At 38.6% G+C, this 144179-nt stretch overlaps 2 protein-coding genes across 14 annotated transcripts; both read right to left on the bottom strand.

The window, feature by feature from the left end:
• Positions 1-22929: 22929 nt before the first annotated feature.
• TAB2 (TGF-beta activated kinase 1 (MAP3K7) binding protein 2) lies at positions 22930-115929 on the bottom strand. 13 transcript variants are annotated; one of them, XM_055114209.1, is made up of 10 exons: positions 115214-115292; positions 90754-90902; positions 86334-86420; positions 81873-81952; positions 63448-63638; positions 54509-56009; positions 36643-36803; positions 36345-36438; positions 35223-35303; positions 22930-24886 (listed from the first exon to the last, which is right to left on the bottom strand). In XM_055114209.1, the coding sequence occupies exons 5-10, from the start codon at positions 63547-63549 to the stop codon at positions 24744-24746; spliced, it is 2082 nt and encodes a 693-aa protein (XP_054970184.1). In that variant the 5' UTR covers positions 63550-63638; positions 81873-81952; positions 86334-86420; positions 90754-90902; positions 115214-115292; the 3' UTR covers positions 22930-24743. The 13 variants fall into 13 exon arrangements, with proteins under 13 accessions (XP_054970184.1, XP_054970182.1, XP_054970181.1 ...); XM_055114207.1 differs by having other exon boundaries at positions 81873-81955; positions 115214-115281; XM_055114206.2 differs by having other exon boundaries at positions 81873-81955; positions 114512-115215.
• SUMO4 (small ubiquitin like modifier 4) lies at positions 27858-34156 on the bottom strand. Its single transcript, XM_055114211.3, has one exon. It carries the CDS (start codon positions 34008-34010, stop codon positions 33723-33725), a length of 288 nt encoding a protein of 95 aa, XP_054970186.1. The 5' UTR covers positions 34011-34156; the 3' UTR covers positions 27858-33722.
• Positions 115930-144179: the final 28250 nt, after the last annotated feature.

The following is a 144179-nucleotide window of genomic DNA, read 5'->3' as shown; positions in this document are numbered from 1 at the left end:
CACTTAGGGCCCTTGGTTGACCCCATTCTCTCTCCACCGTCCTCCTTCACGTCCTCGTCAAAGCCTACTCTCCACAAAGACAGCGTAGGAGGCATGATCTGGGGGAAGAAGACCTTTCCTGGGCCCACGCCCGGGAGTGAGGAGGCAGCTCTGTCTTCTCTGTCTCCATTTCCTGGGGCTAAAGTCGGAGTGCCTTGTGGCTTTCCCACCCTGCGGCACGGGACCTTCTCCCATGTCCAGAGAACCCTCAGCAGCCCCAGTCATAATGACAACAAGAGACTGGGCGCGATGGCTCACGCCTGTAATCCCTGCACTTTGGGAGGCCGAGATGGGTGGATCACCTGAGGTCAGGAGTTCGAGACCAGCCTGGGCAACATAGTGAAACCCCATCTCTACCAAAAATACAAAAAAAAAAAAAAAAAAAAAAAATTAGCCAGGCATGGTGGCAGCTGTAGTCTCAGCTACTTGGGAGGCTGAGGCAGGAGAATCACTTGAACCTGGGAGGTGGAGGTTGCAGTGAGCCGAGATTGCACCACTGCCCTCCAGCCTTGGCAACAGAGTGAGACTCCATCTCAAAACAAACAAAAAACAAAAAAACAAAAATCACACAAGAATACATGTCTTGCTTTTATTTTACACTATATCAGTTACAAAAATTATATCTATTATTTCATCTGCCAGATATTTCATCTGTCAGTTTCATCACACCTCACTTTCCATACTCACATCCTCTTAGTGGACCAATGTCATCATTTTATTCATTAATGGATCTACTTAATTTTTTCTTAGAAGTTTACCAAAAAAGACGATTGAATGTTAATGGGAAAAATATGAAATAAACACCCAAATCTTTTCCATTAATTCCCCCATCTTAATCTAGCTCCACATCATGGCACCCATTCAAAATGGCTCATAAAATTGAGAATCAGGACACATCTTTTTCTTTTTTTAACATTATATTTGGTAAAAATGAGTTAAGAATGACTTTTTTTTTTTTTTTGAGAGAGAGTTTCACTCTTGTTGCCCAGGCTGGAGTGCAATGGTGCAATCTCGGCTCGCTACAACCTCTGCCTCCCGGGTTCAAGTGATTCTCCTGCCTCAGCCTCCCAAGTAGCTGGGATTACAGGCATGTGCCACCACACCCGGCTAATTTTGTATTTTTAGTAGAGGTGGGGTTTCTCCACGTTGGTCAGGCTGGTCTCGAACTCCTGACCTCAGGCGATCCGCCCGCCTCAGCCTCCCAAAGTGCTAGGATTACAGGCATGAGCCGCATTTTTTATTTTTATTTTTTGTAGGAACAGGGTTTCACTATGTTGCCCAGGCTGGTCTCAAACTCCTGGCCTGAAGCCATCCTCCTACCTCGGCTTCCCAAAGTGCTGGGATTACAGGCCTGAGCTACCGCGCCCAGTCTGTTGTTTACATCTTTACGTCTATGTATACCTATGGTTTCACTCCCACTTGTAAGTGGTTTTCTGTTTCTGTGATAATTCACTTAGGATAATGGTCTGCAGCTGCATCCATGTTGCTGCAAAGGGAAGCCCCATTTTCTTTATCCAGTCCTCCACTGATGGGCACCTAGGTGGAGTCCATGGCTTTGCTGTTGTGGACAGTGCTGCAATAAACATGCGAGTGCAGGTGTCTTTTTGGTAGAACAATGTATTTTCCTTTGGGTACATACCCAGGAATGGGATTGCTGGGGTGAATGGTAGTTGTATTTTTAGTTCTTTGAGAAATCTCCAAAGTGCTTTCCACAGGGGCTGAATAATTTACATTCCCACCAACAGTGTATGAGCGTTCTCTTTTCTCTGCAACATTGCCAGCATCTTTTATTTTTTGACTTTTAAATAGTAGCCAAGAATGACTGACTTGCTAGATGATCACACAGTGTGCACACAAACATTTCATAAGATCGTAAATAAGAAACATTTCAGAAGCTTTGCTGAGTAAGGATAGTCATTGCAAAAAACAAGCTTCCAAAAATGGTTAACTAAAACTAGGAGGGAAATATATTGTAATACAGACAACTTACATTTGTGTGGCATGTTGGCATTCATCAAGCAAATTTCCATGTACTGTATTATGTACTTTTCATATTAATTCATGGTGCTGTGAGGTAGATTATAAGTCCCATTTTATGGATAAACTGAGGCTCACGGGGTGACTTGTCTGAGATCCTTCAGCTGATAAGTATTGGGTTCCAACTATGAAGGACAGGGACCAATCCAGGGATCTCTCCATTACACCTGTGAGCAGTGATGGGACAGAGCTTCTTTGCTACCTGCTGCTTTGTGGCTAAGCCCGCCTTGGCCTCAGGCAGCCTAGCTGCTGATCTCAGCTCTACCTCCTACCACCTGCTGTGTGTCCTTAGGAAAGCATCTTAGCTTCTCTGAACCTCAATTTTTTCATCAGTAAAAAGAGTGCAAAGAATATCTGACATATTGGATCATCAAGAAGACTAAACGAGCTACTGTAAATACAGCCCCAAGTGCAGTGCTTGACAGAATTACTGCACAAAATGCTGGCAATTATCATGACATTGTTATCCAAGTACATCATAAAACTAATTGAAGGAAGTGACTAGGGGATGCTCTGCAGCCTCTGCGACACAACTGTTGCTCCATGAAGATACAGATTTTCAGTAATTTAATGTTTATTATTTTATTATTTATTTTGTTTTATTTTATTTTGAGACAGAGTCTCACTCTGTCGCCCAGGCTGGAGTGCAGTGGCATCATCTTGGCTCACTGCAACCTCTGTCTTCCAGGTTCAAGTGATTCTCCTGCCTCAGCCTCCCGAGTATCTGGGATTACAAGCATGTGCCACCACGCCTGGCTAATTTTTGTATTTTTAGTAGGGACGAGGTTTCGCCATGTTGCCCAGGCTGGTCTCGAACTCCTGACCTCAGGTGATCCTCCCACCTCGGCCTCCCAAAGTGCTGGGATAACAGGTTGGAGCCACTGTGCCTGGCCTGCTTTTCAGTAATTTTGAAGCACAAAGTACTCAGGCTGTTGATGATTTCACTGTCAATACAAGTAAGCAGTCAGCTTCGTTAGTGGTCTGTTGTTGTGCAGATGTAGAGAACTGATAAACGACGTGGAAGGAGAAAGGTACGCCTCATCGCATGGTGTGGGAACACGTGTGTGTAATGCTAGAAATACTAGTATTTAGTATTTTAGTATATTTAGTAAAATTTAGTAATTTTAGTATATAGTATTATTGGGTCAATTTTGTTCTTAGTTTCACACGTACATTCTTGGACGTTTCGACATTCAAATGCCTTGTGGGGAATTAGTAACATATCTCTAAGGTCTTGTCCAGCCCTAACATTCCATGATTTCTAAAAACCACCCCAACACATTTATATAGCATCACTGACCAACTCGCTTTGAAATGGAAAAAAGTATGTTCCCATTCCATGCGGTTTTTTCCTATCCGACTACAGAAATAGTTCTCCCCCTCAAATCTCACTTCAAATGTGGGTTTGAGGCATGATTTTTAAAGAGCTTCAAACATTGCGATAGTGTTGGCAAGGATGCCGGGAGGGAGCCCTCCAGAACATAGGACTCCACTCCCTTAACGTCTGGAAGGCAGAGGGGAAAAGCACAGTCGAAATTCTCTGGAGGGGAAGGCGTTGGTCTGCTTCAGCTGAGAAAGGAGCTGATCAACTGTAATCCGCACCAGTCCTGAATCCTTTATTCTCTTTACACAGAGTGGCTAGAAACAGGCTGCCCAACACAGCTGGTGGTGTCCCTTCAGACCCAGGGACGCATGTCAGAACCAGCACCAACCATTAGGTGGCGCCGTTGTAGCACAACAAGCATTGACCTGGGTTGGCGACAAATCTGACCCCGCTGCCGGTGGAACTGCCACTGGCCCTCTCCCCTGTCATGGGGTTCCCACAAGCCTAGCAGCTCGGAGCCCCAGGCCAGTAACCAGTGAAGAGCTGAGGATGATGATGATAAAACACAGGAGAAAACACGTGCACTTGCACCCTGGCAGTTACAGCTCTTTGTGATGGAAGATGTAACAGCTAAGGCAAATTAAATATATTTTCATTTAAAATTCATAATAAACTATTTTGAACATACATAAAATTATGTGTATGTATGACTATTGCAACAAATGCCTGATTTTTTTTTTTGTTTTGTTTTTGAGATGGAGTCTTACTTTGTTGCCCAGGCTGGAGTGCTGTGGCATGATCTTGGCTCACTGCGGCCTCTGTTTTCCAGGTTCAAGTGATTCTCCTGTTCAGCCTTCTGAGTAGCTGGGACCACAGGTGCGCACCACCACACCTGGCTAATTTTTTTGTATTTTTGGCCATGTTGCCCAGGCCTGTCTCAAACTCCTGAGCTCAAGTGATCCTCCTGCCTTGGCCTCCCAAAGTGGCTGCCTGACTTGAATTTTAACACCTTGCCATGTTTACATTAATGTTTTATTTCTTTTAATAATGATTTGTAATTTTCTTTACAAATGTATGGGTGCATACTTTATTAAAATTATTTCTGAGTACCATGTAGATTTCTACCACTATTGTTATTATGAATGGGTTCTTTTTTCTTCACAGTCTGTTATTGGTGTATTTTTTTGTGTGTGAATAAACTTTGAATCCCCTGAATGCTTTATCTACATCTATTGAGATCATTACATTTTTCTCTTTCATCTTTGCTTATGGGATAAACCAGTTAATTTTCTCCTTTAGCACTGACCAAAAAAATTCTGTTTTTAAAAATAATATTATGGCCGGGCATGGTGGCTCACCCCGGTAATCCAGCACTTTGGGAGGCCGAGGCGGGTGGATCACTTGAGGTCAGGAGTTCGAGACCAGCCTGGGCAACATGGCAAAACCCCTCTCTACTAAAAAGACAAAAATTAGACAGGCACGGTGGTGGGGGCCTATAATCCCAGGTACTTGGGAGGCTGAGGCAGGAGAATCACTTGAACCCGGTGGGGGGCGGAGGTTGCAGTGAGCCGAGATCGCGCCACTTCACTCCAGCCTGGGCAAAAGAGTGAAACTCTGTCTCTTTATAATAACATGAGCATTTCCTCATCTTATTATAAACTCTGTAAGGATGATCTGTGGGAACTACATTTTCCCCAGTGGAGAGACTAAACTTATTGCACATTATGTCTCTCTTTTTTTTTTGCTATTATAAATAAAAATACCTTTGGCATAAATTGACCCAGTTAGATGCAAGCAAATTATGTGATATTTTAAGGCCTCTGATGCCTGTTCCCAAGCTGCTTTCTTGAAAGCCGTGCAATTGTATACCATCACCATCACCAGCAATGCAAGTCATCACTTCTTCACCAGCAAGACCATTGAAACAATCCCCCAAACCACTGTCATCAGCACCACACCAGCAACATGACAGGTGAAAAGCTTCAAGTTCATTTCTTTAACTTTTTTTCCCCATAGGATTGCTAACACGTTTAATTCCTCTTTGGTGAATCATCTATTCAAGTATTTTACCCACTTGGTGATCAGAATCTTGGTGTTTTAAATTTATTAACGGTAAGAACACTATACCTATTCAGAACAGCAGTCTTTTGTCTGTTTTATCTGTTGTGAACGTTTTCTTCTTTTTCCTTTTTCAAAATTCGGCTGTTTTGATGTAGCGATGCTTCCAATTCTCCCTTTTCCAGCGCTTTCTCCTGCTCTGCCTGGCTGTGAGTGCCGGCGCGGCTCTTCTTGTCTCGCCCTCTCCCATTGGCCATTTTACTCTGTGCTTGAACCATCATTGACAGGTGGCTGCCTCTCCCTGGGAACACACCTCAGGGGCCCGCTGACCCCAATGGCTCTATTGGATGTCCCCCTGGCATCGCACTGCTCCCATGTACCCACTGCTCTCTGTGTTCTCTAAATCCACGAATGCCACAGCCATCCACCTGGCCACCCTCACCAGTCGCGGGCAACACCCCCGATGCCCCCCCCGTCCACTTTCTCACCAAACCTCCTGGTCGTTCTGCCCTCACCTGCCCGTGGCTTTGTCCCCACCGTGAGTTCTCCTGTGAAATTCCCTCTGGATTATGTAAATTCTTTTTGCCCCCCAAACTTTCTTTAAAAAAGTTTTTAAACATATAAAAGTGCAGAAAATGTCATAACATACCTATGCGTCTGCTACTCAGATTTTATAAATGCTACCATTAGCCATTACGTGCTTTGAATTTTTAAAAGAATGAGACTCCTATAGATGTCACTGAAGCCCTATTTACAGCTTTCTGGATCCTGACAAGAAGAGTGAGGATGATGGAAAATCCGGAAGAGGGTTTCTTAGCAAACGTGTGATATGGTAATGAGCAGTGAGGCCGAGGCTTGTTTGCATTAGGGAGGATGGGGAGGGAGGAGCCCAGAGCCAACTCCCTCCCTGCTGCTGTTTGAGTGCTCCCCCATCACAGTCACTGTGCTGGTGACTTCCATATATTACCATTTCATCCTTGCAGCCAATCAGAAAGTGGGGTTTAAGATGAGAACACGAAGGCGGGCAGGGGTAAATGGCTTGCCCAAAACTCTCTTCTTTTCAGACATCACGGCTGCTCTTACCGCTTGCTCTGGATCCAGAACATTCCTAGGAATAGCCATCCAGCCAATGCTATCCTGTGCCCTTATGAAGCCCTTTCTTCCTACTGCCAGGCAGAATACAGTTTAGGCCATGATCAGGCTATGGAGATATCTGAAAGACATGGGGGGCTCAGCGGCTGCAGGGAAAGTGGAGTTGCTGTGACTGCTGAGCTGTATTGAGCCCCTGGGAGGGATAATAGAGCAACTGAGCAGTTTTGAGGCTGGGTGTGAGAGCCACGGGGCCTCTCTGTAGCTTCCGAGGAGGCTTTTATCTCCTGTAGTGGAAGAGCTGACATAGCTGACCAGTGGATTGAGGATCTGATAGTCATAGGACTTTGGGGATGTTTAAATACACAGTCAAGGCAGCTCTGTTGTGCTGAGGTCATTCATCTGGCTGGGAAAACACAGCCTACAAGCATGGGATGCGAGCGTATACATGGATGCCTCCAAGGACGTGGGCTCTGCAGACCCCCAGAGCGCTTGGAGCTTGCAGAGTTGGCCCACCCTTCCCTAGTGAGAGGTGCCCTGTGCTGGGAGAGACTGCAGAGGCCTCTGCCCAGCCACAAGTGCCTCTTCAGGAGCTGCAGTCACCTCCTCTCCTGGCTGCCAAGCTGCAGACAGTCTTCAATCCCAGCACACACCCGCACCTGCCCAGGGAGGACAGCAATTGTCCTCTAAAGGATCTGAAGGGTTGGTCAGCATGTGCCGGCAGGAGCCAGGAGAGCACCTCTGAGATTGCATTTTGAGGGGGCTTGATCAAGGAGGCCAGAATATAAGATTGGATAAGCAAGAATACATCAATTTGGGGGTGTATTTGGGGGACACAGGATTTAACACCCTGGCAAGGACTCCAGAGGATGGGGAAAACTCCTGCTATGTGCTGTTGGAAGCCTGGAAGTGTGACAGCCAACACAGAGCGAAGTGGCAATGCCCACGTGGCTCTAACAGATGGACAGGAAGGAATAAAGAGCCTGAGGGGGCTCACACCTGTAATCCCAGCACTTAGGGAGGCTGAGGAGGGAGGATTGCTTGAGCCTGGGAATTTGAGGCTGCAGTGAGCTATGACTGCGCCATGGCACTACAGCCTGGGCAATAGAGTGAGGCAGAATTAAAAAAAAAAGAGCCTTAGGGGAATGGTCATGCTGGAAATCATCTTACTGAGGCCAGAAGACCCTTAGTTGTGTTCCAGAGAGGGCCCTGGGGCACACGGAGGGCGTCAGGAATGCCCTGATGAGAGGGACGCTGACTTCACTGGGGTGATCTGTGGTGGCTTCCTCTGCAGCCCAGGGTTGGTGGTGGAAGGGACGGTTGCAGAGCTGTGCTCATTCACGGTCCTGCCCCACCCCACGGTGTAAAGGAGCTGTGGTGACCCAACACCAGGCCGCAGTGACCTTGGCGAGCAGCAAGACGGGAGTGGTGGAGGTGGCTATCAGAGCATGGTGACCCTAGAGGCCACACAGACGGGTGGCCAGTGGGACGCTACTTAACACCTACAACCAGAAAAAGGCAAGAGTGGAAGAGCAGAAAGCTCAGGGCAGCTGCAGCTGCCCATATAAAGTCATGAGCCTTTCCTCAGTCATGGACCAGTGTCTATTTTCAGATCTGGGACCAGTTAACTGAGGAGGTGGCCACATTCCTAGGAAGGAGGATCTCATAACACTGTGTCACATGTATCCCGTACTGACCCCCCCAGTCCTCCACCAAAGGGACCCCTGGCCATTGACTCAGGTGGCTGGACGCTGGGAAGGGGCAATGCCCAGACATTTTGAGGACTGGTGGACACAGGGTCTGCACTGACACTGACACGCATGGCCCCGAGTATTTCTGCGACCCTATTGTTGGAGAGATGACTTACTGGGGTTGGGATAGTAGATGGAATCCCGGCTACAATTTGGCTCTCAGTAGTCCACTGAGTCCGCGGTCCCACCTGTGACCATTTCTGCAGGTCCTGTCCCACACTGTGCAGGGCAGTGTGGGACAGGACCTGTGACACTTCTGTGAATGCGCAATTGGAATTGATGTATTTGGCAGCTGGTGTCGCCACTACCTGGGGTCCTCGGCCTGTGGGACTCTCTATCCCCACTCTCCCCAACCCCCATCTCCTGCCAAAAACATACATCAGAAACACCATTGCACCTCAGGAGAAATGGTGGAGATTAGTAACCCCAGGAAAGACGTAAAGGGTGAAGAGGTGGTGGTCCCATCCTGTCTCCCTCCATTTCACTGACCGGCCTGGCCCCTGTGGAAACTGGACAGATCCCGGAGAGACAGCATGGACTACTGCAGGCTCAACCCAATAAAAGCTCTGATGTCAACTGCAGCGTCAGGTACTGGCTTGTTAAAGCAAAATAAGAAGGCCTGAGGGACATGGTATGTAGGCTTTGAGTTGGCAAATGTATCCTTTCCTATTCTAACTGGAAGAGAGGATCAGAAAGTTTGCATTCACGTGGATGGACAACAATATTCATTTACAGTTTACCTCAGGGCTATGTTAATTCTCCTGCCCTCCCTCATAATCTAAGCCAGCACGGTCTGAACTGCCTGGCCTTCCCACAGAACAGCGTAGGGCCCAGTGCACTGATGACTTCACACGTGCCCATCAGGTAGGAAGAGCTAAAGGTGGCGGGTGAGCAAAGCCCAGGTAAGACGCAGGCCCACAAGCAGGTGGGAGGCAAATCCCGTGAAGATTCAAGGACCTGCCACTTCAGCGAGCTGTTCGGAGGTCCAGCGGTCAGGGGCATGCCCACATATCTGCTCCCCAAATTTAAAGACAAATTGCTGTATCTTGCACCAACGATCACACAGAAGAAAACAAAGTGCCTGGTAGGCCTCTTTGGGTTCTGGAGGCAACACATTCCACACCTAGGAACACTTCTGCAGCGCACGTACCAGGTGACATGAAAAGCTGTCTGCTTCATGTGGGCTTAGGAGCAGAAGGCGGCTCCCTCGCAGGTCCAGGCTCCCACTAAGCAGCCCTGCTGCTTGGACTGTAAGGCCCAGCCAACCTCATGGTGCTGAAGGTGCAGGTGGTAGAAAGAGATGCTGGGTAGAGCTTACAGCAAGCTCAGTGGGAGAATCCCAGCACAGATCTCGGAACTTTGGAGAAGGCGGTGCTATCCACAGCCAAGAATTAGCCTGCTTTTGAAAAGTAGCTCCTGGCATGTTACGGGACGTTGATCACAGGGTACCAAGCGGCCAGGCATCCAGAAGTGTCTACTATGAGCTGGGTTCTGCCAGATTCACAAGTCGTAAAGTTGCATGGCCCCACCATCAGTCCATTTCAGGGTGGGCATGGTACAGGCAGGATCAGGCTCAGCAGAATCAGATGGCACAAGGCTGCATGAGCGGGGGGCCCCGACCCCCTGTCACTCCCAGCATCCCTTCCTCAGCTCACACTTATGGCCGTCAGGAGGGTCCTATACAACCAGTTAAGGAGGGGGACAGAGCCCAAACTTGGTTTAAGGGTGGGTCAGCTCAGCATGGGGGTGCAAGCTGAAAATGCATGGTGACTACATTCCAGTGACATGGGGTGGCCGTGAGTATCAGTGGAGGGAAAACCTTCTCTCTGGGTGGATCAATGAGCAGTGTCCCTGGCCATCCACTTTGAGTGGAAAGAGAAGTGGCTCAAGGCGAGACTATATATGGATCCCTGGGCAGATGGCCTGGCTGTCTGGTCAGGGGTCGGAAATAAATGGCCTGGCAGATGGAAGACGAGGAGGTGTTGGGTAGGGGCATGTCATGGGCACATGGGAGTGGGCACGAATATGCCTATCAGAAAGCGTCCAGCATGGAAAGCACAGAACAGCCAAGCTGGCAAAATGCCTTGGCCACTTGACATTTGTCACACTATGCTACTGACCCCCTGGAACTGGCATGAAGGATGGTGTGGCCCTGGGGGCAATGATGGAGGTGACATCTATGCCCAGCATGAACCCTCACTCACCAAGGCCAGCTGAGCTGCTCCTGCCTCTGACTTCCCAGCCCGCCAGCACCAATGCCAAGCCTCTTGGTGGGATGGCTCTGTGAGGACAGCCACCCACGACTCCATTCAGTCCAGTCTACTTATGCACCACCCCCTGTGACTGCTAAGCTGGGCAAACTGTGCCCATAGAAGCCCCTTCTGTACTTGATCTCTGCTGCTGGACAGTGAGGGTGTCCGTGCCTGTGGGTAGGGCACACAGCGCCATGTCTGTGCCCAGAATTCCTGCAGGCTGCTTCCAGCCACGAACCAGCACAGTGGGTGCTGATGCAGGTCACCCACGAAGATGCTGGCCTCCTCTGACAGACAGCTGTGGCTAGAGGGCTCCCACAGCCCTTTCTCAGCCTGGCACAGCAGCCCAGGGGTCTGTCTGTCTGGTCTTTCCTTCTCCCACTCCCCATGTACCCGTTCTCTCTGTGCCTCTAAAAAGGCCTGGGTGGCTGCTGCAACTGAGCTGTTTTTCGGATGTAAAAGATCCATTGCCAGCCCATTTCTCAAGGGGTGTGGGTCTGTAACAAAATTTGAAAATGTTCAAATAAAAGGCAGCCTTAAAAAGCAATTTAGCTGGCCGGGCGCGGTGGCTCATGCCTGCAATCCCAGTAATTTGGGAGGCTGAGGTGGGCGGATTACCTGAGATCAGGAGTTCGAGACCAGCCTGGCCAACATGGTAAACCCTGCCTCTACTAAAAAAAAAAATTAGCCTGGTGTGGTGGCACATGCCTGTAATCCCAGCTACTCAGGAGGCTGAGGCAGGAGAATCGCTTGAACCCGGGAGGCGGAGGTTGCAGTGAGCTGAGATTGTGCCACTGCACTCCAGCCTGGGTGACAAAAGTGAAACTCCACCTCGAAAAAGAAAAGAAAAGAAAAGAAAATCAATTTAGCTTTGTGAGAATTCAGTATATATTTTTTTTTATTTTTTTATTTTTGCTACAAATCACTGAAAAAAAAAATCAGTTCTGGATTGGGAATGATTTGAAGTCTGGCCTCTGAGAACCGCAGGTATAAAATGCCCTGGGCACTCCTGGTTTCCCCAGCACAGGTGGAAGTTTGCACTTACATGGTGGTAGTTGATGCGTATTTTTTCCATGTCTGCTTTGTAGATGGGCACACGTAAGTGTAAATGCCCTAACGCAGCAAATGGAGGTGGTGGGGAAGTGCCTGTCGTAGGCAGAACTTCATTCTCATGCAGCAAAGGTGATGGCTTCACTCTGGTTTTCAAACAGCCTCTTCTGAGACAGAGTTGGGAGAGGACAGCAGGAGGGCTTGGACCCCGACTGCTTCCTGCAGCCCAGAAGCCCCCGCAGTGAAGCTGTTTCTTCCTCTGCTTGGCGCTCATGTCCTATGATCAATAATCAGGCGCTTTGAAGTTGGCTGGACCTCGCTTGTGCTGTCTTTTGGAATTAATTGAAACCTTAATCCTCTGCTCTAATAGTTTCTTTTGAACTATGGAAGTAGCAGCCCTGTAAGAAAATATTTCTGAAGGGAATGCTGAAAATAGCTTCAACTTTTCTCTGTAAAGTTTTTCCCGGTGAGCAATGTTTTCAACTGAAAATGTTCCCTTGTAATTATGCCTCTGTCTGTATTTGTGCTTTTCTTTTGCTTGACTTCCATTCTGTTTATTCAGCAGTTAAGGGCCATGCCATAGTGATCAGCTGACCGAAGGACAGACTCGTGATGTGCTTAGAAAGCAAGAAAGTGGAGCCCAAATAAAGAAACCAGACGCGCGGCTTCCCTCCCAACACAGCAGTTAACGTGGAGAGGAATGATCTTTTTGAGATGCCCTCCACTCTCCCTTCCCTGTTAAAGATGGTTGAGAGAGAGAGAGAGAGAGAGAGAGAGAGAGAGAGAGATCAGATGATCAGATTTAGGAATCTATCCAACCTAAAAAAAAGAAAAAAGAAATCATCAGATGCGGCTGAGGTACCAAAATTGCAAGACGCTGCTAGTGCAGTATCTGGAGCAGAAGCCACCGGCCTTCGGGGAGTCATGGCCCAAAGCTGTTACTTCCCATTTCCCTTTCCACCCCACCTCAACAACAGCGGCAACATCACAGGCAAAATCAGTACCGAGTGCTTGAAAGCTAATTTTTTTTTTTTAGCATTTAGCAACATCCCTTGACTAATGAGTTTCTTTATTATATCACAAAAAGCAGAAGCCAGGAAAGCATTACGGTTTTAGGTGTATAGTTTTTAAGTAACGTTCCCTTGCATTTATTTTTTGTTTGTTATTGAGACAGGGTCTCAGTCTATCACTCAGGCTGGAGTGCAGTGGCATGATCATGGCTCACTGCAGCCTCAAACTCCCAGGCTCAAGGGATCGTCCCACGTTCAGCCTCCTGAGCAGCTGGGATGACAGATGCACGACCACACCTGGCTAATTAAATTTTTTTTTTTTTTTTTTGTACAGATGGGGTGCTGCCCACGCTGGTCTCAAACTCCTGGCCTCAAGCGATCCTCCCTCCTTGGCCTCTCAGTGTTGCGGTTATAGGCATAAGCCAACACACCTGCCTCCCTCTCATTTCAGAATTTTATTTATTCTTCTGGATTTGAGCACATGCTACTAAAGAGGGAATCTACAATGAAAATAAAGCAAGACCACTCTCAAAGCACATGGTAGCACATGGAGCAGGGTCTTCAGTGCGCAGAGGGCCTCACAGCTAGTCCAGGCCCAGGGGAGCCAGGACGGTAGGTGAACACAGGGGTCTTTGTGTCTTGTTCACTGCGGTATCCCCAGAACCCAGGCCATGCTTGGCACATGGGACAGCACTCTGAGTGAAGCAAATAAAAATAAGATTTCTAAATCAAGGCTTAACTGTGGAAAGCAGAGGTGTCTGATAGTTGTCTGGGATTTGTTAGGCAGCATAAGATGCTACATAGTGAATGTAACCAGAGTTAGTTTTATATAAAAGAGAATCACTGGACATACAGTCAGTCAGCCCTCTGGATCTGCGGATTCTGCATATGTGGATCAAACATATTAGGAAGACAAACATATTAGGAAAAAAATACAGCAACAGAAAAAAAGCCGGGTGTGGTGACTCACGCCTGTAATTCCAGCACTTTGCGGGAGGCTGAGGTGGGAGGATTGCTTGAGGCCAGGAGTTCGAGACCAGCCAGGGCAGCACAGGGAGACTGCACCACTGCAAAAAATGAAAAAAATTAGCCGGCGTGGTAGCATGCACCTGTGGTCCCAGCTACTTGGGAGGCTGAGGTGGGAGGATCACTTGAGCTGGGGAAATCGAAGCTGCAGGGAGCCATGATCATGCTACTGCACTGCAGCCCAGGTGACAGAGCAAGACCCCATCTCACAAAACAAAACAAAACAAATAAAGACCAATACAGCATAACAACTATTTACAGAGCATTTCCATTGTATTAGGTATTCTAGGTAGTCTAGAGCTGATTTAAAGTGCAGGGGAGGATGGGCATAGGTTATATGCAAATACACCACCATTTTATATCAGGAACTTGAGCATCCGAGGGTTTGGTATCCATGGAGGTCCTGGAATAAAACCTCTGTGGATTCCGAGGGATGAGTGAATATTTTAATGGAAAAGATACTTGAAAATAGAACTAGAGGTGGGCAGCTCCCTGGAGAACATCTCTTTAATCCAAGCTGTGAGGAGGCCAGAGGCCATGCCTGCAGGATGTCCATCCCTGACGCTGGTGTCCCTTTATCGACCATCAAATGGTGGTTGCATGGGAGTGTGGGCACCATTAGGACAAGGCAGCTCTTTCCTACCTCAAAACAGTGATCCTCAGCAAGGACCGGAAGACCAAAGTACCAGGATGGCACGGATCTTGGTGTACATATGGCAACATTCACTTGGACACTGTCAGTGGGTCACACTGAGCTCCCTGAAAGAAAATGATGACAACACAATGCTCCTAACACAGGGTGACCACAAGCAATTATCTTTCTTAGCATTAATTCAGTAGTGTTATGGTTGGAGAAGAAAACCATGCAGATATGTGGTGATATATTATAGAGGAATTGGCGTATATATTACTAGTATAAAGTAAGTTTTAAATAAAACCGAAGTTAGCAACAGTATGGGTAATGGAAACTATCACACAGGAGGGCGTCTCGTAGCTTTGGCTTTAGATACGACGAGGTTCTGTTTCACATCTGATCATTACTAAGGGAGTACCTCGTGGGTAGCTTGTTTTGTATTCTGCTTTTCCTCTCGTTTGTCTTTCTCATGGATGTAAACACAGTAAATGTTTCTTCTCCTAAATAGTTTTAAAAACATTATATTAATTTTTTTGAGACAGGGTCTCACTCTGTCACCCAGGCTGGAGTGCAAAGGTGCAATCTCAGCTCACTGCAGCCTTGACCTCCCTGTTCTTAAGCAATCCTCCTGCCTAAACCTCCTGAATAGCTGGGACTACACGTGTACAGGTACACTACGCCTGGCTAATTTTTTTTTTCTTTTTTTTTTTGTAGAGATGAGGTCCCACTATATGGCCCAGGCTGGTATTTGTTCCTTTTTACTGCTGAGTAGCATTCCAGTCTGTAGACACACGAGCATCTGTTTCTCCATCTACTATTGATGAACATTTGGGTGGTTTCCAGTTTTTGGCCACTATGAATAAAGCTTCTCTCAACATTTAAGTCTTTATATGGACTTATTTCTTCATTCCTCTTGGGGAGATTATCCCCAAACTTTTCATGGCTAATTTTTGCCCATTTCTTTAAGTACACTCTTACTTGTCCTCCACAGAATGTATGTTTTCCATCTTATCTTCTCCAGCTTTTAGCCAAACAAGGTTACCTGCAGATCCCTATACCACCCCTAGAGTTTCTAAACTCCACCATGGCTCACACTGTTTCCTGTGTCTGGAATGTTTCCCCCTCTGTCAGAGTCTCACCCACCATTTCAGTCTCATCTCAAAAGCCTCCTTTTCATTAATTGTCCCTGACTCAACCACAAGAAATTGTCTCTCTTCACTGAACTTTGTAGCTTTTTGTACAGCACCTGTCCACAGTTAATCTCATTATTAATAAGCGGTAGTTACGTTCTATAAAGTCTCCACAAACACTGATTTAGCAAAGAGTGAACAGCGACTTGCTCCTAGGGGAAACGCAGGGTTAGGTTCCCACGAGCCTCTGCCCACGATATTTTCACCAGCCCATCAATACATGGCCTAGTTTTACGTGTTTCTGTTTCAAGACACTTTATTCATGAACACTGAACTCATAACTAACAGGGCTACAGCTCGCACACAAACAAAGCTCTCTAACACATGTATTTTCTCGCTAAGGCCCATCCTGGCATTCTTGGGCTTAGAACACTCGACACCATTTCCGCACAATGTTGAGGGCATTTTAAATGGCAAAATCACCAATACAAATGCAAAAAACGTATCCCTAAATAGACTGCAGACAGGACACTTGGTTCACAGTACAGGAGCTGACACAAGAGGCAGACCATTGTGTAGCTTGACCTGAGATGGGAATATGACCATTGGGTGACTCAAGTTTGTCACTGTTCTACCCATATCTGCAAAGGACTATGAAAGTGCCATGACCATTTTTAGCGAATAGGGAAATTCACAAACGAAGCCACAGATAATGATTGACTGTACTTGCATGCTTATTTCTCCTTTATAAGCTCTAAGGTGGTGACTGTCTCTCGTGTCATCAAACACACTGCCTGACCTATGGCAGGAATGTGATACTGAAAAGCATTTGGGGAAAATCATAGAAAAATTAAGCTAGACCCTGTCATCAAATTTATAACGTAACATAAAATTTGTTGCCCACCTACTATGTGCCAGACCTAAGCTGGAAGCAGGGTATAAAGCAGTGAAGAAAATGAGAGAATGTGGCTAAGATTAGGAAGACTAGCAAAAGGAGGACGTAGCAAATTCAAAATGTGAAATTTTTGGAATATAAAGATGATTGTGCAGATTGAGAACTGATAAATTACTATTGCTACCTTAGAACCAACTGGAGTCAAAAGGACAAAACGACGGTTGGCCTAAGGTTTTCAGTGAGTACTACTTATTCTTTACTCGTTTCCAAATTTGGGAGCCCCTTGTTTCTTGTAATGTGAAGCCAGTAGTTACCTGTTAACTGTTAGCATATTAATAATAAACAGTAGAGGCCGGGCGCAGTGGCTCATGCCTGTAATCCCAGCACTTTGGGAGGCCGAGGTGGGCGGATCACTTAAGGTCACGTGCTCAAGATCAGTCTGGCCAACATGGTGAAACCCCGTCTCTACTAAAATACAAAAATTAGCTGGGCATGATGGCAGGTGCCTGTAATCCTAGCTACTCAAGAGGCTGAGACAGGAGACTCGCTTGAAGCCAGAAGACAGTGGTTGCAGTGGGCCGAGATCGTGCCACTGCACTCCAGTCTGGGTGGCTGAGCTAGACTCTGTCTCAAAACAAAAACAAAACAAAACATAATAAACAGTAGAAAAGAAAGAGATTGTGGCTAATAAAGAGAGCAATACAGGTGGAAGTTTAAAAATCTTTGCTGTGTTTTTGTCATTCAATATTGAATATAATCATGCTTTGAGATACTTCATAACAAAAATCACCTATTATCATTCACTGGAATGGAAACTGCATATATTGCTTCTCATTCATTACCTTAGCAGAGCTTGGTTGTCTGGGTTAGCAAATTGGTGTTCTAAGATGTGTATGCTGTTTTATTACAAAAAGAATTTGGCAGTTCAGCAAAAGGGCATGTGAAAGACTTCTGTTAAAAACCAAAAGGTAGTAGTTAAGACTTCAATTCAGATTAATAAAATGTGGGCTTGTTTCATGTCACTCACTCTCAGGCAATGTGTTGGCTATCAGACCCAGTGGAGTTTAACCAGTGAGAGTCCCTGCTCTCCGCTGCTCATCCTTTAGTCAGAAGCCTGTCTCTTCACCTTTCTTGGGAAAGAAGAAGACAGGATTTTTACATACTTTGCATTTAATTTTCTTCTTTCTTTCCTCTTCTCTTGACCAGTGTTCTCCAGAAAAATATTCTCCCATGTCCCTCTGCTTCAATTTTGAGGGAAAAAAAAAAAGGACATTCATTATGTCTAAGAAGAAGCCACTCAAACACTTCGGTCCATGAAAAAGCAAACTTTAAAATTTGAAGTAAAGTTAGATGTAACAGAGGCCTCAGGCTGAAATGCCAATTTCTGAATTTTCCAGAATATCCACAAAGATCTCTACTTCTTCATCCCCCTCTGGCACCACACAGAAGATACCAGAAACATTATTTTTGAGTTTCATTGTTACATTTATCCATCCCAATAGTATGACTGTGCCTTATTTCAGTTTTCCAAATGCAAAGCGTTCCAGCTAATTAGTGGGCTGGCCTGGGAACCTACCGCTTCTAATACTAGTTCTAGGGGAAAATACATACTACATTCAAAATGGCTGTACCCACTGGTTAACTTGAATAAATGTTAGAAATTAACTTGGCCTTCATGTTAAGAGTCGTTATCATCAAGTCTGGGTGCGGTGGGGCACGTTTGTAGTCCCAGCTACTTGGGAGGCTGAGGTGGGAGAATAGCTTGAGCCTAGAAGTCCAGGATGGGCAACACAGTGATACCCTATCTTAAATAAAAAAAGAATCATCATCAACTACTGACCTTTTGCCATGTATGAAGTTATTTGCTATGGGGACACAAAGACACACCTGTCCTGACAGTCATACCTTGGAGATATTGCAGGTTTGGTTCCAGACCACCATAATAAGGTGGGTATCACAATACAGTCAGTCACATGAATTTTTTGGTTTCCCAGTGCACATAAAATTGTTTACACTATTCTGCAGCCTATTAAGTGTGCAATAGCATTATGTCTAAAAACAAAATGTACATTCCTTAATTAAAAATACTTTATTGCTAAGAAATGTTAACAATCATCTGAGCCTTCAGCAAGTCATAATCTTCTTGCTGGTGGAGGGTCTTGATGGCTGCTGATTGATCAGGGTGATGGCTGCTGACCGATCAGGGTGGTGGCTGCTGAAGGATGGGGTGACTGGGGCAATTTCTTAAAATAAGACAACAATGAAGCTGGCTGCATCGACTGACTCTTTCTTTCATGAAAGATTTCTCTGTAGAATGTGATGCTGTTTGGTAGCATTTTACCCACAGTAACGTGGAGTCAATCCTCTCAAACCCTGTGGCTGCTTATCAACTAAGTTTCTGTAATATCCTAAATCCTTCGTTGTCATTTCAATAATGTTCACAGCATCTTCGCCAGGAGGAGATTCCATCTCAAGATACCACTTTTTCTCGTCCATAAACAGCAACTCTTTATTTGTTCAACTTTGATCATGAGAGTGCAATTCAGTCCCATCTTCATGCTCCACTGTTAATTCTAGTTCTCTTGCTATTTCCACACCTGCGGTGACTTCCTCCACTGAAGTCTTGAACCTCTCAAAGTCATCCACGAGGGTTGAAATCAACTGCTTTCAAACTCCTATTAGTGTTGACATTTTGACCTCCTCCCATGAATCATGAATGTTCTTAATGTCATCTAAAATGGTGAATTCTTCCCAGGTTTTCAGTTTACTCTACCCAGATCCATTAGAGGAATCACTATCAATGGCAGCTATGGCCTTATGAAATGTATTTCTTAAGTGGTAAGACTTCAAAGTCTAAATTATTCCTTCATCCACAGGCTGCAAAATGGATATATTAGCAGGCATGAAAACAGAAATCTCCTTGTACAACTCCCTCAGAGCTCTTGGGTGACCAAGTGCATTGTCAATGAACAGTAATATTTTAAAAGAAATCTTTTTTTTTTTTTTTTTTTTTTTTTCTGAGCAGTAAGTCTCAACAGTCGGCTTAAAATATTCAGTAAACCAAGCTATAAACAGATGTGCTGCCATCCAGGCTCTGTTGTTCCATTTCTAGAGCACAGACAGCGTATATTTAGCATAACTCTTAAGAGCCCTAGGATTTTTGGAATGGTCAATGTGCATTGGCTTCAACTTCAAGTCACCAGCTGCATTAGCCCCTAACAAGAGTCAGCCTGTCCTTTGAAGCCAGGCACTGATCTCTCTTCTCTATCTATGAAAGTCCTGGAGGGCATCTCGACACCTTCTTCCACTTGAAGGCTGTTTCATCTACATGGAAAATCTGTTTCCTGTAGCCACATTATCTTAGTTTGATCTTCTGGATAACTTGGTGCAGCTTCTATATTGGCACTTACTGCTTCACCTGGCACTTTTATGTTATGAAGATGGCTTCTTTCTGTAAATCTCATGAACCAACTTCTGTTATTGTCAAACTTTTCTTCTGCAGCTTCCTCACTTCTCTCATAGAATTGAAGAGTGTTAGGGCCTTCCTCTGGATTAAGCCTTGGCCTAAGGGAATGTTGTGGCTGGTTTGACTTTCTATCCAGATGATTAAAACTCTTCATATCAGCAATAGGCTGCTTCACTTTCTTATCACTTGTGTTCACTGAAGTAGCACTATTAATTTCCTTTGAGAACTTTTCCTTTGTATTCACAACGTGGCCGTTCGGTGCAAGAGGCCTAGTTTTCAGGCTATCTTGGCTTTCAACATGCCTTCCTTACTAAGCTTAACCATTTCTGGTTTTTGATTTAACGTGAGCGATGTGTGACTTTTTCTTTCACTTAAGGTTAGAAGCCACTGTAGGGTTAACTGGCCTAATTTCAATATTGTTGTGTCTCAGGGTATAGGAGGCCCAAGAAAAGGGAGAAAGACAGGGGAATGACTGGTTGGTGAACAGTCAGAACACACACATTGGCTGGGCGCGGTGGCTCACACCTGTAATCCCAGCACTTTGGGAGGCCGAGGTGGGCGGATCACAAGGTCAGGAGATGGAGACCATCCTGGCTAACACGGTGAAACCCTGTCTCTACTAAAAATACAAAAACTTAGCCGGGCGTGGTGGCGCACGCTTGTAATCCCAGCTACTTGGGAGGCCAAGGCAGGAGAGTCACTTGAACCCAGGAGGTGGAAGTTGCAGTGCTCCAAGATTGCACCACTGCACTCCAGCCTGGCAACAGAGTGAGACTCCATCTCAAAAACAAACAAAATCTCTCTCTCTCTCTCTCTCTCTCTCTCACACACACACACACCAAAAAAACCACGTATTATCAAGTATCAGTTAAGTCTCACACAGACATGGTTCAAACGTCACTTAAGCCTTAGATGGATATGCTTCATGGTGCCCCAAAACAATTACAACATCAAAGATCACGGATCACAAATCATAACGAATATAACAGTAATGAGAGTTTGAAATATTGTGAGACTCATCAAAACGTAATACAAAAGACACAGAGGTACATGCTGTTGAAAAAAATGGTACCAATACATTTGCTCAATGCAGGGTTACCACAAACCTTTAATCTGTAAAAAACACATCTGTGAGGTGCAATAAAGTGACACACAATAAAACAATGTATGTCTGTATCTAAGTGGAGAGGTCAAAGTAGCAATGAATGCCAAGTAGGCAGAAAATATAGCAAGTGCTATGAGAAAAGGTGAGGTTTGGAAAGGTCTCATGATGGTGACCCTTGATCGGATCACTGGAAAGTTAAATTTAAGTACAGAGACAAAGCAAATGGCATGGACGAAAGTACACTGGTGGGGATGTGCAAAGCCTATTAAGGGAAGTGATTAGACCAATTTAGTTTTAAGAGGACTCTGTTGGAAAGTAATGATCCTGAAGAGACAGGTAAGGAACAAACAAGTCTTACCAGTAAGCTCAATGAACAATGGGGAAATAATACAGATTTCTGAACAGGACTGTGTGGGCATAGTGTTATTTCTGTAATATACTGTAATCTAGCTGCAGTGTGCAAGGAAAGAGTAAGAACTTGGAATCAATTAGGTCACAGTGTGAAAGGGACGAAACCTATCAACAATCCATGGATGAGTTCAAAGGTGAAAATTAAAAAAAAAAAATTATATATATATATACACATATATATCTGGAGCCAGGTGCAGTGGCATGCATCTGTAGTCCCAGCTACTTGGAAGGCCAAGGTGGGAGGATAACTTGAACTCAGGAAGAGGCCAGCCCAGGTAACACAGCAAGACCTTGTCTCTAAAGAACAAAACCAAAAACCACTGGAAAGGATTTCCATGGTGAAGATACCGCAGTCTTTGTTCACGGCTATGAGGATCAATAAACACTTCTGGAATAAGATCAGTAAGCTGTATTGGTTCCGCATCATGTCAGGGGAAGGCTGCCCTCAGAAGAGGAAGAACGGAGTAAAGAAAGGAATCTGTAAAGAGGGAGGCACTAGAGAGAAGTGTGCTTTGGGTCCATTTTAGGCTTAAAACAAATATGCAGACATGCAAACACTAGAGTAAGTTCTTTAAGTGTTTTTCCTGGAAAAATAATTTGTTATACTCCATCATAAAATGTACACTCTTTAGACAGCTGAACATATAATACAAATATAAACATACCTGATCTTCAGGTCAGCCTTCCAAAGTTTTATAATCTTTGCAAAGCTACCAACCTCTGACATTAAGAGGGAAAAATTCAATCTCAGTGATTGAAACATCAAATTCTGATCCATTGAGATGTCCCTAGACCAATTCAGATAAATAGCTAACTTACCTGTTAATACTGTTGAGAGAACAATACTTCACAACCCATTTATGTAAAAAGACGGCCCACTTTTAGGACAATGCAGTTCCTAGTCAGAGAGAAGGGGTTGGCTCAGATAATAGTTTCACATTAACCCTTACAACACCCCTGTGAGGTGGGTTTAGCATTAATCTAATCACCTTCGTTCGACAAGGAGAGGCAATACAAGCAAGGAACTGTCCCAGGATTACAGAGTAAATCTAATGAAGACATCTGAAATCACAGCATTTTGGGAGGCTGTGAGCCGATCACTTGAGGTTGGGAGTTCAAGGCCAGCCTGGCCAACGTGGCGAAACCCTGTCTCTACTAAAAATACAAAAAAAATTAGCCAGGCGTGATGGCGTGTGCCTGTAAACTCAGCTACTGGGGAGGCTGAGGCAGGAGAATCACTTGAACCTGGGAGGCGGAGGTTGCAGTGAGCCGAGATTGCTCCACTGGACTACAGCCTGGGTGATAAATCACATTTGTCTTTAACAATGGGGTAAATTTTGAAAAATCCAAAGGAAATAAAAGGGAAAACTATCATAAACTATGAAAAAAGAAGTCTAGGGAAATTGATAAAAACAGTCCAAGAAATGCAGCTGAGTGTCATAATGTCACAAGGAGACTCTAGAGAAGAAGTTTTCCCTGATTTCCATTAATGCTTAAATGATCTGCTGATGTATAAATTATCTCCTGTCCCACAAACTGAAAACAAGTCACAAAATCCACATTAGAATATAAGTTTTTTAATTTTTATAAATAACTTATCTGTTACAAAGATAGTTTACCCAGCTAAATCACAAAACCATCAACTCAAGATATCCAAATTACGTTTTATTAATAAAACAAGTAAAAACTGATTTATCAATCTTCACATAGAACTGCAGATGAAGCTGAAAAACAAGGCCTATTTTAAAAATAAATTGCATCAAACGTAAGGGCTTTGGGTCTATGGTTTAATTACCTAGGATTGTCATATTTCTTCCCATATACAAAATGCAAAGCCTGAAAGTTAAGGCTCTGACATTCATAGAGATCAACTGTAATAATCCCATTTAAAACACAGCCACTTGCAAACATTTACAGTGGGTGGTAGTCTATATTATCTTCCATCCTTTGCTCTATTTCAGCACTTCCCTTAGCCCCATTCTAAGCACTCATATAATTTCATAATTCTGTCTTTTTAAATGCATACTGTTATTTCTTTTTCTTGATTTCATTTAGTTATATACATTCCTGATCATCTGAATATTTATTTTCCTTACAAAAATATATCATCAAAATAAAGAGATGCTTGAGGTTGCTTCAGTGTTCAAGTTTGCTTGTTTTTCTTTTTTTCCAGCTTTTCTTCAGTTGTCCTAAATATGGCTAGCCTTGTTTTATAAATACACATGATACTGTCACCAAGTCAGGATTAGAAATGGACTGCCCCAACAGTAAAGCATTTAAACTTCTCTCCAAAAAAAGGGCTGTAGGTACTGCTGCTGTTGCTGGTTTTGAGACTGTACTTTCCCAATAACAATTGCTTGTGCAAGTTCTGTGGGACACCAAGCAGATGAAGCTTAACCTTGTTGTTCTGTCAGTGGGTTAAAAATATCTTCTGTTTTAAGCTTCCCTGTGGAAGACAAACACTGTGTTGTGTCACCCACTGCTCAAGTCAGTATTTAATGTGACCTACAGACATCACTTCTGTAATATCATCTGCAATTCACTGTGCAGCATCTGCCTGTCTTCACACAACATTGGAACTCATGAGGGCAAAGTACAGAATAAGTAGAGGAAAGTTATTCTGTGCATACTTTCATCTCATTAATGCTTTTTTATTTTAAGGCATTGTTCCTCTCAGGTAAGGCTTAAAAAGGGACATGATCGTGCTTAATTACTAAAAGGAAAAAAGAAAATTAGTTAACAAAAGGCTATTACACTATACATATAGAAATATAAGAAAATAATCAAGAAGAAAAGAAATCACTTAAAGCAGACTCGAGAGATCTGTACAGTAGGAAAAGCTTTGGGGTATTTCACTGCACATTTGTACAGACAATGCATGCTGCTTTCCTTTGCATCTTTAGCCCCTAGATGCTGGCTTCACAGAGTGGAGACATGTTCAGGGAAGACAAAGACAAGGCCAAGAGTACCACAGATTTCTGAAGTTCTTCCCCTATCCAATGGCACTATGCGGCAGCAAACAGTTCTTAAATAGTTAAACCTTGTTCCTTTTCTTCGTATATGTAGTGTTTCACTGAAAGCTTTACAAATAAAACAAGCTATCATTCTATTCCTTCCTCCTGTCAAAATTCAGTAGTGACATGAGGGGAAAAAGGTATTGGGAACACCTAGGTGTTAACATATTGAGAATTATCCATAATGGGACACTGGTAACACTGTACACAGTTAGGCAGTGGGCAACCAAGTCTTTCAGCAGATTACTTTTCATGTGATGAATTTCAACTGCTCATGACATTATACTGAGGTATTATTAGCTCTGTGGGCTGACATTTAACATTAGCACAACACCATCTTGTCACACCTTCAATTTGACAAAATCCTATGTAGCAGTGAAACTTTTTCCCGATGACAGACTAGTTTCTTGAACTTTAGATGTGGTTTTAGAGAAGATACAGGGCCATTTGGCTCAGAAATGCCTTGGCATCTCACACTGTTCACAGCGAATTAAGGCTGGATGGTTCAAAAAAGTACAGGCAGTACAATTCCACTGAGCTCCCTCATCATCTTCTGTGTCTTGAGTCTTTGGTGTTTTGATGATGGACCTTTGATCTGTAAGAAAGAAAAAAATTATTTTATAAGTAAAAAATCACAAAGTCTAAAAAATTACAGGCAACTTTAAACACCATTTGTAGTGCACAGCCTGATGCAGCTTGCTCCCCAAATGGGGCACCTAGCTGACACTGACACACATGCTTGATCACTACCAACCTCTATCTAGTTGGCACTTCTCCCTCTGGGAAATACAACATGAACATGATGTAATCACCTCCAATCTCCTTAAAGGAGAAAATAGCATCATTACCTACAATTTATAGTAGAATAAAGGGTATCTAATAGCAAAGATTCCCATAATACCACTCAAGATTGTAAAAAGCTGTCCTACTGCAAAACAATACTGTCAGTGTACGTAAGTCTCATTAGAGTTTCGTTTCCCACTGCAGTAGTATTTATATTTGTTTTCTACCAGAAAGGGCAGTTTTTTTTTGTCAATTCATGTTCTCTATCTGCCAAAAATGTAAGCCTTGGATGACACAAATAAAATATAAACTAGTATCTAACGTCTTATCCACAGACTCTGGAGAAGTAAATCTATGTAAAAATTTTACCATACTTTATTTTTAAAAACCACATTTGGTATGGTAGAGTAGAAAGAACACTAGAATTGAGAGTTGTGAGAATGGAGTTCTGTTCCAGGCTCTGCTACTAATTCCTGAATATTTTGCTCGTGATCTCAGATAAATCATATACATTCTAGGTCTCTTTGTTTCTTACTTATAAAATAAAGGTCACTGGAACTCTAAGAGACCAATGTTCTAGAATGTTTATATGGATAGTGGTATCTTAAATACAGAGGATAATTATATTCCTCAAAAGTTATCTCTAACAAGCGATTACATTTATAAAACTACTTAAAAAAATTTGGGTCCCATAATGAAATTAGAACAGTATTCCTACAAATTAATTTTGGGAGGTTTAAAGTAAAAGGAGCATGCATTGTTGAATTTTTCCTGTCAAGGTTATTAATTTGAAGAATCAAACCTATGTTAAAACAATGTATATTAATATGCAAATTCCACCTACCCTACTGATAACTTTTCTATTTTAAAAGAGAGACTATTGTAACAAGTAAATAAAAATATAAAAGTCAAATTTTATGACACATTTTAAATAATTAAGTGATATTTGGTACTTTGTACCCCTTTAGCAGCACCTTTCTTACTCATTGTACAGAAATTTTCTTGCTAAGTCCTCAACTTTAGGTGTTGGCTTTCCATTGTCACAATTTTTGCCACATGCACAACCAACTTGAATGGTGTTTATACAGTATTTTCCCCAAACTGAATAATTTTAAAACAAACATCGAATTAAGTCTTATCCTAAGTAAAAATATCTAAAAAAATCAAGGGTCTGACAATACCAGTTACTATGCCCTGAAACAACTGAAAAGAAATACAGTTTAAAAAACTTTGACTTTTTGCCACGTAAAATCATCTCACATTCCACATCTGGGAAACATTTTATAGAATAATTGTTTTAATCTGGGGATCCATCCTACTTACTAGAATTTTGGTCTCAGGCATTAGAAAACATTTTCACCTGACATGTTTTTAGTAAAACCTTGTTGATTCTGTTTAACTGCAAAGGTTAAAATTTTAGGAAGAGTGACCATAAGGAAGTCCCTTTTTACACTTCAATGTATTATTAAATGCCAGCAAATTTTTGATTATTTAAGTAATATCTAAGGCAATCAATAAGGGATCTATAAAATTTTTCTTAAATGAAAAATCTCCAGTGGTTTTCTTATAATCTCACTTGGTAAACTTAGAATTATGATTTTTTTTTTTTAAATTAGAGGTGTTCGGAAACTAAATAACCAAAATTGGAAAAAAGAGGAAATTAGATCACAAACAATGGTCTAAACACATTTAATTTTAGCTGTTAAAAAAACCTCTACATTATGAAGCAGAACAGACTTCAAGGACTAAATTTCTATTCATGAAGTTAATGTGTATTTTAGCTTTATTGCAAAAAATTATTGATTCCTTATTTCTCCCAAAACAGCCAGCATACAAACTTCTTTCATGTAAAAACTTTAAAGTAATGGATGTTTTTATTGGACCTTTCTTACTTATTACGGAAAATTTCAAACATATATAAAAGTAGAGAGGACAGCAAAATGAACCTTCATGTACTCATCCCACTTCAACAACTGTCAAGACCAATTTTATTTCACTTATGTGAAATAACAGATTATTATTATTCTGAAGTAACAGATTATGTTGAAGCAAAAGAGGAAACTTTTCATAAGAAAAAATTCTTATTTTTCAAAAAGAGTAGAAAGATTATACTAAGGAAAATCATTCAGTGTCTGAAAAACACATCCTGCATATTTTAGAGTTAGTGCTTATACCGCTGTCATCTCTGCTGCTTTATTCAATTAACATCCAAATAGCATCTAGTCTCTGAACATTTGCTTACTGTGTCAAATGCCCTAATCTCACTCTGATCCTCTGTAATAACTTTTCATTGTATTCCAGCTATATTTAAAAACATTTAAATAAAATATGAGGACAGAGCTACACCTAATTATACATAAAAATGAAGGAGGCTGGGCGCTGTGGCTCACGCCTGTAATCCCAGCACTTTGGGAGGCCGAGACGGGTGGATCACTTCAGGTCAGGAGTTCGAGACCAGCTTGACCAACGTGGAGAAACCCCGTCTGTACTAAAAATACAAAATTAGCTGGGCGTGGTGGCGCATGCCTGTAATCCATCTACTCGGGAAGCTGAGGCAGGAGAATGGCTTGAACCTGGGAGGCAGAGGTTGTGGTGAGCCGAGATTGCGCCATTGCACTCCAGCCTGGGCAACAACAGCGAAACTCTGTCTCAAAAAAATAAAAAATAAACAAACAAACAAACAAAAATGAAGTAGAGCACAAAAATTAGAATGTGAAAGGAGAATGTGAAAATTCTTGTAACAAACTAAAGACCAGTAATATACTAGTTCTTCCTTGTTCCCATTTCTTTTTCTTTTCCTGCAGTAAAACTTTATTGACAAAAACAGATGGCAGGCTGGATTTGGTCCATGGGTCACTGTTTGCCAGCCACTTGTCTAAAACCCAATTTAACATGGTATTCCTACCAGTATATAAACGTGTGAACAACTGCCTGATTCATAAAATGTCCTAATTTTGTTTTTCTCAACCTCTCCTTTTCCTCCCCTACGTAAGGCACTGAATTTCTCAATGACAGTAACCATACATTTTTTTAGGGTGTCCTGTTCAGCTTCACAGGAAAAATGTACATTCTCCTATCCATAATTCATACTTTCCTAGTCCTACAAACCTTAATGTTTCTTATGAAGGAAGAAGTAACACAAATAATTTTTATCTCTGAAGACATTTGAAAATACAAACATATGGGGAACAAATTGTAAGTCTGGAGTATTTGTTGCAGCACACTAGTGAGGATGATGTAACACTATGAGTGCTGACCTGATTCACCACGTGTTTGCTGACTTCCAGAATTTGTGTGAATGAAAACTTGTTTTGCTGTCTTTGTTTTGTTTCCCCCACAACTTTATTGATGTATAGGTGACAGTTAAAAATTATAAGCTGTACAACTTGATGATTTATGTATATACTGTGAAAAACTTATTACAATCAAGTTAATTAACATATTCAGCACCTCATATAGCTTATGTCCCCGCCCCCCACCGTGGTGAGAACACTTAAGATCTCCTTTAGCAAATTTCAGTTATATAATAAACTACTGTTAACTACAGTCACGTTGTTGTACACTAGATCTCCAGAGTTTATTTATCTTATATAGTTGAAACTCTGTACCCCTTCGACCACAATCTTCCCATACCCTCTTCTCCCAGCCCCTGGTAACCACCGTTCTGCTCTCTGTTTCCAGGAGTTTGATATTTTTGAATTCTACATATAGGTGAGATAATGCAGTATTTGTCTTTCTCCGGCTTATGTCACTTAGCAAGACATCCTCCAGGTTCACCCATGTTATCACAAATGACAGGATTTCCTTCTTTCTTAAGGCTGAGTAATATTCCACTGTGTGTGTGTATCTCTCACGTTTTCTTTATCCATATACAGAAATTTATGTTGTTTTCATATTTTGGCTATTGTGAATAATACTGAAAGGAAAATGAGTGCAGATATCTCTTTGAGATACTTACTGCATTTCCTTTGGATATATGCTCAGTAGTGCGATTGCGAGATCATACAATTTTAAAGTTTTTGAACCTGCATGCTGTTTTTCATAATAGCTGCACCAACTTACATTCCCATGAAAGTGTACAAGCGTTCTCTTTTCTCTATGTCCTCATCAATGCATATAATCTTTCACCTTTCTCACAGTAACCATTCCAATAAGTTTGTAAGGTGGTATCTCACTGGGTTTTAATTTGCATTTTCCTGATGATTAGTGAGGGTGAGTACCTTTCAATATACCTGTTGGCTATCTGTATACTTTCTTTTGAGAAATGTCTATTCTGGTTCTTTGCCCATTTTAAAATCTGGTTATTGGTTTCTATTACTATTGATTTGCATGAGTTCCTTATGCATTTTGAATATAAACCCTTTAGGAGTTATATAGTTTGTGAATATTTTCTCCCTTTCTGAAGGTTGCCTTTTCACTGCTGATGATTTCCTTTGCCGTGTAGATGCATTTTAGTTTAATGTAATCCCACTTGCCCATTTTTGCTTTTGTTACCTGTGCTTTTGGTGTCATATCCAAACTATCACTGCCCAGACCAGGTCAAGAAGCTTTTCACCTATGTCTTCTTCTAGGAGTTTTATGGTTTCAGGTCTTATGTTTACATTTTTAATCCATTTTGAGTTTATTTTTGTATACAGTGTGAAGAAATGGTTCAATTTCATTCATCTGCATGTGAATATCCATTTACTGAAGAGACTACCCTTTCCCCATTGTGTTCTTGGCACGCTTGTCAAAGATAAGTTGACCACAGACGCATGGATTTATTTCTGGGCTCTCTATTCTGTTCCGTTGGTCAATATGTCTGTTTTTATGTCAGTACCATACTGTTTTACTATAACTTTGTAATATTTTTAAAAATCAGGGAATGTGATGTCTCCAGCTGTTTTGCTTACTCAAGATTGCTTTGGCTATTCAGGGTCTTTTCTGGTTCCATATAATTTTAGATTTTTTTCTGTTTCTGTAAAGGATGTCACTGGTATTTTGATAGGGACTACATTGAATCTGTAGACTAATTTGGGTAGTAAGGATGTTTTAATAATATTAATTCTTCCAATCCATAAACACAGGCTACGTTTCTATTTATCTGTGTCTTCTTTAATTTCCTTCATCAATGTTTTATAATTTTCAGCGTATTCCTAAGCACTCTTCTTCTTGCTATTGTGAATGGGATTGTTTTCTTGATCTCCTTTTTTGATAGTTCCTTGTGTATAGAAACACAATTGACTTTTGTACATTGTTTTTGTGTCTTGCAATTTTACTAAATTCATTTATTACTTTTAACAGTTTTTGGTGGAGTCTTCAGGGTTTTCAACATATATGATCATGTCGCCTGCAAACAGATAATTTTACTTCCTCCTTTCTGATTTGGATACCTTTATTTTTCTTGTCTAATTGCTCTGGCTAAGTGATACAGTTTGGATGTTTGTCCTCTCCAAACCTTATATTGAAATGTAATCCCCAGTGTTAGAAGTGGGGCTTGGTGGGAGGTGTCTGGGTCCTGGGGATGGATCCTTCATGAATACCTTGGTGCAGGTTTCTCAATAATGAGTGAGATATTGCTCTGAGTTCATGCAAGATCTGGCTGTTTAAAAGGTGTGGCACCTCCCACTGTCTCGCTCACCATATGACATACCTCTGCTTGCTTGCTTCACTTTCTGCCATGAATAAAAGTTCCCTGAAGCCTCTCCAGAAACTGAGCAGATGTCAGTGACACGCTTCCTGTACAGAAAGCATGTGGATATCGGTGACATGCTTTCTGCAGAACTGTGAGCCAATTAAACCTTTTTTCTTTATAAATTACCAAGCCTCAGGTATTCCTTTACAGCAACACAAAAATGGATACTACATTAGAACTTCCTGTACTACGTTGAAAATAAGTGGCAAGAATGGCACCCTTGCTTGTGCCAGATCTTAGTGGGAAAGCTTTTGGTTTTCTCCATTGATTATATTACCTATGGGGTTTTTATATATGGCCTTTATTGTGTTAAGTTCCTTCTATATGTGTATGTGTATGTGTGTGTGTGTGTGTGTGTGTGTGTATATATATATATATATATATATATATATATATATTTTTTTTTTTTTTTTTTAGACAAGAGTTTCGCTGCCGTTGCCCAGGCTGGAGTGCAATGGCGTGATCTTGGCTTACCGCAACCTCTGCCTCCCGGATTCAAGCTATTCTCCTGCCTCAGCCTCCTGAGTACCTGGGATTACAGGCATGGGCCGCCAAGCCAGGCTAATTTTGTATTTTTAGTACAGACAGGGTTTCTCCATGTTGGTCAGGCTGGTCTCAAACTCCCGACCTTAGGTGACCCACCCGCCTCGGCCTCCCAAAAGTGCTAGGATTACAGGTGTGAGCCAGTGTGCCCGGCCTGAGAGTTTTAATTATGAATAAATGCTGAACTTTTTCAAATGCTTTTTAGCATCTATTAAGATGACTACATGGTTATTCCTTTCATTTTACTTCAATGTGTGTGCTGTATCACATTAACTGATTTGTGTATGTTGAACCATCCTTAAGTCCCAGAGATAAACCCCACTTGGTCATGGCATATGGTCCTTTTAACGTGCTCAGTTTGGTTTGCCAGTATTTTACTGAGGACTTTTTGCCTCTATGTTCATCAGTAATATTGGTCTGTAGTTTTCTTTAGTTGTAGTGTCTTTGTCTGGTTTTGGTACCAGGGTGAGGCTGGCCTCAGAATGAGTTTGGAAGTGTTCCCCCTTCTCATTTTTGGAAGAGCTTAAGATGGGTTGGTATTAATTCTTGTTTGAGTGTTTGACAGAATTCACTCATGAAGCCATCCAGTTCTGGACTTTTCTTTGTTGGGAATTTTTTTTTTTTAAATTTCTAAATCCATGCTGGATATTTGTTGGGAGATTTTTGATTACCGATTCAATCTCCTTATTTGTTATTGGCCTACTCAGTCTTTCTAATTCTTCTTGATTCAGCTTTAATAGGTGATATCAGTTTTTTTTGGATATTTTTTGGATAGGAATGTATCAATTTTTTTCTAGGTTATCTAGTCTGTTGGCATAAAATTGTTCCTAATATTCCCTTATGATCCTTTTATTTCTGAGGCATCTGTTGTCTTCATTTTCATTTCTGATTTTGTCTCCTTCTTTTCTCAATTTATCTAGCTAAGGGTTTGTCAATCTTGTTGATTTTTTAAAAAACCTCTTAGTTTTACTATTTCTTTTTCTGTTGTTTTTAAATTCTCTATTTTTGCTCTAATTCTTATTATTTTCTTCATTATGCTAACATTAGGCTTAGCTTGTTGTTCTTCTACTGGTTCCCTGAGGTATAATTGAGATCTTTCTTTTTCTTTTTTAATGTACGTATTGTTTATCTCTAGAAACTTCTTAGTACTGCCTTTGCTTCATCCCATAGGTTCTAGTATGCTATGTTTTCCTTTTTGCCTGAAGATACTGTTAAGATTCCCTTTTGATTTCCTTCTTGACTCAATGATTATTCAAGAGTGTGTTTAAATTTCCACAAATTTTATGGTTTTCTTGCTGTTACTGATTTCTAGTTTTATTCCACTGTGGTTAGAAAAAATACGTGGAATGATTTCTATCTTCTTAGGTTTGTTTAAACTCGTTTTGTGAACTAACATATGATCTATCCTACAGAATGTTCCGTGTGTGCTTGTTCAAATCAGCTGTTTCTTTATTCATTTTCTGCCTGGATATTCTATTATTGTAAGGGGGGTATTGAAGTCTCCTACTATTGCTGTCAATTTCTGTCTTCAGATCTGTCAATATTTGCTTTACATATTAATGTAGTCTGATGTGGGGTGTGTATATATTTATAATTTTTATATTTTTCTGTGGAATTGATCCTTTTACCATTATATAATAATCTTTGTCTCAACAGTTTTAGACTTAAAAATCTATTGTTTCTGATATAATTATAGCCACTTTTGATTTCTTTTAGCTACCATTTATATAAAATCTTTTTCCATCCCTTCACTTTCTGCCTATGTGTGTCTTTAAATATAAAATGAATCTCTTGTAGATAGTATATTATTGGATCCTGTTTTTATTTTTCTTATTTCATTTTAAACAAAAAGTTTATTTAAATAAGAAGCCTGACTTGAAGGGAAAACTTTCTAGGATTCTTTCTTTTTTTTTAGAGTATTTATCCCTACTTAAAGACAGATTGCCCTACATGTAACAGCTATGTACACAAAAGTTATAAAATTGTCCTTGGTTTTACAATGATAAATGAAAAACATGAAAATCCTCCAATTGAACAAGGTATGTGAGAATTTTTTTGTAGTTGTTGTTAAAACAGTGAGAGCAAAATAACTTACTAGAATATAAAGATAAGACCTGAATGAACATGCCACTAATGGATAAAGGGGGTATTTTCACAGAATCAGTATTTTTTCCCATCCTGTCTCCACTTGATGTCAATCAAAACACACCATTGGCTGTTTGGTTTGAAGAAAAAAGCAATACGCTTGTGTACACATACCAGTTACTTCATGTATAATAAAGGAATGTGGAAGGGGGAAACAAAAGAATAGAGAAAACTATACTGTAGTAGTCAGAATGTGGTGGAACCAAATTGCAGTTTTCTAATTGAGAATGTAGTAATCTTGGTCTTTAAAGAACAGCGTTCTGGAGTAAAGAAGCAGGTTCCCTTTTCAGTAGACACCTCCCGTAGGCTGTTGAAACACATCAATTGTATCTTCATCTTCCATTTCCAACTGTGCAGGTGTGTCCGTTCCACTGATTGGTTGCCCACCAAATCGGAATCTGATCTGCTTCACTGACAATCCCCGTGGTTCACAGTAGGCTTTCATTAGTTTACTAAGTGGTGTCTGCCTCTTAATCTTAAACTGCACCACAGAACCATACTGTCCCGCCACCTTCAAATTAATATGATTCTTGTTCTCAGTCTTGACTTCTTCTGTGGGCTTTTCGTTGGCCATGGTGAGCACCGGAGTCTCCTCAGCTGCTGCTTCACAAAAGAGGTGGCGGGTCCGCACCTAACGAGTACACAAGCAGCAGGAGGAGCAGCAGGAGGTGACAGCGGTGGATGAGGGAGAGGGTGCGTGCACATCATGGGCTCCCTCCCCTCCCGCTGTGTGCGCCAGCACGAGCTGTTGGGGCCTCCCATTGGCTGCTGCCAGATCCTGTTTTTAAAATCCATTCATACAACTCCTTGTGAGTGGTGAGTTTAATCCATTTCCAGTTAAGGTAATTACTAAAAAGTGAGGACTTACTATTGGCAGTTTGTTGCTTCCTGTCTATTTGACAACTGTTTTGCTCCTCTTTTCCTCTTATTGTCTTCCTTTGTTATTCGACAACGTTTAATCGTGATTTACTTTGATTATATTTGGTTATACTCTTCTATTTTAAGTTGATAACAACTTAACTTCAATTGCATACAAAAATACTACTGCATCTTTACAACCTCCACCCTCCCACACTTTTGTGCTCTTGCAGTTTTCTTCCTTTAATATTATGTATCCATTAACACATTTTTACCTTTTAACTTTCTTATTAGAGTTGAAAGTAAATTATATACCACGGTTAAGTGTTAATCTGTAAATATGTCTATATTTTTACCTTCAGCAGTGATATTTATGTACCTGTTTCCATTTCTACACACATTTTAATGCCTGGATCACAACACACAGACATACTTTGACATGTCTTAGTTTGGTGTGCATATATTCTGAGAATATCAACGATGTAAAATGATAGAAGGTAGAAAACTATTCATCTGGAATTTAGGGTATTTTGATTACTTAAAGTTATATATAAATTAAACTAAATATTCATTGGGGGGGGGAACTTCCCTAAGGTATCTTCCTTATCATTTGTCTAAAGTTTTAAATGATACAAATTTTTGTACTTAGTAATTGTTTTTTAACCAAGACTTGCTATTATTGGTTGGGAGTACATAGTGTTTCCTAAGCTCGTGCATATTGCTTTTAAAAAGCTAAGAATATTACATCTTTGCATCCTTCCCAACCCCAAGCATGTAAATGAAAATAAGCAAACATCTTCTTAATGAATTCATTTAAGAATGCCAAAGTTTGAAGCAATTCTAGAGAGGAAGGTTGCTGAACAGGAAAAATTTTCTAAAATTTTGCTTTTCAAAAGTAACAGTTTTCATATTTAATGGATACACTAACCTTTGGGTTTTGGTGGCACAGGACCTACAAATCCAATATTGTCATAAAAGTTATGAATAGCGCTGGGGTTAAAATGTGGTCCTGAAATATATAAAAAGTAAATATATCAATGCTTATAGCTCAAAAACAACTTTAATTTTTAAAACAAGTATTTCTTTCTAAAAATAAACACGCTATAAGAAATGCTTTTCATTTATTTTGCCCCTCTAACCTCGAATTATATGTAAGATTTCAAAACATATTTCAAATATATTATCTTAGGTATAATGTAGTACTCATAAACATGGGTAAGTGGTAAACTGTGAAAGAAGTCAAATTAATGCTGGTAAGACATTAATAGAAGTAGAAGTAGATCCCTGTTCTATGTGGCAAGTTAAAATAACTTAAAATTTCACAATTTAAAATGTAATTTTAAACGATCAAACATGGACTTAAGTAACTAAACAGCTTTACCTCAAGTAAATATAAAAACCTTGCACTATGTAATAGAATGGTTAAAATTTTACACAAAAAGAGTAAGTTCAAGGATTGTAGTTTCTAGAACAGCACCAACTTTTTAGAGTTAAATTATGGTATTTTTCTATGAATGTTTAAAGATAAATAGCTTAATCAACATTTAAAAAGAATAAAAATAAAAATAATCATCTTCCAGTTGAACAGATTCTAGAACACAGTCCCAAGTGTGATTAAAGACTTCTCTTTTGGTTAGATTCCTTCCCCTTCCTGTCTTTTCCATTTTATATCTTTTTATTATTTATCCAACTTCAGAATTAGGTTTAAGTGATAACATTTCCTTTTAGTTCTCTATGGAACTGAATTAAATTGTAAACATTATTTACTATAAGAAATCATTGCTTGTCATTAATAGCTCAAGTATAATAAACTATCATTGTCTAAAGAATGTATAAACCTTATTTTTATTATCTTCTATATTTTATCAGTTAAGATAGTGCCATTGAGATGGGGGTGACTTTTTAAATATATTCTTAAAAGTCTGTCTGGCTCCAAAGCCACATGTTCTGAGACAGTAAGATTATGATTGATAAGTCTGTTTTTAGCCACAGGAAAACTGCTGGTGAATTAAATACGATGAATTTCAGCTACAAATACACTGAACTTTACCTCGGGCTTGAAAAAGATCAATTTCTTTGGTTAAGCAGTCAATGTCAATCTGGAGTTGTCTATTACAACTTCTCAGCTGCTGCATTTCTTCAAGCTGAAAAATAATTCTATGTAAGTAAGATTTGCACTGAATTCTTAGTCATTAGTTAATAAAGAATGGAGTTTGGCACAAGAAAGTAAGGACAGAAAAACAAGAGTTAAGAACATCTGAAGAAAACTAGATAGAGATATTACACTTATGTTAGATGGCCTACTCTCATGTTCAAGCAGAGATCACAACAGTTACATAAAGACTTACGGAAGGTATCTGGGATATAGAATTTGATCTTTTCAGGCGCCTTCGAGTTAGATTATTTTCCATTTCATTAACCTCAGATTTTAATTTATCCAGCTTTTTCTTTTGAATCTCAAGTTCTCTTTGAAGTCGTTCCATTCTGGCCTTCTGGTGTACCAAAAGAGCTGCAACACACATTAGTAAACATGAGGACCCACCCACTTTAATCAATTAACCTTTAAGCAGACTTGGAAAAGCAAAGAAGAATTTGTCAAAAATCCCAAAGCTACATTAAAACAAAATATTGTAAGTTTAGGCATTTAAAATTTCAATTTTTTTTTTTTTTTTGACACGGAGTTTTACTCTTGTTGCTCAGGCTGGAGTGCAATGGCGTGACCTCGGCTCATTGCAACCTCTGCCTCCCGGGTTCAAGTGATTCTCCTGCCTCAGCCTCCCAAGTAGCTGGGATTACGGGCAACTGCCACCACACCCCACTAATTTTGTATTTTTAGTAGAGACGAGGTTTCACCATGTTGGTCAGGCTGGTCTCGAACTCTGGACCCCAGGTGATCCACCTGCCTTGGCCTACTAAAGTGCTGGGATTAGAGGCTTGTGCCACTGTGCCTGGCCAAATTCCAAACATTTTAACTGAAAAATTGTTTTAGTCATTTAAACAAATGCCACTTTTTAAATGTTTTCTAGGATTTGGAGAAATTCACTTTATGAATGAAGACAGCATTTTTAGGCTACAGCTTCTCTAAAGGTTTTCGTCTTTTCAGTTAACCTACTTACTACTGTATCTAATTCACATCTACCCTCGGAAAGGACAAGCTCTCTTATTTCAGAGTTTGTCATGTTTGGTCTATGAATGAAGCATTCTAATATGAAAATGTTATAGATATTTTAGAAGGGAATGTAGAATCCATTTTGATGTATGCAACAAATAAAACAGGCAGATTGATTTCACTCCACATAAATGTTAACATTAAATTATCCCAATTGCCACTTATATTTTTGTATATTCAGATTATATTTTGTGAAAATATCTTCCAAGATCTTTAAAGAAACAAAATAAGCAATCAATCCTGCAGCATGAACTACTTGGGAAACCATAATCAACTACAAATACTGGTATATGTTTTTGTGATCTGTCCCTGTACATGAATCTCATCCTTTAGGATACTGGACTGGAAGTGAAGATACTTGAATCTACTTTTTATAAAGAAACAACATGGGATGATTCTATCTTGAGAAAAATAAAGCAGATTTGGAAAAGAACTTTAAACAACCTCTAGAAATAAAAGTCACTGAAATGAAAAAGCCAGATTACAGTAGATTACATACAAAGACAGTTGGTGACCTGTCAGATAGATGTAAGAATGTTACCCAGAATGCACAGATAATGAGACAGAAAAAATGAAAGAAGAGTTCTGAAAGGTCTCACATGCATCTAAGAAAAAAATTCCAGGCTGGACACGGTGGCTCACACCTGTAACCCCAGCACTTTGGGGAGGCCGAGAAGGGTGGATCATCTGAGGTCAGGAGTTCGAGACCAGACTGGCCAACATGGTGAAACCTCGTTTCTACTAAAAATACAAAAAGTTGCCGGGCGTGGTGGTGGATGCCTGTAATCCCAGCTACTTGGGAGGCTGAGGCAGGAGAATTGCTTGAACCCGGGAGGCAGAGGTTGCGGTAAGCCGAGATCACACCACTGCACTCCAGCCTGGATGACAGAGTGAGACTCCAACTCGGGGGCGGGTAGGGGGAGACAGAGAGAGAAAAGAATTCCAGAAGGAGACAACAGAGAGAACAGACAAGAGGCAAGATGTGAAGAGATATTGGCTGAAAATGTTTCAAAATTGAAGGGAAAAAAGGAAGTAACAAATTTTAGAAGTTAAAATAATTTGTTCACCTAATTAAATTATACAAGAATACAAATGAATAAAGGTATTTCCAACAAAGTCTGGGGAAATTCAACAATCACAGATAGCTGCTGAAATAACTACTCAATATATGTTCTGATAAGAAGGAAATTAAACACAAAAGAATGGAATAAGATGAGTAAATCTGAAAAAAAAAAGCTCTGACAATAAAGCAAAGGAAAAGACTATGGCAGGGCAGGGGAGCAGCAGACATTGTCTAAAACAAAGTGAAAATAAAATATTGGAAAAGAATAACAATACACTGGAAGTGCAAAAATCAGAGGTGAAGTATTCTAAGGTCTTGAAGGTATTTAAGAAGAATACAGTTAAATGTTGCTAAGCCAAATATACATGTTCAGTATTTAGGGATCTGTGCTAAAGGAAGTTAAAACAGAATGTGCAGTTTCTAAATTAAAAGACAGAACCTAAGGAGAAATGAGGGAAATTTAATTAAACCTAGATAGCAGGAAAGGAGAGGATAAAGGAAAGAAACACAAAACAAAAACCAGACAGGGATAATTCCAAATATACTAGAAATCACAATGAATGCAACCTAATTAAACATATCTGTTGAGATGAGATCAGTAGACTGAATTGTAAAACCTCAGCTATATGCTGCTTATAAAAAACACTCAAAACATAATTAACTTATCTATTATTTTAATAAGTTGAGGGTCTATGTGTCAGATGTTGTTGTAGGCATTTTGGAAGTCCATGAACAAAATAGGAAAAAATCCTTGCCCTTGCGGAGCTCACGTTACCACGGTAGCAGAGATTGGGGCCAGGGAGTAGGGCAAGAGAAAGACTCTAAACAAAGGGTAAACAGGTAGGCAAACTATGGCCCATGGGCCAAATCTAGCCCACTGCCTGTTTCGTCATTAAAGTTTTATTGGATACAGCCTTGCTCATTTGTTTACTTGTTGTCTATGGCTGTTTCCATTTTACAACAGCAGAATTAAATAGTTGTGACAGAGATCATGTGGCCTACAAAATCCTAAATGATTTACTATCTGGCCCTCTACCAGATCACGTAGAGCCTTGCTGACCATATTAAGGACTCTGAATAAAATGGGGATCTATCATAGCACAGATGGGTTCAAAATAAAAGGACTCAAAATAAATATCTTGCACTTCAGGCACTACTCTAAGAAGCAGAAAGTAATAGCAGTCAATTGCTGGAAGTATCTGAAGACTGTGGTGCACTGAAGGCAACAACAAAACCCAAACCCAGCTCCACTCCTGACTAAATTGATGCAATGCCTCATAATAATAACCTGAAAGAAAAAGAGATGCCCTCATTTCTGGGTGCAAATACCATTTACTTTAGTCTCCTCTGTTCCTTTACACACAGTGTGTGGCATTCAATAAAAAATTATGAGACATACGAGCAGGAGAAAAATGTTAATTCATCATCAAGAGATAAAGTGATCAACAGAACTATACTCAAAGATGATGCAGCTGGAATTACCTGACAGAAAACTTAAAGATTTAACTATGATTAATATGTTAAAGGATCTAGTTTAAAAGGTGGACAGCATGCATAAAAAAGACTCACAATTTGAGGAGAGAGGTGGAAATCATGAAAGGGTCAAATGCTAGAAATAAAAAATATGGCTAGAAATAGAAAATTCTTATCAGAGATAAAGAATTCCTTGGACAGACTTAACACACTGGACACAGAAGAATCAGTGAACTTGACGACAGAAATTACCCAAACTGAACACACCAAGAAACAAGTGAAAAAAAAAAACAAAAAAAACTTAAGAGTTGCAGAACAGTATCAGTCTATGTGTAACTGGCAAAAGAGGAGAGAAAAAGGCAGGAGAAATATCTGAGGTGATAAAGACCAAAAATTTTCCAACATTAATGAAATACAACAAATCACAGATCTAAGAAGCCCACAGATCACCAAATAATGCTAAAACAAAACACCTAGACACATCACAGTCAAAGTGCTGAAAACCAAAGAAAGAAAATCTTGAGGGCAGCTAGAAAAATTTCATATAATTATTTCAGAAAAAAATCTGACTTTAGGGCAAAACATATGAGATAAAGATGTTCTTTACTTAATGATAAAAGGAAAAAATGCTAGTATACAACTCTGCATGGAAAATCATAAAAATAATCTAATTTATTTTCCAACAAATACATCATAAAGTATACATTCCAGGATAAGGTTGAGCATTCTCCCAGTCACAGCTCCACCAGCAATCCCCAATCCCATATTCCTAATGTTTCTATCAAAACAAGAAAGTAAATCATAGAGTTTGAGAGATACTCAGAAGGCCAATATTAGTAGGAGACAGACTTTAACAGCAGGCAGAAATCTGATTCAATGATGATTTAGGAGACTTGAAAGAGCCACAGTTGCTACACATATGGTTGTGAGGTGTTTTGAGGTTAAAGAGTAAATTCTTCAGAATATTTCTGAATAAGTATTGCATCCTTAGAAATTCACAAAGGGGTTTTGCAATGGCTGAAGATGTGGCTTACCTTTGAGAATAAAGGCAAAGTATCTCTTATGATTAGTCTGAAGCTCTAAAGTAAAATGGTGCAAATCCATTTACAATTACTTACAACTTATTTATGAGGCATTTCTTTCCACTTTAAACAAAATTTTAGAGTTATAATGACTATATTACTTAGAAATGACATACTTAGTTGGTTGACTTGTCTAGGTATGGCTGTTATAAACAAACTAAAAATGCTATGAATATACTAGGAAAGTGGTTCTCTATTTCTTAGCAATTTTTTCTTCTAAGTGGCTGAATTTTTATGTGTTTAGTTCACTTTTCATTTGTGGTTTGAGATTTTTAGATAGGAATCTGAGAAAGATGAACTACAGGGAAAAAAAGGGGTCAAAGTGAATTTCTAAAAATCGCTGTAAAAATTCAGCTAAAGTCGAAACTCTTCTCTAGCTGTGAGTTTTGTCTGCAAGTTTAACCTTGAGTTTACAAAATAATACCCAATATTTGTCCATTATGAAACAATGTGATTAGACTCATTATGAAACAATGTTAGTAGATCATTAAACAGCAGAGACACTTTTGCTCTAATTAGCCTCCACTAAATGAAAAAATCTTCTGTCTCCTGAAACCCCATAAAAATGAAGTATGAATGAAAAAGGTACAATCCACCAACAATTAAGAAAAATAAGGCAATTAACTCACAACAGAAGTCAACAAGTTTCTGGAAGGCTAGAAGCAGATGAAATGACAGCTGAATGAAGGAGTGGAGAAAGCTGAAGTCTCATGGACAAGGAGGGTGCTGTAGACAAAATGGCAACTCATCTGCCCTGCAGAAACCTTGACTTTGGAAAATGCAGGTAACAACAGAAGGCAGGAGTTAGGAAAGGGCCAGAACACAGAGGCTTAAGTAGCTATCTGTATATCGAACAGTCAACCTCTCTCCATCCTAAAGGGAAGGTAGCTGTAGGTTTAAGGATCACCTCATAGTTGAAGAAAATCTGATATGAAGGCAGGTGGATCATTTGAGGTCAGGAGTTCAAGACCAGCCTGGCCCACATGGTGAAACTCTATCTCTACTAAAAATACAAAAATCAGCCAGGTGGTAGTGGCGCGTGCCTGTAATCTCAGCTACTCAGAAGGCTGAGGCAGGAGAATTGTTTGAACCTGGGAGGTGGATGTAGCAGTGAGCTGATATCGTGTCACTGCACTCCAGTCTGGGTGACAAAGTGAGACCCTGTCCACCCCCGCCCCCCCGCCCCCTGCCAAAAAAAAAGAAAATCTGATATGAATGTGAAAGGTCTGCATAAACAAAGAAAAAAACTAAATCCAGATTAAGTGACGACAACATAGCAGAGAGACAAGAACTTAAATAATGATTAATATCATTAAGAGATTTAAGACACTATTGTACCTATAAAACAACAATCTTCCTCGAAAAGGAATCAGAGAACTAGCTCTCGGAAATTAAAAACATCACTGCCAAAATGAAAATTTCATATGTGAGTCGGAAAAAAATTTAAGGAAATCTCCTAAAATGTAGAATGGAAAGACAAGGAGGGGCCGGGTATGATGGCTCATGCCTGTAATCCCAGCACTTTTGGAGGCCTAGGAGGGAGAGTCATTTGAGCCCAGGAGTTTCACCAGCCTGGGCAACAAACGGAGATGCTGTTTCTACAAAAAAATTAAAAAATTAGCCAGGCATGGTGGCGCGCGCCTGTAGTCTCAGCTACTCCAGACGCTGAGGTGGGAGGATCATTTGAGCCTGGGAGGTCGAGGCTACAGTCAGCTGAGATAGCACCACTGTACTCTACAGCCTGGGCAACAGTGACACCCTGCCCCTGCCCCTGTCCCTGACACCCCCAAGAAAGACAAAGACGTGAAATATACTGAAGATGTAACGAGAAATAGATAGAAAGCTCGTTCAGGACATTAAATAATTAAACAAGAGGAGGTCTAGAAGGAGACAATGGAGAAACCATAGTGGGGATCAGAAAAGAATTTCCCAGGGCTGAAGGGAGACACTAGCCTCTAAAATGGAGGAGTCCACTAAATGTGGGACAGGATGATTAAAAAAAACCCCTACACCATTGTAAAATTTCAGACTACTAAAGACAAAGAAAGATCTTAAAAATTTCCAGAAAGAAAAAAAAGTAGATTACATACAAAGGTACAAGAATCATATTGACATCAGATTTCCTCAGTGATAAGGAAATCACTACATTTTTCTGTGGAGAAATGATATTCAACCAAGAATTCTATGTCCAGCTAAAAATATGAGGGGATTTCCAGATATTTAAGGACTTAAGAGAATTTACCTCCCAAGTCTCATTAGGAAAATACTTAAAGACATGTTCTAGCAAATTGAAGGAATAAACCAAGAAGGAAGATAATATAAGATCCAAGAATGGTGACTGTAATTTATAACAGGGAAGAGAAGACTCCAGGAAAAATGAACAGATGGTATCTTGGAGATGCTGAAAGGATATGATAAAGGCAGAGAACAACAACAACAAAAATTAAAAATTCCAAGGAAAACAGATAAATGACTGGGCTTTGCAGTGAACAGATGATGAAGGAATTACAGGTAAAGAAAAAAATATTCAGTATCTTTTAAATCCTCTTTCAAAGTTAAATTTTAATGGATAAAGGTAATTTAAGCATGCAACTCTCTCGTAGTTGTTGTTAAAAATAAGTGAGTACTAAGTGAATTCAAGCACCAGGGCTCTTAAACCACTGCTATAAGCATTCTAAATGGTTTATACAGGAAGCTCAGTACTTACCCAACTTTTGTCAGCTCACGAACAATGGAGAAAATTTCTTCGTTACTCAATTTTATTTGAAATTTAAAAAACACTCTTGAAGTTCCAGATGGTGTTAGTTTTATTAATTTTAGTTATTTTTTTACTGTAAATAATGTCAAATTTCTCCAGAAGTTTAAAAACAAAAACACGAGAATTTGCTTACTGAAAAAAGACATATGTCATTGGAAAATATACTAGGGACTTGTAGATACAAAGATTTTAGGCTTCTTTAAATGAAAAAGGAAAAATTTTGCTATTGAAAAACCTAATAGGTACTTACTTCTGGTATCTTTTTGTTTTTTGTCTGTAATGACAATTTTACATGTCTAAATCAGGAACAAGCCTAAGTCATACTTAAGTCATTGTACCTAGGAAAGTACAATGTCAGCTTATAAAATAAATCAAGATTTTTCTAGGCTGTAACTTTGTTGACAACAGGAATCACATCTGTTTTATATATCACTGTATTACCATAGTCACTTATTTGGTGACTGAGTCATAAAAGATTCAAAGATGGCAATTATAACTTTAAAGCAAACTTTTAAACTATTTTGTCATTTTTAAAGGCAATTTGAAATCAGATCTTGTAACAGTGCTGCAATTGGGCCCATAATTTGGGCAATAGATGTAAAACAAAAGTATGAGGAATGATGCTTAATCTCTATAATTATTTTTAAGAACTTACTAAGAGATGAATTTTAGTCATTTTAGCATAACTGGTGAGACCTCTTGCTAGATAATAATTTGCTGGCCTTTATTTTACATAATTAAGATTCTGCATGTAATCTTACAAGCATTAAGATATAATCTAAAACTTTTATTTTAGACAGAATGAAAACAGGCCTAGAGGCACCAAAAGAGCCTCAAAACAATATAACTGGATGAATCATTATGCGACGTGGGAGTGATTATGGCTTAGAAAGGTTTATACCTTTTTTTTTTTTTTTTTGACACAGAGTTTTACTCTTGTTGCCCAGGCTGGAGTGCAATGGCATGATCTTGGCTCACCACAACCTCCACCTCCCAGGTTCAAGTGATTCTCCTGCCTCAGCCTCCCCAGTAGCTGGGATTACAGGTATGTGCCACCACACCCAGCTAATTTTGTATTTTTAGTAAAGACGGGGTTTCTCCATGTTGGTCAGGCTGGTCTCGAACTCCCAACCTCAGGTGATCTACCCGCCTCGGGCTCCCAAAGTGCTGGGATTACAGGCATGAGCCACCATGCCTGGCCAGGTTTACACTTTAAAAGAGGATATGTTCAAGTTTTGAAGGGATGCCATGAGACCAGTTCAATATGGTTTCAAGGTAATACTAAAGAGAAAATAACCGTAAGATTTCTGGGGCTGGGTGCAGTGGCTCACAGCTGTAATCCCAGCACTTTGGGAGGCCGATGCGGGTGGATTATGAGGTCAAGAGATTGAGACCATCCTGGCCAACGTGATGAAACCCCAACTCTACTAAAAATACAAAAATTAGCCGGGCGTGGTGGTGCATGCCTGTAGTCCCAGCTACTGGGGAGGCTGAGGCAGGGGAATTGCTTGAACCCGGGAGGCAGAGGTTGCAGTGAGCCGAGACTGCACCACTGCACTCCAGCCTGGGTGACAGAGCAAGACTCGATCTCAAAAAAAAAAAAAAAAAAAAAAAAGATTTCTGTTATTCTTTTTTCAAAATCTTGGAATATGGAAAGGCTTTCTAAATAAGACACAAAACCCAGAAGCCATAAGAGGAAATTCTGAGAAGTCTGAATATGTAAAAGTAAAAAATTTATAAGGCAGAAAAATTTTATTAACTAAAAGGTAGTAACAAAGTAGAAAGAATAGACTAGGCATTTTACAGAAATAGGCAAGTTCATAAGATGAGAAATACAAATGGCTGGAAAAAGAACACATGAAAAGATGTTCAACCTCAATCGTATTTAAATATGCAAATTAAGCTCCCAAGAAAAAGATGAAAATTTAAATAACCTAAAGCAACAATATATTTTTACCTATTAAACTGACTAGATAATACTTTTTTCAACCACCTACAAAATATGATGAGTGGGGAAAGGAAGGAGGAAAGAATATTCTTATAAATGTTACCAAAAATGTTACCCATTTGTAAGTATGGGAGCATAAACTGGTAAAATCTCTTTAGAGACAGCCTCAAAATTGAAATTGGCAACATTTATTGGCAGTCATTAGTGTCCTTCCCCACATTCTTCTGGCGCTCTGTCTCCCAGGTATGTGGTGGAACTGTGCCTCCCTGTTCCTGCTGAATTAGGTGTGGCTGTGTGCTTTGTTTTAGCTACAGAGTAACATGCGTTGAGGCAGAGGCTTAAGGAGCCACTGCTCACCCACTATGTTTCCTTGGTCATGGAAGCACAGAGATGGAGCTTCCCTTAACCTGGGTCCCTTGGTGAGGGTGATGGAGAACAGAGGCCACCAGCTAATCTATATGGGACAGGAAATGTGAGCTAGAAATAAATCTTAGTTGTTTTTAAGACATGGTTTGTTACTGCAACATAACCAAGCCTAATTGATACATCTATCAAAATTAAAAACACATATATCCTTGGACACAGCAGTTTCACTCCTAGTAATCTCACAGTCTGCCACTTGGACATGGGTACAACTATTCTAAAATTTACTTAGAATTTCAAGAGACTCTAAACAGCCAAGCCTATCTTGAAAACCAAGCAGAACTCACATGTCCCAATTTAATAATAAAATAATTACAGTAATTAAGACCATATGGTATTGGCATAAAGAACATATAGAACAATGGAAAAGAATTGAGAGTCCAGAAATGAACCCACGTGTTTATGGTCAACTGGTTTTTTACAGGGGTGCCAAAATCACTCAATGAGGAGAAAAAGTCTTTTCAACAAATGGTGCTGGGATACTTGGATAGCCACATGCAAAAGAATGAAGTTGGATTCTTACTTCATGCCATGATATAGAAATTGCATCAGAATGGATGAAAGATCAAAGACTAGAATATAAGAACTAATATTATATAACTCTTAGGAGGAAAAAATAGGGGTAAATCTTTATGACCTCACCTCAGAGTTAGAAACTGTTTCTTAGGACACCAAACGCAAGAGCAATAAAAGAAAAAATACATAGAGTTTGGACTTCAGCCAAATAAAAAACTTGTGCTTAAAAGACACCATCAAGAAAGTGAAAAGACAATACACAGAATGGGAGAAAATTACACATCATGGAAGGGACTTATTTCTAGAATATACAGAGAACTCATACAACTTAACAATAAAGATGAATAACCTAATTTAAAAGTAGGCAAAGGATATGAATAGGCATTTCTCCAAAGAAAATATGCAAATGGCCAGTAAGCACATGAAATGATGCTTGACATCATTAGCCAATAGGGAAATGCAAATCAAAATCACAATTAAATACTTTGCAGCCACTAGGATGGCAAGTAACACAAAGTCAGATAAAAGCGTTGTTGAAAATGGGGAGAAATGAAAACCCTCACACACAGCTGGTGAGAATACAAATCACTTTGGAAAACAGTATGGCAACAATTCCACTGCTGAAAAGGTGGAAAAAAACAAAATGTCTATTAACTGATGAATGAATAAATGAAATGCAGTGTATTTATATAATGGCGTATTTGGCCATAAAAAGGAAAGAACATGTCGCTGCTACACCATAGATGAGTCATGAAAGATCAGATTCCATTTTATATCAGGTGTCCAGAATATGTAAATTTATCGAGAAAGAAAGTAGATTAGTGGTTGCCTAGTGCTGAGGGTGGGGGGTAATGGGATAGGGAGGTGATAGCTTACAGGATATGAGGTTTCCTGTAGAGGAGATGAAAGTGTTCTACTGGCTGGGTGATGGTTGCACATATCAGTGAATCAACTAAAAACTGATGTATACTATAAGTCAACTGCACTGTATATTAACTATATCTCAATAAAGCTGTTAAAATAATGACTAAACATTAAAAAATTTTAAAGAATAATAGATTTACGTAACTTAATATATTTAAGAAAGTGTACTGTTCTCATTTAGTGAATGTCAGACATATTGTAGAGTATGTGCATATTATATAATCCCACGTGTTCACAGACCCATGTGTATAGTGTGTTCCTGCTTTAAGAACAGTGTGTGTATACACATATATACACACATGTATGTGTATGTGAATATAAAGGGAATGAATATAATGGGAAGGGGAATATAATGGGAAGGGGATTGAGTGAATATAATGGGAAGGGGATAAGTAACTGCTAATAGAGAATACCTCTCACAGTTAAATAAGGGAAAAGCTGGAGGAAGTGACAAGTCAAAGGTTAAAAGGAAACACATTTTTATTGCATTTCTGTTTTTTAAAATTTCTTTTACTGAGTGTGTTATTTTCATAATACTTTTTAAAGGTATTAATTTAATGTAAGAAATAACCAGCTAGTAGGTAGAGCTCTCCAAAACCAGAATATGCTACCTTAGGAGGCAGTTTGTGTCTCATAAGAATTTAAAGTACAGAATGGATTTACACTTGATAGGCTGGATGGGTATGTGGACTGGATAACCTTTGGAGTAGAATTCTTCATGCCCTTTAAACTCTCTTCCAATTCTGACATTTACCCCAAATTAAAAAGGTATTTAGTCTTAAGACTGGGAGGAACCTACAAGTAGTAGGGCTGATTTGAAAAAAATATTCTGTAAGTGGTCCAATGTCAACTAATCTTAATTGCTGAGTTTATTATTGTTATTTTAGAGACAAAGTCTTGCTACATTGCCCTGGCTGGTCTTGAACTCCTGCACTCAAGCAGTCTTCCTGCCTCAGACTCCCGAGTAGCTCGAACTACAGGCATGTGCTACTGCAGTAGGCTTTTATTTAATAATGTGATTTCAATGTCAACAAAGAACAACAAAAAGGTATTTCCAATCAAAAGATACATAAAGTTAAACAAAGTACAAGTTTTAGAATCTGAACTAAATAAAATTATATTTCCTTTTGAAGAGTATCTTGCTCATTGAATTTGTGCCACAATAAACATTCTTTATTAAATCTCATTAAAAAGAAACGTGTTGTGATTTGGATAGATGTACTAGTGAAAAATGGTAAGGAACGAGAAACACAAAGTCCAAGAAGCTAATTTTCAACTCATAATTTTTCTTACTTGTATTTCTATTTTAGGTTCAAAGTCAAGGCTACTGCTTAACACTATGGTAGGACTTTAAACATAACTGAGGAAAAACCATATTAAAATATCATTAAAAATATTTATGATTTTATATATGTAATTTTTTTTCTTTAAATAATAAAAAGTTTACCAGCTAAGTCAATACCACAGATGGAGTTCTGTGGAAATTGTATTTGGCAGCAATGTTAGTTTATTTTAAGAGTTTCTGGCTTCTGTAACAAAATAAGAAAGTAGGCCTTTTTCTCTCCACCATGAAAATTTGTTGGAATGCTTTGTCCTCCATACCTATAAAAGCTGCCAGTGTTACAACAGGTATACCACTATGAAGACACTAGAATGTCTCAGAATATGCTGAATGATAGTTTTCAACATTTTTTGGAAGCTAGAGTTGGGTGGTATGACTTAAGGGGAAAAAAATGTAGCTATATCTGACCACTGACTACCAGCAAGAAAATTTCACTTCTGTATTTGTTCTTAATGGGTAAAATAAGAATTTTCTTCATATCTATAAACTTTAAACTGAAAATTTCTCTCCAACCTTAATTTGTTCTTTCCACTTTTGTCTCTGATTCCTGTAGTACCTTAAGGAATCAAGTTTAATTTATTTCCTTTAGGAAGGATGGTGGTGCTGACAGACTTAGTGCTGAGATGAGTGGGGTCTTGATGTTTCATTAATTTACTTCTTTTGCTTCTGATCACTCTATAGTAGAGGGTGTATTAAACAATATACCTTTCATAAACAAATTTTCACTTTTGACACTTTTTATCACAGTATTTTAGATTTCAAATGGTAGATTAAAAGAAAAAAGAAAAAAATGCATTTTGGTTACCAAATTTATATATGTATGTATGTTCCCTTCTCAATTTGGAAAAAATATTTTCCTATGATTCTAGTGCCTGGCTCCACTTATTTTTCTACTCTAAAACAGTATTTCCAGGAGCATTAGAAAAATCAATTTCACTGCAGAAGACAGAGATATTTCTTTTCTTTTTCTTACCCATACCACTCAGAGTTTAGAAAAGATCCTTGCTTAAAGATCAGGATTACTCAGGCCACCCCGTTTAGTAACTGCAGAGAGTGTCTGTGAACTACGTAGGGTAAAAGCAGAAAAGATGTATTTTCCAGCAAAGGCCTCCTTTGTCTCGAATTAAGTGAATGAAACACTAGATCAAGATTGTGTCACTGAGCTAGGTGCGGTGGCTCACGTCTGTAACCCCAGCACTTTGGGAGTCTGAGGCAGGCGGATCGCCTGAGGTCAGGAGTTTGAGACCAGCCTGGCCAACAAGGTGAAACCACGTCTCTGCTAAAAATACAAAAACTAGCTGGGTGTGGTGGCATGTGCCTGTAATCCCAGCTACCCAGGAGGCTGAAGCAGGAGAACTGCTTGAATCCGGGAGGTGAAGGTTGCAGTGAGCTGAGATCGTGCTACTGCACTGCAGCCTGGATGACAGTGAGACTCTATCTCAGAAAAAAAAGACCGTGTCACTGGGTGATAGGTCAATCTGGATCAATACCAGTTCCATAGTAAACAGAAACAAGGAGAAGAAAAGTTGGAGAACAGTACCAATCCCAAAACAGTGTGCACACACAGATAATGCAAAACTATGTAGTCAAACAAATGTTATAAAATTCTGTATGTATGTAGGTATGTTTAAAGGAGGTGATTATCAAGGTTGTTAGAGCTGTCTGAAGGCTATTAAGCAATTTGAGGGGCAGATTCTGGAGAAACCTGCTTTCTTGGTAGGCTTTAATTTAAGCTCTCAAACCACAGACTTCTCTCATCAGAAAGTTTTTTTATTTTTACTTTCAGGTGTCCTCCGAAAGTGCTCTCTACTTCTATCCAGGGTGTTACTTTATTGTTTAGAGTTCTTTCTTTCCTTTTTTTTTCTTCTTTTTTTTTTTGAGACGGAATCTCACTCTGTTGCCAGGCTGAAGTGCAGTGGTACAAACTCGGCTCACTGCAACCACTGCCTCCCAGGTTCAAGCAATTCTCCTGCCTCAGCCTCCTGAGTAGCTAGGACTACAGGTGCACGCCACCACACCCAGCTAATTTTTGTATTTTTAGTAGATACCATGTTGTTTCACCATGTTGGCCAGCATGGTCTTGATCTTTTGACCTTGTGATCCACCCGCCTCAGTCTTCCAAAGTGCTGGGATTTCAGGCATGAGCCACCATGCCCAGCCTTAAGTTATTTCTACTTGTTGTTATCTATTTACTGTGTTATCTTTCCCTATGGTTGCCTTTTTTTTTAAATTAATGGTTTTTTAGCTACATCCCTCTCAAATTGAGGCACATGTGGCCCCCACAGTGTTGTACCATGGGCTATAAGTGAAGCTACAAGATACACTTAAAATATCTTTCCAGAGGGTTTATTATGAAAATCTGGAAAGGAAGACATTATACTGTAGTGGTTAACATTGTGGGCTTCGCTAACTTCCTAGTTAGAATTTTTTTTTTTTCCTTTAGACAAAGTCTTGCTGTCACCCAGGCTGGAGTGCAATGCCATGATCTCGGCTCACTGCAACCTCTGCCTCCCGGGCTCAAGCGATTCTCCTGCCTCAGCCTCTCGAGCAGCTGGGATTACAGGCGTCTGCCACCACGCCCCGCTAATTTTTGTCTTTTTAGTAGAGATGGGGTTTCACCCTGTTGGCCAGGCTGGTCTTGAACTCCTGACCTTGTGATCCACCCACCTCGGCCTCCCAAAGTGCTGGGACTACAGGTGTGAGCCACCGTACCCAGCCTCTAGTTAGAATTTTGACTCTGCCACTTGTCCTTTGACAAGTTACTTAATCTATCTGTTCTTCAATGTTTTAGTCTAAAAAATAATACTAGTGCAAATAAAAGGGCCCTAAAGTTTGCCTTCTATGTTTAAGTAAGAGAGTAAGAAGGCCAGGAGGGCTGGAACACAGTGAGCAGGTGGTAAGCAAAAGGAAAAGAGCTGGGGGGAGAAGCTGCTCATCCTGTAGGGCTTCATAGCTTTTATTCTGAGTGCAATAGATAGTGATCATGTGCAGAGAAGTGATATGATCTGATGCATATTTTTAACAGTATCTCCCTGGATGCTGAGTTGAAAGAAGACTGCAAGGAGGCAAGGACGAGAATGGGTAGGTCACTGCAATAATCCATTTGAAAGGTGATGATTGCTGAGACCACAGTAGTGATGACGGGGGAAGTAAGAAGTCACAGGCCAGGTGTGGAGGTCACGCCTGTAATCCTAGCACTTTGGGAGACTGAGACAGGCAGATCTCTTGAGCCCAGGGGTTCAAGACCAGCCTGGGCAACATAGGGAGACCCTGTCTGCAAAAAAATACAAAAAGTTAGCTGGATGTGGTGGTGTGTACCTGTAGTCCAGCTACTAGGGAGGCTAAAGTGGGAGGATCACTTGAGCCCAGGAGGCTGAGGCTGAAGTGAGCTGTGAACATGCCACTGCACTCCAATTTGGACGAAAGAGCGAGACCCTGTCCCAAAAAAAAAAAAAAAAAAAAAAAAAAAAGAATAGGAGGAGGGGAATTGAAGATAGCAAGTTTAAGAAACACTTTATTTTCACATTCTAGTTAAACATGAATATATTTTTAATATCACTAAATATGAATGCCTACTTTACTTGAAAATTTCCCTTATCAAATTATCTTCATAAAAAATTTGCTACTTAAGAATCAGCAACTATCCAACCATAGGAAACTTGATGTTTTGATGGAAGGACAGGAGGAGAAGGTGACTTTGGGAGAAGAGGAGAATTAAGTTGTAAGTGGAAAAAATAATAGCATATAACATTTATAAACTGCTGAAACTAAACAAAAATGGTTGTAGTTAATCACAGATATATGGAAAATAAAAGTTTTAACACAATTTCTAGGGCAATTGAAATCACTCATGTACCCCTAAAATGTACACACACAAATACATGCACACGCATACCTAGGATTCACTTTACTTAAGTTTGGGCAGAGCCCTGGGTACTTTATTTTTGAGATAGGGATCTCGATATGTTGCCCACGCTGGAGTGCAGTGGTGCCCTGCAACCTCAAACTTCTGGGCTCAAGCAGTCCTCCCACTTTAGCTTCTGAGAAGCTGGGACTAGAGGCGGGTGCCACTGTGCCCAGCTGATTTTTTAAAGCTCCATGAATGATACTGGAATTCGAAAGGACCACAACCCAGCTTGGACTAAGAATCACTAGTGTAGCTGTTTAAAACATAAAATAAGGCAAAGCAATTAGGACCCCCTAAGAGACTCAGCAGTAAAATCACTATATCAGAAATGTGAAAAAGGATGAGGATATTAGTGACAGTAGGGGCTGCATGCTGCCTGAGGGTGATGTTATAGTATTTTCCAACCTACAGCTGATACATGAAATGATTCACTGCAGATACATATATGACTAAGATATGCCCTTACTCTAAAAGGCTCAGTTCATCTACAAACTGGCATAAATATTCAAGAAAATGAATAACCTCCACCTTCTTATCTAAATGAATTTATTTAACAGTCCTACTGAAAATTATGTAACTTAAGAAGTTAGATAAAACATATGACAGAAATTTCTCTATTTGAATTAATATAGACATAATGTAGTATGCCAATATCAAATAGTCTATTTCAGAAAAGGATAATCAATTGAAAGATTTGAAAATAATGTCCTTATAATTCCATGTAAAAAGAAATATATTAACCAACATTTAAGGGAGAATGAAAGGGACAAATATCAGGAACAAGATTCAAACTTCTCTTTGAGGTAAATTATTCTAATACTTACGCAGTAATAGACTTAATATAAAATAAGACTAAAATGTTGTATTAGAAAAATGAAGAATTTCCCCCCACCCCAGAGAAGGGTCTCACTCTGTTGCCCAGGCTGGGGCAGAGTGGTATGGTCACAGTTCACTCTAACCTTTGAACTCCTGGGCTCAAGCAATCCTCCTACCTCAGTCTACTGAGTAACTGGGACTACAGGTGTGTGCCACCATGCCTGCATAATTTCAAAACCTTTTGTAGAGACGGAGTCTCCATATGTTGCCCCAGCTGGTCTCAAACTCCTGGGCTCAAATGATCCTCCCATCTTGGCCTCCCAAAGCACTGGAATTACAGGCCTGAGCCACCATGCCCAGCCAAGAATTACTTTTTCTTCAAATATCTGGTCAGAGAAGGCAAATTTACCATATTAGTCAAGAGAGTCAACTAGTTGCTTATTAAAACGTATTTCTAGGAATTTTTATTTACAGAAAATTTAAAGAGAAAGTCAGCATCGCCACAGGTATAAGATTAACTGAAAACAAAGTGTTATAAACATTAACAAACCAACTAACCAGATTTGGTTACTCTGAAGAGCTGATAACCCAATTACTCAAACTTCCAGTTTTATAATAATAAAATAAAAATTAAAATGTATATATATAATACTCTCAAATGTTACAATAACATCATTTGGGGCAATATTTAAACAATGAAATAACAATGCTAACATCCATTTCTGTTGTGAAATCAAATGCACACCAACAAGCCCAGCATGGAAAACCATCCCACCTTTAGTATTCATATTACCTTGTGTGTAGGCAGCATCATCAGATCCCATACTCAGTTTCCGTGTTTCACTTATTCTATCCACATGTGCTAACGTAGGGTCCGTGAGGTGCTGAATATTCTCGGTTTCTACATAATGATCAGGATGATTAAGAAGATTTGTAAGTTCAAAGGTAGGGGACACCACCCCTGGTGAAACTGCAGGGGGCTTATTGGGAGAAACTGTAATTTTGAAAGTGTATTTCGTATTGGGCTGAGTGACTACCACTCGAGGAGAGGTTGCAGAGTTATTGCCTATTGCTCGACTTTTGGGAGGATGGTGATGAATAAAGGCAGGACCCATGCTCACTTGCCCAGACATGTTCCTGGAGGCAGCAGATGCTCCAGAGTTTGTGGATATGAAGAGTGTGGGCTGATTCCGCATGACCTGTTCATCTCCTGTGGCAGCATTCGCTGAAATATAGACCTTAGGTTGACTACGGGACATCAGCTCATCCGTATTTGGGGGGCTGGCAGCTATGTAAACAGTGGGCTGATTTCTGTTTAAGGTCTGGCTATTGACTGAAGAGGAAGTGCTGGAGGTTCGAGGTCCAGAAGAACGCAGTTTTGAAGAATTATTTCTTTGTGGGGGTTCAAGTTTGATTTCAATCTGGTTTTTTCGAGGTCCTGTTGAAATATTCTGAATGTTATATTGGCTATGGGCAGAAGACTGTGAGCTACCAGATGAATGAATGGTTGGTGGTTGTGAAGTAGTAGGTGAACTGATTGGCATGTAGACATGAGAGGTCTGGTGGCCTTGCTGATTTGGCTGTTGAGATGAGGTATGTGACAGAGGATTAGATGCAGGACAAGTAGTCCAGGGACCAGGCTGTGAAGGCTGATAAACTTGCTGAGGGTTCATGGGATTAAACTGAGATACCCAGCCAGAATGCTGTTGTGTCTGTCGAGTTGTACCACCAGGAGTTGTAATGTAAGGCCTAATATAGATAGAATTTCCCTGTGGACTGTTAAGTACAGGTGGAGGTACACCATGTATGTGCAAAGATGTAGGAGTATTACGACCAGTCTGGATATTTGGGGCTAAAGTTACCATAATGGGATTAAATCTGGGAGTTTGTTGAGAAAGGCTAGATGTTCCTTTGCTGCCTAAGTGAAATCCAAGATGTGGTGCTGAATTTGAAGCACCAGAGGAACTGGACATTCCAAAAACATTAAAGCCTTGAGGAACTTGAGCTGGTGCTGTCTGTGGCTCCTGCTGAAATAGTTCACTATTGGACTGGCCACCTTGAAGTTGTCCATCACTAATGCTGTGCGTTAGAGTCCTACTTCCATTCATCCTACTTCCTTCTCTTCCATGGTGGTAAATGTTCTGTGATTGCAAGTCCAAGTTGAGAGAAGTCATGTGATTGCGTAGACCAGAAATTCCAGAATCATCTGAAAAATTCAAGTCTCCTTCACCATAAAGATATCTTGTACTCTCCTGAGAGAGAACAGCACAGCAGGCATCCAGGTTATTATTATTCTATGAAAACAAAATAAATTGATTGATGTTAACAATCAGAAGCTAATGCTTATATTTGCATCTCTACAAATACATGATTAACAAGTGACTGGCTAATACAATTATAACATATATTTGGATATTTAAATTTGAGAAGTATTTTTATGCAAATGATTGAATTAAAAATCCTCACTACTAATGTAATGGAAAAGCTCTCTCTGACTAACAAAGTGAATCAAATCATTGTTCCACTTTAGCAGCTACAATGGATAAGAGGATTAAAATGGATTCAGACAGATATAGTAAAATTATAACCTAATTAAAAAGGCAATTTTAATGTTGAACAAAATATAATCATTCAACTTAAGTATATAATACTGTATAATCAAACATTTTTTAAAAAGCTAAATGGAAAAATATTCGATCAATGTTTGATATATAGCACAATGTATCAAGTGCTATACACATTTGTTTAAACTAATAAATGTTTAAAAAGTTACATTTGTAGCATTTAAAGTTCTGAAATTCATACCAGTCATCTCAATCCTTCACACGCTTCCTCTTAACTTGTGTAATCTCTCTCTCTCTGGAGGCTCAAGGTAGCCTCCAGAAGAACTAGCTCCTATCTCTGCCTTTAGATAACATCATAAAAATCTACTCCAGAGGCGGGGGTTGGGGGGGGGGAACCTCAGATTGTTTTTAAAGAATTCTCAAAAGACACTGACTAACCAGTAGTCATAAATCATCCGCGAAAATGTTTGCCAAACACATACTATATGCATAGCACTGTGAGCCTGTGGAAGAATCAAAGACATATAAAACCAAACTTTTCCCCTAGAAAGGGAGACAAACCACAGATTTCTGAAAAGGTAACATGAGTACATGCCAAATATTAAGTGGCAATGAAGTTCAACAGAGAATTAACATTGTAGGCTACCGAAGAAAGGACTGAGTTAATGAGGAAGGTATGGCCTGATGGTTTTCATAGAATATGTAGAACTTGAACAACAACAACGACAACAACAACAATTCTTGGTGAAGAGAATGGCACGAGTAAAGAAGAACATAAAGGTGAGAATTAAGTAAAAGCATGTTCCAAACAAGATGGCTGGAACAGATCTGGCTGGAGCTAAATATTTCTATTGAAAAAGTTGTTAAACAAATTGTTGCAAAAGCAGATTGGAATTAAATAACGAAGGAGTTTTGAAAAATAAGTCACGCTAGAGTTTGACTGTATGATAAGCAATGAGGAGAGCTACTGAAAGTGGATGAACAGAGAAGTAAAGACACAAAGGGTATTCAGGGAAGAGAAGTCTATTGATACTTAAGATGAATGAAAAGGTGAAAAACCTTTGGCAAGATGAGCAGTTAGAAGACACAAAGTAACGAGCGTTTGATAATGGAAATAAATTTTAAAATAATATAAATTGTCAACACAATTTGGCCACAAGAGAGAAACAATTCAAATAAGCCTGGAAGATTAAGAACCAGACAGAAAGGAGAGTTTTAGACTTAAGAAAGATGAATAACCAAGTTAAAATGTCCACAGGCAGTTTGATATGAGATAAAAATCATATTAAGAAAGAAGTGGACTAAAAAGGCATCTTGATGCCTTGTTAAGGAAATGACAGTTCACATTGTTTCAACAGGTAATATAAAAGGATAGTGAGCAAGGTTTGACTTCCCCCTTCCTAAAACCAACAACTTAAACCTCTCATGGTAGAAAAATCCTTTTATCCTACTAATAACTCTGAATTGATACATACTAATTTTTCAAATAAAGTTGAAAAACTGATCACAATCTTTATCAACGATTCCTATTATAATTAGATCTTATCTTTTGCCAAACCTGATTGGCCCTTTTTGCTTTAAGTTAAATTTATTGCCATTCCAAGTAAATTCTTCTTCCTTCTAAGCCAAAGCCCAGAGACTTTATCTTCCTCTCACCTCCTCTCTGTCATCATTCTCAATTTAAAATTTACATTCCCTACCAAATCCAATTCCACATTTCCTTTGTAAAAGCTTGATACTCATATTTAGCCTTCTTCTTTAATTCTCTTGAGCGCTCAAAAATTCCTTTAATCCTTTGTAATCTCTGTAATTATTCAATATGTTCATATCAAAAAGCAATATTCTAGCTCAGTTATGCCATAATTTATGTGCACTCAAATTATTTACACTCTACAGACATTACTTTCTTAATAGCAAAACATAAAAGAACTTACAGGGGTTTTATAAGGTTACATTAGGACAAAAGGAAATGTACTTTTTATTAAAATTTTTATTTTAGAAAATTTTAAACATATATAAAAGAGAGAGGAAATATGATAAACTCCCACATACTTATCACCCATCTTTGTTCGTTTGATGTATATGCCTCAGCTACTCCCCCTACCAAACTAGATGAAGTCTCAGACATTATCTCGTTTTGATTTGTAAATACTTCAATATGTACTGTAAGAGACAGGACTTAAAAACATAACCACGATGCCATGATCATACCTTAAAATAATCAATTCTTAGCATCACCTAATATTCAAATAGCACTAAATTAAAGCATAAAAATGTCTTTGTACAGTTAGTTTAAATCAGGATCTAAATAAGGCCTACATATTTCATTTGGCTGATAAGCCTTTTAGGTTTCTTCTAATAACCAGCCCCTCCCCTCTTTTAAAATTTTTTCTAGCCATTTGTTTGTTGAGAAAACTTGGTATTTGTGTAGTAGAATTTCCCCTATTCTGGACTGCACCCCGTGGTCAATCAATTTCCCCTGCATTTCATTGTAAACTAGTAGTTATATCTAGGGATGTGATGAAGTCTATGTTTGAATTTTTGGTGACCATCATAGACATCCACTGTCAAATCATACAAGGAGACACAGCAATGTTTGCCTGTCTTTTTGTGATTTTAAAACCGACTGGTAGATTCAGATGTTGTCAGCTTGATCCAACTAATGATTTTTAGCAGCTATTGATGATCACTGCTTAGAAACACTATTTCGTTAGGGGTGCTAAACAGTAATACTGGAATGTCCCAATTATAAGATTTTGGCCAGGCGCAGTGGCTCACACCTGTAATCCCAGCGTTTTGGGAGGCCAAGGCGGGATGATCGCTGGGCCCAGGAGTTTGACACCAGTCTGGGCAACACAGTGAGACCCTGTCTCTAAAAAAAAAAATCTTGTTTTTAATTAGCCAGGTATAGTAGTACACCTGCAGCCCCAGCTACTCAGAAGGCTGAAGTAGCAGGATCACTTGAACCCAGGAGGTTGAGGCTGCAGTGAGCCATGATCATCCCACTGCTGCATTCCAGCCTGGGTGAGAGCGAGACCCAGTCTCCAAAAAACATAAAATGGATTTCCTCTTCATTCTTAGCAGCAATTCTTCCTTGAAATGCTTGCTCTCTTCAACTATTTGGTTACATTCTGCACAGAAGAGGCAGGATAAAAAAATTCTTTTCACCAATTTTCAGAATAATAAATTTGGTCCCTAGCAACCTCCAAAGGTGACTATGATTTATTTTTAGTATCATTATAAACTCATGTGTCTTTAATATTTTGATGTGTTTCAATCAGTTTTGGTCATTATGCCCCCTCTTCAAGTTACTGGGAACAGCTTCAAGTTGGCTCCTCGGTATACGACATGAATCCAGTAGTTTTTCAAAGCTTCTCTGCTTTCTGATATGACAAGATATTCTAGCTTATCATGTACATCTACTCCAGACTTGCAATCAGCCATTTCTCAAAGCAGCCCTGGTTACTTTCAGTGAGAAAGGGTAGAAGACTCTCTTGAAGTGTATCAAAAGGGGTGGGATGTGAGTTTTTAAAAGGTGGAAAATCACTGCTTTTTGGTATATAGCCACAAATCTGCATTCTCCTCAAAGCTATAAAAAGGTCTGAATCATTAATTCCAGTTCCTCTTTCATTTTTCCCCAAACTCCTGCACAGACACAGAGATTACAGATAGTATCAAAGCATATATACCCTATGGCATTCATTCACTCCTTTAACCAACATTTACTGAGCATTCATTAGGCAAGGAGAAAGGAATATGATCGCTGATCGCAAGAATCTCACAGTCTAGTGGAGGAGAATAATGTGAACACAAATGAAATGCAGTCTGGTAGGTGTTATCATAGAAATATGGATAAGGACAATGGGTGAAGGTCATCTGAGAAGGTTCCACTAAGTACATGGCACTTAAATATTAAGTGTTGCATATACTGAATGAACAATACTTAATGCAGTACTTTGAAAGGAAATACCAATTTTAAACTTACAGATTCAATCGTCATGTTAAGAGAATTTAAAAACGGTAAAAAATTAAGTTAAAAAACCAAAGTGAAAACTATGCAATATTTTCATATTCTTCTGAGTTTTCAGATTTAATTACCAAATATAAAAATCAACTTTAAAGATATAAATTACACCTGTTGGTTATAAGTTATCTTACAGAATTCACAGCAGAAGGAAAAGATATGAGTAGTTCCAAAAAGAGGGAACTGTGCAACAGATAAACTTAAGAGAAAAGAGGATAGACACTTTTGTTCTCTCCCTGACAAGCAAGATGTTTAAAAAGAACATGTACACAGAATTGGTAGCATGGCATGATCCTTTACTAATTTTAAAAAGTTCTGAACCAGTATACTGCAGGAAGGATCTGTCAAAAGAACAGAAACCCACCCAACTGAGAAAGGAAGAGCAGCCCCAAAAGAGACGCTGTCATTTAGAGGTAGCTTAATTTGCCCGTTTAAAAATATTGCTCTAAATTTGGGAAAACTTGCACCCCAGTTGAAACCACAGAGGAAGGAGCTCTTCCTATTCCTTTCTTGTCAGATTTCTTGTTATATCAGCTAAAAAGTACATTACCTGGATACCCTAAATTATTATCAACTCACTTTTAAAAAGTGTGGTCTGTTTCAGGCAAGCAAAGTATTTCATTTTAATTAACACCAGGTGTTGGGAAGCATGCTAAGTAGAGGAGTTTGCTTTTGTAAAGCCAGATTAACATAGGGAAGGTGATGTAACTAGATGCCCAAAGGAAATGGAAAACCATTCATTTTTTATTTTTGGGTTAAAGCTTAATTATTTTATTTTTAAATACGTAATTTATTAACACAGATTAAAACCATAAAAAAAAGATACCTGTTGAGAAGTCTGAGTCCTAACTCTGTCCCATCAGGCCTGTTCCCTCTGGCCTACCATGGATAACCATCTTTTATTAATTTTGTTTTTAATTCTTCCAGTATTTCTTTATGCAAACAGAGACAAATACATGGATGTGTAAATATTTGTCTTGCTCTGTCTATATACTCTGCTCTGCATCTTGTTTTTCTTAACACATACCAGAGATTATACTGTAAGAGTACATTAGAGTGCTCTATTTTTTTTTGAAAATATTTTAAAGTAATTCTACAAAAGGCTCTATGTTTTACTCCCAGTTAGGGTATTTCAAAATCTCTATACCTGTACTATATGTAGGGAAATGCTCTGGACAGTTCTTTCAATACGAAGTCTACAGAAATTTATCAAAGAACTTACAGTATCTTTCTGTTAGTTTTTTAATAACCTACTGAACAGCATAGCTTTATTTTACCACAAAATTCTCTTTTACTTGAAAAGTTAGGGAGAAGTTACTTGGGTTCTAGGGGGGAGACTATTTTTCCCCACTATCTCCGCTCCTTTCCCACACTTTCTTTTAACTTCTGACTCCATCTTTATTACATGTTTTTATTCTCTCTTTTTTTTTTCACATTCTATATTAACAAATGTAAACTACTGATTCATTTACCAAATATACCTTATGGGCTTTCTGCTGTTGTTATTCCTTTTAGTATTGGCTGCTAACATTTATTGAATACTCATTATGAATCAGTTACCCTACTGGTTGTTTTATCTACATTGTCAAATTTAACTCTCTGTGTAGTTTTTTTTATTCCCACTGTACAGTGGAGGAAATGAAAGTCAGAAAATGAGGGTCAGAGAAGTTAATTAAGTTACTGCTAGCAACTGTCAAAACTTGAACTCAGTTTGGTTCATCACCAAAAGATATGCTCTTAACCATTATACTATAAGAAAAGGCATTGCTGGTGGGAGAATTCCATGCAGCTCAGGATGACCAGAACATAGGGTATGAACAGGAAGGACTGGACAAAGATCAGGGTGTAGAAACAGCCAGGATTCCAGATCACAGACCTTGTATGCCCTAGTCAAGCTATATGAGCTTCATTCAGAAGGGCACAGGGAACAATCAACAGGTTTTAAGTGTGTGAACAGCTCTGCACTCTGGCAGAAGAGGATAGATTGGAGAGACTAAAACTGGGTTAGGTAGAGGCAGGTAGACCAATTAAAAGGTGATAATAGTGATAAGGGTGTGAACAAAATGTAGTCATTATTATAAATTACAGATTTGATAAAAATTTCATATAATTTCAAACTTTAAAAATCACTTCAAGAGTAAATATGCTTGACTGAGCCCCAGATACTTTTTTTTTTTTGAGATAGGGTCTCTCTCTGTTTCCCAGGCTGGAGTGTAGTGGCGCGATCCCAGCTCACTGCAACCTCTGCCTCCTGGGTTCAAGCAATTCTCGTGCTTCAGTCTCCTGAGTAGCTGGGACCACAGGTGTGGGCTGCCACACCTGGCTAATTTTGGTATTTTCAGTAGAGACAGGGTTTTGCCATGTTGGCCAGGCTGCTCTTGAACTCCTGGCCTTAAGCAATCCACCCGCCTCAACCTCCCAAAGTGCTGGGATTACAGGAGTGAGTCACAGCACATGGCCCCAAATACATTTCTGATACAAAGATTTCCAGTTTAATAAAATAGAAAGGCACAACTATCACTCAATATTTGGAATTGTAAATTTCCAAAACTGTGTATACTAAGAACAATGTACAAATTAGAGGGTGATACTAATTGGAAAACTTACAAATTAAATTTAAAAATATAAAAACAGACTTTTTTCCCCCATTTGGAATTGGGACCTTAGGCATTGTCTAGTCAAACTCTTTTATTTTACAGATTAAAAAAACCTAAAGCACAGAGGGCATATTCTTTATCAGATATGCTTGGGGTGCCCATTTAGGATTATAACCCAAGTTTCCTGACTCCTTAATCATTTTTCTCACTTTCATACTAAGATCTGAAATTAGCTCTCCTGGCAGAACAGGTGGGAGAAAAGTTAAGAAAGCTCATATCTAGTAAGTACAGATATTATCAATGCTTTACATTCAGATCTCATTTAACTCTCACAACTACTCTACAAGTCAAGTATTATCCATACTACAGATGGGTACAGAAAGCTCCATCTTGCTAAAGGCCACATGACTATCAGACACCAAAGTTTATCTCTTTTCATCATAATACACTAACACCAACAAGAAGATAACCTAAAAGAGTTTTTCTTCCAATGTTTAAAAAAATACCAGGTTTGTATTAACAAATTCAGAAATCATTGAACACTGACCTGTAACATGCACCTGGATACAACAACTTCAGGTACTTCAGGGAATTTTTGTCGCAGGTCATGTAAAACCTGAAAATCAATTTGGTGGCTTCCTTGGGCCATTCGTATATTGCCTGATCAGGACTATTTGTACAGTAGGCAATTCTAGGCCTTAGTGGAAATAGTACTCATCTCTTCTGTCCAAGCATTTTCTGTGAAAGAAAGAAAAAAAATTTTAATGAGAACTGATTATAGAAGGAATATTGTTGTGGATTTAAAATTTCAGTACAAAAGAATATGTGCTTTAGCACTTAACATTATGAACTATAAAAACATTTAGACCTAAAATGCTTTCCATATAGTTATACTATCTTTTTAGTATAAACTCTGATGGTAAACTTTTATACTGTCTAACTCTTATGTATTTATATGCTCTATAATGGCTGAGCCAAAAAGCATTCCAGTAAGAAATTACTTTCAAGGTTGTCTTCCCAGATTCTTTTAAAAAGGGAGAAGAAATAGTATCACTGATTTTTTTCTTAATGATTACCCCAAGGTGAGTAATCTAAATTCTTAAATTCTGGATACTGAAAAAATTTGGTACTACAAATGACTCCGTTTTGTCTAAAACTTAATGATTCAAAACCCAATGCATTCAATATTTTGCTTTATCTTTCAAACATACTTAATCCTTAAATGCACAATCAATTCATTCTCAGGAGCTTAGTAGCATTTTATTCCCTCTGCTTCTATTAAATCAGTATTTTTAAAATACTAATATTTCCCAAGGGGTTTGATTTAATTGGCTGAGGAGTGAGCAGCCTGGGCATATGGAGTTTTAAAAGATCCCAAGGTGATTCTAATGTGTGGTCGAAGTTGAAAACTACCCACCTTATTTTTATTCCTATTGTTTCTAAGGTAAACCATGTTTAATGTTGAAAAATCTTTTGGGGATATAAATAGGAGATAAGTACATTAACCTAAATAAAATATTAAGACATTTAAAATCATGCTATTTGAAAATACCTTTCATTAGGACAAATTTCATAAGAAGACAATCTCTTTAAAACTAATTTCTTATTTGTGGTATTTCTCTTTTTAACCTCGTTAACATAAGCCTAAAAATACAGGTCTATATATTCATGAATGTAGAAACTGGGTCTCTTTTATTATTGTATATCTAGCATTTTATGAACAGTCTTCAGCATAAGAGTAGATATTTAAAATAGTTTTGAGTAGATTTATAGAACTCCTCAGTGCTCAATAAAATAAGTGCTCACTTATATAGTAATAAGCCTTTTAGTTTTTTATCATCACTTGATTAAATTGTACTTAATTATTTTATCTATGTGGCTTTAGCTTAGTTACATCTCATGGATAAAATCACTGCCAACATCAAGTTATTTGCATTGTAGATTTTCCAAAAGTATTTCTGTGTAAACACACACACACACACACACACACACACACACACACACACACACACACACACAAATTTTCGCATTCAAAAGTAGTGTTTCTATAAATGGGTTGCAGGAGAGAAAGTACTAGAAATTAGTAAAGGACATTTAAAATAATTTAAGTGGCGACAATCATGCTATAGAACTGCTCATTTTAAGGAAGCCTTCCTTGACTCCTCTCTATCAGCTCATTTCTCCCTCTTCCCCCAATTTTGGGCTAAAACTCCTGGAAAGGGTTGTTTATATGTAAGTGTCTTCCCTTCCTCCCTCCCTTCTAATCTTTTAACCTACCCCACTCAGGCCTTCATAGTTTTTCTCCACTGAAACTACACTTATCAAAGCCACTATACACTTTCAGTTTATGAAACCCAATGGTGAGTTCTCAGTCCTCAACTTACTAGATCTCTCTGTAGCTCAGGACCCATTCAACCACTACTCCTTCATTCTTTAAACAATTTCTTCATGTGGCTTCTGAGGTTTATACTCTTCTGGCTTTCCTTCTACTTACTGGCAGATTCTTCTCAGTTTACTTTGCTGGATCCTTTTCCTTTTCTGGACATCTGAATGTTGGTGGCTGGTAGAGTTCAGATCTATGGTTTCCTTTCAACTATATCTACATTCATCTTCAAGGTAATTTCATTCAAATATATTGCTTTAAATAATATCTATATACTGGGGCTTGGCAAATTATTATCTCCATCTCCAATCTCTTCCTTGAGACTAACATATCCAACTGGCTAACTGACATCTCCTTTTGTGTATCAACTTATTTCAAGCTCAGTATGTCCAAAATCAAACTCTTAATTCCTCCCCCATCCAAATCAATCCTTTCCCAGTCTTTTCCATGTCAGTAAATGGTACCACCATTCATCCAGTTGGTCTCTCATCCCACATCTAATCTACCATCAAGACTTCTTGGCTTATATACAAAAAGTATTCTTAATCTAACCAATTTTTCCCACTTGTTACTGCTCTTGTCCAAGCCACCATCATAATTCATCTAGACTACTACTGCAAAGGCCTCAATAGGTCTCCTCCCCACCTTCCTTCTTTTTGCCAACATACCACTTCTTCCCGTCCCCAGTATTTTCTTTACTGAGCGGCGTGATCTTTGTGAAAAGTAAATCAGAGTCATCACCTTCCCTGTTCAAAATGCAATGTAACAAAGCCCCTGGCTATCTACCACCCCTCTAACTTCATCTTCTACCCTCTCCTTGTTCCCTCAATTCAAAATGCCAGTCTGGTGATTTCTCAAAGAAGTCACTCTTGTTCTTCCCTTAGGGCTATCGGATTTGCTGCTCCTTTACTACTGGAACAGTTTTCCCTTAGATCCACCTGCATGGTTCCCTTCTCTTATGTCATTAAGAATGTTGATCAAATGTCACTTCTTCAGAGACAGTTTCCCTGACCAATCCCTCTATCTAAATAATGCCATAACTCTTCCCCATCTCCCACCATTGCACCCTCATACTGCTTTTATTTCATAACATGTATCAATACCTGAGATATATTTTATTATCTCTCCATCCCCAAAACATTAGCCCCACGGGATCAAGGACTCTGAAGTTCACTGTTCTATCTCCAGGATCTGGATCATTCCTGGCTCACAGAAGATGCAACACATTTGTTGAATAAAATGAATATTTTATTATAAGGTTTCTTTATAGTTTCCTTCTATAAGGCTTCCAAAACATATTTCAAATGATCTAGATTTGAAAAAAAAATTTATACACAATTTGAGGGAGAGGCAAATAGTCTGATTGAGACATTTTTATTATTTAAAGGAGGATGAACCATGAAAACAAATTTCAACGTATTTCATTATTAAAACATACACTGAAATCTCTCACCATACTTGCCTGCTTTTCTAATAAAGACTATCACCTACACAAATGATAACATTCTTCAATTGTACAATTTTATTTTATGGGTTCTACTTCCTGTGATGGCTGAGTAACGCCTACCAGACCAAATCTTTCATGAATAACAACTATAAGCAGTAGAAATGCATAAAAAAGTACCTGAAGGAGGAAGAAACAAATTGGTGGAGGGAAGAAAAAGGGGTCAGCACTTGGAAGAAGGAAACAGCAAGGGTAACTTTCCATTTTTTAATGGCTTTTACTCAGAGAGCAGGTCCCAGTTAGTTTGGGTAGCTAAAACTCAGATAAAAAAACTGCAGTCTTACTTGCTTGATGAACCAAAGGACAGACAATGGCATGATCACAACAGCTGAAAGCTTAGTGAGTAAATCACAGGAAGGAGAGAACCACAGAGAGGAGGCCCTAAATTCTGTGTATAAACTCTGTATTTATCTTTGATCTCCAAACTATACATATGTGCGACAGATTCCATTCAAGCAGCAAGGCTAAGGTTAAAATAACTGAACTGCGATTTCAGAGCTTATACTTTAAGTGTAGTCAAGTTATCTGGCTTGAAACAGATAACAAACCAAACATCAATACTCACTGGAGGAATACAGAATCCAGAATCTCTACATGGCATTCATAATGTTCTAAATAAAATCCAAAATTGTTACACATAAACAGAAAAAAACTGACCCATACTCAAGAGAAAAGGCAACCAATGGACACAAAGCCCAAGATGAGCCAGCTGCTAGAATTAGCACATAAGTATTTTAAAGCATCTATTTTAACTATGCTGAAGGATTTAAGCGCAAATATGCCTGGAACTCTCAGCAAAGAAATGGAAATTATACATATATAAAGCAAATAAAAATTTAAGAACTAAAAAATAAAATAACTGAAAAAAATTCACTGGGTAGACTTAACCATGGATGGGAAATGACAGTCAGTGAACTTGAAGACAAAGCAATAGAAATTATCCAATCTGAAGGATGAATAGAAAAGTGACTGTGGGCGAGGGGGAGGAGAGAAACAGAACCTTAGGGACCTGTGGCAAGGTACCATAACATACTTGTAATTGGAGATTCAGAAGGAAAGGGGAGAAAGAATGAGGTAGAAAAAAAATTTGAAGAAATTATGGCTAAAAATTTTGTTAGTAAAATATATAAATTTACAGATTTAAAATATCAGCAAATCCCAAATAGAAAAAAACAAAGACTACACATAGGCACAAGATAGTCAAACTCCTGAAAACCAAAAAGAAAATCTTGAAAACAGCCAAGAAACAGAATGACAATAATTTAAATGATGACTTCTCATCGGAAACAATGGAGGCATCAGAAGACAGTGAAATGACATAATATAAGTGCTGAAAGAGGAAAAAACCAAACTGTCAATCAACCCACATACTACATCCAGCAAAAGTAAACTTTAAGAGTGAAAGCAATATAACTATTTGAAAATGTAGCCTTTGTGGAGCAGTAAGTCATTTGTAAGGACAACCCAAACACATTACTGAAACAATTGGTATTTACTTAATTTCAAAACAAAAACCAAGAAATATCTTATAAATTTACTCTGTAAAATTATTTCTCATAATAAACAGAGACACATTTCCTATGTTAAGATGCAAAATAAACCCTCTCCTGAGAAAAAGAATAAAGAAATCATACTTTATGAAATGTTTGCAGCAATAGGTATAAAGTTCTGGCATCTAAACTTCCACCAGCTAAAATGATCTAGGAGGGTTAATTCCTTCTAAATAGTAGCAGAGTATATACAGCACTACAAAACATAAGTAGACATATTGGAACGGTTTATAAAATGTGCCATATTCTTTCCTTTCTTAAAGATTATGTAAACAATTTTTGATTTCTTAGTAACTATTACAGCAAAGAGTACTAGGCACTGGTTAATGGCTCACTCAGACTGCAAGTTATGCTTCATATTCAGTGCAGTTTATCATAGTGGATGTTTCTAGGACTATAAGAGTATACAAAAGCTAACTGTTTAAACACGAGACCACGTCTCCAGATTAAAAAAACAAACAGAAACAAAGAATGCAACTGGATATATAGGTCTTATGAAAATCTGGGCATTTATGAGGCAACTAGATAAGAGTATTTAAAACTGGGACTATCATCATCTATTTATCTACCAACCATACATTGAATGAGTGCCTAGTATGCAGGAGATACCATGCTGGAGATAGTACAAGTATTAGAGTCAATGTCCTTGCCCTGCAGATCACAGAAATTGCTAGGTTAAAGGCACATAAATACACGTTTATAATTTAGATAACTATTTTAACTTGCTCATTATTTTGTCTTCTGTCTACCTCTTCTGCACTCGGTCTGCTGCCTGCCATCTCGCTTGTGGCTATCACAGCCACTGTTTTTCTCTTTCACATCATTCCAAAGCAGAGCATGGGAGCATGGTACATTAGAAAAAACTGTAGAGAGCAAAGATCAAGCAAAATAGGTAGGGCCCAAATCATGAAGTGCCTTATAGGCCATTAACATTTGGGGATTTTATCTTAAGAACAATGGGAAGCCGATGAAGGATTTAAAGCTCAGAGGTAGGAAAGGTGACATGATCAAGAAATCATGTGTGTATAAAAAACGGCTATTGTATGGAAAAAGGGTAAAAGAATATATGAGAAGACCAGTCAGAAAACCACTGCTGTAGTTCAGCCAGGAAATGGTAATAGCCTGTACTGTGGATAGCAATGGAGACTAGGTAGAGAGAAGTGGAAGACCTTAAGGGATATTTAGGAAGTAAAAATGTATAGAAATTTGGTGATGGATTAGAAATTGGGGCAAAAGCGAAGGAGGTGTCAAAGTTGATTTCTGATTTGCTCAACTGGATAGTGGTCTCATCTCTGAATTAGGAAACAATGGGAAAAATCAAAGAGTACAAACAAAGAGAAGGATTACAGGTTTGTTTCTGAACCTGTGGAATCTAGGATACCTGTAAAACATCCAAATAGAGATATCATACAGGGAGTTGTGATATATGGGTCTAGCGTTCAAAGGACAGATCTGACCTGCAGAGAAAAATGTGAGGTGCATCTGTGGTACTGGCGTTAATTAAAACCTGAGTGTGAATGAGAAAATCCTACCATATAATTTAAATATATCATTAGTTATATTATGGATAAAACATTATATAGTAATTATTAATTTTTTCACAATGGTCAACATTCTATCCTCAAAAAAACGGAAGAGCATGTTTAAAGATGGATTTTCAAACATCTTAATGAATTTTTTGTTCAGAAAATATTTTACTGTGGCATTATCCTGTAATGAAACTTTAAAAAATGTTTAAGAAAGAAAACATGTAAACAGTTTAAAAAGCCAGCAAGTGCTATGAAGCTCATTAGGGAAACTTTCCCTGCCTCATGCCTCTACACCTTTGATTCCTACTCTGTAGAGGTAACCATGGTCAAGACTGAGCTGTTTCTCCACATTCCTACCTACTGTTGGAGGTGAGGCCTGGTGGTGAATGAATCATGGGGGCGAATTTCTCATAAATGGTTTAGTGCCATTTATGAGAAAATAAAGATTTAGCTTTAGAACTCAGTGCCTACCCCATATATATATATATATATACACACACCATACTTCTCCACTGCTATACTCCTTAGCCCAGTTACTTATTTTACAATTTTTGTTTAATCAATATTCAATGTTTATATTACATTTCCCCCCTATAAATACTGTTAGCTTAGATACTTAGTCAATAATAAGGGATGGACTAAATCTCCAAGGTCCCTTCCTGTAGTGGTATTTAGGGAAGAAAAGTATAATTTTAATTTAAAAAGCTATAGAATATTAATCATTTGTGACCAAAGCTGGTATTCAACCAAGTCTGATAAAATAACAAAGCTCTTGCAATTCTAACACTAGGGAAAATGGGGAGAAATGGGAGGGAGGGGACAAGGGAAAAACATTACTATTGTACTTAAGTTATAGATTTAGATTAGATGAATTATTTTCTAGAAAACAAGCTGCCTTGATATTAAAAACAAAACAACACCTCAAAACAATGACTATAAAAATATGGCAAAGTCTGTCAAAGATTGAAGTTAACTGCTCTTGACTAGTTTCCCCTTCCCAGTACACCAAGCCAGATGGGATAGTTTTCTAAAACTTTCCAAAAAAAGGTAATTTTTGTGTAATTTAAATTGTTCCAAAGTCCAGACAAATTTCAGTTTTCAATTTACTTTAAAAGGTTATAATATAGTTAGGGTATTATCTCCTCTAAATCTCATTCTGAACTGTGATCCCCAGTGTTGGAGGTGGGGCCTGATGGTGAATGAATCATGGAGACGGATTTCTCATTAAGTGGTTTAGTGCCATCCCCTTAGCGCTGTCCTCACGATAGTGAGTTCTTATGAGATATGGCTGTTCAAAAGTGTGTGGCACCTCCTGTCTCTTGCACCCGCTCTATGTGATATCCAGGTTCCCCCTTTGCCTTCTGTCATAGCTGTAAGCTTCCTGAGGTCCCACCAGAAGCGAAGCAGATGCCCAGCACCATGCTTCCTGTACAGCCTGCAGAACCATGAGCCAATTAAACCTCTTTTCATTCTGAATTACCTAATCTTGGGTATGTCTTTACAGCAATGTAAGAATGGTCTAACATAGAAAACTGATACTGGGAATGGGGCACTACTATAAAGATACTTGAAAATGTGGAAGCAACTTGGGAACTGGGTAACAGGCAGAGGTTAGAAGAGTTTGCAGGACTCAGGAAGACAGGAAGATGAGGGAATATCTGAAAATTCTTAGAGACTGGTTAAATGGTTATAATCAAAATCTTGATAGTGATATGGACAGGGAAGGCCAAGGTGATAAAAACTAAGATGGAAATGAAGAACTTATAGGAACCAGAGCAAAGTCAGCCTTGTTATGCCTTAGCAAAGAGCTTGGCTGTATTGTGTTCATGCCCTAGGGATCTGTGGAAGTTTCAACTTAGGAGTGATGATTTAGGGCATCTGACAGAAGAAATTTCTGATGTGGACTGGATGTTTCTAACAACCTATACTCAGATGTTGGAGCAAAGAAATGACTTAATGTTGGAAGTTATATTTAAAGGGGAAGTAGAACTATAAAAGTTTGGAAAACATGCAGTCTGGCCATGTGGCAGAGAAAGAAAAGGCTTTTTCGGGAGAGGAATTCAAGCAGGCTGTGGACTAACCACTTGCTAGAGATTGGCCCAACTAAAAAGGAGCCAAGTGCGAACAGCCAAGACAATGGGAAAAAGGCCTCGAAGACATTTCAGAGATCTTTGCAGCAGCCCCTCCCATCACAGGCTCAGAAACCAGGAGGAAATAATGGTTCAGGTGGCCAGGCCCAGCCCTGCACAGCTCAGGACACTGCTCCCTGAATCCAGGCCGCTCCAGCTATGGCTCAAAGGGCCCCAAGAACAACTCGGGCTGCTGCTGCTTTGGAGAATGTATGCCACCTTAAACCTTGGCAGCGTCTGTGGTGTTAAGCCTACAGGTGTGCACAGTGCAAGAGTGAAGGAGGCTTGGCAGCCTCCACCTAGATTTCAGAGGATGTATGAGAAAGTCTGGCTGGCCAGGCAGAAGCCTGCTGCAGGCACAGAGCCCTCACAAAAAAACCTCTACTAGGGCTGTAGGGAGGGAAAATGTGGAGTTGGAGGCCCCAGAGAGTCTCCATGGGGGCACTGCCTAGTGGGGCTGGGGAAAGGGACCCCTGTCCTCCAGACCCTAGAATGTTAGGTCCACCAGCAGCTTACACCTTGTGCTAGAAAAAGCTGCAGACACTCAACTCCAACTCATGAGAACACCTGCCGTGGCTGAACCCTGCAGACACAGGCAGGGCTGCTCAAAGGCCTGGATGCGGGACATGGAGTCAAAGGAGATTATTTTGGAGCTTTAAGATTTAATGACTGCCCTGCTGGGTTTTAAACCTGTATGAAGCCTGTAGCCCCTTTCTTTTGGACAATTTCTCCCTTTTGGAATGGGAATGTTTACCCCATGCCTGTACCCCCATTGTATCTTGAAAGTGAATAACTTGTTTTGATTTTACAGACTCATAGGTAAAGGGGACTTGGCTTAACTCAGATGATACTTTGGACTTCTGAGTGACGCTGAAATGAGCTGAAACTTTTGGAGGACTATTAGGAAGGAATGATTATATTTTGAAATGTGAGAAGAACATGAGATTTTGAGAGGCAGGGGCGGAATAATATAGTTTGGATGCTGTCTTCTCTAAATCTCATGTTGAATTATGATCCCCAGTGTTGGAGATGGGACCTGCTGGGAGGCGACTGGACCATGAGGGTGGATTTCTTATGAATGGTTTAGTGCCACCTGCCTTGGCACTGTTCTCATGATTGAGTTGTCATGAGATCTGGCTGTTTAAAACTTCCTCCTCCCTTGCTTCCGCTCTTGCCATGTGACACACTGGCTTCCCCTGTGCCTTCGGCCATGATTGTAAGCTTCCTGAAGCCTCACCAAAAGGTGAGCCGATGCTTGGCAACATACTTCCTGTACAGCCTGCAGAACTAGGAGCCAATTAAACCCTTATTCTTTCTAAATTACCCAGTCTTGGGTATTTCTTTATAGCAATGCAAGAACAAACTAACACAGGCTAACATAAAAAAAAAATCAGAAAAAAAAGGCTATCATTTTCTGATGTAAAAATCTAACATGCAAATAAAGCAAACAAAATACCTATATACCAAGAGCATTTACTTTAAAAAAACTGGCACAAAATTTTTGAATAAAAGATTAGGAAACAGAGTATACAAACTATAGAGCTGGATTTATTACTGGTATCTCACTTTAAACTAAACTTATTAATGTACTTCCATTATATTAATAGTTAATGGAGACTACTTATACTATTATCTCAATAGATACCAAAAGCACATTTAGGAAAATTTAAGTCTTACTTTTGGGAGAAAAAAACTTGGCTTCAGTTCCAGAATGATAGTGTACTGAGCTAGTTCAGAACCTCTTCTGTTATGAAAAACCAGAAATAATGAAAAAATGATTGACTTTGTTTTGTAACAGCAGAGCTTGCAAGAAAAAAATTCCCTGGTGCCAGAAACAAAGACAGAATTAAAAGCCACTATAATAAGTGTTTAAGTTAAAATACTGTGGTGATATGTGGGGGAGAAGAGTTTGGAAGGAGAGAGATATAGTTATCAGAACTAGACATACTGGAGCTGGGGTTTTAATACTATGTGGAAAGAAGACACATTATAGGACCACACCAGAAAGACATTTTATTTAAATGAAATAGTTGCATAAAGCATAGATTCTGGAAGGTCCTTCCTTACTAGAAAAAAGCAGCTAAACCTCTATCCATTGCCACATAGAAGCCACAAGAACTGAAATTCACTAGAGCCATGAGTGGGAAGGAAACATCTCCCTTACAAAATTAAAGACACGAGCCCGCACCATGCACAGGTGTGGAATCCAAATTTACACTACAGGTGTAGAAAAGAAACTTAAAATAGAAATTAACAAAAAAATTGGTCTGAGGCTGGTGATACCATAGGATTCCTGGCAGAAACAAAAGTAAAACTGCTATGGAATCTTATTTCTTTAACCCAGGAAGCAAAGGATTTCTAGAGGTAAAAAATGAAAAACAAATAACATCATGTTGAAAATGAGCTCATGTTAAATAAAATTCAAAAGCACAAAGAAATAATCCACTATGAGTAAAGATCAGGAACATTAATTAGATGATTAATATCTAAGAATGTAAGAGAACAGAACCTGAAAGAAGCTATAAAATAAAAATATTTAAAATGACTGTGGAGATAAAAGGAAATCATAACAATAAGAAATAAAGTGAAAAGGCAAAATTTGAAAAAGAATCAATTAAGACTTCTAGAAAATATATCATCATAAAATGTAACAATCAATGAATAGGTTAAACAGCAGAAGGTACTTGAGACCACAGAGAAAGGTGAACTGGAAGATGGATAAGAGAACAGCAACCAGAAAGCAGCAGAGCTTATAAAGCAATGGAATATATGGAAGAGAAAATGAGAAACAGAATGAAAATACGTACTGCATCTAATAGAGGACTTGTAGAAAGATGTGAAAGAATAAGGGAAAGGCAAAATTCAAAGAGATAATGGTTGAGAAACTGACAATGTTTCTTTATAATATACTGAAAACACACACACACACACACACACACACACACACACACACACACACACACACACAGAGTTCTGAAGAGAAAAATAAAAAGAAATCTGCACCTAGATGTATTGTAGTGAAACTGCAGAGTACCAAAGACAAATATTTTATCTTTAAAACAATCAGAGAGAAAAGAGCCATAATCTACAAATGAATAACTAGATTGATGAACTTCTAATTAGTCACAGTAGATGCCGGAAGACAGAATAATACAAGTTGAGCATCCCTAATCTGAAGATATGAAATACTCCAAAACTGGAAACTTTTTGAGTTCAACAGGATGCGAGCATGAGTGGAAAATTTCACATAAGTACTTAAGACAAACTTGCTTCATGTGCAGAATAATGTAAAATACTGTATAAAATTACCTTCAGGCTATGCGTATTAAGGTGGATATGAAATATAAATCAATATCGTGTTTAGATGTGGGTCCCATCCTGAAGATATTATATATATACACAAATATCCCCAAATCTGAAAAAATCCAAAATCCGAAACATTTTTGGTCCCAAGCATTTCTAATAAGGGATACTCAACTTATACACACACATTTCTGAGAGAACGTAACTGCAGATCTAATTTAATTTGCAGACCCTATGACTCAGCAATTTCACTTCTAGGAGCTTATTTGAGAAAACTGACAATCATGTAAAGATATACATGAAAAGGCCGGGCGTGGTGGCTCACGCCTGTAATCCTGGCACTTTGGGAGGCCAAGGCAGGTGGATCACTTGAGGTCAGGAGTTCGAAACCAGCCTGGCCAACATGGTGAAATCTCGTCTCTACTAAAAATACAAAAAATCAGCCGGGTGTAGGGGTGGATGCCTGTAATCCTAGCTACTTAGGAGGCTGAGACAGGAGAATCGCTTGAACCCAGGAGATGGAGGTTGCAGTGAGCCAAGATCGCACCATTGCACTCCAGCCTGGGTGACAGAGCGAGACTCTGTCTCAAAAAAAAAAGAAAAAAAAAGATACATAAGAAAAGATGTTTATTACAGTATAATTTATAACATGACAAATTCAGAAACAAGTTAAATGTTGTAAAGTATTAAGTTCATCTAAATGTACTGACATGGACAGATGTTCATTAACACCGTTCAAGGGGGCAGAAGCATAGACTAAATTAAACAATGTATAATGTAATCCATTTACATATTGATAAAGAGTCTTTACTATTACTTTATGTCCATCAAGGCTAAAATGTGTGTGCGTGTGTGTGTGTGTGTTTTTTTTTTTCCTTGAGACGGAGTCTCCCTTTATTGCCCAGGCTGGAGTGTAGTGGCACAATCTTGGCTCACTGCAACCTCCGCCTCCTGGGTTCAAGTGATTCTCCTGCCTCAGCCTCCTGAGCAGTTGGGACTACAGGTGCGCACCACCACGCCCGATTAGTTTTTGTATTTTTAGTAGAGATGGGGCTTCACCATATTGGCCAGGCTGCTCTCGAACTCCTGACCTCGTGATCTGCCTGCCTCAGCCTCCCAAAGTGCTGGGATTACAGGAGTGAGCCACTGCACCCGGCTAAAATGTTTTATGCTGAAAACACACTACTTTTAAAAAGTAAAATAAATTAAAAGTAAATAATAAAGACGTGGTTATTTCGGTTTCCAGCCACTAGACTGTTACAAATGTCATAATGCTGGTGAATGAAATAATTGAATAGTCAAGGTATCTGTAAAAAATACGATATGCTCTTTTGAAATGACAGGTGCATTTTTATAAATTACTGTAAAAAAATTCTATGGATAGGTGAAAGTCTGTTTGTAGCAAATTAATCATATAAGAGATTTTAATGCTGGAATTCATTTCAAACCAAACAAAAACAAAATCCTAAATTCCACACTACAAGAGTGAATACTCAACATCTGATGTCAAGATCTACAGATGAAGGCTGGAAAGATTTTTATGCTTTAGATCCATCCTCACCTGCTATGGTGTGAATGGTCAGGTCCCCTCAAAATTCGTATGTGACATCCTATCCCCCAAGATGACAGTATTGGGAGGTGATCAGGTTTGAGTGTGGAGCCTACATGAATGGGATTAGTGGCCTTATAAAAGAGGCCCGAGGGAGCTGAGCTGCCCCTTCCACCATGCGAGGACATAGCTAAAAGGTGCCACCTACGAACCACAGAGTGGGAATTCACCAGACATTCAGTCTGCTGGTGCCTTGATCTTGGACTTCGTAGCCTCCAGAACTACAAGAAATAAACTTCTGTTGTTTATAAGCTACCTAGTTTATGGTATTTTGTTACAGCAGCCTGAATAAACTAAGATTATCATCTTATTTCTGTAACCTTGTTTAATGGTTGCTCATTTTGACAATCCACATCTACGTGTATAAAATGAAGTTGAGTCTCACTTTCAGTTAACCCCCAATTTTAGTCACAGAAGCACTGTGAAATCTTGCCTTTAATAAGGCCATACTAAGCTTTCTACAAATACCTGTTGAATGGCAGTCTCCTACATTTCTATGTGCTAAAGTAGAACTACCATTACCTTTAGTTAGAAGGAAATAAGCATTTGGAATTCTCTAGGACATTAGGAAATATGATTAAATTAGGAGGTATCAGAACAGATTCAATAATTCAAATTTTAAGAAATCTATTTGAAAGCCCAATATATCACTTTGTCATTTATCACTTCTCAAAGAGCCTTTCAATAGCATTCGTTAAGTGTTACATGGAAAAATAAGTTTTTTTTTTTTTTTTTTTTGTGGCAATACATTTGAAAAATGCTGTTACTTAAAGTTAAGGAGGTTTCTTTATTTCTGGACTTTAATATGCACTGTTAATCTTTGGGTAGCGGCAGCAGATGCAATATTTCTCAAATTTAGTTGGGCATGATCCTATTTATCCATAAGCATCTTGAGGTAGGAAGCACACAGGTAAACAGTGTCATGTAAGTAAGGTAATCAAAAGACAGCAGTACCTTTCTCTCTTAGGAATTTATGCTAAGGAAGTAATTCAACGTAAGTTTAACATAGTTTTTTTTTTTTTTGAGATGGAGTTTTGCTCTTGTCACCCAGGATGGAGTGCAATGGTGTGACCTCGACTCATTGCAAACTCCACCTCCTGGGTTCAAGCGATTCTCCTGTCTGAGCCTCCTGTGAAGCTGGGATTACATGTCCCTGCCACCACGCCTGGCTAATTTTTGCATTTTTAGTAGAGACGGGGGTTTCTCCATGTTGGCCAGGCTGGTCTCGAACTCCTGATCTCAGGTGATCCACCCACCTCGGCCTCCCAAAGTGCTGGGATTACAGGTGTTAGCCACCACACCTACCCTAAGTTTAAAATAGTTTTCTAACAGTAAAAACCAAAAAAGAACCAAACAGCTTAACTTTTGGAAAGCAGCTTTTCAAACTGTAATTTATTAATACTTGACTATTATGCAGACATTAAAACTTATTAAAACCTCAGAAAATGCAAGGAAGTAGTCATGTAATATTTGGCAAAAACAGAAAGACATTATCATGTAAATAATTTTCACTGGGGAAAATTTTAAATTGGAGACCAAACAAAAAAGTATAGGGGCGGTGCATCATGGGAGCTTTAATTTATTAAAAAATAATGATCTTTAATTAACATCCAAATGTCTGTTAACACATCACTTGGTGAGGGGAATCCTCACCTCAGAGTGCAGTCTCTATAGATGTCAATTTGGCAATCTGTATCAAAATTAAAACTGCATTTATTTTTTGACTTCACAATTCTATTTTTATGAATCTGTTTGCAGATACAGTCACACAGAAAACTATATATATTTGCCAAAGCATGTTTCTAATGATAAACAACCAAAAACTACTTAAGTATCTGTTAATAGTGATGTGTAAACTATGGTCATTCACAAAAGTATAATGTACTATACAGCCATTAAAAAGAATGAGATGCTAATATGGAATAATCCCCAAGATACAATACTCAGTTAAAAAACTACCGCCACTAAGTGCAGAACAGTGTTCTGTATTCTCTTACATACAAGAACACACACGCTTTTGCGTGCACAGAATATCTTTGGAAGGATACACAAGAACTGGTAACACTGGCTGCCTCTAGGGAACGCAATTAAGGGAGATTTACTCTTCATTATACACCTTCTTGATCTAATAAAAAACACACAAATAAATTTTAAAAACCTATTTTATTTAATATATTGTTTCTGTAATAAAAAATATTCAATAAAAAGTGAAAATAATGTGTTTTATATTTCATCTTACAGTTTAGACTAGGGGAAATGAAGATGCTTCAAAGTGTTATGTAGTCCAAGACTACCTGAAGTTCTAAAATTGAGATTACATTTTATGACATGATTTTGTGACACGATCTACCTTTCTAACATATTAAGTATATTTAATCAAAAGTTTTGAGATTTGCACAATCCAAAATGAGGCTCTGTAGAGTGCTTGTTTACCTACTTCTCCTCCGATTTCAGGATCAAATAAACTGATGTGGTAACATAAGAAGGCATACAGATGTACTAATTAAGGTAAGCAGGTGTTTGTGTTCAAAGGGCATGATTCCACTTTGGATAGCAGAAGCTAGGACCAATTAGATGCACATAATTGAGGTTTTGATGAATGTTATAAAGAAACCAATATCCAGTAAAGGACATTGTAGAGAAATTTAGTTAAATTTTATCTAGACATCTGTCAACACTGAGAAGCAAGCAAATAGAGAAGCAGGATTTAACTTTTATGCATAAATGTAATTTGGACTCCAAAGTTTTAGTGGGTTAAAAAACATATACGTGTATGTATGTCTCTTTACATATGTATACACACACAAATATATAAATATATATTTAATCTCTCACTCTCTATATATAGAGCAATAAAATATACACCTGAAGAAAAGTTAGAAAATAAGCATTGTTTTAAATGACTGCATAACAGTCCATCAGGTCAATATATTACTATTTAGCCAGTCTTGTAAACAAATAACTAAGTTGTTTCTAATTTTTCTCTAGAAAGCTACGCAAAAAGTTTTTTGTACGTGGACCATTTCCATATTTAAATTATTTCCTCAGAATAAGACTTTATATTCACAATGTCAAGGCAACAATATGAAGGTTAGCCTTTAGATTTTATCTTTATTTTACAAAGACTTAAAGGGGTCGTTCCCCACTTGATTTTTTCCTAATGCCTATGTAATATCCTGCTTGCTAGCACTAAGTTAGTGTTTCTCCATTCTGGATGCACATCTAAATCACTTGGGGAAGAAACTGATAACAATGATTATCTGAGGAAGAAGAGGGAATCTGGGAGAATAAGGGCTGGGGAGGAAGACTTAAGAAACTTTCTCTTCACTGTACACCTTTTTGTGCTTGTTGAATTCTGTATTATATTCCTGTGTTACCTAGTAAAAGAGAGAAGTAAGGGGAAGGAGTAAGGTGGAGAAAGCATCAGCAGCAGCAAAAGCAATCCAGCAGCAGCAGCAGCACCACCCAGAGCTTTGAAACGCAGAGTCCAAAGTTGGGGAGGTAACTCAAACCTGATAATGAGTTTTAGAATGTCTGGATGTAGGGCCTACACACGCATCTCTGTTACTCAAAGTAAAAACAAGATACTCCACCAGTAACTGTGATGGGAAGTCAAGGTAGAGAACCATGGAATCAGTAATTCCATTTTACAAGGCTGATGATGTTCAAAACAGGTAAATCTTAGAGCAAACAAAGTTGAGTGTGTAAGCAGGAGGAAAAAAAGGTGCCAAAACCTTAAAAGCTCCTTAAGATTTAAGATATGGTACAAAAACGGCAACTTTCCTCATCAGGAAAAGGGTGTGTTTCCTAAATCAGCATTTTTTAGTTTGGTCTGTGGACCACCTGAAACAAAATCACTGGGCTTCACCCTGGACCTACTGAATCAAAGTCCCTAAGTATAAAGCCCAAGTATGTTCACTGATTCATCTTTGAATCCACTGTGATGAGCCCTCTCAAGACAACTGCTTATCTGAATGTTTCTTCAAGTAAAGTTTACTCCAGTTCCTACAAGACCTCTAGTTGATAACACAGTAAATGAAAGGCAGGGAAGGGACTAATCAAAAACCAAGATGACTATGGTCAAAGGATCACATATAAGAGGTGCTTATAGTAAAGTATTGATTTAAGGAAGGAAAATAGAGATGGAAAGGGGTGTGGAATTTCATGAGTTTAAAAAACTGGGTGAAAGGCAATGAAATAAAAAGATTATTAAAATGAAGTCAATCACCAACAAGCCTATAACAGGAATGGTTAGAAACTTGTATGTAACTTGATTCAATGGGAAAGAAATAACTAGGGGAAGAAAAAATTACCTCTATTAAGTATACACAAACAGATTCTGCAGCTACTATATATTTAAGAGTGTAGGAAAATGTAGTTGTACAATAAACACATATGGATCACCATAGGTCAGCTAAAAATGAAGCTTATTATAAAATAAAAGCTGTTTTTGGGCAGGTAAATTTCTGAAAAATCTTTTACTATCAAGAAGGTGCCATACAAAGTAAACGGTGGAGCAAAGCTAAATTCCCACAGATCTAACTTTTAAAAATAAAAGGAATAACTAGTAATGTATCTCACATAAACTACTCAATTTACATAATTTAAACTTGACAAAGTATTGGCCTTTACTATTAAAATCTTAACAAAGAAAAGGAACCAATGAATAAATAAAATGTTACTCTGAGACAGGCATAAACTTTCCTGAAGAGTAGTTTCTTAAGAGTAGAACTAAAAGAACCAGCCACGCACGCTTCTAAAATTTTCTGGTGAAAGAACATGTTAATAGTTTAAAACAGAGATAACCTAATGTTGCTAAATATTTCAACCTCAGTTCCATAAGTGCTAGATGAGACAATTATGATATAAGGTATATAAAACAGTATTTGATACACAGTGATAGCTGGCTAAGTATAAACTCTAGGATTCCATGGGTTTGTTTATGAAGTTTAATATGCTACTTACTTGCAGTAACTTCTTGGGCAAATCATTTAATTTCTCTGTGCCTCAGTTTCCTCATCTATAAAATGGTGATGATAGAGTAGCTACTTCATAGGATTGTTAGGAGAATTAAATGAGTAATCCAAGTAAGATAATAAAAAGAGCACATAGTAAGTACACATGTAAATAAAATATCAATACTATCATTTCATTCTTCGTAAAATGGAGAAAACAACTCAAGGAGCTTCAAGGATTAGTGACAACATAATTAGAGCCAATTGCATTATATCTGTCCTGCCTACAGCAAAAAGTACAAACTGGTAGTAGTAGTAATTATTTATTTTAAATATCATGAACTTCCACGAGGTGCAAAGGAACAAAACCTTACAGGACTGCATATTACCCTGGTTGCAGAATATTGTAGGAGTGGATTGAGCCTTTAAGGCCTTCTTTTTCAATGCATACGGGACAAAAAACTTGCAGTTGGGGAAATCTGACAAAGCTACATGACAAACTCAACAGTACTAGGTTGTGCAAAGTGCTAGATAAGTGGCATAAACTGTGTTATAATAGGTGTTTAAAGGGATCTCTCTGGGCTGAGGAGGAAGTGGGAAAGTATTGAAGCATAGGAACTTAAAGTATAAAAGAAGTAAGGCAGATTCTGGGGATTGTGTCACCTGTCTTGCAGGAGGAAGAAAGGAGGGACAAAGAGGAAAGAAGGGGATTATGAAGAAGGTACTCAGGATGGGGGTAGTTACAGGAGAAGCTGAGAAGATGAATGAAGGTTTCAAGGTATAGTGGTCTTTATCCGAGAAGACCTTGAGATACGCTAATGCTAATAAGGTTTTAATATATGTCAAACTATATATATATACATCATTTTATCTTTGTACCGTTCTTACATAATTATGAGTTTTGCTGGAACAAATTTAATTATGTTAACAAAGTAAGCTGGGCATGGTGGCACATGCCTGTAGTCCCAGCTACTCAGGAGGCTAAAGAAGGAGGATCCATTGAGCCCAGGAGTTCAAGGATGTAGTGAGCTATGATTGTGCCACTGCACTCCAGCCTGGGTGACTGAGCTCTTAAAAAAAAAAAAAAAAAAAAAAAAAAAGACATAAAATATGGTTCATGCCGAATATCAAACAGTAGTAGGAAGAAATACATAAAGTTCACTTCTCAACCGCACTAGGATTCTTCCTTAGCTTGTGTACAAGAATGTAAGAGAAGATTTTTCCATTTCAACATACGCTAAAAGCAAATTCCAGTTTCCAAAGTAACCATTAGCGGTAATAATTTTTTCTGTAAATCATAAAATCCTGAATTGGACAGAATTCTAGGAAGTTATCTCATAAAAGTATAATTTAAGAGATCTGAAAAATGCCTTGTTGCCCAGTCGTCTCCTTGTTAGATTTCCTCTTCTCCCAGTCAATCCTATTTACCTCTTAAAAACAAGCCTTGGTCACAAAGAAAATTCTTCACGTGAGAAATATTAGTTCCAGCCAGGCGCAGTGGCTTACGTCTGTAATCCTAGCACTTTGGGAGGCTGAGGCGGGTGGGTCACCTGAGGTCAGGGGTTTGAGACCAGCCTAGCCAACATGGTGAAACCCTGTCTCTACTAAAAATACAAAAATTAGCCAGGCGTGGTGGCAGGTGCCTGTAATCCCAGCTACTCGGGAGGCTGAGGCAAGAGAACCGCTTGAACCCAGGAGGCAGAGGTTGCAGTGAGCTGAGATTGCGCCACTGCACTCTTGCCTGGGCGACAGAGTGAGACTCCATCTCTGAATGAATGAATGAATGAATGCGTGCATGTATGTTAGTTCCCAAGCAGAGAGACTATTTTTCACTGGTGTATCCTAACTACTTAGTGTATGTCAAGTGGATGCTCAGTAAATATTTGTTGCCATAAGTCTCTAAATAAACATCAGAATACATACAGCTTTTAAAGACTACTCTAAAAAGTGGTTATCTATCTCCCCAAACTCAAGCGTTTCCCTTAACCTCAGATATGTCAGTGCTGCTATATCTGTTTTGAAAATGTAAATATGTTCCATCACGATTGATATGAGAGAACAATTTGAACATTAAGTGAATTTTGCTGTAATTTCATTTGTAAGAAACACTAGGTGAACACAGAAAGCTGTATTGAGCTAAAACAAGCAGCATATGAATATACAAAAAGTAAACAGGAACACACCTGAAACACTTACCGGCTATCTCAGCTTAACAGATCTGCACGTCATTAATCACACCCAGTCACATTACTGATTTCAAAAAACTCTTTCTTGACTACTTTTTTTTTTTTTTTTTTGAGACGGAGTGTCACTCTGTTGCCCAGGCTGGAGTGCAGTGGAGTGATCTCGGCTTACTGCAACCTCCGCCTCCTGGGTTCAAGCGATTCTCCTGCCTCAGCCTCCCAAGTAGCTAGGATTACAGGCGCGTGCCACCGTGCCTGGCTAAGTTTTTGTATTTTTAGTAGAGATGGGGTTTCACTGTGTTAGCCAGGATCATCTCAATCTCCTGGCCTCGTGATCAACCCGCCTTGGTCTCCCAAAGCACTGGGATTACAGGCGTGAGACATGGCGCCCAGCCTTGACTACTTTACAATAACTCACAAGCTGCAATTCTTCCTGTGCTCCCTTCCATAAGCAAACTTTAGGTCTCATTGAGGAAAAAGTACAATATTCATTGTAGTATTTACATATTTCTTATTTTACATATTTCTTAATTTATTTAACATGAATAAAATTATCTTTAAGATTTTTTTTTTAATTTTTTGAGATGGAGTTTTGCTCTTGTTGCCCAGGCTGGAGTGCAACGGTGCGATCTCGGCTCACTGCAACCTCCGCCTCCCGGATTGAAGCAATTCTCCTGCCTTAGCCTCCTGAGTAAGCTGGGATTACAGGTGCCTGCCACCACCCCTGGCTAATTTTTTTGTATTTTTAGTAGAGACGGGGTTTCATCATGTTGGCTAGGCTGGTCTCGAACTCCTGACCTCAGGTGATCCACCTGCCTCGTCCTTCCAAAGTGCTGGGATTACAAGCATGAGCCACTGCACCCGGCCTTATCTTTTTTTTTAATGTTCACAGGTGATGTTTCCAAGTGTTACAGCCATAATTCCTTTTTTTTCCCATAAGCCCTGTGTGTTTTTTTGTGTGACTTTGCATAGCATGGTGATATTTAGGAACATGCCTCTGGCTCAACAACTGACTATTAACATTAACCTCTCCAGGATGCCAAATGGGACGGCAGAATGTTTCGACTTATCTATTTAGTTGTCAATATGATGCTAACAGTTTTTTTTTTTCTTTCTTTCTTCCCTTCTTTCTCCTACTCTTTCCTTCTCTCTCTTTCTGAGACAGGGTCTTGTTCTGTCACCCAGGTTGGAGTGCAATGGCACAATCATGGCTCATTGCAGCCTCAATCTCCTGGGCTCAAAGGATCTTCCCTCCTCAGCTTCCTGAGTAGCAGGGACTACTGGTGCGCAACCCCAGAACTGGCTAATTATTGTATTTTTTTGGTAGGATCTCCCTATATTGCCAAGGTTGGTCTTGAACTCCTGGACTCAAGTGATCCTCCCACCTTGGCCTCCCAAAGTGCTGGGATTACAGGTGTGAGCCACTGTGCCTGGCCCAGATTCTTATTATAATTACAATTTCTCTCTTCTGTGAATTGGCTGGCATTATCACACTGCCATGAATTACTCTTAAATAGTACCTTTACCACAGAAAGAAGTGTTGATAATGCAGTCAGAATAGCTGGATGATGCTATAATTTTTTAAATTAAAGCAAATTTTAAAACCTTTTGACCTCAATGAACATTTCAAAATTAAACATAAAATAAGAATCATATTACCTAAGTACATACACTATTTAAATACCTTTTACATTATTGACATATTATACAAGTATCATATCATATACCAGTTAGCTAATACTTGGTGCACTTCAGATTTAATTAACTTTAAAAGAATTTATAAATGTTAATTTAACATAAAGTTTTAAAATTTACTTTTTATAGTAAATTATTGGAATTATATTTCTTGGAGCATGATGTTACAATTCTATCAAGGCAAAGCAAACTTTACTTAAACTCCATTTAAGATAAAAATGAGGTAACTATAATCAATCTTTACCATAAACTTTATCACAAAACATTTATAATACTAAATCATTTCACACAGATAATCAGTTATCTGCAAAAATAATGTAATCCAAATGCTACTTATTTTAAGTTAGCTATTATGTTCAGATTTAGAGTGATTTGAAATTTAAAGGGAGCAAATGATTATGTTACTAAAAACTAGATTTCTTAATTTTATAAGCCTACAATAATTTACTTTCTAAAGAATAACAATAAACATTAATAAAGTAGCATAATAATCCACACTACTTCCTCTTAAAGAGAAAATTTCCCATTTTGTCATTTAATGCACTGCCTCAAGGCCATGAATGCTGACAATTTCTGATGGTTAACAGGCTTACCAGTTATAAGTTCTTCTAAAAGGAATGTGCAAGTCGGCCACACTTGGCAATTTATGTACTGTGGTTTTGTGGTAGGTACTACATTTTCTAAGGATCAAGAAAAGTGCAATAAATCTAAGACGGAATGGTTATACTTCATCAAAACATATTATATAACTACCTTTTGTGCATTTTATAATTCATACCTCATTATTATTTTGCAATACATTATCGTTCACTGCCCTCTTTCACTCTAATTTTTGGATAATCTATCCTGTGCATAAATATCATCTATAAAAGAAAACAGAAGCTAAGTATGATAATAAGTTCCTATTTATGGGTAAAAGGGAAAGAGGAGAAAAGAGAATAAAAGCACTTGAAGGAACCAATTTTCATCTTACACCAACCATAAACATTTATAACAAACCAATTCACTGAATGATGTGTAGAAATTTTAATAAGTTGGTTAAATATTAATTTAAAATGGCACCTTAATATTCAGAGAAAGTTATAAGAAGTATCACCAGCTGGGCACGGTGGCTTATGCCTGTAATCTCAGCACTTTGGGAGGTTGAGGTGGGCGAATCACCTGAGGTCAGGAGTTCAAGACCAGCCTGACCAATATGGTGAAGCCCCATCTCTACTAAAAATACAAAAATTAGCTGGGCGTGGTGGCAGGCACCTGTAATCCCAGCTATTTGGGAGGGTGAGGCAGGAGAATTGCTTGAACTCGGGAGGCGGAGGTTGCAGTAAGCCGAGATCACACCATTGCACTCCAGCCTGGGCAACAAGAGTGAAACTCTGTCTCAAAAAAAAAAAAAAAAAAGTTTCACCAACTGATCTGATCCCCATGCAGTTTCAATCCCTTACTTGGTCCCATGGTTTTTCCTGTTCATCTCATATAACTCTGCTCATTTTCTTTCTAATGTCATAGCCCTCAGCTGACTTTTTCCCATAGTGGACTCCTGGCCAGCTGCTAAGGGAGAGGGGTGTGTGTGTGTGCATGCGTGCATGCGTGGGCGTGTGCACAATAGCACTAGGAGTATAAGTTCACAAGTTAGACAAAGTGTACATGGATATTTGCTACTACTAATAAAGTATCAGAGTTCTAGCTTTCTATCCATCTATCCATCCACCCATCCACCCCTTCCTCCCTCTCTTCATCTATCCAGCTATATGAATTAAAGCATCTAATCTAGAAAAAACACACATGTGTTTAAAGTGGTGTAAACAAGAATGGTCATCCCAGTGTGTGCTTCTAAAAACAACCTCAATGGCCATCTAGGAGGAATAAATAAGTACATTATTGCATAGCCACACTAAGGAACACCATGCAGCTTTTTGTTGTTGTTGTTGTTGTTTAGTGGAATATGATATCCAAATAATTATATGGACAAATATATCCAAATAATTATATGGACCTATAAGACCTTATTGACTGAAAAAAAATCAAGATGCAGATTCCATGTATAACAACTTTTGTGTAAAAATAAAGATACACAAAAGATGCATTATATTAAAAAGCTTTTAAAAAATGTTTTGTCCTTTCCTATGATGCTGAAAATAGATGTATTTTAAACAGATATTTTTATATGATTGTATAGGAAAGATTCTGAAAGTATACACACACTAATTATTCTGGAGAGGGGGCTGAGTAGAAGGATACATGGATGGAAGGTATTCCAAGGAGGTTTAGTCATCTGTCCCAATTTTTATAATAACACATATTCATGCATTACTATAAAGTTATTCCGTATGTATTTCTCCATAACATTACTTGTATTCTGATATGTAGATAGAGTAAGAATAGAACAGAATGAGTTATTTGAAGGTACCTGTATTAGCCAACCACAGGTACCTTCAAATAACTCAAAGCCTGTGTTGTCTATGCTGAAACTGTTATGGATGTGCAGTTTACAGCTGCAGCACTGACCAATTATCAGGATGCTTGATAGATGAGATTTACAGTTACTTTCTAACTTAAATGTTACTTATGAATTTATATATGTAGGTCCATCCATGATTAACCATGTCTAAGCTTAGTGTCATAATTTGTAATCCTTGGTTAAAACAAAGAAGCCAGGTGACTTTTTTTTTTTACCTAAAGGCTAACTCAAGGTGAACTATTTATTATGCAAGCACTCAAACTGACTAAGTATTACACATCTACCAATGAGATGGTTTAATTAATTAAAGGAAAGAGGTAAGGGGTGGTAGAAAAAGAAGTAGGCTTATTGTTACTATTAAATATAAGGGTCTCCCAATAAACACAATACCTTTATGGAAAGTTATTGTACTATCATACACAAAGGTGGACAAGACACACTGTTTTCTCTGAGCCTAGAGTATAATCACTTTGGTTCTACACTTACTATGAGCCAAGTCCTGTGCTAAATGCCTTAAACATGTATTATTTCAGTTACTTTTTACAATATTCCGGTAGTGAGGATTAAGTGAGAAACTGCAGGTAAAACTCTTTACACAATGCCTGACAGAGTTAATGTCCCTTATTAGGCATTACTACTGCCTAACCTCTAACTTCATCAATTCAACCCTCACTCTACGGTAGTCAGCTTTTCAAAAGATTCACTGACTTAACACGTACCAGTTCTGAGAAATCTTCAACGGATTCCTATTGCCTATTAAAGTCCAAACTCCTTCATCTGACATTCAAAAAAACACGACATAGCTTCATCTCCCATCACACCCCTCCCTATCCAACTATTCTCTATGCACACCGGACTGCTCACAATTTCTATAATATATTAAATACTTTCATCTCCATAACTTAGAAATACTCTTGCTGCTTTCTATAAAGAATTCTATTTATCCTTCATGGTTCAGCAGAAACATTACCTTCTCCACAAAGCTGATTCTCTCCAGTACTCTTAAGTATGCTGTATGCATCTCTATTATGATACTTTCATATTACTTGTCTGTAAGCTCACTAAAACAAGGTTTATTCATTTCTACATCCCTGCTGTGTCTATTTACATTGAATAATGGAGAAAAATTTCACCATTAATAGTACCACTGAAAATAACTAAGACTTGATATTCATATGTAATTCCTTCTTCAATTTCTACTTCAATTCACCTAACAGTGGTAATGACCCTAACTAGTAGCTCCCTTTCCAGCTCTAATTCAACACTCAGTGACACATAATTCTTTAAACACCAAACAAATAATGTGGCACATAATCAGTGACCTAATGCTGACTAAATTGCCAGACATTAAATTCATTATGCATTAATACTGCAGGAAGGGATGTAAGGAAGGAGTTAAGCACATGCTAGAATATTAGGATTGCCTTTTAAATTCACAATTGGGATACAAAATTCCTCTTCAGTTTTCGGTAATCTCTAACCTAGATAAACTGAACTAAAATCAAAAGACATGTATGATTATCTACCCATTTAGTAAATAAACTCATCTTTCAGGGATTAATTCTGTTTCTACATCTATATATATTGGTAAAAGGAATAAATATCCTTAAAAGCTAATTGATCTTGGCCCTCTAACCATTCATGAGTAGCTTTCTCTTGGTTAAAATCTAAGGCATTAGGAAACCTCAGTTTTTGGTTTTGCTGTTACACTCCAGGATGACTCCGACTGTTTGTAACTTCCTTGGCTGGTTTCTTTTGGGTAATCAAGTAAAATATTAGCAAATATTAGTTATACACTTAGTTTAAAAATATAACTAAATTCTTCAGGTAAAGTACTATATAATACATTGCTCGGTTCTATCCAGAAATAATATGTCTAATTTCCAATTACTGAAGAATATATTAACCTTTTTTTTTTTTTTTGAGACGGAGTCTCACTCTGTTGCTCAGGCTGGAGTGCAGTGGTGCAATCTCAGTTCACTGCAACCTCCAACTCCCTCAGTTCAAGTGATTCTCGTGCTTCAGGCTCCCAAGCAGCTGGGACTACAGGTGCACGCCACCAAGCCTGCCTAATTTTTTTGCATTTTTAGTGGAGGCAGGGTTTCGCCATGTATGAATATATCAACTTTTTAGGTAAAGGCATTAGTAGGGTAGAATAGTTGAGGATCTCAGGAAGAGGGAAGTAGTTTCATTAATTGAATTCCCTATACTGCTTGTACTCAATGTAAACCTTTTAAAGAAAGGCAGTTTTGTTGTTGTTTGTTTTTCAATTTTTTTTTGTATGTTTATACGGCTTCACTCAATAGCATTTCACATTTATTTTTCTTATGTTTTTGCATTAGTTTGCTACTACTAGCAAACAAGTTAAATTAGAAATATTCAGGCAAAAGGTATGTTAAACTCAATACTAGCTGCATGTTACCTAGATGTTAGTGTTACTATACTTTAAAGCAAGATGACTATAAGTTTTGAAAGTCAAGTTTTAGTTACTATAGATTTAATAATAAGGCAGTTACACAGGCTAAGCTTGACTGGTGCCATGGACTTTAGCATACCTGGAAATAGAAAAATTCAAATTGTAGCTGTTCTTGGTTGGCCCATTGCCATTTTTGCAGCTTACAAATTGTTAATTAAGTAACTGCAGTGAGCTCATCTCTACGGGATACTTCTTTTCCAGGGCAGGTCCAGGAACTGGGTCTGGAGCCTTGAAAGCAGAAGAAAAACTAGAGTAAACTAGAGGTAGGCAGAACAAGAAATGTGACCAGATAACATTATGAGATGTAATAGCAGTAAGGTAGTCCCCAAAGTCTCTCACATAAAATATTCTGAAGGGAAAATGGGTCTCTTAAATTGCAAGTAACCAAAGGATGCTGTTTACTTTGGTTAAGTCATTCTTTTAACCTACCCAACACTATTCTGGACTCTCAATTCCAGCAACTCAAAACAGTAGTTTTTATGAAATCTCTAATGGCTTTTAGCAACAGACTGTCCAACAGGAGACCACAGAGTAACTCTAACAGAAAGAGAAAAACAACAACAAAATCCAAAATTGGAAATGTAAAGTTCTCATTTTCAGGTCATTTTGCTCTTCCCTTTCACTATCGTATTTCCAATCATCTTCTAAACGCTCCCCTAATTTCCTATGATCAATTCCCAGGGGTTTCTTAAGAAATGCTTTAGATATATCCAAGCAATGAACTGAATGTTAAGTTCCAATTTTTAAAAACACTTGGTAATTCTTAAAGAGGGAGGCAAAGAACAGCTCATAAGATGTGGTTCTTAACCACACTGGAAAATCTTTTTTTCCATTACCAAAATAGATTCAATGATTTTTTTTAAAAAAATTTTTGTTAGGGCCATATAAAACAAAAAACCAAAAACAAACTTGCAACTACGAAGGTTACAGAAATAATAGGATATTATGAATGGTAGAATGTTGTACTATTTTGATTACTAAAACTTGGAAATGATGTCCTTATGCTTGGTAGGCTGGTACCCTTACGAATTTCTCTAAGGAACTAATCCCACAGGAGTCAAAATAAATAGAATTTTCTGCTACTCTCAAATTATCATAGATGTTGTGAAAACTGTAATAGGACAAAAAAAAGTAGTGAAGACGAAGATCCAAAAACTGAATTCCCTGCATTTCCAGTAACTAGCAATATAAACAGCAAAACAGAGTAAAAGTAGTTTTTGTGAAAAATGTAAATTTTCCATCTATTGTGATGGCACATTGTAGGACAAGGAATTCTGTGAGAGAGAAGTCTAAGTTCAGATCTGATTTCAGTATGGCTTTGAATTTAAACTGCAGAAATCTCCCTTTTATTAAATGGAATATCACTACCCACCCTGCTGTACTGTCCATGAGATTTAGCTAAAGTGTATGTAAAGCACCTAACAGTGTGGCACATATAGGCATTCAATATATTTTTCTGCATTATTAAAGAATGTAACACATTTTCTTGTTCTAAACATGTGGGTATACTTAAGTTTTCATTTTCACAAATGCTAAAGCAACAACTAGGTAGCAGGCTTTCGGTTTAAATAATTCAACTATAATCACATTCTAAGACATGTAACTGATTATCTTCCAGAATAGCCACAAATTGAGTATATGAGAGAGGTCAATTTTGAGAGCTGATGATAAATAAAAATATAACAATTTATATTTAGGATATAAAAAGAATCAGTAGTAAACAAGAAGACATGTAATTCTTCTCTTTCCAAGTAAAGTATAAAATACTTCTGTCAACACATCTCTTGTTAAAAAGTTATATATAGATCCGGTATAATCCTTTTTAAAAAAACATAAAAGCAATCAATGCATGATATAATTTGGTCCTTAAGTTAGGAAATGTTTTAAGGGCAAAGAAAAGCCTTATATATGGGCAATAATTTTCCTCTTACTGATAGAACAGTGGGTTCCACACAAAATTATTATTTACCAAATATGGCTCAAAGATCAGATTACACCCTCTCTAAAATTACCAAGTAATAGAGCAAGTATCACAAGCCACAAGGAATTTTTAAAAATGATTTCCTTATAGTTGTTTTAAGTGTATTCTCTGCCACAACTTCATTTTAAAAGTTTTAAAAAGTTAACATGGAAGTGTCTTATTCAAAATATACTAAAACTTAGATGATAAGACTGAATTACTGCATTCCTCAGAAAGAAGGGGAAAGGGTATTTAAGTTTGAGGATTTCCATTCAGTAACTCATATGAATAGGCTTTCAGTTTAAAGACCATCAAATAAAAAAATCACTTCAGATAAACCACTTTAAAAAATTTTTTAACTAGTCATCATACTGAAATCTCATTACTTATAGTAATATTTCAGTTGATTCTCTTGGCTTTTCCAGGTATACAATGTTATTTACAAATTATAGTGAACTTGCTTTTACTCTTTTAAAAAAACATATTAAGTAATTTTTACTCATCGAAACTCCAATAAGCAGCAGAGTTAAAACCAGAAATGTATCTGTAGCTGTCTAACCTCATGTCCAAGGTTCCTTCTTTATTGTACTAGCTTGACGCTACTAATAATTTTCTTTCTGAAAACTTCTTTTCCGGTCAACACTCTGCATTCTAGTTTCTTAGAATTCTTATTTCTATGCCTCTTATTAATGTTTGCCAAAAGGATGTAGGTGTAAAGTTATAACATTCATTCTCTCACTTGTTCCTCTGGCATCTTATTTACACTCACAGCATAATCTAAGGAGAATCTCCTTTAAATTGTAGTTTAAGCTTTTTATTCTACTTGATGAAACTTAAAAGATTCCGAATCATAGATTTGATGTTGAAAGGAGCCTTATAGATTATCTAGTCCAACACCCTTATTTAATAGAAGAAAAACATAAAGTTCAAATAATATGTCAGTAGAATCTGAATAAAAGTTTAACACAAAAAAATTAGCATTATTACTTATGAATCGTAAAGCAAATGCCTACATTTATATACAGTAAATATGAACAGAGCAATTAAACAAATTTCAAGAGTAATTATTGAGGCCGGGCATGGTGGCTCAAGAGTAATTATTGAGGCCGGGCATGGTGGCTCACGCCTATAATCCCAGCACTTTGGGAGGCTGAGGCGGGTGGATCACCTGAGGTCAGGAGTTTGAGACAAGCTTGGCCAACATGGTAAAACCCCGTCTCTACTAAAAGTACAAAAATTAGCTGGGTGTGGTGGTGCACACCTGTAGTCCCAGCTACTAGGGAGGCTGAGGTAGGAGAATCGCTTGAACCTGGGAGGTGGAGGTTGCAGTGGGCCGCGATCGCACCACTGCACTCTGGCCTGGGCAACAGAGACTCCGTCTCAAAAAAAAAAAAAAAAAAGATTAATTATTGGGCCGTGCTTCTTTCCTGTTAAAAAACACTTATCCCTATTTCTAAGAGAGTTTACTTATATGACAGTGTCAATGTATGAGTCCATTTATTAAAGTGGATTTAAAAATTACAGAATGGCAGACAAAAAAGTTAAAACCTACTTAATCCTACATATTTATGCATTAATTATATCCTAGATTTTCTTTCTTTTTTTCATTTTTTTTGAAACGGAGTCTCATTCTGTCACTCAGCTGGAGTGCAGTGGTGTGATCTTGGCTCACTGCAACCTCCGCTTCTGCAACCCCACTTCAAGCGATTCTCCTGCCTCAGCCTCCCAAGTAGCTGGGACTACAGGCGCATGCCACCACACCCAGCTAAGTTTTGTATTTTTAGTAGAGCCAAGTTTCACCATGTTGGCCAGGATGGTCTTGATCTCCTTATCTCATGATCTGCCCGTCTCGGCCTCCCAAAGGGCTGGGATTACAGGCGTGAGCCACCGTGCCCAGTCATATCCTAGATTTTCTAACAAAATTACGCTATCTGTGCTTCCCACGTGAGTTGATGTCCTGACCCAGTCCAAACGACAGAAACAGCATGGACTGCTTGCTACAGCACTTAGAACAGTGCCTGGCACATGGCAGCTCCCATTGCTGCTGAACAATTACTACTCTAAATATATTCACGTTATAATAAATATAGCCATAGGAATGATTCAACCATACAGAAAAGAATCCTGCTACAAGGTGAATTATCTCACTCTACCCCTTTTATTCTGTTTTCCAGGTTTGGTTCCATGAGTAGGATCACAACCTTCACTTATTTAGGCACACCTTTCCAATCGATAATTTCTGTTATCAATTCAGAAACACTAAGATCTCAATCAACATCAGTCTGTTAGGCTCCTTGTAGGCTGCTGTTAAGCTCCTTCTAGGTTTCATTTTAAAAGGAAATTTTACACTCCAACAACTTCCAAGCTTTCATGTGAAGCAAAAATATGTTGTTTCTTCTTAATTGTACTTATGTTTAAACTTAAACTCTTCCAAAACTAGTTTCCCTCCTCAACTTTCCATTTTTGTCAGAAGTAGCAATTTCTTTTCAGCCTGCAAAGTGAAGTTACCTTAACTCTTCTCTCTTCTCTTTCTTTACCTTTACCCAACTCCTTGAAATCGCATCCATTTTGTAATTAACATTCCTTAAAATACAACTTCTAAGACTCTCCTCAATGGTTATTACAGTCAATACAGTCCACAATTACTTCCATAGTTCTGAAATAAAATGTCAGGACAAGATTTTTCCATGAAGCTTCATATGGAAACTCATTTGGTGGTGGCAAAAATCTTGAGTTGAACTGATGTAAGGTTATTTACAGGCTTGATTTAGCCCACTTACTGTGAATATTTTCACCTTCACTGCAGAGATACTAGTGTCTAGTTACAGGATGATACCTCAGACCTTGCTGGGAGAGTTATGTAATATACAATATACACGTTACCTTTCCCAAATCCAAAAATGTTTGAATCCCAAAACACAGCTGGCCTCAGGGTTTCAGATAAAGCATTGTGGACCTGTATAATATTATTCTAGGAATCCTAATTTAGGCACCCTATACTTAACTTTCTTCCAGATACTCTCTCTTACCTGACTCCATGCATCTCAGCTCCCATACCACCAAGTTCTATTATTTTTTCTTTCCAATATCTCCTGCAATTCTACTGTATCTCTAACTGCTTACCACCCTATCCCTATCATCCAACATATAAATGACCAGACCCACTGCTTAGCTCCCTGCCAGTCTTCCCACCCTCTGTGTAAGTATAGTATAAGAGATTAAGAAAGTTTCCTATATAACCACTTTAAATATTTCACTCAATTGCAGAGGAATTTAATAAACTGAAACAGATAAATAATAAAAGAGGAAGGATAGTGACTGTGGTATTACAAGATGAGTTTCTGTTATTTTTTTAAACAGTTTATCTACAATTGTGAGCTAAGAAGAGTTTGAGCCTTTTTTCTAAACTGGTTGAAACTTTGAAATTTTCTATGTTAACACATCTATTCTGTAACTGAAACAAAACAAACAAATGAACAAAATTGGCAAGGCTCCTTTCCTGCTTATCACTTCGGCTAAAACCCCTCAGTGTGGTTTTTCAATGCCTTCTCCAGTTTGGTTCCACTAGATCAGGGGTCACGAATCCCTCTGGCAGTCTGGAGAAAGCTACAGAGTCCCCCTCAGAGTGGTTTTAAATGCATAAAATACAATATCTAGGATTATAAAGAAAGCCAGTTTTACTAAAATATAGTTAATTGTTTTTGAAAATATGGTTTTAAATGCATAAAATAAAATATACATTACTAAGAAAACCAATTATACCGAAACAGTTATCAAGTGTTTTTAAAAACCTTGTATGTGATATATTCATACATATGCTTCTTTAGTAATAATACAATAAAATCTAGTGGGAGTCTAATAAAAACCATAATTCTGAAGTAGTAATATGCATAAATTATAGAGATATCGACAGCTGTAATCTGAAAATATCTGTGCTTTTTCTATTAGTAATAAAAGATATAGGTACTGCTAATATTACTGTAGTCTGCCGCTTAAAATCTTATTAAAAGGAAATGCTAAATTTCAGTTCAAAGTTCATAAAAATATAAAGATGTCACTTTTTTTTAATCTAAATGCATGCAGCCCTCTAAATTGTATCCCTGGATCCCTTCAGGGTCATGCAGATTAAAACTACTCTATTAAATTCACCTGCTTCTATTTCCCAGCAGTCCCCACACCCTTAGGAATCTGGGCAGGCCTGTCTGAACATGTTCAACCCACACTTTCCTTTCTTTGCTTACTACACTACTGCCCTTGCTTAGAATGTTATGTCTTCACCTTGAGGCTTATCAAAATCTTAACTACCTCTTCAAAACCAATTCCAATTTCACCTTCTACTTGAATTCTTTTTATCCTGCTTCAGCCCACATGGATCTTTTCCTACAACTACTAATGTAGCTGTAGGTCAATGCTTTATGATTCAACATTTAATTATTCTCTTACAGTCTACTTCTGTGTCTCTTCATCTAAGTTATAAGATCCCCGGAGACATGTGCTATGTGCTTACACATAGAACACTGCAGATACATAATATAGGCACATATAAAGTACTCAGCAAGTGCCCCCAGTAAATCAAGCACAGAAGATCATCTGTTTGGCAACTTTGAGTACCAGAAAATACATCAAGATAAGCCAAAAGTTCCACTAAGGAGTTAAAACAGACATAAATTAGGCTTATAGTTCACCTCTATCAGAACCTAGATACTCCTATTTAATTAAGAACCCAGAAGCTTATTTACTAGGCAGCAATGAATTCCAAGTAATAAATCAAGGAAGGAGCACTAAAGTCAGCACAAGACAATGATTCATTCCAAACATATTGGTTAAGCACTACTACGTGCCAGGCACTGTTCTAGAATCTATGATTCAGTTCTCATATAGCAACTTAGTGCCAGGCCTTGGACTAGAACCCGGGGTTCCTGACTCATTCTGAAGCTCTGAAACAAAATGTTTATTTCTATCTTCCAGAAAAGGTTTAGTATGCAGGGTAAAAGTGGGGGAGGGGAGGAGGTGTTACTATTTCAGAAAGCAGCAAAGTATGTGAAACATTATAAAGAAATAGATTTGGAGGTATGAATATCTATATTTATCTACACACAATATACATAATATATTGTAAAATCTCTATAAAATCTCTAAAATAGATTCAGGAGTAAGTTTCAATCATTTTATGTACTTACTACCTAAGAATACTAGATGAATGAGGTGTTACTCTGCTTATTAATATTTTAATCACAAACACTTCATAAAATTGTATTTTTCTTCAAAGAGCCCTGCCAAGTTGCTTCATTTATTTGATGTAAAAATAAAAAACTAGGTCAGGTATAGTGGCTCATACCTGTAATCGCAGCACTTTGGGAGACCAAAGCAAGAGGATCACTTGAGCCAAGGAGTTTGAGACTAGCCTGTGCAATACAGCAAAACCCTGCCTCTACAAAAAGTTAGAAAAAAAGTATTAGCCAGGCATGGTGGCTGGTGTCTGTAGTCCCAGCTACTTGGGAGGCTAAGGTGGGAGGTTAAGGCTGAGCCCAGGAAGTTAAGGCTGCAGTGAGCTATGACTGTACCACTGCCCTCCAGCCTGGGTGACAGAGTAATACCCTGTCTCAAATATATGTATGTGAATATTATATATATGTTATATATACACACATATATTTTATATATATATAATACATACATACATACATATCTATATATAAACTTTTCTACCAATTTCCTGGAGGTGAGGTGGGGTGGGGTGGTAGTAATGATGGTAGTAGATATTATTCTAAATAATCTTCATCTTTTTCCCTGGGGAAACGGACCAAAAGAGGATAATGAGAATGTGGGTAGGAAATGGGGAATTGGTCTCCACAAATTTCAAGCTCTACTGCTGACAGTGACTAAAAAAAATTACTTTTCCTAAAGGGAAGTTCTTAGACTAATAGCAATGGAATTCAGTGAGCGAGTGAGGGAAGGAGGGAGGCGGAAGGGAGGGGTGGGACTGGAACAAGTAAACTAATAGCCTGACAATACCATGCTGGCAACCTAAAGTCACCTTGTCCAAAACTCAACTCACTGCCTCCTACTCACTAATGTATTTCTCTGTTAATTATAAATGACATGCTTCTGAAGCTAGAAACCTCAGAGTTCTCAATTCTTTTCCTCTCCACATATAATCAATGGCAAAGTTTCACTGATTACTTTCACAAAAATTTCTCTTTTCCACCACAATGTCCTTGTTCAAGTATGTGTTATCTGGGCAATCACCTAACACCATGACCTCTTGTTTGACTGCTTGTTCTACTCTTAAGGTTTTCTTTCTTTTTTTTTTTTTTTAAGAGACAAGGTCTTGCTCTGTTTTCCAGGCTGGAGTGCTGTCATGTAATCATAGATATGCAGCCTCGAACTCCTGGGCTCAAGTGATCCTCTCAACTCAGCCTCTTGAGTAGGCAGGACTACAGGTGCACTTTACCTGCCGAGTTAGTTTTTTATTTTTATTAGAGATGGGGTCTTGCTATGTTGCCCAGGCTGGTCTCAAACTCCTGGCTTCAGCAATCCTCTTGCCTCAACCTCTCAAGACTCTAGTATTACAGGCCTTATGCCTGGCTAAGCCTTTCTAAACTGTATTTCACAGTGGTAACAAACTTGGCTAGCTTCCTAAAAACTGGCTGAATCATGTCACTTTCCTCCCTAAGAAAGGCAAGAGATTTTGTAGAGATATGCTGTAGTGAGTTTCAGCAGAAGGTGCTGACACTGACACAGGGAATAATGAAAAAAAGGTAAGAGAGAGGAGACCTGAGGATGAAGAATTTAGAATAAGTCAGAAAAATCAGGCAGAGAAAATGTTGGGAAGAATGGTATCAAGAAAGCCAAGTGAAGAGTTATAACAAAAATGATTATAAAGTTTAAAGTTTATTATTTTTATAATTTTATAGCAATAAATTTTCTATTAATAGCTTATATTTACTAAGTGCTAGGCACTAGGTCAAATGACTTATAATGCATAAACTCATCTAATGCTCCCAATAATCATGTGAGGCAGGCACCTCTATACGAGACTCAGTTAACTACACAGTTTGTCCTACTAGACAAAGAATTATTTTATACAGCTCCCTTTCCTTATTCCCTGAGATGCTTAATGCAAAGCACTTAAACATTGTTACTATGTTGGTGTCAACAATACCAGAGAAAGACATTCTTTTTACAAACTTTACTAATTTGCCATGGACTAACACAATATATGTATCTGTACACACATACAGACATATAGACATACACACACACACACACACACACACACACTATGGATCTGGAAATAAAAGAATATATGGTTTTAAAAATACCCAATCTCCTAATATTTAAATCTGCATTGGAATAGTAAGGGCTAAGGGTATTTTTGTCTTGTAAAGCTCAAAAGTGGAAAGGTATATAAAAATACTGAAGAGAAACTTGGCCTATACATCTACCATCTACCTGAAAATGGGCAGAAGGACTGCGTAGAAGACAGACAGATTAACATTCCTTTCTTTTAAAATGTGCACAAGAAATTTCCTAGGAGACATGCTATTATGGACTCAACTCTAAACCTGGCCTACTATTTGCAATGTGTACTCCATTCAACACAAGAAATCTGGGCCAAAGTTTAGACGAATTTGCAGAAATCCATTACCACTAGGGAAAAGTGAAAAAAGAGGCAAAATGTACGCCTCACTAATCTTGGGTTGGTGACGCTGCTATGTATGGGTGCAATCTCTAGGGCTAGAATACTTGTTTGGAAGCATCAGAAAGACATTCAACCACAACCTGTACTGCAGAATCCCAAAAGCTCATTTACTTTCGAAAACAATCAAGTTTACTAGCTCTAAACTCTAGTAGTCTTGTGTCCATTCATTCACAAATATTTACTGAGCACTCAAGTGCCAAGGTATCGTACTCATGCTATGAAAACTGACATTCAGTGGGAGAAACTGAAAAGTAAACAGATAATTATAATACACATGGCAATCTTGCAATGGGGGTAAATAAAACGAAGTGCTAGAAAGATATAAATTATCAATAAGGAAATATTATTGGAGCTAATAATCAGTTACAACAGAAAAAACTTGTGGCATTTAAAAAATTTTCCAAATTACATGAATTTAAAGTACACATGATCACAGTGGGACTCAGGAGTTATGTCTTTCTACAAATTCTCTGTGACTAAGACTGACCTGCTCCCTTTACTGATGTATTTCTGGCTCTAAGCCTCTCCTTGCCAGCTATTTTACATTCCTGTTTTTCATCTTTATTTTACATTTATCTCTCTGGCTGTTTTTATCTATAAGATAAATGTTGCCACAGAAAGTCATTCGGGCACTTAACAACAGTGTCAAACCCTTTCCACAACATGTAGTTACTTCATTTTATAAAGATTTAGGGCAAAGCTCTAAAAATTAGTAAGACACTATTAGATGACCACTGTTAACAGCCATTTACCTATCAAATAAGTATGACTAAGTACATATTAAACATCCATCCCCAAATCACCTCCCAATTACAAAATTTCTGTTGCATTTCATGTCACATACACAGCAGAACTAATCCAAATTTTCACAAAGCTCTTTCACATGTTAGAACAGTCTGGCTTTTTGCTAATAAATCTGAAATTACAGTAACTAGAAAGCAGTCACAGGTATAGTTTTAAACAAATACCACTATAACTTCTTTCACATCAACTCCACTGATACTCCCAAATTCATATTTCTAGTCTGAATCTCTTGCCTGAATTCCATTATACCAAATGAATTGCCCAGTTGATATCACTGGTTATATGTCTAAAAGGCATTTCAAAGTTAACACATCCAAAAAAAAGGCTCCTGATTGCTCAGTCTAAACTTGCTACTTTACCATGCTCCCAAACTGAGTCAATGGCAACTCCATACTTCCAATTGCTTGCGCCAAAAATCTCTTGTCATCCTTGAATTCTCTTTTATGCCTCAGATCCAATTCATCAGCAATTCCTTCCCACACAGAGTTTGAAACATATCCAAAATCTGATCTGTTCTCACCCTTTCCTATTACTGTCCTGGTCCCAGCCACCATCATCTAAGTATGACAATAATTTCTAATATATTTTCCCTGTTTAAATCTTTGCTCTATCTCCAAAGTCTACTCCACACACAGCAGAGTGAATATTTAAAAAGGTAAGTAACTACTAGCTACCAGCTTAAAGAATAAAAGCCATATGACCATATCAATTGAGGTAGAAAAAAGCATTTGACAAAATTGAAGACCTACTCATGATAAAAACACTTAACAAACTACAAATAAAAAGGGAACTTCCTCAACTTGATAAACAGCATCTACAAAAAACCTACAGCTAACATATACTTAATGGTGAAAGACTGAATGCTTTTCCACTAAGATCAGAAACAAGCTTGTCAGCTCCCACCACTATTATGAAACAGCATTGCAAGTAGCAGAGGAAGAAAAGGAAATAAAAAGCATACAGATTGGGAAGAAAAAAATGTAAATAACTGTCTCTATGCACAGGCACATCAGAAAACCCAATGAATCTACAAAATAAACCTCCTAAAACTGATAATTTAGCAAAGTCTCAAAATATAAGATCCACTCACAGAAATCAACCAACCATACTGCCACATATTAGACATGAACAATTGGAAATCAGAATTAAAAACACAGTATCACTTACAATTGTTCTAAAAAATATATATCTAGGTATAAATCTAACAAAACATGCACGGGATTTTTATGCTAGAAACTAAAAAATGCTGACAAAAGAAATAAAAGAATTAAATAAAAGACATACCATATACCATGTTCATGGATTGAAGACTCAACAAAATAAAAATGTCAATTTCCCCGAAACTGTCATTTTACAGATTCTAAATTTTACATGGAAAGGAACTAGAATAGCTAAAGCAATTCTGAAAAAGGAGAATGAAGTTGGAGGAATTTCACTATCTAATTTTAAGACTTACTATATAGCAATAGTAATCAAACAGTGTGGTAGTGGTGGAGGGACAGGCACAAAGATCAATGGAACAGAACAGAGAATCCAGAAATAGATCCTCACAATTACGGCTATCTGATTTTTGACAAAGGTACAAAAGCAATTCAATAAAGGAAGGATAGTCTTTTTTGTCTGGGACCTAAGGTTAGCCAGTGTTCTCAGACTTGACAAGAAAGGCACAATCCATAAAAGAAAAAATGCACAAAATGAACTTCATCAAAGCTAATTTTTTGCTCTGCAAAAGACCCTGTTAAGAGACTATAAAGACATGCCACATACTAGGAGAAAGTATTTGTAAATGACGTATTCAACAAAGGACTTGGATATAGAATTTGTAAAGAACTCTCTAAACTCAACAAGAAAACAAAACAATTCAATTAGAATATGAGCAAAAGACTTGAACACATTTCACCACAGAGGATATGTAAACAGCAAAGAAGCACATGAAAATATGTTCAACATCATTAGCCATTAAGGATATGCAAATTAATGGTCACTACATACTATTAGACTGGGTAAAATAAGAAATACTGACAATACTAATGCTGGAGAGGATGCAGAGAAACTGTACGTTTCTCACATATTGCTGGCGGGAATGTAAAATTGTACAGCTACTCTGGAAAAGTCTGGCAGTTTCTTATTTAAACATACATTTATCACGCAACCCAACAACTGCACTCTTGGGAATTTATCCTACAGAGAAGAAAACGTATTTTCACATAAAATCCTGTAAAACCTGTTCACAGCAGTTTTATTTTTACAACCCAAAGTTGGAAATTCCAAAGTCAAATTGTGGTATATCCATACGATGGTAAACTCTTTAGCATTAAAAAGGAATAAATATTGATAAATGCAACAATTTGGAAGGATCTCAAGGGGGTTATACTGGGTGAAAAAAAAAAGAGCCCATCTCCAAAGGTAACATCATGTACGATTTCATTTATGTAACATTCTTGAAGTGACAATTATAGTGATAGAGAACAGAAGCAGATAAGTGGTTGCCAAGAAGGAAAGGTGAAACTTAAGGGGTAAAACAAGGGAGTCTCTTTATGATGATGAAACAGTTTTTATAACCTAATTGTGAAGGTCACATGAATTTATACATATATATAATAATGTTACAGAACCACACACATACAAATGTCAATAAATAAATAATGTTCTAAGAAGTGAGGGGGGAAAATACAAATTAGATTTTATCTTAAAGCCCTTTGGTGACTTCCTACCCCATCCTGAGTAAAATCTAAAGTCCTTATCACAGTCTAAACACCCTACATGAACAGCATACACAGTTGGATATCATCTACCCTACTTCCACCCCCCAACCCCCCCAGCCCAGCTCCAATTATATTGGCCTTCCTGCTCTTAGAAGATGGCAAGGACATCCCACTTAAAGGCCACTGCATTTGCTACTGCCTCTATTTTCATTCATGTACCTGCTCAAATGTTATCTAATCAGACAAGCATTCTCTATCTCCTCCATATCAAGTGAAGTCTTCCTCTTTCTCCCTCCATAGAACCTTAAAATCAACAAACAGAACTCAAATGTCTTCCTCACCTGTTGCAACCCTGGTCTGTTCTGTAATGGTGAACATCACCATCACAACTATGCACCCAGGGCATGTGTGATCTTCACTGCTTTACGTCACATTCAATATTTCCTTCTCAAACACATTACCTATTCTTCTTAATTACCCCATTATCAGTGCCTTAATTTGGGTCCTAATCAACTCTCAAATAGATACTTATATGCCTGCCTCTTCCTCCCAAGTCTGGCTCTTTTCTAAGGTATTTTGTGCACTACAACAAGAGAATCTTTCTAGAATGTTAATTTAAGAACTTGTCTTCCATCCATTTGAAGGATGAAGTTAAATCTCCTTTATGGAGTATACAGGTGCTCTGTCTTTTTTCTAATTTTCCACCTCAGTTCCAGCTAACCCACCACTGGTACCTAATGCACTGTAGAACTACAGTTACTGTGTACATGTGGACTTTCCTACCTCCATCTTTCATGCATGGTGTTTCTCTCTATCTAAAAAGACCTATCTGCAGCCTGTAACTCTCTTCCTTGCCTATCTGATATACACTCAGATTAAGTGTCACCTTTCCTAGGAAGATTTCCCTGTCATATCCTTTCATCCCTTACTGAATAGGAGATACTGCCTAATCCTTATCCATAGGAGACACTACCTCCTATGGATTCCTAAAGTATTTTATGTTTAACCCCGTCACAGCATTTGTCACGGTATATCACATGTGTTTGTATATATGTCTCTTAAGGACAAGAACTGTATCTTACATATCTGTCCACCCCTTTGACCTAGCAAAGTACAGGCACACAGCAGGAACTCAAAACTATTGGATAAGTAAGGTAGTTTGAATAATAAAGAATGTAGAGGCCGGGTGCGGTGGCTCATGCCTGTAATCCCAGCACTTTGGTAGGCCGAGGCGGGCCAATCACAAGGTCAGGAGATCGAGACCATCCTGGCTAACACGGTGAAACCCTGTCTCTACTAAACATACAAAAAATTAGCCAGGCGTGGTGGCACGCGCCCACAGTCCCAGCTACTTGGGAGGCTGAGGCAGGAGAATTGCTTGAACCTGGGAGGTGGAGGTTGCACTGAGCTGAGATTGCACCACTGCACTCCAGCCTGAGGGACAGAGCAGACTCCCTCTCAAACAAAACAAACAGAATGTAGAGATGAGACACAATAGAAGAATGAGTAAGGCAAGGTTTCTTGGGTTAGCCAACTATTCTGCACAAGCATGTCATAGAAGACATATGAAATACGCTCTATGGAGTTTCTGTTCTTTCGATCATGTGATAGTCTATAAAAGTTGATATACTGATAGATAGCTTGGTTTGGTTAAGATGACCACTTCAATCTTCTACCTAATTACTTCAACTAGGTAATGAACTAACTTCAATTAGGTAATGAACTAATTACCTTCAACAAGAGCACTTACTTCTTGTTCCACTTGCAAAATTACAGCAATGGCTGTGTCATCATTTAAACGTATGGCAATGTTCATGAGGGGAAAAATCTCACGAAGAGAATGAGTATGTCTCATGCAGGCCAAACAATTACCTTAGCTAGACAATCTCAAAGGGCATTCAACACGTGTCAATGCACTTTTATATGCAAAAAAGCAGAATCGCCATATGTGGAAGTGGGAATTTTCTTCTGAAATCCCCATTTCCATGTGCTTATTTTTCCATTTCCTATAAAATCATCCTAAGAGTTGGCAAGCAGTACTTTAGTCAAGTACAATTCAGGTACATGCTAATCATGGGGTAAACAGTAAGTCACTCTCAATGCAAATTATAAAATATCTGTATTTCTAGCAACTTTTATTTGACACGGATCCCTTGGATGGTTCCTTGAGCACATTTTCTCACAATTCTAGTAACTACTTAACTGTGACACCTACATACATCTGCAACATACAGCTGCTTAACTTCTGAACAGCAGACGCGCTCATGTTTATCAGGTCACTAATTGACTTTTAAAAATTAACCAAGTTGCCAGGCTCAGTGGCATGCCATACGTAGTCCTAGCTACTTGGGAAGCTGAGGCAAGAGGATGGCTTGGGCCTGAGAATCGAGACCAGCCTAGGCAACATAACGAAACCCCCATTTCTAAACAAATAAATAATAAATCAATAAAATTAACCAAGCAACTATGTCATAATTTGTGCTCAGTAATTAAATGGAACATTTAATCTGTCTTAAATTTTTAAAAAACGACCATCTTGCCTATATTTTATAATGATGACAACCCTAATAGAAACCTACAATCAGGAAATGCTAGTATAAAAGAAAAGTGTAAAAGACAAAATAGTCCATAGGATATCAAGAATGTGGAAGCAAATATCTATATAATAGGCTTTGTACCACAGATCTGAATATTAATATTTAAAGGCCAGTTTCTCCCACTTAAATTTTTATGCAATTATTAGCTTTGCTGAACATAAGATAAACTCTTGCAAACTACAAAAAAGCAAAATTAATTTGCTGACCTAATTATTACTGATATTAAGTGACCTATCCAAAAGGATGTGAAAATGTTAGGTTTTCTAAATAACGGCATTTGATCAAAACAAAAATCAAATTTCTGTGCATAATACTTCACTCTACATGTTGACTTTTCCAACAGCAAAAGCTAAAAACCGCTTAAAAAAACAAGGCTGAGGATGGGTGGATCACCTGAGTTCGGGAGTTCGAGACCAGCCTGGCCAACATGGTGAAACCCTGTCTTTACTAAAAATACAAAAATTAGCCAGGCAGGGTGGTGGGCGCCTGTAATCCCAGCTACTCAGGACACTGAGGCAGGAGAATTGCTTGAACCCAGGAGGCAGAGGTTGCAGTGAGCTGAGATTGCAACATTGCACTCTAGCCTGGACAACAGAGCAAGACCCCATCTCAAAAAAAAAAAAAAAAAAAACAAAAACACAAGGCTGAAAAGACCAACATGTACCTTATAATTCTTTCTGCCATGATAACATGTCATTTATCCAATGATAAATGGTTCAATCTCCTATTTGTGCTTCTGGTTTTATTTTACAGATTGCACAAAAACTGCACACGTGTAAGATTAAAGCATATTTATTACCTCTAGGCTAAGAGATTTCATGTATATACACTACGGAATGTTCTAAGCCTATGAACTTAATAAAATGCAATGACTTTTTTAAACTTTTTTTTTTTTTTTGAGATGGGGTCTTGCTTTGTCACCCAGGCTAAAAATTTTTGTCTTAATCTACTGAGTAAACCAGTGTAACTGTTGTAGACTATTTTGCTGTAATAATTAGTATTGAATGCTATTTGTATAACCAATATTTTAACATAATAATACAATTTGTTTACTCTTCCTGGTACTATAGCAATACAGATAACTTATTAACAAAATATAAAACCATTGCTACAGCTGCTGTTAAAACAGGCTGGGTGTGGTAGCTCACACCTATAATCCCAACACTTAGGTGGGAGGCCAAGGCAAGATGATTCCTTGAACCTAGGAGCTCAAGACCAGCCTAAGCAAAATAGGAAGAACCCTTCTCTACAAAAAATAAAAAGTAAGCTGAGCGTTGTGGTACGCATCTGTAATCCCAGCTACTTGGAAGGCTGAGGTGGGAGGATCACTTGAGCCTGGGAGGTCAAGACTTCAGTGAGCTGTGGTTGTTCCACTGCATTCCAGCCTGGGCAACATAGCGAGACACTGTCTTAAAACATAAACATAACAGAAAAGTATAAAGATCATTTTACACAGATAAAGTGGCACAAGTTTTGTAGTATTATATTAAACCTCATATTTGAGGTGTTTTCAAAATCTTATCCATGCCAATTTTCTAATGCTTTTCCTAAAGAAGAACTATATTATAGATTTGTGGACTAATTTCAAATTGAAAATGCAGCTTTTCCCACAGGAACAGGCAAGAAAAATACAAAGAATTAACAATCCGTATGTTTATTTTGTAGTTAAAAAAATAATGATGATGTTTTGTTTGTTTCATCTTGGTCTAAGGAGTTACAGTAAATTAAAAAGTATAGAAATTCTTTTTTCATTCTATTTGTTGAGGAAAAATGAAGTGGACAGATACCTTGAAGAAAAAACCTAACGAAGCAAAATTCCAAATGTAAAATTACTTCCCATTACTTAAGCTACATATCCTAATGTAACTAGAACAAGAATTCACCTGTTCTATGTAAGGTAGGTATTACTATATCCATTTTTCTGAAGAAAACTCCTTGGCTCAGAGTGTGTGAATGATGTCTAAAACCACATAGCTATAGTCAGCAACAGAACTCAGATTTGAACTTGGGCTCATCTGGTTTTAAAGCCCAGAACTTTTATTATACTTCATTGACTCCCAACACGGTAAAATTAAGATATTTAGTTAAAGAGGTGGGGGCTGAGAAGCTGAAAAATCAACAAAGAGATCAACTCAAAATCAAAAGCAGTATTTTCCTAGTCTGGGCAACAAAAGGAGATCCTGTCTCTACAAAAAATTTTTAGAAATCAGCTGGATGTAGTTGCGCACACTTGTAGTCCCAGCTATTCAGGAGGCTGAGGTGGGAGGAAGGCTTGTGCCCAGGAGTTTGAGATTGCAGTGAGCTATGATTGTGTCACTGCACTCCAAAAAAAAATGTAATATTTTCCACAGTTTAAAACCAGGTAAAGTCTCTTCTACCCCTATGGCCCCAGTTCATATCAGAATTACTGCTTTTGTTGATTTCTCTGACTAAACAAAAGTTGCTTGGCCTGAGGACAATGTTCTGCAAGGTCAAGTTGCTGAGTTCAAGTTTTCATCTGCATTAGCAAGTATTTTCTCTCATTGATGAGGAATGGAAAGTCACTCCCCTGAACTGCCCTGCCACTGGCTCTATACTGATGAGCCAAGCAATATCTCTGGCCTGCTTCACTGGCAAACTGACAGGAAGCAAACTTGTGATGTGCTCAATTTTGCTAACATTAAAAAAGGTAAACATTAAGATATTAAAGGTCAAAAATAATTTTCCTTAATATCAATGTGAGAGTAAAACTTTAAGCTAAAATTCAAAATAATATTAATAATATTATTTAATGACTCAGATGATGGTTAATAAACTGGTGAATAAAAATTTATAGATCAAAAATTACTCTTTCCTACACATTTTAATGGATTATTTTAGACAAGTCTATTATTAACAATCGGCATTCACACATTTCTACCAAAATCTCTGCTAAAATCCCCATTCCTATACTCTTGCTGCTTCTCTCTCTCTCTCTGCAGGACCTTTCCAACCTCTACTTTATTATCTGGCTTCTGTGACTTGTACTAGGAGCACTGGTACTAGGCCGGTTTTTGTTTTTCTTCTTAAGTGAAACAAGAATTCCATTTTCTTTTAACAAGGCAATTAAAATACTACAAATTCTTATACTGCTCTTGTCTCTTGTACTTGTTTGTAGGTAAATCAGACTTCCTTTCTGAAGCCACTCAAACTGACACCTTGTAGGAATCATTTCTGTCCTGTAGTAGACAGTTATTGTTCAAAACAAGCAAAGAAAAAAAAAATTACAAGAGTATAAAATATTCAGTTGTATGTATTCCTATCTCATTTCTAAAGTAGTACTGTGGCACATCAAATACTAAAATGAAATACTTTTCATCCTATTTGTTCATATTTGAATATAAAGCACACGATACATGCTTTGTGGAGAACTTTTTAAAAATCCAAGAAATATTTTGGGTAAATGACTGAAAGCCTCATAACCTGACAGAAGTCTTAAGTTTGGAGAAAGCTAAAATTATTATTCTTTAGGTAGAGGATAACTTACAACAGAACAGGAAAGAGTTGACTGGCACTAAGATTTAGGCATCTGAAGAATGCTTAAAATACTGTGAAGATGGGAGGTGGGATGCTGGTGGGACGTTTTCACTTTTCAGTGAAAACACCAGTATTTCCTGTATCACAGAAATGTAGGTAAACGACCAAGCTATTTAATCCATAAAACCAGGACAAATCTACACTTTCATTGAAATTATCTTAAAAAGATAAGGTAAACTTGTTCTTTAACAGTTAAGAGCAAATAATTATTCATAAATTTTCTTCTACTCTTTTAAAAACTGCTGTATTACTTTCACTTTGATGCCAATAACATCATAGAAATAGGTTAATGAAGACTAATCTAGCCACAAATAATTGATTTCTTCCTCTCAATTTCTAGAACATTTTTTGAACTTTTGGCTAGATTCACAAAATAGCATTTAAGAGACTTTGCATAATGATATCTTATTCAGTGCTTAAAATTAAAAGTAGAGATTCCAGTGTAGTCACCTTTCAGACTCAGGAGTTTACTACAAAAAGAGCTGTAATTTACAGAAAAATGATCATTAAGAACTATTCAACATTTAACACACAGTATTTCTTGAGCTCTTAACTACAGGTCAACCACTGAAAATAATGTGAAGTAAAGACTGAAAGGAAGACATGTTCTGCCCTTGAGGTGCTGTTTCGTGATCTTCCAGTCTAAAAATGAAAATAAGTATTGCAACTTGCATGGTTATTCCACTTTTCCCTCAAAAATCCCATTCACAATTTGAGTTATTTTATCCTTGCAAAAACTTTCCTTAATAATTTGTATAACAGATTCTTTGAATTAACAAGCAAAATGATGACAAAAAGCAAACATTTACTCTATAGTTACTATGTGCCAGGCACTGTACTAAATATTTTAAAAGTATTTACATGAATTGGAATTTTATACACTATTTGTTATTTCCTTGCTAAAATGCTGAGATCCAGCTCATCAACCTATTCAACAACATACAACACAATGTTCCTTCACCAGAAAAAGAAAGATATCGTATCCATTTTACACAGAAGAAAACAAGCTCAGAGAAGCTAACGAATTGTAACTGGTCCCAAATCTAGTGGCAAAGCTACTAAGTGGCAAAACCAGGATTAAAAACTCCGATTTTCTATCCAGCCATAAAACAGCTTTCTGAAATACTAACAATAGGAAATCGCTGTTGAAACTCTGTAACTTTGAAGTATAAATACAATTGTGTTCTGAAATTTGAAGTGTATTCTTAAAGGAAAAATTTTATGTATGGGATAGGTTTCGCTTTTTGAAATCAAGGATAATGCCCATTACACAGTTTTTAAAAAGCTCAATAAGCAATGTTCATTCCCTAACTCCCTTTTCCGTTTTATTTTTCTGCACAGTACTGTTTTGTCCCAGGCATATTACACTGTACTCATTTATTAAGTCTTTTACCACTAAATGTAAACTATATGAAAACAGCTATTTTTGTCTGTTCTTCAATACGGCACCTCCAGCATCTGGAAGAGTCCCTAGCACATAATAAGTGCTCAATAAATATTTCTGAAATGAAGAAAAGCTTGGCACACAGTAGGCATTCAATAAATATTAGTTCCTTTCTCTTTATTATGCAGGATATCACTCCCTGGGTACCATATTCTGAACTGGAATACATGATTAGAAATGAAATAAAATTTCTTATTAAAGTTTTACATTACACATGAGTAAGGCGAATCAAAAAGTCGCATTCAGCAAAGCCTCATTTATGAAGCATAAAGGTAAGGGGGTGTATGTAAATTAAATTTTGAACAAATGCACTTTTAAGTGCCAAAACTTTAATCAATTTTCATAGACATCTTTTATTCATATAAACATACACAATTTTACTTTGTGATAATTCTGACTTGGATGTCCTGAAACATCACTTGTCAGCTGACACTTCTCACTGTGCTCACTCCTTTTCTAAGGAATAGGAAATAAAGTAAACATATTCTGTAAAATGAGTCAATAAAAATCCAAGTGAAAATCCAAGTGAAACGCATAACCTCAATGTAGGAGCTGTGGGATCATTATTCTGGCATCTTTTTCTTTTCCTAGGAGGCTGAATGAACGTAGGTTAAGTACCACTTACTAGTAAATAGGCTGTTTTGAGAGATGGAATACTTAGAAAAAGATAGCACCCTCTTAGCAATCTCTAATTCCTTAGTTTTATCAAGATCAGTCAAGTTTAGTGATTAACTAAAGAAAACATAAAAAGTATAACTCCTAAGAGTACTTACTCAGGTTTTTTAGCTTTCTGAGTAAGCAGCGTCCTTGATTTTTTAGGACCAGAATCATAAGAAACAAAATGTTAAAATACTGTTAAGTATTCTGGAAATATGAGCCAGAGGCAAAAACATATGAACATGCATACATTTAAATTCTATATAATTTCAATGTCTCCAAATCCTTATCATTTTAATACAGAGGGTTTTAAATAAGATGACATATATAGAGTGTCAGAACCTATGAAAAGGTTCAGAGACAATCTCCTTTGTACAGTTCAGCATGATCATTTTCCTGTGCTTGGCAGCCACCGCTACCCACATCTCCACATTCCTAGCTGCCTAAAACTTTTCATCTAATTCTCTGCTAGCATCTTATCCTCTGTCTCTCCTCCTCCTTATTACTGTTTTGCCCAATCTTCACATGTGCCTCTGTTATTACCTCATAATCCTCCCATTCTAGAGAGACCCAATGTTAGATCAAATAAAGATGACATAAGTGAAACAAAGGAAAAGTGCTACTAGTGTTCTCCGGGTCATGGGAACCTGGCCAGAGAGAGATATAATGGAATTAGAATTTGGATTTTTCAATTACAGTTTAATTTATGAACTTTATATATTATAAAGATTATCAGGAACTTTCCCCCAAAATATCTATAACAAGGCAAAAATTCTAAAGTATGATAAAAAATAAACTTTTAGTCTTGATCTGTTTATATAACTCAAAAAAATGCTGTTTTAGAAAATACACATTCCTCAAGGACTTTTTTTGCAAGTAACTCATAGAGTAAAACAGCCTACATTACACTTATTTTTCAAAATGCAGTAGGTTCACAGATACACATATGTACATTTCACTCTAAACAGTATTTTGTGAAAAGAAATTTTCCTTACTGGGAAAATTACGGATGTAGAATAAACTATTTCTGCCAAGACACAAATGTAATAAGACATTTAACCAAGTGTAAGTTGTTAATACTAAAGAAGCAATTCTCAATACTGACCTAAGTGGGGATCTGCCTACATAACTGCGGAGTTTAAAAACCTCATTTCATTAGGCATTTGGGAGGCTGAGGCGGGTGGATCACCTAAGGTCAGGAGTTCGAGACCAGCCAGGCCATCATGGTGAAACCCCATCTCTACTAAAAGTACAAAAATTAGCCGGGCGTGGTGGCGAGCGCCTGTAATCCCAGCTACTGGGGAGGCTGAGGCGGGAGAATCGCTTGAACCCGGGAGGCGGAGGTTGCAATGAGTCAAGATCGCACTACTGCACTCCAGCCTGGGTGACAGAGCGAGACTGTCTCAAAACAAAAAACAAAGAAAACAAAAACAAAATTAAAAAAAAATTGTTTCCCAGTCTTAGCAATACCCTTAGCTAAAGGCAAGCGCTTTTTTCCACTAGAGGACCAAGCACAGGTGTGATTTCAATCAAACGGGATTAAGTTAAAATTTATTTTTCAAAAATATGTATTTGATGAGGTTCTGACCATTTTATCCACTTCTTAATGAGTCACTAAAGCACACGTTCTACTATGAAATAGTTAACTAAAGGGGGTTCAATAGTAGCATTTCATCAGTGTCCTTAAGAGAATACTTTTAAACTCAGGAAAAGTTACTCGATGAACACAAGAGAAAAAAGAAATAATGGAATATATTCAGGGGATAACTTATTCATCTATAATTGACGTATTCAACTTTCAGTTTGATTCTTGAAAGATTTAAAACTTAAGCACCCTCTATTAGAAACTGATTAGACCTATGGGGGAAAAACCCAAACAGAAGTTCTGAATCACTGGAATTTTTGTTCTATTTCCTGTTAACACATTGATAGTACATCATATTCGTTCCATACATGTTTTTTAAAAGCAGCAGAATCCTTAAACTAACTGTACCCTAATTTAGCCTATAGCTCATGTATCTAACAATTCTTCCCATTGTTTCTAATTAAAATGCTCAGCCAAAGCCTACAACAAAAGAAAAGCAAGTCTTCCTTTATTACAAACTGCCATGGTTTCAAAATTTACAGTTTCAAACCGTCAAAAGTTTAAAATCGTGATTTCATTGTTACAAAGAATGTAAAGATATTTTTTAAAAGGTGTCAATACTCTGCTACTGTATGAAGAGTGTGGTAAGCAGAAGTGAAAAAACTGAAAGCAAATATTCTATTCCATGCCCACTAAAATTCCCGGCCAAATCTGGAATTGCATAATGATCATCATAACCTTTAGAGTATGCTAAAGCGGAAACGAAATTCCTTTTCTAAAATGTGAATCAATCTGACCCCAAAATTAGACACTTTACAAACTTACTTAAAACAGACAAAATGGATGCAAAATTATATTGCCGTACAGTTGCTCTGAATACGATCTTAGCGTTCAAGAACTTTCCAATGAATAAGGGCACTCAACAGCCTGCACTGGGGGCCTAAATTTCGTGAACTACGGAGAAACCCCTGTGAGGCTGCAAATTCCCTCCGCTCTCCTGGAAAACCCTCTTATCAGAAACATTTGAAGAATTTATCCACAACAATTAAGCTGACTTGAAGAATGGAAACCTAACATCTCAAATATACTATATATGGAATGAAACATGGCCAAACACATAAATACAAACTCACACGGTCTCTGACACTTTGGTGTACGACTGTGCCTGAACATCTCACAGCATCAGCAACAGAAACATCCACCTGTCACCTGTTCAGCACCGCCAAGAGACCCTTGCAGCCTCCCTGACTCAACCACAATCGTAGGGTTTGAGGTTGATGGGACTGAAAACTAGAAACATCCAGTGAGATCTAAGGGGCCACATATTCATAGTAGGGCTTGCCCCCCACTTCAAAGACGGCTGCAGAAAACCAAGATCCGCAAAGGAACGATGTTCTCCCTCCCGCCCGACCCCCACATAACTGCCCCGTGTCTGTCCCCAAAACCCCCTGCCCCTAAGTCATCTTTAACTAGACCTCGGCTCCCCAAAAGGAGATTTTTCCTCCCCCGCCCCCACCTCACACATGCCTGGGGGCGGGTCAGGGGCGCCGACGCAGGGAGGGGCCCTCCCGAGCCCCTTGCGCCCTCCCCCACCCGGGGCTCTCCTAGGCGCTCGATTCCAATGAAGCTCCCCCTCCTCCCCCGCACGGACGCCCCGGAGCCCAGGCCCGGCCCGATGCTCCCCACCCCCACCGGACTGGGAGACTCGGGGGGCCTCCCTCTCCGCCTCGCCACTGGGGGAAGGAAAGAGGCGGAGGGAGGAAGAGTGCAAGTTAGAAGCGAACGCCCCGCACGGGCCTCGCGAGGCGGCAGAGCCCCTTCCAGACGGAGGGGGGTGCGGGGCGATGAGGGGACAGCCAGGTTGGGGATCCCGCCGAGGCCCGGCAGCGCTGTCCGCTTACCCTTTGCCGCCGCCGCTTCCCCCTCCTCCTCCTCGGCCGCCGCCGCCGCCTCTCCCACTAGGGCAGCCGTCTCCACCGTCGCCTCCGCCACCACGGCCGCCGCCAGCGCCGCCGCCGCCTCCGGTTCCACCCGGCAGGGGGGACACCTCAGCCCTCCCTCCCTCCCCGCTCAGCCCCCTCCGCTCGCCCGCCGCCGCCAACTCCCTCCGGCCGCCGCCGCCGCCACCGCTCCTGGCTGAGGGGGAGGGGAGGGGGTCGGGCTGGGTCGCCCCGCCGGCGGCTGCAGCAGATCAAAAACGACGGCTGGGCGGCGTCGCCGCTCCCCGATCCTCGGCTCCGGCTCGCTCGGCCTCCCCACCTCCCTCTGCCCCCACCCCCCTCGCGCTCGCCTGCCCTCCCCCCACCCCCCCAGCTCTCGCTCGCTCTCGCCGCGGCTCCGCCAGCCCAGTCCAAATCAAAATACTGTCACACAATATGGCGGCGCGGCGGCCGGCAAACACCGCGAGATCTGCAGCCGCGGCTGAGGCGGCGGCTGTGACGAGGCCTCCCCTAGCCGAACGGCGGGGGAGCAGCAGGCGGCGGCGGCTGCGGCTGCGGCCCGGGGATGCTCTTCCTCCGACCTGTACCCCTCCCCCGACACTCGCAGTCTCTACGCCTGTCTTGCTAGGGCTGGAGGGAGGACGCGGGCCGCCGCTGGGGCCGTGCGAGGGGGGTGCCGGTGCGGGCAGCCCGGGGAGGGCTGGGACCCCCTTTCTCCGCCTGGGCCCCCCATCCTTGGGGGTAGGGTGCGGGTTCCACCTCCCGCCACGGGGGCCGCTAGCAGTTTGGGCTGAGGGAAGAAAGGAACTGAGCTCGCGTCCCAGCTGCACCTCGCGGAGGGGCTGGCCGGGTCCGGAAGCGGGTGGCGGGACTTGCGGGGCGGCCGGCGGCGCCGCGCGGGTGGGGTCCGGGGGCCCGGCCGGACCCCGGGGCTCTGCGGCGGCCGAGAGGAGCAGGTGGGCCCGCGGCGGAGGCTGGCGCCGGGTCGCTGCGGGCCGGGACACACCCCCTTGGAGCCCGATCGCACCGCCGGCTAACGGGAGGGACCCGTGCGGAATCGTCCCTGGGGTGTGCGGGAGACGTCTTGGGAGCCTCACAACTGGCAACTTCGAGACTTGGAAAAAGCGTCGGCTTCTGACTTTTCTTGAGCAGTTGAGGGGGAAAAAAGAAATCTAAATGCTGCGGGGGTTTCGTTGTTTCGATTTTATTTTAATTGCACGTTCCTAGAAGTCCTAGAAGCAGAGCCAAAGACTAGCTTTGCGGGAAGAGGGGGGGCCTTCAAGTTTCTATCTCCTTAAATAAATATTTGTTTAGTGTCCCCCTAGGGAAAAAAAAAGCGTGTTTAATACTCAGACGTTTCTCACAATGTGAAATATTTATTTAAAAATTCTAGCGCTTCCATGGTGTCCAAAACACTAGGGCATTTTTCTGCCCCTGTCCAAAATGTCCATATCCCTGCCAGTTTCTTCCTTGAAACAATTCTTACTCCAGAGAAAAATCCTAAAGGACCATTTTTATACTTTTATTTCCAGTGTGAGCACTGTAGCTACAGTGAGAATTTTTTTAAACCATCTTTTAAATAGTAGAGCCTTCCTCACAGTTAAAAGTTCTTTCTCCCCACTTCCTTTTTCCTCATTCATCCTTTGAAAATACCTGAAGTCTGGGCTATAGCACCAATTCAAATACTTTGCCACTTCAAAAGCTGAAAGTACTTATGATTTACAATATCGGAATTTAATTATTCTCCATTGGTGATACCATTAAGAGAAGCAAAAGTAAAATTAGGATTTACAAAATTGGAAAGATTCTAGTTTTACTGGCGAGAAGAAATCATTAACTTTAACGCTTTACAGCAGTTCTCTGAGGAATTATTTCCATACTCAATGATAAAATAATTGATTAAATAATTTTAGATAAACTGAATCCATTAAGTAAATTTCACTTGTCTTTGAAACCATTATAAAGTACAGAGGCAACAATTGCTTTTGAAATGGTAGGATGATGTATTTTATGCAAATTTTTTAAAAATTTTATGGAATGTACATATTTTAATAGAAATATAATGCTTTATAGATTATAGGTTTGAGCAGGTCAAGTCTAAAAACCAGTGGGGGGCAAAGAAGGTATGTATAACAAATACATCCTTGCACCAGCAGTGCACTTAGAGCTATGTAGTCATGAGGAAGCATCAGACAAACCCAAGTAAAGGAAAATAAAATATAAAATAACTAGCCTGTATTTTTAAATCATGACCAATGTCATAAAAGACAAAGACTGCAGACTAGAAAAAACTAAAGACATGGTAACGAAATGCAATATGTGACCCTGAACTGGATCCTTTACTGGAGGAGAAAAATGTCATATAGGACATTATTGGGATAATTGGCGAAATTGGAATATGGGCTGTAGATTAAAGAATTGTATCAATGTTAAATTTCCTGAATATGTTTGCATGAGAATATCCTTGTTTATAAGCAAACACACTGAAATATTAAGGGGTAAAAGAACATGATATATGTGATTTTCTCCCAAATGGTTCAGAAAAAAATAAAATACATACATATACACACATACACACATCTGTTACACACATATACAGAAAGAAGAGATTGATACAATTTAAACCTTGGTGGTGAATCTGGGTTATTTTTAAAATAAAACAATTAAAAATTGGTGAATCCGGATGTTTTTGTACCGTTCTTGCAATTTTTGGTAAGCGTGAAATTATTGCTAAGTAAATAGTTTTTAAAACCCAAGAGCTTTAAACTTCAGAGAGTTCCTTTATCTCACTAAGAGGAGGACTGTTATGATATAGAGAGATGATAGATCCTTTTACAATGGAACTGTCCCTCTGTTCTGAGTAACCAGAATTTTGGTCATTCAGCCTTTTCTTCTTCCTTAATCTATTTGAATTTGGGACAAAAATAGTTAGGAGTCTTTGTGTATTTGGTAAATGTGATTTCTGTATTTATTGATTCAGTAAATATTCAGTGTCTTTTATCCTCAAGACTGGAGAAAATAAAAAGGAAAAAACAAGACTGGCTTTCAGGTGCTCTGTGTAGTCATTACAGGAAAAAAAAAAAAAGATATAGTTCCTGGACTACATTCAAGAGCTTTTTAGTCTAGTAAGGTCCTGATACAGTAGCCACTTGCTACCTGGGGCTGTTTGAATTTAAATTAGTTAAACAAAATTAAAATTCAGACTTCCAGTTGCACTAGCCACATTTCAAGTGCTCAATAAACCATGTGTTCCATCTGTTCTATGGAACAGGGCTTGTAGTAGAACAGACTGCACTATATAAATAGCATTGATACAAGGTAGCTGGCAATAAATACCATTGAAACTTAGGGGAAGAGGGATTACTTTGCACAGGGTGGAAGTGGAAGAGATATCAGGGAAAGTTATAAGAAGATTGCATATAAACAGGTGAAAGTGAAGCAAAAAGCAAGAGTATTCCAGGCAGAGAAAACATGCACATAGCAGAAAAGGGACCGATATCTGTGAGAGCACTTCATTCTGTGTATCTGTTAACAGAAGGTAGGTAGAGGAGGGAGGGTAGGGCTTTATGAAACCACAAATGCTGAGCTGCTGAGCCTGGAGTGTTCTCTAGGCATTAGGAAGTTTATAAAGGTCTTTGGACAAGACAACATGAACAAATGATTCTTTAGGAAGGATAATCTAGCAGGTACATGAAATAGATTAGGTTCGAAGGCACAAAGACCAGATAGCACTGTAATAGCCCAAATGAGAGATAATGAAGAGTTAATATAGTGTGGTCTATTGCATGTGTTTAACTTTAAACTTAAATCCCAATCTGTAATGGCTTAAGTAATGAAGAATTTGATATCTCACAAATTTGGAAATTTGGAAATTCCAAAGTAGCATAGACTTCAGGTCTGAAAGATTGAGAAACTCAATGATATCATCAAGGACCAGGTCCTTTCCATTTCTGCTTTGCTATCTTGGGTGCAGGCATCACTGTCTGGTTAATAGTAAGATGGAAGATGGTAGTGGCCATTCCAAGCATCCAAGCCATAATGTCCAGAAGAAGAGAGATCATCTTAAGAGAGGGAAAATGTTTCCCAGAACTGCTCCCCACACCTCCTGACTGAATTCCTTTCCCTTCCTCTCCCATCTCCTAGGCCATAGTTGGATTGCATGCTCATTCCTGAATCAGTCCCTGGTCTACATGGTGGAACAAGTGTCAGGGAGTCAAAGATGGAGAAGTAAGAGTTAAAGATGACTCTGAGGGTTTGAGCCAAATGACTAGGGAACAAGAGAAGAGAAAAAGTTATGGGAGGAAAGATGATTTTTGTAATAGTCCTCAGTTTGAGATGCTAAAGAGACGTCCAGCTGGATATGACCAGCAGGTGAAAACATGGGACTGGAGCTCAGAATGAAGATCAAAGTTGAGGATGTACATTGGAAGTCATCTGCAGAAAGAGAATAAATAAAGCCATGAGATTGCCAAAGGAGAGGAAGGGTGACAAGGGCCCACAAAGCAACCCTGGAGGGAGAGGTGCAAACAGGGAAGGCATGGTCAGCAAGCTAGGCAAACCTGGGCCATGTATTGTACAGAAATCAGGGGCAACAGATGGAGTTTCGGGAAGGCCAACAGTGTTAGGAGCTGTGGAGAGAGAGGGCTGAGGTGGGAGGATCTCATGAGGCTGAGGTGGGAGGATCTCATGAGTGTGGGAGTTTAAGGCTGCAGTGAGCCATGATTGCACCACTGCATTCCAGCCTGGGTGACAGAGTGAGACCCTGTCTCAAAAAAATAAATAAAATAAAAATAATAATTAAAATATATCTGCATATATTTTAAAATATTAGGTGGCAAAGATTGAGGATGGTAATCTGATGGAACTGTAAGGTTAAAAAATGTCTGTTTAGGCAGGAAATAAGAAGCCACGGCCATATTTTTAGGCTGAGAGTAAAATTCAAAGGTGAAAAATTGAGAGTACAAAAGGATGAGATAATGGATACAAAATTACGGTTAAATAAGAGGAATAAGTTAAAGAGATTTATTATGCAACATGGTGACTACAATATTGTACTCTTGAAAATCAGAGAGTAGATTTTAAGTGTTCTCACCATAAAAAATAACTATGTAAGATGATATGTTAATTATCACAATTCAGCCATTCCACAAGCTTGTGTTGTACAAGACATCGTGTTGTACATAATCAATATATAGAATTTTTCACCCAGCGGTAGAGAGGTTGTGGTGGCCTCCATCCTCTCAAATATGTGAAAAGCAAAGAATTTTAGCGGTTTCAAAACACATGGAGGCAGGGCACAGTGGCTCATGCCTGTAATTCCAGCATTTTGGGAGGCTGAGGCAGGTGGATCACTTAAGGTCAGAAGTTCGAGGCCAGCCTGGCCAACATGGCGAAACGCCATCTCTACTAAAAGTACAAAAATTAGTCGGGCGTGGTGGCACACACCTGTAATCCCAGCTACTCAGGAGGCTGAGGCATGAGAATTGCTTGAACCCGGGAGGCTGAGGTTGCAGTGAGCTGAGATTGTGCCACTGTACTCCAGCCTGCGTGACAAGTGAGACTCCGTCTCAATAAATAAATAAATACAAAAAAATTAAAAAAAAAAGCACATGGAAAGGAGATATCAACTGATGTGATGTGAAGGAAGAGCATCATTCATTCATTTTTATCTTATTTCTCTAACATAAATGAGGTAATTTATGTGCGCATGCTCTTATGTGCACAAAATGTGGTATGTATGTGTTGTGTGATGCCACTGTGGGGAGAAGCACCCGAAGTTGTTATGAACAATAAAAAATTTATTTCAGAGAATACTAACAGTGGGGTCCATGAGAAATCAGCAGTCCTGTTCACCTACTCAGTTACCCTTTGCGCCAGGACTAGACTTGAAAACAGAATGAATTAGAATGAGCTAATCTTCTCATCTCTCCCTTCCTTTCATGACATATTGTAGTCTCTTTCATAAAAATCAGAATGGTATTGGTTAGCATAATTGGCAATTATTTACAATCTGTCATAACATCACCTATCTTTAAGCTGAGCTTGGGTGGTCAATACATTTAAGGTTCTTCTTCACCTTTGGATAGCTATCAAACTGTTATTTAAAAATTCTCTTATCTTCCCAACTGGCCAACAATGATGGTTTCCATTTTTGAGACTAGGTTCCAATATAAGATCTTAGAAAATATTGCTAAATGTAGAACATGGCATATTGATAACATGGGTGTAAAACACAAATGTGATAGGAATTTGGGGCATACAAAATTTACTAATTATAAACCAGTTACTAACACTAGCATTGATAGTGGTACCATTACTACTACTACTACCAATTCACAACTAAAGATAGGGAGGTTTAAGAGGTTAAATGACTTACATAATCTAAAACAACTAGTAAATGAACAGTGGGGCTTTGAATAGATCTTCTGACCCCATACACTGGGTCCCTTCACCATACCATTGCGCAAGACATATTCTCTGTGCTTTAACAATTTTCAAACAACTATTAATGGCAATAATAAAATGGGTAGACAGTTTAAGAGAAACTAAGTTACTCTGGGAGTTTCGAGAGGAGAAGATCACAGGAGAGGGTTATTGGAGGTGATATTCCAGATGAACCTTGAACAAGAGTTGAAATTTCAATTGACAGAAAAACGGGAGGGCATTTCAGGTGTCTGTGATAGATGGAGAAAAGACCAGAGAGTCAGAAAAGATAGAGCATATTTAGGGAACATGAAGTAGCTGATTTTGCAGAACTGTAGGAAAAATGTAGGATAGTGGTGGGAGACAAGACGAAGCAGATAGCAATGTGAACTAAATTTGGAAGGTGGAGGTATACCATTCAAGTTTAGTGAACGATGGAACGTAATTAGATCATAATTAGATCTATGCTTGATCTACCCTCAATTCAGGTGGAGAAGGAAGAGAGAGGAAGTAGGGAGACCATGGAGTCAGTCATCATTCGGCAAAGGTACGGGGAACGCAAACACACTTGTGGCAATAAAAGGGAGTGAGAAGCAAGATCAATTTCCATGGTAGATTTTTCCTTTTTATCACTTTAGACAAATGAAGGAAAATACGGGGTGAGGGAGAAAGGTATCAAAGAAGACTATGTGATTTTGAGACTGAATAATGGAGAATTGTTATTCTATTAACAAAAACAGTGAAGTAACGTAGAGATATTGCTTTTGATGGGAATGATGAGTTAGATTTTTTCATGTATTGAATAATAATTTTAGTTCTCCTGGGGGCCTTCTTGAGCCTTCTCTGTCATTCAGATGTAAAAGGATGAGAGGCCAAACTTACAGAGAATGCAAATGATCAATCAACGTACAAAAGACTTCAGTCTCATTGGTAATCATGTAAATGCAATTTTTTAAAAAAAATAATATATTATTTTCCAGCCTATTACATAAGGTTGAGAAAACAAATTAGACAAACTACTCAGAAATAAATTTAAGAAAAATATAGGATTTGTAAGAAGAAATCTAAAAAGTCTATTGAAAGACAAAGCTGGAGATAAATAGAAATAACATACACTTGAATAGAAAGTTTTAATATTTTAAAAATGAAAATTGCCCCCACATTTACGTTTTTTGTTTTTGTTTTTGTTTTGAGATGGGGTCTCACTCTCACCCAAGCTGGAGTGCAGTGGCATGATCTCCCTTCACTGCAACCTCTGCCTCCCAGGCTCAAGTGATCCTCCCACCTTAGCCTCCTGAGTAGCTGGGACCACAGGTGGCGTGCTATCAGGCCTGGCTAATTTTTTTGTATTTGTGGTAGAGATGGGGTTTCACCATGTTGCCCAGACTGTTCCTCAAACTCCTGGGCTCAAGCAGTCGGCCCATCTCAGCCTCCTAAATTGCCGGGATTTCAGGCATGAGGCACTGCGCCCCACTCCATGATTATAAACTTAACTCAGTCACAATCAAAAATTGACAAAATGAGTTTAAAAGCACCTGGATATTTTATTAAGTGAAATAAAATAACCAGGTTGCAGAACAATGTGTATAGCATGCTATGATTGCTGTAAAGAAAGGAAAAATCACACACACACACACACACCCACACCCACCCACACACACACACACAGTGTGTCCTGGGAAGGGAAATGGGAAACTAAAGGAGAGAGGGACATCTCATTTCATCCCCTTTCCTATTTCTGAGTTTGAAAATGTAAACACATTATATATCAAAATTAATGAAATCAATGAAGAAGAATAGCTAGACCATTTTTTTTTTAAAGAGGAATAATTGAGGGCAGGCGTGGTGGCTCACGCCTGTAATCCCAGCACTTTGGGAGGCCGAGGCGGGTGGATCACGAGGTCAGGAGATCCAGACCATCCTGGCTAACACGGTGAAACCCCGTCTCTACTAAAAATACAAAAAAATTAGCCGGGTGTGGTGGCGGGCGCCTGTAGTCCCAGCTACTCAGGAGGCTGAGGCAGGAGAAAGGTGTGAAGCTGGGAGGTGGAGCTTGCGGTGAGCGGAGATCATGCCACTGCACTCCAGCCTGGGTGACAGAGCCTCTGTCTCAAAAAAAAAAAAAAAAAAAAGAGGAATTATTGGTGTTGGGGTGGGGAGGCATTGGTATGACATACTTGACCACACAAAAGACTTGTTACAAGGATTAAATGAATGAACATATGTAAAGGGTTTGCAAAAGTATATGTAAAGCATATGTAAAGTATATGTAAAACAGCATATATAAAGGCTTTGCACATGAAGTATCACATAAATAGTTGTTGCTATGATTGTTATAATCTTGATACATGAAGTATATGACTTAAATGCCATCTATCACGAAGGAATATATCGATTTTTACGACATGAAGTTTAAAAACTTTTAGAAGGGAAAAAATAAAAAAATAAGATGAAACACAGAAAACGGGGAAAATAAACTTAGAACATATATGATGAGCAAGGTCAGTCATTCCACATATTTTTTTTATTATCTATCCTGGGTCAGGCATTACACTAGATGCTGGCTATGTATACGGTGATTAAGAAGATGGTCTGGCCCTCATGGAACTTACAGTCTACAGAAACTAAGAGTTAATATTCTTAATATGCAAAAGGTTATTAAAAATCATAAGGGAGAAAAACCCCACAGGGTACAGAGAATTTTTTAAAAAGAAAATATCAGCCGGGCGTGGTGGCTCACCCCTGTAATCCTAGCACTTTGGGAGGCTGAGGTGGACGAATCATGATGTCAGGAGTTCAAGACCATCCTGGTCAATGTGGTGAAACCCTCTCTCTACTAAAAATACAAAATTAGTCAGGCGTGGTGGCACATGCCTGTAATCCCAGCTACTCGGGAGGCTGAGGCAGGAGAATCACTTGAACCTGGGAGGCGGAGGTTACGGTGAGCCGAGATTGCGCCACTGCACTCCAGCCTGGGTGACAGAGTGAGACTCCATCTCAAAAATAAATAAATAAATAAATAAATAAATAAATAGAAAATATCACTAATGGTTAAAAAATAGGAAAATAAATTCAATCTCTATAGTCAATTTCACTCTAACAAAACTAATAAGATACATTTCTTTCTTCGTTTGTTTATTAATGGTAAAGATTTTTTTAAAAAGCCAAACTCCAGTGTTGGCATGGTGGAGACAGAGGCATTCTTGTATCCTGGGAGTGGGAGTATAATCAGTGTACGCTTCCTGCAAGGCTGTTTGACAACATGTATTGGAATTTTAAATATGCAAACTGTTTGACCTCTTCCACTCCTAGGAAGAAATAACTGGATGTACATTTGAAGATGTGTGTCAAAGGATGCTTACCTCAACCTTCCTTATAATAGTAAAAAAATAGAAAACAACCCTAATACATCTTACTAAGTAATGAGTTAAATTATGGTGCATTGGTACAATAAAATAAGATGTAGTGGTTAAAAAGAATGTAGATCTATATACATTGACATGAAAAGATGTCATAATATAATATTACAGGAAGGAGGTAGATTTCATGACATTGTCAAAAATACTATGATCCCATTTTAAAAATGTGGGTGTTTGTCTGAATGTGGGTATGTATAGAAAAAAGTCTGGAAAGATAGATTCTAAAACATAACAGAGTGCTTTGGGGTGATAAAATTAGGAGAGATCTTTGTTTTATTCTTTGTACCTTTTTGGTGGTATTTTCTGAATTTTTAGCAATGACTAGATTACTAATATGTCAAAATAAAATTATTCAAAATTGTTCCTTAAATATTTCTGAAAAACTCTTTGGGAATAACTTTGGTTTAACCAAAGCCATGATAACTGAAATTTTTATTATTCGGACTCTCAGGTTTTCACATTCATATTTTTTCCTGTCCTAAGTCAGTAGGGAAACCTTTGTAAATAATAAAATATTTCAAGAATTTGGAACAAAATGACAATCACAGAGTACTGACCTCATTTCCACAACGGTTAAAAGTATTGAAGAAAAAGAAATCTTGAGAGGGCAGCAGACAAAAAAATCTGAGCAGCATTGACCTCTGTGAAATCGGCTCCTTGGCAGGGGTGGGGGTGTGGTGGAACGGAAGATAAATGAGGATTTCACGTCTTCCTTGGTTTGTTATTGGCCTTATTGTTCCCCAAACTTCATAAATTTCCCCAAATAGTAGGCTTTAGGGTGCAAGAGAACTACTCCCCTTGTCCATGTCACTCTTCTCCCATCTTGGTTGAATTTCATCTTATTTGCCTTGTTATCTGGACATAGAGTTCTTGGCTTTGCAACTGTGCTAAGGTGGCAGAAAAATTTCCCAATTCAACCCAGTCTTTTGTGAGACTCGGGGGCCTAATGCTGACCATATTTGCAACAGAATTGCTCTATGACTCACAACACTACCCATCCATGAACAGACAACAAGGATGTCTCAGCCCCAGATCTTGGGGCTGGAGGAGGGGCAGCCTTTTGGGACTATGGGGTGATTGTAAAGAATCTGTGATTTCATATAGGTCCCAAGTTTAGAAAACAAAATCGACAAAAAGACAATTACTGTTATGTGGGGGCCAACATTTTGAAACACAGATTAAAAAGGAGTTCTTATTTTCAAAAGTTTACAAACTACAAATTAAGAAAATAAACTCTGTATGGTCTTTCCTGTATTTGTATCTCTGTACATGCAGTTTCCCTCTCCCCATCCCCACCCACAACTTTCCTGCCCTGCTGAACCCAGCAGGGGCAGGATGCCTAGCACACAGCAAGTTTTCTTTTTTGAGACGAAGTCTTACTCTGTCGCCCAGGCTGGAGTTCAGTGGTGTGATTTCTGCCCACTGCAACCTCTGCCTCCCGGGTTCAAGCGATTCTCCTGCCTCAGCTTTCCAAGTAGCTGGGACTACAGGGCTGCGCCACTACACCCGGCTAATTTGTGTGTGTGGTTTTTTTTGTTTTGTTTTGTTTTGTTTTGTTTTTTTGAGACGGAGTCTTGCTCTGTCGCCTGGGCTGGAGTGCAGTGGCGCGATCTTGGCTCACTGCAAGCTCCGCCTCCTGGTTCACTAGAATGAGGCCATTCTTCTGCCTCAGCCTCCCGAGTAGCTGGGACTACAGGCGCCCGCCACCACGCCCCGCTAATTTTTTATATTTTTTAGTAGAGACGGGGTTTCACCGTGTTAGCCAGGATGGTCTCGATCTCCTGACCTCGTGATCAGCCCACCTCAGCCTCCCAAAGTGCTGGGATTACAGGCGTGAGCCACCGCACCCGGCCAATTTTTGTATTTTTAGTAGAGATGGGGTTTTGCCGTGTTGGCCAGGCTGGTCTCGAACTCTTGACCTCAAGTGACTCTCCCGCCTTGGCCTCCCAAAGTGCTGGGATTACAGGCATGAGCTACCATGCCTGGCCACATAGCAAGTTTTCAACAAGACTGTTTAGTCCAAATTGTATAGCCCTGTATAACAGCCCACCCACTTCTTTCCCTTCATCTTATTTCTCTTAGAACAAAATTCACACATAAATTACAGAAAAAGGGAACCAAACTGATTGTGGTGGTACTTAAAGGTGGGTGAAGGAGAGGCGTTGGTCATCTTCATGTTCCTAGGCCTCATTATTGCTTTACTGACTAGAAGAATTCACAAAATTTTCTAAACATTTCTTTTCCAAAACAAATGTGGAAATGCTTGCTATTGTAAAATGGAAAACCTTATGCATTCTGAAGAACTTTATAATCATAAGTCTGTGTATCTGAATTGGAGGAAAAAATGACATGTGAAGGAAACATTTGTAGACTCCAGTTTCAGCTACTATAGCATTTCTTTAAAAAAAAGTGAAAAGAATATTACCTCAGATTTATGAATAACTGCTTTGTCTATGTTACTCTCAAAATCAGCATTTCACCAAAGAACTTTGTGTTCTATTGTTTTTTTTTTCTTTGAACTACTTTTCTTTCCATGTGATAATGTCAGGATTTTTAGTTTCTAACAACTCGTCTATTAACAGCAAAGAACAGGCAGGACATTTGAGATAAGGAAGTAATTAGGAGTTGCTTTTATGTGTTTAATGGTTCCTGAGTCTGAACAGTCTTGTGAGATTTGGACAGGGCCCTTTGAAAAAGGAAACGTATTCAAAGTGACAAACTAATGCAGGATTTCCATTTTAAGCTTGTGGTGAGCCCAGTAACATAGGTTCATGTAGCAGAATTTGACATTAGATTATGTTAATAAGGCACACTCCTACCCCAACTCTATCCCATTTATACTAATAATCAATATATCAGGCAGGCATACGAACAGGAAGAAAGACATTCTATCCATGACAAAACAATTTAAAACATTTTCTGAGTGATGTTTCCAAACTTGGAAAGACCGCAGTACAGTCGGCTCTCTCTATCTGTGGGTTCCACATCCACAGATCCAACCAATTGTAGATGGAAAATATATAATAAAAATAACAATAACAAAACAATAAAAAGTAACAATATAATAATAAAAACTAATACAAGTAAAAATACAGTAGGTAGCATTTACGTAGTATTTGGTATCATAAATCATAGATTATAAATAATCTAGAGATGATTAAAGTATATGAGAAGTATAAATAATCTAGAGATGATTAAAGTATATGAGAAGATGTGTGTGATATGAAGCTACTATGTCATGTTATATAAGGGACTTGAGCATTTGAGGATTTTGGTATGCATGGGGACTGGAGGTGGAGGTATTCTTGGAACCAATCCTCCCAGGATACTGTGGGAGGACTGTACTAAGCCACTTTGAAACAAGTGATTCTGGTCCTTTAGATAAAATGAGAGGCAATCCTGATAATGGTGTACCTATGCTGTTTTCCATAGAGAAATCAGATGTGTGTTGCGTATTTGTAAAGCCAACTGCTTTGTGAAGTGAAAGCAGAGTGTCGGGACCTAGGCTTTTGCTGTTGTGTCTGCCATTTCTTCTGTTTTTACCCATCAGTATAGGACCTGCTCCATAACATGTCTTCGTCTGGTGAGCCCGGACATGTCCCACTTCTGAAACTCCAGAAACAGAGCTGATCCAATTAAAGCAGGCACTTTCAGACGGAGTTCACAGACTTTTGTTACTGAAGGAATAGGGAGAGCCAGCAGGAAACTGGGCTGCCTGGCAAAACCCATGGTGACCATCAGTAGAAATGGAGATGTGATCACTATAAAAATGAAAAGCATCTTTAAAAATAATGAGATTGCTTTTAAACCTAGAAAAGTGTGAGGAAACCACACCAGGTGGCCATAAAATCAAGAGTACCATAACCTTAGATAATGACTCCCTGATTCAGGTTCAGGACTGGGATCATAAGGAGACCTCATTGGGAGAAAGTTGATGGGTGAGAAGATGGGGGTGGAAAGTGCCGTGAGCAATATTACCTGTGCTCAGATATAGGGGAGAGAATGAACAAATTCAGTCTCAAACTCCTAAGGACTCCTAAGCGGTGATCCAAACTGCAGAGGTTGTTTAAACAAAATTCGAAATTAGAAAGAAAGTTTCCGGTTCCTTCATTGTCTAGCTGAAATGCCACCTCTGCACTCCCTCTTCTCAGTCCTCCAGACACATGCTCTCTTTTCATCTTTTGAACCTTCAGCACTGGCTTTGCGCCTCCCTCAAGGCACTCACCACTCATTGCCATTTAGATCCCCACTTTCCCGACTTCACTGATTCACCTTTACCTTTCCATCTGCCATTGCTCCTTGCACACGACCTCGTCCATAGTAGGCATAGCAAATATTTCAGTGAAGAAGTAAATGAATATATTGATTCTTTAAACAGTCCAGTAAAATGCAAAGTTAGGTACAAATAAATCTGTTGTGGATTGAACAAAATCAATACATGTAAAAGTTTACTTTTTTATTGCACAATAGTACATATTTATTGTAGAACTTTAAGAAAATACAGGCAAGTAAAAAATTACCTATAATTATTCTATCAAGAGAAAGCCACTCTTCTGTATTTTCTTCTATTTGTAAACATACATAGATATATGTATGCTTATATTTATATGTATAAATACATAATGTGAACACAAACACACACATACATTTTTCCAACCAAAATATAATAATGGGGTATCCTGCTTTGCAGCCTGTGTTATTTCAGCTTCTCTGACTAGCAGACATCAAGACATGATTAGATGCAACGGTCCTCAACATTTTTAGCACTAGGGACCGGTTTTGTGGAAGACAGTTTTTCCACAGACTATGGGACACTGGAAAGGATGGTTTTGGGATGATTCAAAAGCATTGCATTTATTGTGCCAAGGCCACAAGAGCATTACATTTATTTCGATTATTATTGCATTGTAATACATAATGAAATAATTATACAACTCACCATAATGTAGAATCAATGGGAGCCCTTAGCTTGTTTTTCTGCAAGTAGACAGTCTCTCATCAACCCTAGATAATCCTGTCTGGGGTTGATGGGAGATAGTGACAGATCATAAGGCATTAGATTCTCATAAGGAGCACACAACCTAGATCCCCTGCATGTGCAGTTCACAATAGGGTTCGTGCTCCTATGAGAATTTAATGCTACCACTGACCTGACAGGAGGCAGAGCTCAGGAGGTAATAGGAGCAATAGAGAGTGGCTGTAAATACAGATGAAGCTTCACTGTCTCACCTGCTGCTCACTTCCTGCTGCGTGGCCCAGTTCCTAACAGCCTCCAGACCAGTACTGACCCATGGCCTGGGAGTTGGGGACCCTGCTGATGAGATAAGAATCTGTGAAAGAAAGTGGGGAGAGGCTGGGAGATAGATAGATAGATAGATAGATAGATAGATAGATAGATGAAATAAGTCTGACCCCAAGTGAAGCAAAGAAAGATGGGAAGGTGAGTGGTAATATCCTAGACTGCCATGTAGTGCAGAGAAAGTTCAGCAAGACCTTGAGGAGTACTTTAGTAGAAGAGCTGGGAGACGTGGACTCCTCCATCATCAGAAGAGTCTACAATTCCCATGAAGGAGACTGCAATAGTAACTCTATCAGGTTCAATCACTGTGGCCTTGGCATGAATGCAGAGACAGATTTTTGGAGAACAGCAGCAGAGGCCTTTGGGCAATTATACTCCCTGTAGTTGGAAGTGCACTACCAATTAACTACCTTTTATTAGGGCCATCTTTCCAAGCCATAAAATATTCATATATAGGGTTTCAATAAATATTTATGCTTCAAAAATATACATAGGTATTTTAGAAAACCTGGAAAATGAACTGAAAGAAGATAAAATTTATAAGTAAGTCTAAGTCTAGAATTACCCACTGTTAACATTTAGATATATGCCTTTTCAGGTTAAAGTGCATATATGTAATGTTATATGCTTATATATTTGTATAAATACAAAATATAAATACATATATATGTTCATAATTTTCTAGCATTTGGGAAAATGACAGTGTCTGCTCTTTAGTCTATCTCGGACATATTTCTGAATACCTATATGAAACAAAACAGGCTGTAAGTTTGTAGAAGCTGATTGAGAGATTTTTAACATATACAATGATAAGACATTGTATCTGCCGAAGTGATTTTCTGCTTGGATTTTTGGAGATAGGCTTAATTTTATAATAACTCTTCACCGAAGTTATTTTACAAATTGTATATATAGTTTTGTATTAAATGATATAAGAATTTAATGAGCAAACGTGCCATAATCTTTCAAAGTTTACTTCTATTTTCCAAAGTAGTAGCTTAGTGACTAACCCAAGAGCTTTATAAAAGTGATTTATTTTGAAATTATAAAAATAAGATTTTAAAGGTTGTAACATGTTCAGTAAATAGTGTTTGTTGAAAAGTAGTGGTTAAATACATGGAGCTCTTAGTCACAATGCACATGACTAAAGAAGAAATGTTATGTGGAAACATTCAAATGAAGATACAGTTCTTGTAGTATGAAACAACTTTCACATAAATTAAACAAACAAAAAGATTTGAAAATGTGAACTGGTATTCATTGAGTTAGCACCTACAAGGATGGGTTCATATTTCTCCCCACTAAGCTTTCTTGATGAATGTATATGTGTAATGTACAGAAATGACCATTTCATTCTCTTATTAACTTCCTGCTGGCCTTCACTTTAAGAAATTTTTATAGTTGAAAATGTAATCTATATATGAAGGCTTCAACAACCTCAATATATAGGTAAGATTATAATTCCCTTAATACTCCAGTTTATAATGGCCCCAAGCACCCACTGCTTGACTGGCAGGCTTTCCAACTTTCTTCTAGCATTGTTGTAGTTCCCCTGTTACTGTCTGCTGGTGGACAGAGAATTCAAATGTCCCTTGAGGCTAAATTTGGTAACTGCTGGCTTCTCATTGTGCCTTCTGGTTTTGGTTGCCTAAGTGCAAAGGATTTGTCCCTGGTAATAGTTCAGTGGTTGCTGACCACCCTGCCAAGAGCTTCTACTCTCTTACAGAGATGTGGCTCCAGCCATCCCAATGTGGACCTCTGCCTGTTAGCCTAGTTCATGATAATTCCAAGTGTGAGAAGGAAGATGGCCTCTTGTCATCATCCAAGTTCTACCAGGTTTCTCCCACAGCAAAACTCCCCAAGCTCTGAATGGCATAGCACCTGATATAGCAATTTCAATTTGCATATAGGTTCATTTTTGCCAAGTTGAATCCAATAAGCTTGAGTAGCTGAGTCAGGATTCTCTCTTTCCAGGAAGCAGGATGCAGAGACTAGGATACTTTAATTCCATGATTTAGGTCTTGAAGCTAAGAACCAATGGTATGGACTCCTTTCACCCCCCAGTGCTCTCCTGGCCTTCTGCCCACTCTTCCCTGCCATTGCCTCCTTAGGATGAATTTCCTCAGTCTGACATTGGGTCTTTCTTTTAACCACAGTGGAAGGTGTGTGTTGGGGAAGAGGGTGAAGGTGGGGTAAAAGATGGTTCCTAACCAACGACTGACAAAAGTTTACGTTGCATAACACTAAGCTATGCTCAAGGATTAACACTGAATCAGGAAAAGGCTGAAGGAAAGAGAATGATCCAGAAGAGTCATTTTCAGTCCAATATTGAATTTTAAAATACCTCACAGAATCGTGTAATTTTACAACTGGAAGGGATTTTAAAGACTTTTTCATCCAACTCCCTTATTTTATCTGTGCAGAAACTGATGTGACTTGCTCAAGGTCAGAGTTATTGACAGAACCAGCTCTATAACCAAAATTATCTGACCCCGTCAACCTCGCACCCACAATTCAGCAAACACATCTTATTGATCAAAACCACTCTGTTGTATTCTTACTTTTATTAGAATCAAACATACAAACAAGAGCTTTAAAATTTTTTTAAATCAGAATAACTGTTAACAACGTATAGATATTTTAGGATGGATCCCTTACCTGGATTCACCAGGATTACAGGGGTGTATTTTTAGTTTTCCATCTTCCTAGTCCTATACAAGATACTGTTCCTATATTGTTAATACATAGAGACAAAAATTCTTCAAAAATAGGAAGAAAAAAGGTATATTTCTACCTTTAGCCAGAAGCTTTTATCTAGCAACATTTAAAAAAAAATTTCTTTTTTAGAGACAGGTTCTAGTTCTATTGCCCAGAGTGCAGTGGCACAATCATAGCTCATTGTAACCTCAAATTCCTGGGCTCAAGTGATCCTCCTGCTTCAACCTCCAGAGTAGCTGGGGCTACAGGTACGAACCGCCATGCCGGCTAAGTAAAAAAAAAAAAAAAAAAAAAAATTGTAGAACTGTGCTATGTTGCCCAGGCCAGTCTCGAACTCCTAGTCTCAAGTGATTCTCCTGCCCCCGCCTCCCAGTGTTGGGATTACAGGTGTGAGCCCTGCCCCTGGTGTAGTAAAAACTTTATCTAGTTTATCTAGCTTTATTTAGCTTCATTTTAATCTAATAAATACTTGAGTACAGGATAGAATAGGTTTGCCCTAATTTATACCACATTATCAGGTGTATTCACTTTCTTTCTGATGTTAATTATTATTGTTATTATTTTTTGACGCAGAGTCTTTCTCTGTCACTCAGGCTGGAGTGCAGTAGAGCGATCTCAGCTCACTGCAGCCTCCCCCTCCCGGGTTCAAGTGATTCCCTTGCCTCAGCGTCCTGAGTAGCTGGGACTACAGGCCTGCACCACCACGCCTGGCTAATTTTTGTGTTTTTAGTAGAGACTGAGTTTCACCATGTTGGCCAGGCTGGTTTTGATCTCCCAGCCTCAAGTGATCTGCCTGCCTCAGCCTCCCAAAGTGCTGGGATTACGGGCGTGAGCCATTGCACCCGGCCTCTGCTGTGAATTATAACGGCTGCTGGTAAGACCAGTGGCCAATAGACACTAATGTAATTACTATAGTCTCTTGACCAGAATTAAACATTTCAAGCCAATGCTATACCATGGAAATTTTCTACTAAAATCAGGCAGATTCTTAACACAGTTTTTCTCTTCCACTGTAATACTTTCATTTTCTGCTATATATGAAATATATAAAACAGTTAATAGTTGTGCAGTCAAGGAAGAAAAATAACTCCCATATTCATTTAGCATGAAAAGATTCTTTAAGCAAATCCCCAGTCAGAAGTTAGGATTGATAGTAATAATAGAGATAAGCATGTTTTTAATTCAAAATTAACATAAGCAGAAGGAATGTACTTTGCCAGTTATGGAATTAATCCCTCTAGCTGAGATTATCTTCAAAATTTTCAGACAGGTTCTGTCAAGTGGGAGAATACAATATCATTTTATAGAATTAATGTCTGAAATAAGAAAAATTAACGTTTCTTTGTGCGTGTGCATATGTGTGTGTCTTAGATTTTGTAAAATATCTTCCACATTCTAATTCTTTGTTAGAATAAACTTAAAGAGTAAATACTATAATCTCCAATTTATAAATGAGAAAAACCTGAAGCTCAAAAAGGTTAAATGACTGTTTTAGGTTACAGGTGTAGTAAATAGTGGAGTCTTTTTTTGTTGTTGTTGAGACAGGGTCTCTCTCTGTCATTGTGGTGTGATTACCGCAGCCTTGACCTCCCGGGATCAAGCAAGTCTCCCACCTCAGCCTCCGGGGTAGCTAGGGCTGCAGGTGTGCACTACCACGCCTGGTTAAGTTTTTGTATTTTTTGTAGAAACGGGGTCTCCCTATATTGGCCAGGCTGGTCTCAAACTCCAGGCTCAAGCCATTGCCCACCTTGGCCTCCCCAAGTGCTGGAATTACACGTGGCTGAGCCATGGGCTGGGCCAATAGTGGAGTCTTGATTTGAAATAATGTTTTCTGATTTTATTTTTATTTTTTTCTTTCTCTTTTTCTTCTAATGATTTAAAAACTATATGTCTTTTCCCAAAGATGCCATTCTGAGGAATAGCATGCATATTTTCATATACCTAGACTAGTGCCACTTTACTACAAAATGCTATTGTAGCTTTGAGTATAATCTCCTGAAATCCTTTAAGACTGCTTAATTTTTTTTCAATTAAATTGTGATTTAGTACTAATGGATTCTTTGAGTATTTTAAGTTGGTGACTCTACTTTTTAGGCAAAACAGACTAAATTTATAATGACATTGTGAAATATAAAGTAATTGTTTTCAGAATTTTCATAATCCAATGTATTGTCCCAGAAAATCAAATATTTTTTAGCAAATAGGGAACCTGCAGTATAATCAGAAAAAATACTAAGCAGAAATATCAATATTTCATGAACATCATAAATTATTTTAAAAAGTGGTCCTTCATTAAAACATATATTGGTTTAAGGCCAGGCATAGTAGCTCACACTTGTAATCCCAGCGCTTTGGGAGGCTGAGGTGGGAGGACCACTTGAGGCCAGGAGTTCGAGATCAGCCTGGGCAACATAGTGAGACCCTGCCTCTACAAAAAAACAAAAACAAAAAAAATTATCCAAGTGCAGCGGCATACCCCTATAGTCCTAGCTACTCAGCAGACTGAACTGGGAGGATCATTTGAGGCTAGGAGTTCAAGGATGCAGTGAGCTATGATCATGCCACTGCACTTAGGTTGGTCAATAGAGCAAAACCCAATCTCAAAAAGAGAAAAAAAAGTGTGCATATATATGTATTTAAAAATTACATGAATCGAATATGCTAATTGAAAAAAATTAAAACAATGCAGTAGGGTATGAACTAAAAAGTTTGAGTTCCTCTTCTTACCCAAATCATTATTTGTGTGTATGTATCTTGTCAAATCTGTCTAATCATTCATTTTTAAAATGAGAAGTCATGGATATGACTGAGAAATGAAATGCGTGATCCTTGATTGGATCCTGAATTTAAAATTGATTCTATATTGATAATGGCATTGTATCAATATTTACTTTCTTCAGAGTGATAATTGTATTGTGGGTGTAGAAGAACGGCCTTGTTTTTAGAAGATATGTGATAAAGTATTGGGTTGAACTGTCAAGGTGTCCGTGTCTAACCATCAAATGGAGGAGGAAGGGATGGAAAAAGGAAAAGAAGAAGAGAGGGAAGGAAGGAGGGAGGAGGAGAAGAAAGAGAGAGAGAGAGAGATAGAGAGGATGAAAGAGAAAAAGTAACTGTGGAAATTTTACCAATTAGTGAATCTAAGTAAAGAATATCTAGATTTTATTGTGTTATTCTTGAAGCTTCTCTGATGGTCTAAAATTTTTCGAAATAAAAAGAACAAGAGGGAAAAAATAGAAGATATTATAACAATATGCTATAATGAAAATAGCTATTTGGTGCTAGAAATATCTGTGTTCAATGCCAGGCTACCAATTACTTAATAGTCAGGTGACCTTGGCCTAGCTAGTTAACCTCTGAAGAATTCAGCTTTACCTCCTTAAAATAAAAGTACTATCTACCTTGAAGCATTCTTTTTAAGAATTTAATGAAAGAAGTCCTGACCTACAATATTCTCAATACATATTGGTTCTCCTTTCCTCTAAACTAACACCCATTTTCTTTAATAATAACTTATGTGAGAACTTTCTGTTTACAATAATGTTAATCTAAATTATTCAAATCAATTTCCCCTCTCCTTCCCCCAGCTGAAGACAACTAAAAAGGCTGGATATAACATTTTAAAACATTTCTTGAAATATTGAAGAGATGACAAGACAGTAAGACATTTTTAGGCCAAACATGGAAGGAAAATGAGAACCCACAGAGAAAAGCAAGAAAGAAGTCACTTTTGCATTGACGTCATTTTATAATTCTTTAATATTAGAACCCTCATTTGACAGGCTTGAGGACCTGAAAGACAAAATTCAAAGTCCAGAGCTTGCTCAGAGTGGGGTTTGAACCAGTGATGCCTCTCACAATAAGCTGAGACTTCAAAGGGCTACAACCTGGGGGTCAACCACAAGCAAGACAACCAGCTCCGTTCAAATCCCCTAGTCAGTTTGAATTGCCTCTGACCCTCACGGGCAGGAGCAAGCACAGATCCTTTCTTGAGCAAAGTTCCTTCACTATAAGCCTCAAATTATTCCTATAAATCCTTTTAAAAATGCATGTGTAATGCATCAAAGATAACCAGGCATGGCCTGGTGCAATGGCTTATGCCTGTAATCCAGCACTTTGGGAGGCTGAGGTGGGCAGATCACGAGGTCAGGAGTTCAAGACCAGCCTGGTCAACATGGTGAAACCCCGTTTCTACTAAAAATACAAAAATTAGCCGGGTGTGGTAGTATGCGCCTGTAGTCCCAGCTACTCGGGAGGCTGAAGCAGGAGAACTGGTTGAACCGGGAGGCAGAGGTTGCAGTGAGCCGAGATCATGCCACTGCACTCCAGCCTAAGCAACAGAGCAAGACTCTATCTCAAAAAAGGAGAAGAAAAAAAGATAACCAGGCACAAAGATAAGTATAACTGAGAAGAGTAAATATGACACATTTCAAATAATCAAATGTAACTACCAAAAGCAAATTAAAAGCATAACTGAAAGTTTTGAACTTAGCAGATAGTTTTAACATTAGAGGCAACTAAAGATGAAATCAGTGAATTATAAAGTATATCAGAAGAAATTATCCTGAAAACAACATTTAGAAACAATATGAAAGAGGATTATAAACATAAAGGATACTGTGTGAAGATCTAACATAGGTTTAACTGGAGTTCCAGAAGGAGGGGACAGAGACACGGGAAAAGGTAATATTTGAAGAGATAATGGCTGAGAATTTTCCAGCCATGAAAGATAACAATTCACAGATTACAGATGACCAGTAAATCTCAAACCGGGTAAATTAAACAAAACAAAACAAAACAAAAAACCAAAAAGAAATCCTTACTTAGAACCCACTGTAGTGAAACAGTAGAAAACCAATGACAAAAAAAGTCTTAGTACAGAAAAAAAGACAGATTTATCTTCAAAGGAGAGATAATGGGGCCAAGTAAAGGCCTAGATAGCTTCACTGGCAGCTCTACTAAACATTTATGAAAGAAATCAGGTCTCTCACAAATTCTTCCAGAGAATCTTGACCCTGTTTTAGGTGTCCACCATAACCTCCACTCAAGATGAAAACTCTATTCAACTGCGTATGGGAGGTTTTGGCAGTACAGTAAGGTGAGAAGGAAACATAAAAGTAAAATGACTGGAAAGAAGAAACAAAACTGTAATTTACATGATATGACTGTGTCTTTTTCTTTACCTGTGTGTTATATTTCACACTAAAAGTGTTTTAACAGCCTTATATTTTCATAACATTTTATGGTTTTTCAAGGCACTCTTACAATAATGATCTTATTTGATTGTCACAATTCTGTGAGGAAAACTAAACTTCAAAGAAGTTGAGTCACAAAGCTGGCCAGTGGGAGAATTTGCACCAGAACCCAGGTCTACTGTGCCTTTCCAGTTTGTAGGTATCTTTTTATGGCATTCAATTTAATGATAGTTGTTCATAAAGTAATCCATTTGTTTGGGAACATAATTTACATTATATGATGTGCTATTGGTTATAAAGTGATACAAAACTATACATGACCGTGGAATTAGATAGGAGGAAGAAGCTATAACTTAACCAAAGCAGCTGTTTTACTTTGCTTATGAAAAGAGCAGATGCTCAAAGTATATTAGAAGCCATTTATAGCACTGGTGTTATAGGCTAAATTGTGTTCCTCCAAAATTCATAGGTTGAAGTCCTAACCCTCAGTATCTCAGAATGTGACTGTATTTAAAGATACGGTCCTTTCAAAGAAGTAAAGTTAAAATGAGGCCATTAGAATAGACCCTAACCCAATATAATTGGTGTCCTGAGAAGAAAAAATTTGAACACAAATAGGCACAGAGGGAAGACCATGTGAAGATACGGGGAGAAGACGCCATCTACAAGCCAAGGAAGGAGGTCTGGAACACATCCTTTCCTTAAAGCCTTCAGTAGGAACCAATCCTACCAACACCTTGATCTCAGACTTCCAGCTTCCGGGATTGTGAGAAAATACATTTCTGTTGTTTAAGTGACCCCAGTCTGTGGTACTGTTATGGCATCCCTAGCAAACTAACATAGCTACTGACTAAAACAAAATAAAGGCCATTACTCTCTAGCAAAGTCAGATATAATCAGATACTGGATTTATACAGCAATTCTTAGGGTTTTTTTTAGCTCTTCACTTATAACTTTAAAAATCTTCTATTAATTTTTTTTTTCAGGGAAAATAACTTTGCTACTGAGTGTTTGATACTCTCTAGTCTCTATCTGCCTTTTCACCATTGAAACAAATTTTTTATAACATTATATATTGGATCAATCGAGGTTTCATAGTAATTAAATTATTATGTTATAGCAGAATAGCTGCTTCTATGATGGTTCTTTTCATATTATCAGATGATGTAAATGAGGTTGTATTATCTGTGAAGTGATCCAACAACATTTTGGAAGATATCATAAATTTCACTTTAACAGAACATGTTAAGCTTACATTTAGGGGGACATTTTTTGAAGAGTTAACATGAATGCTAATTTATTAACTATCTGAAAAGGCACTGGGACCCTGTCATTTATGCCCTTCTCTACCCAGGCTGAATGTACCTGGAACATCTGGTCTTTCATTCATTAAATTCAACATTCCAGCGGAAAATGCTATTGGAATGTGCAAAGATTCAAACAACAAGCCAGGACAGCTGCATCTCAGACCAGTTCTATTTTGAAACCAGAAAACCCATGCGAATAAACAATAGCAACACACATAAGAAGTGAATTAATGATAGCTTACTGGAGATGACTCAAAAAGAGAAAAATTTCAATTGTACTTTCCAGCCTTCTCTCAAGGATAAAAAGAGGTAGATTACTAATCATCCTGAATCAGATGGTAGATTTATATAAAACAAATTTATACTATATTACAAAGAATAAAAAATTTCGGAACATTTTATACTCAGTGATTTTTTTCTAAATGAAATAATTCCATTTACACTTCCCCCCACATTTCTCTCTCAACAATTGTAAAAAGAGGAAGAAATCAGAAGTTTTCTAATGTATTGCCATTATTGGGCCCCTCTAACCAAAGGCCTGAAAGTCACGAAGCCTGGCCTGAGAAGGCCATTTCTGGAGTTCTCATGGTTGTTTTCAAGGGAAGCAAAGCTCAACGGGAAACTCCCAACTTGCCAACATTTCAATCAGGAAAACTAGTGAAGATACGTACCTGGAAAAATTAATTTATTCTTCTGGCCAAAGAATTTTAATTCAGTCTTCATATATTGAGTAACAAGAAAAAATTTTATAATTAGATTAGGTTATATGGTACTTTTATTAATGAAAAACAAAGGAATTCAATTAAGACTAAGAACATTAAAGAAATTGGTCATACGGTTAGCTATAAAAAAACTCCCGAGAAAGCTCATTGTTGCTTAACTAAGGTAGAGTATATTAATTTTAGAAACTTCAGGGGTGCTTTTGTTCCAAATCAAAAATATGCTGGATTTCTTTATGTCATTTTTTGACATATGTCATCTTTATCACATTCTCTATGTCATTTTTATGCTCCTTAATTTACCTATTTGAATCCTGTCAACAACATAGTTCAGTGTTTTTTCAAAAATAAAATTTAACGACTGGTTCTTCTTCCATTTAAAACAATTTCTTTCATTCCCTTTTTCAAAGTTTATTTTATTCTCTTTTTCAAAGTAAGGAGAAATTCTAGAAATGCATGCTGGTGTAGTCTCATTGTTTAAACTTGTTACTTTACAGCCAATCTGTTGCTTACTAATAATTTTAATTGCATCAATCACTTATTCTAAAACTGTGCTTTTTATCTTGACTTGTTTAGTTCACATGCACTCCTGATTACGAAAGAGTTTTTTTCTGATGCTCCAAGTCACTGGAAAATGAGGGGAGTCAGTTTGTGTTGTAAAATATGTACTAAACCATTTACTCTTTACAGAGCATTGTACTAATCAGAGGCATTATGCCTCTGTCTAGTGAATCAATCTGCTTAACATTCTTATACTTACATTCTGCAAAACCCAGTCCCTGATCACATCTCTGGAAGGCTTCTAAGATTACTCCTTTATGAAGTTTCTCATTTAGGTCTTAATTTGCAAAAATTTTAATGAATGTTCGTTGGTATGTTGCTTTATAACTTTTCTAATTATTTAGTTCTTATGATCTGTCTTCATAGCTAGACTATAAACTTTCAAGGGTTGGCACCATGTCTTCTACTATTTATATGACCAGCAACATCACTGTGATTAGTACTCATTCTCCTAGAAATCTAAAATAATATATATAGTTTTTTTTGTTTGTTTTTTGTTTTTTTAGAGACAGGGTCACACTCTGTCACCCAGGCTGGAGTGCTGTGGTGTGATCTTGGCTCACTGCAACCTCCACCTCCCCAGTTCAAGTGATTCTCCTGCCTCAGCCACCTGAGTAGCTGGGATTACAGGCACCCACCACCACGCCTGGCTAATTTTTGTATTTTTAGTAGAGACGGGGTTTTGCCATGTTGGCCAGGCTGATCTCGAACTTCCGACCTCAAGTGATCTCCCCGCCTGGGCCTCCCAAAGTGCTGGGATTACAGGCGTGAGCCACTGCACCCAGGCCGGTGTGACAGTTTTGACCTGCTTCATTTCCAGCCTGGGTAGGTTCACCCCTCCTTAGGCAACCTGGTGGTTCTCCGCTCCAGGGAGGTCACCATATGGATGCCAAACTTAGTGCAGACACCTGATCAGTTTAGAGCACTGTGGCCCAGATCTCTTGCGCTCAAGCGATCCTCTCACCTTAGCCTCTGGAGTAGCTGGGACTACAGGCAGGCACCACTGTGCCCGGCTTAAAATAATATTTCTACTGATGACAGCCAGTCACAGTAAAATTCTGAAGTGTTTTCTGAATAATCAAAGAAAATGTGAACTCTTTCATGTTGTAGTCCAATTTTTTGAAATTCAGCAATCTTGGATTATAAATGTATGTCCTCTTTTTCAGATGCCAGATTATGTTCTCCCCAATCATTCCAAATAAACAAGAGTTCGCTATGTGGTGTTCTGCCTAAAGCAGGAACTCAGGGCTTGTGTTTGATTTTAACAAATTGGAACAAAACCCCAAATAGAAGAAAAACCTTTCAATTTACATCCCATTATTTTGTAGTTTGTGATAAACTGTCAAACAGGGAGTAGGCTGAAGTATAACTTTGTTTAGGCTATGAAAATAGGGTTTACCCTGTAAATTTTTAATGTAAAGAAGGTGAAGAAACTGAAATAATTCATTCGTTCAACAGCCAGTTATTTAGCCTCTACTAAATACTATATACTCTTCTTCTTCTTCTTTTTTATTTTTGTTTTTGAGACAGGGTTTCACTCCTGTTGCCCAGGCTGGAGTGCAGTGGCACGATCTTAGCTCACTGTAACCTCTGCCTCCCAGGCTCAAGCCATCCTCCCACCTGAGCCTCCCGAGTAGCTAGGACCACAGGTGTGCACTACCCCACCTGGCTATTTTTTTGTCTTTTTAGTAGAGACGGGATCTTGCCATGTTGTCCAGGCTGGTCTCAAATTCCTGAGCTCAAGCAATCCACCCACCTTGGCCTCCCAGAGTGCTGGTATTACAGGCGTGAGCCACCATGCCCAGCCTAAATACCACACACTCTTCTAGTCTGTTGGGATATATAGGAAAGCAGAAGGGACAAGGATTTCTGCCTTTGCGGAGTTTACATTCTAGTGAAGTAGAGTGGGGCAGGAAATATAATTAAAAATTAGTAAATCTATAGGATGGTGATAATTGTTATTGAGAAAAACAGGGAAAATAGAGAATGTGCGGGGTGAAGGGTGCAGAGGGTGGTTAGGTATGCATCCTCTGAAAAGATGACATTTGAGCAAAGACCTGCAAGAGCGAGGGATGAGCCACGGGTTCCTGCAAAAGCAGTGTTAAGCCTCTCCACCATCTGAATGGACTTCTCCTCTCAGACAAGGGAATTCCAAAGTTAACCTGAAAAACTAGTTCAGGCCATGGTGGGAAGTGGAAGTTGGACATGCCTCATAGCTGACCAGCATTAACATCAACACAGAGAACTTAAGACTGACAGAACAGGCTCTTTTTAAGTCTAATAAGAAACATTTACAATCTTTTCTCTCTGAAACCTGCTACCTGGAGGCTTCATCTCCATGATAAAATCTTGGTCTCCACAACCCCTTATCATGACTAGACATTCCTTTCTCTTGATTCCAGGTCTTTAGATAATAACCAACTGCCAACCACCTATGACCTGGAACTCCCTGCTGCCACTGTGCCCCCCACGCCCACACCCCACATGTTTCCAGTTGTTCCTTCTTTCCGGACAGAGCCAATGTCCATCTTACATGCACTGATTGATGTCTTATGTCTTCCTAAAATGTATACAACCAAGTTGTAGCCCGACCAACTTAGGCGCATGTTCTCAGGCCCTCCTGAGAGTTGTGTCACAGGCCATTGGTTACTCATATTTGGCTCAGAATAAATCTTTTCAAATATTTTACAGAGTTTGACTTTTTTCATCAACAGCAGTGAGGTGTGTAGTTTCCGGGCATAGGCCCAGCAAGGGGCCCAGTGGCTGGAGTGGACTGGGTGAAGAGAGAGTTGGAAAATGAGGTCAGGTCAGGCAGGACTGTGATTCTCCACATGGCTGCATGTGGGAAACACCTGTTGAACTTTTAGAGGCCTCTAGCCCAGGCCCTGACTCACAGTCTCTGGCTTTAAAGG

This window comes from Pan paniscus, chromosome 5 (assembly GCF_029289425.2).
Source record: "Pan paniscus chromosome 5, NHGRI_mPanPan1-v2.0_pri, whole genome shotgun sequence".
Taxonomy (NCBI): Eukaryota; Metazoa; Chordata; class Mammalia; order Primates; family Hominidae; genus Pan; species Pan paniscus.
This window is presented reverse-complemented; position numbering and strand designations above follow the sequence as displayed.

What these genes read in the sequence shown, in the direction of transcription:
- SUMO4 (XM_055114211.3), bottom strand. Translation starts at nt 34,010, where the DNA reads ATGGCCAACGAAAAGCCCACAGAAGAAGTCAAGACTGAGAACAAGAAT.
- TAB2 (XM_034963057.4), bottom strand. Translation starts at nt 63,549, where the DNA reads ATGGCCCAAGGAAGCCACCAAATTGATTTTCAGGTTTTACATGACCTG. An exon ending in TATCCAGGTGCATGTTACAG is followed by an intron (nt 56,010 to 63,447) that starts GTCAGTGTTCAA and finishes TTGTTTTCATAG; the next exon opens with AATAATAATAACCTGGATGC. An exon ending in TGATGCTGCCTACACACAAG is followed by an intron (nt 36,804 to 54,508) that starts GTAATATGAATA and finishes TGTGTGTTGCAG; the next exon opens with CTCTTTTGGTACACCAGAAG.